Raw genomic sequence first — 144,179 nt, 5'->3', positions numbered from 1 at the left:
ATTTAAATTCTGAAGAGGTGGGCGTGTTATATGTAAATAAAACATGACCCCACGTAAATGACGTCTCTAACGAACGGCGCATGCGCCGTCCGTGGACGTATCCCAGTGCGCACGCGCGAAATCACGTCGCAAATAGTCAATGCTTTCGACGTGAACGTAATTTACACGAAGCCCTATTCGCGAACAACTTACGCAAACGATGTAAACGACGCAAAATTTTACGCTGTCCCGACGTCCATACTTAACATAGGATACGCCTCATATAGCAGGAGTAACCTTACGCCGGAAAAAGCCTTTACGCAAACGACGTAAAAAAAAGCGCCGGGCGGACGTACGTTTCTGAATCGGCGTATCTACCTAATTAGCATATTCCTTGCGTAAATCGACGGAAGCGCCACCTAGCGGCCAGCGTAAATATGCAACTAAGATACGACTTACGCAAGTCGGATCTTAGTCTAATTTCGGCGTATCTTGCTTTCTGAATACAGAAAGAAGATACCCTGGCGCAGCTTTGAATTTACGCGGCGTATCAATAGATACGCCAACGTAAATTCTTTCTGAATCTAGCCCCATCTGTGTTAGACGTCAGTGCACATATACAACCCATGGCTCACAGCAGTGCACAACTGCCTCTTCTAAGGCTAGGTTCACACCTATTCTGGTTGAGATTGATGCGTTTTCTATGGTACCAAAAACGCAACTTGCTGTAGGAAAAAAGTCCCGGAACCCTTTCCAAAAAATGCACTGGATGAAAATGCACAGATGTGAGCGTGGCCCGTAGGAAATCATGTTAAATGGACTGTAGTGTGTTTCTGCAAATCTAAATACTTACACACTGCAAAATGCATAGGCGTGAGCCTAGCCTTCTGCATTTCAATGGGCGACTGTACGCTGCAGCAGCGGGGTCCTGGGGGTGTCACTACACAGGCTCTGCATGTATGAAGCCTGATTAACCGACTGTATACTGTATATAAATCAGTGGCAGTCGCTCATATGAAGTGCAGTGCCCCCCTAATCAATGCGCCAGGCCCCTAATCTACATGCAGGACGCCGGACGCATGGATTTCAATATTTTTTATTTTGAGCAGATGATTAGAGTCTGAGGCTCTAATTGGCTTCAAAAAGGGTGGGCTTGGGACACATAGCACGGTGCCCCAAGCCCATCCAGTTGTTTGCATTCGCTTATGTCTTCCTGTTTCTCTTGGTGGCCAATCAGGAAGCAGGTCCAGAGACACAATTTGCTAAGTCCTGATTGGCCAGGAGGAGAAGCAGCCGCCTGGACACGGGAGGAGACGCAGGAGGGAAGCTGCCAAAGCCACAACCCGGATGGGGTAAGTGCGTGGGCTGGCAGGGGGCCTGCCGGGCGATGGATTAGCGAAGCAATCGATTGATCAAGCGCCGGGGGAGGGGGTGAGCACCAGGTATATATACAGCGACAAGGCGGCTCTCCTGAACATGATCACGTACCTAGTATGTAATACGATATGTAAGCGATAATGTACTTTTCTTTATTACCGTATTTATCTCTGTATAGCGCGCCCCAGCGTATAGCGCGCACTCCCAACCTGGAAGGGAAATTTCAGGAAAAAAAGAATACTTACAGTTTGAATGCCCCTCGTCGTTGTCTTGCCCGGCGGCCATCGGCGGCCTTGTCCGGTCCGGCGTCCGTCTGCGGCCTCGGTGGTGTCCTCCCCGCTTCTCCCGCGCAGTTTTTGAGTCGATCCCCGCTTCCCGCGCTGTGTTTGAACGCCGCCGCCGACATATGCCGAGCGCAGTACACTCGGGCACGCTCGGCCACGCTCAGAGGCGGCACAGGGCATGACCGCGAGGGGAGCCGAGCCTGGCCGAGTGTACCCGAGTGTACTGCGCTCGGTATATGTCGGTGGCGGCGATCAAACACAGTGCGGGAAGCGGGTATCGGCGTATATAGCGCACCCACAATTTTCCCCTGATTTTAAGGGGAAAAAAATGCGCGGTATACGCCGATAAATACGGTAACCACTTACCGAACACGGCTGGGCGAAACAACGTTATGTTACACCGCCTTGCCCTGTGGCCACTAGGGATGCAAGCCCGCCCGCTGCTCGCCCCCGGAGCCAGTGCGAGTGCCCGGCGGGCGTGATGACTGCCAGGCACCCGCAGTTGCTCGTGACACGCCCACAGATTCCGGTTCTCTCAGGGGAGAAATTACTGATCAACTGTTCATAAAAGGTATGAACAACGATCTGTCATTTCCCCTAGTCAGTCCCCTCCCCCCTTCAGTTAGAACACACATTAGGGAACACAGTTAACCCCTTGATGGCCCCCTAGTGTTAACCCCTTCCCTGCCAGTGACATTTTTACAGTACCAGTGCATTTTTATAGCACTGATCGCTGTAAAATTGTCAATGGTCCCAAAAATGTGTCAAAATTGTCCGATGTGTCCGCCATAATGTCGCAGTCCTGAAAAAAATCGCAGATCGCTGCCATTACTAGTAAAAAATAAATAATAATAAAAATGCCATAATTTTATCTCCTATTTTGTAGGCGCTATAACTTTTAAGCAAACCAATCAATAAACACTTATTGCGAGTTTTTTTTACCAAAAATATGTAGAAGAATACGTATCGGCCTAAACTGAGGAAAAAATTGGGATTATTATTATAGCAAAAAGTAAAAGATCATGGGGCAGATCCACAGAGATCTGCACCGGCGCAGCGTATGGGAGATACGCTACGCCGCTGTAACTTACTTTTTTAAACTTTGAATCCACAAAGAATTTGCGCCCTAAGTTACGGCGGCGTAGCCTATCTCTCACGGCGTAAGGGCGCCCAATTCAAATCGGCGAGTAGGGGGCGTGTTTCATTTAAATGAAGCGTGTCCCCGCGCCGAATGAACTGCGCATGCGCCGTCCCTCAATTTCCGGCCGTGCATTGCGCTAAATGACGTCGCAAGGACATCATATTTTTTAACATAGACGTGAATTACGTCCATCCCGATTCACGGACGACTTATGCAAAAAAAAAATAAAAAAAAATAAACGCGGGAACGACGGCCATACTTAACATGGCAAGTCTATCTATACGCCGCAAAACACCAGCTTTAACTGTATGCCGGAAAAAGCCGACTAGAGACGACGTAAGAGAATGCGACGGCCGCGCGTACGTTCGTGGATCGTCGGAAAAAGCTAATTTGCATACTCGACGCGGAAAACGACGAGAACTCCACCCAGCGGACGCCGAAGTATTGCATCTAAGATCCGAAGGCGTACGAAGCCGTACGCCCGTCGGATCTAACCCAGATGCCGTCGTATCTTGGTTTGAGGATTCAAACCAAAGATACGACGCGGGAAATTTGAAAGTACGCCGGCGTATCAGTAGATATGCCGGCGTACTCGCTCTGTGGATCTGCCCCCATGTCTTTTTTGTGCGCAGGCGCTGTGAACAGCTGATCCTAAATTACGATGTTCGGACACTTTCGGCGGCCCCGTACTGCGCAAGCGCAGTACAGGGCGGCCATTATTCGACGAGGGCCATTTCTCATCACAACACCGGCACCCCGCTTTCATTAAGGGATCCGTTGAAGAGGTTCCTCTCCTGCTTTGCGCATCCTCAGAAGTGTTACAAACTTGGCTGCCCTATGTTTGTCTGTCACCCAAAAAAAGCTTCTACTCCTTTTTGGGCGACAAGCTTAGCTCAGTTTTTAAACGTGTGTTTTAATGTGATTGCCATGCAATTCTGTTGCGCACAACCGTGGCAGAATTGCACCGCTTTTAAAGGTATTATTAAGAATAGTGACACCTGAACACACATTTTGCCGAGATTTGAAATCCCGGGCAGAATCGTTATTCCAAATCGCTTGATGTGAACGGGGACTGAGGCCTCGTGCACACTGAACGTTACAATAATGTTATAAAAACGCCAGTAGCTTTGCAGTGAGTTTTTCAACTTTTTTCAATGTTTTTGCAATAGCGTTTTTTGTTTTTGCTTTTTGTTCCGCATTAGCTTTTTTTACCTTTTTTTTTTTTTGAAGATTTTTTTTTTTTTTTTCAATAAATCAATAACAATAAAAAACACTGGTGAGCAAAGTTTTTGAGCGTTTATCAACATTTATCAGCGTTAGAGCATTTTTACAGCAATCCTCCTCGGAAGAATTTACGCCTGGATCTCCTTCTTAAAGCGGGAGTTCACCCATGTATTAAATTTTTTTTTTTCTCCCCTTAGATTCCTGCTCGTTTTGTCTAGGGGAATCGGCTATTTGTATTAAAATATGAGCAGTACTTACCCGTTTTCGAGCTGCATCTTCTTCCGTCGCTTCCGGGTATGGGTCTTCGGGAGCGGGCGTTCCTTCTTGATTGACAGTCTTCCGAGAGGCTTCCGACGGTCGCATCCATCGCGTCACTCGTAGCCGAAAGAAGCCGAACGTCGGTGCGGCTCTATACTGCGCCTGCGCACCGACGTTCAGCTTCTTTCGGAAAATCGTGACGCGATGGATGCGACCGTCGGAAGCCTCTCGGAAGACTGTCAATCAAGAAGGAACGCCCATTCCCGCAGCCCATACCCGGAAGCGACGGAGAGGATGCATCTCGTAAACGGGTAAGTACTGCACATATTTTAAAACAAATAGCCGATTCCCCTAGAGAAAACGAGCAGGAATCTAAGGGGAAAAAGTGCCCTCTAAGGGTGAACCCCCGCTTTAACGTCGCCCAGGTACCGACTGACAGGTGATCAACCCTTCAGTGTCCGGGTACCTTGATCCCCGGTGGTTTGTCTAAATCCTTTTGGACCGCCAGCCTCTCTTTGGTGCTCCTCAGACGGACTCCTCACCGAACAGCTATACCGCGTGGGATCCTCAAAAGTGGGAACCCAGTCGATCACTGGGTCCCCGTCCCTGCTCAAATGTTCTGGACCAACATGGTCCCGGAACCAGGAACACGTGTGGCACGCGCTCCCCGGCCAGGTAGGCCATAACGCCGGGGCGCCGTGATGTGGTCACCTCAAACGTGGGTGCCACACTGGACAAAGAAGACCCCAAACTAATGGCATCTGCCCCATGAATGCCATCCCCCAGCATGCACAGCGAGGCCCAACCCTCCTGATTGGCTGTTGGGGAAGAGCACCCAAACCTTGACTCCACTGCTGCCATCTACTGCACTGGGGTGGGAAGAACACCCCAGTACAACAGAATGCGCCCACAGCACAGGCAAGCTGAGACAGAGACCCAATCTAAACATTTTAACCAGATCATAGTTTAACTACACTCTGATCTCCCTCTAAATTTAAATAGCACCAGTACTTTGAAGTAACCAGGCGCTACAACACGATGGACAGTTTAATGACTAAAAAAAAAAAAAAACGTCTACTGACAAAAACAACTGCTGTAAAAACGTCCAAAAAATGTCCAGTGTGCACGAGGCCTGATTGTTGGTACCGCTGGGTGCACTGACCAGCTCCATCCAGTCGCAGTAAAGCCTCGTACACACGCTCGGTTTTCTCGGCAAGAAGGCTCTGCCGCAGTTTTCTTGTTGGTTCTTGCCAAGTACACCGAGCGTGTGTACGAGGCTTTCAGGTTTCTCGTCTGGAAATCTGGCTAGAATCTCGATGAAAAAAATAGAGATCCTGCTCTCTATTTTCTCATCGAGATTCTTGTCGACCTGTTTCCCGACGAGAAACCCGAGAGTGTGTTACCTGTCGCCGTGGAAACCCGCGCATGCTCGAAATGACTTGACGCATGCGCGGTAGCTTCCACGGCATCGGTAGGGTGAAGCAAGATGGTGGCGACGGCATAGAATGTGACGAGCGCATGCTCGTCGTACGCGATGAGGTCACCGCGTTCTTGCCTTTCAAGAGAACCGCTGTTCTTTAGAAAGGACTGTGTGTACACTCGGGCGGCAAGAGATTCTTGCCAAGAATCTTGTCAGGAAAAACAACGGGGGAGATTCAGAGAGAGATACGACGGCATATTTCCTGATACGCCGTCGTATCTCTGAGATCCGACGGTCGGATCTATGCGACTGATTCATAAGAATCAGTTACGCATAGATCTCCCTTAGATCCGACAGGTGTAAGTGACTTACACCGTCGGATCTTAGGCTGCAATCTCCCGCCGGCCGCTAGGTGGCGCTTCGGTTTTTTACGCGTCGAATATGCAAATGCCGATTTCCGCCGATTCAGAAACGAACGCCCGCCCGTCGCTTTTTTTTTACGTTGCTTGCGTTCGGCTTTTTCCGGCGTATAGTTACCCCTGCTATGTGAGGGGTATCCTATGTTAAGTATGGCCGTCGTTCCCGCGCTGAGTTTTGAATTTTTACTTCGTTTGCATACGTCGATTCAGAAAAGCGCTCGACGCAAGTTACGCTCACGCCGAAACCAATGACGTCCTAGCGACGTCATTGGGAGCAATGCACGCCGGGAAAATTCGCGGACGGCGCATGTGCATTTAAATCGGCGCGGGGACGCGCCTGATTTAAATACTACAATCCCCCTAGCCGCGGAATTAGAATTCCGCCGGGGGATTTACGATCCGCCGGACCAAGTTTTGAGGTAAGTGCTATCTGAATACAGCACTAGGCTCTCAAACTGGCGCCGGCGGATCGTAAATCAGATAGATTACGCGGATCTAAAGATCCACTGATCTATCTGAATCTACCCCAAAGTTTTTTTCCTGACGAGATTCTGGCCCGTGTGTACGAGGCCTAACTGTCAAACTCTCAGAGAGTTTGATGGGCTGCCTACACCAATAGTCTCATGCTCAGAGACTATCCACCCAGTGTACATGGGTCCTAAGTCTTTCACACCTTTCCTTTTAGTGCACCTGGAATGTATGAAAGTTCAATTGGGCTTCAATTCTGGGCTGCCTTTTAGGGGCCGATATTTAACAGGCTGGCCCCTCATGTAATCCAATATAACCTACAATGGTGAAGAGGACATCTGTTAATTCATTCATGTTGGACGGCATGCAGCACTCACCAGGATGTCACCTGAAATGACACCAGTGACGTCAATGCATCCGCTTTATACTGCCAAGGCAGGGGAGCAGCTTCCAGGTGAAGGGGGGGGGGGGGGGGGGTAGACAGCGACAGGCTTGTCCTAGCTTTGCCATTGTCATGTATAATCAAAACCCACGTCTGGCTGGTGTGATCTGACCTGAAATAAGTTATAAAGTGCTTGTTATCCTGATCACTGCATGGTACAGGCGGCCTGCCTTCCCTTTGAGCCACACAGCTCTATCGAGCAATCCACTTGATAGAGCTGTGTGGCTCGAAGGGAAGCCACACTGTGAAGAACGGTGGATTGTGGCTTATGTCATGATCTGAGCGAACATTTGATGCCCCCCACGAGTACCGCCTTTCTATAAGAATGGGCATGTTCAGTGAGTAGTGGTCATTTTTGGAGGAAAGGCTGTGTGTTCCAGGACAGAGCTGTACAATGAGAATCACCACATTGGGACTGAAGGTAGGTATAATGCCGCGTACACACGATCATTTTTCGGCATTAAAAAAAACGACGTTTTTTAAAACGTCATTTAAAATTATGGTGTGTGGGCTTCAAATCGTTTTTCTGCTTCTGAAAAACGACAAAAAAAAATTCGAACATGCTGCATTTTTTCACGTCGTTTTTCAAAATGTCGTTTTTCAAAATGTCGTTTTTTGGGTTGTAAAAAATGATCGTGTGTGGGCAAAAACGACGTTTTAAACCTGCGCATGCCCAGAAGCAAAGTTATGAGATGGGAGCGCTCGTTCTGGTAAAACTACCGTTCATAATGGAGTAAGCACATTCATCACGCTGTAACAGACAAAAAAGCGCGAATCGTCTTTTACTAACAAGGAATCAGCTAAAAGCAGCCCAAAGGCGAATAGAACTTCCCTTTTAGAGTGCCGTCGTACGTGTTGTACGTCACCGCGATTTGTTCATCATTTTTCAAAAACGATAGTGTGTGGGCAACATCGTTTTTAATGATGAAGTTGGAAAAACTTTGTTTTTTGGACATGCTGAAAAATGTAAAAAATGTTCATGCCGAAAAACGACCGTGTGTACGCGGCATTAGGCTCCCAATACACTCTTCTTCTATTGATTCTCCCATCAATGCTAGTTTAGGCAGAAGAGCCCGCTGGACTGACTGAACCCTAGACATGTGCACACTGAAATATTTTGTTTGGGAATTTCGTTTTCGTACGAAAAATTCATTTATTTAGTTACCGTATTTGCCGGCGTATAAGACGACCCCCTAATTTTCCAGGAAAAATGTTGGTTTTGGGATATACTCGCCGTATAAGACTACCCCCTTCCTTCTAGTCTTTCTGGAAGCTGAGGGGTAGCCAGAACAACCGCTGACAGAAACAGGCTTTTTTCAAATCTCACTGTGCCATTACATGCCTCACTGTGCCATTACATTACATGCCCCACTGTGCCATTACATTACATGCCCCACTGTGCCATTACATTACATGCCCCACTGTGCCATTACATTACATGCCCCCACTGTGCCATTACATTACATGCCCCCACTGTGCCATTACATTACATGCCCTCACTGTGCCATTACATTACATGCCCCCACTGTGCCATCACTTGCCCCCAGTGTGCCATCACTCGCCCCCACTGTGCCATCACTTGCCCCCACTTTTCCCCCCAATGTGCCATCACTCACGTTTTGCAGCTTCTGGCTTCCAGGCCAGTGACAGTCTCCGTCTGCTGCGAGCGTCCATGATTTGAAAGCCGCGCCTTTTTCTCAGACTGTCCTGTGATAGGCGGAACACAAATCTTCCCAGCAGCGCCTCTGTTCTGTGTTCCCCCTATCACGGATGTCCTCTCGTCCGAGGATGTGCCCAGCCGTGGGTCGCGGGCGCGCGCGCGTCCCGGTCCGAAGCTCTGTGACCGCGGCCGCTGGACCCGCGGACGCGATCGCCGCTGGAGTCGCGCGATCAGTCCCCGGAGCTGAAGAACGGGGAGAGGTGTGTGTAAACACAGCTTTCCCGTTCTTCACTGTGGCAGCTTCATTGATTGTGTGTTCCCTAATATAGGGAAACACGATCAATGACGTCACACGTCCAGCCCCACCCCCCTACAGTTAGAAAAACATATGAGGTCACACATAACCCCTACAGCGCCCCCTAGTGGTTAACTCCTAAACTGCACTGTCATTTTCACAGTAAACAATGCATTTTTATAGCATTTTTTGCTTTGAAAATGACAATGGTCCCAAAAATGTGTCTGAATTGTCCGATGTGTCCGCCATAATGTCGCAGTCATGAAAAAAATCGCTGTTCGCCACCATTAGTAGTAAAAAAAAAAAAATGCAATAAAACTATCTCCTATTTTGTAAACGCTATACATTTTGGCAAACCAATCGATAAACGCTTATTGCGATTTTTTTTTTTACTAAAAATAGGTAGAAGAATACGAATCGGCCTAAACTGAGGAAAAAAAAAAATTTTATATCTTTTTGGGGGATATTTATTATAGCAAAAAGTAAAAAATATAGATTTTTTTTCAAAATTGTCGCTCTATTTTTGTTTAAAATGCAAAAAAATAAAAACCACAGAGGTGATCAAATACCACCAAAAGAAAGCTCTATTTGTGGGGAAAAAAGGACACCAATTTTGTTTGGGAGCCACATCGCACGACCGCGCAATTGTCAGTTAAAGCGACGCAGTTCCAAATCGCGAAAACTGGCCAGGTCCTTTACCTGCATAAAGGTCTGGGTCTTAAGTGGTTAAGCAGTTTATAAATTCATCAAAAAGAATCCTCAGTTCTGTGTCTTCAGTGTGACATCCTGTATATAAACCATCACGTCTTGTATAGATCCAAACATACACCCCATGTGCTGAATAAATAAGTCCTACTCACCAGAGAGCCATGACCTCTTTAATTATAAAGAAGGTCAAAAAGCGCTTGTGATGAATGAGTAATGGTGGCTTGCCTGGTAGTTCAGGAGACTTGTCTTCTTATCCTCCTCTTCTCTAAATATACCCATCAAATAAATGAGAGAGGGAGGGAACCAATAGCATGATAATGTTTATTAAAAAACTGCGTTAAAAAAAAAGACAAAAATGCCCGTCCCACTCCTTGTCCCAGCACTAAGGATAATCTACATACAGGCTGAAGAGATGGTTGCCGCCCAGTTTGCGCTCACAGGCCAGCGCGCGTTCCACTGCCATGCAGCTAAAACCAAAGACCCGGAAGTGACGTGACCGCAATGCACCTAGACGTACGTTTCATATTGCTACGTCATCAGGAAGCATTGGGTTCGGATCGTTGCCCACTGACTTCACATTTTATTTATATCACCACAAGTGCTATTAACAATTAATATTATCACCCCCGCACTTTAGGGGCCAGATTCACAAAGAGATACGACGGTGTATCTCCTGATACACCATCGTATCTCTGACTTAAACTGGTCCTATCTATGCGTCTGATTCATAGAATCAGTTACGCATAGATATGGCTAAGATCCGACAGTGTTACACTGTGGGATCTTATTTTCAATTTGAAAATGGCACCGGGGGCGTTCCCGCTGATTTACGTTGAATAATATGTAAATTGGCGAGATACGCGAATTCACGAACGTACGCGGACCCGACGCAGTGTTCTTACGACGTTTCCGTAGCGGCTTTCCTGGCGTATACTTACCCCTGCTTCTATGAGGCGCAGCCAATGTTAAGTAAAGCCGTCGTTCCCGCGTCGATTTTAAATTTTTTAACGTCGTTTGCGTAAGTCGTTCTCGAATACGGATGGACGTCGTTTACGTAAGCGTCGAAACCACTGACGTCCTGGCGACGTCAGTGGGAGCAATGCACGTCGGGAAATTCCGCGGACGGCGCATGCTCATTTAAATCGGCGCGGGAACGCGCCTGATTTAAATAGTACACTCCCCCTAGCCGCGGAATTTGAATTCCGCTGGGGGATTTACGATCCGCCGCCGCAAGTTTGGAGGTAAGTGGTTTGTGAATTACCCACTTGCCTCTCAAACTTGCGGGAGCGGATCTTAAATCAGGTAGATCGAGCGGATCTAAAGATCCGCTGATCTACGTGAATCTGGCCCATGATATATATTTTTACTTCAAGGTAGTTTTCTACCTTTGTAAGGAGAGCAGCTTTTTATATATATATATATGGTTATCGGAATATGCAACAGGAAAAGAATCCCAACGGGAAAAAAAGAGCTGGTTTTGCCGACGGGTTTGGCAGTTTTCCCTTCGTAAAAACTGCCAGGGAGCATACACACGGCTGGGATTCCCGGCCAAAAGCTCTCCCCTCAGTTTTCCCGTCGGAAAACCCGGTCGTGTGTACGGGGCATTAGACTTCTCTTCTTTTTCTATTGATTCGCCCATTAAAGAAAGGCCCGGAGCTAAGGGGAATGTATAAAGCGTAGGGCTGGCATCACAGGGTGGAATGGGAACCAGACAGTTGAGGTTTAATGTCCCAGAGAGATAGGTGGTAGTTTCTTACTTACGTGATTGGTGAGAAGACGGGGTGATGGGGAGGAGCATAGGAGAAAAGACTAGAGGAAGGGGAGGTACGGTAGCAGTCGACTTTGGGAAGCCAGCAGATAAATGTCCCGTCGTCCCTCCCTAAGATAGGGTTTTTGGTTTTTAGGGTGTAGGCGTGGAAATGGCTGTTGGGACCTCTTGGTGGGATACAAGTGGGGAACCATCGTTGGTATGGTGTCCTTTGGTTGGGTCTGGTCCATTTAAGCCTCATACACACGATTGGACTTCCATCTGACTTTTCCGTGGATTTTTGTCCGAAGGGGCGTTGGCCGTGAACTTGGTTTGCATACACACGGCAGAACATTTTCAGCCAACTTTCACCAAATCACTTGGTTTTTCAGCTCTTTAGCGTCACCCTTCTGGCAACTTCTGCTATTGTTGTCTGATGTTTAGCATTGGTTCTGAGCATGCGTTTGAGTTTGAGAGCATGCACAGCGAACATTTGTCCGTGGAAATTCCGACAACAATTTTCCAATGGAGCATACAGACGGTCAGATTGTCCGATAAAACACGTCCGTTGGACCGTTTTTGTCGGAAAGTCAGATCGTGTGTATGAGGCTTAAGAGGGACCAGGTAGTGGTAGAACTGTAAGGTCTGTGGGGCAAGTGGTAATGTCCCAGAGTCTGTGTTCTTGCGGCTGGGGACATCTAGCTTTGGTTTATGTTACTGTTTAAATTGTTATTCATTAATTATGCTGTTCAATAAAAGGCCGGGTGGCCATTTAACTCCAACTAGTGTCATGTGTTTTAATAGGAATGGGGGTTGGCGGTATAGGGGGCTGTGTATTAGTAGGATGGCTACCTCTGAGCTACCCTAGTCATGCTAAGCAGTGTAGACCAAAGGAATCTCCACTTTTGACGATTGTATTCTACACTGTCTGCAGTCACTTTTGGGACAATCATTTTCAACCTGGCTCTTTTGATTTTAAGATCGAAGGATGTTGGGCTGAGTGGTGCCAACTGGGTCACCTACAGCTTCAATTGATTTACCTATCACAGTTATTTATTTGTACGCAGTTTATGCGTTGCTTTACATATTGTAAATAAATAAATAATGATGACGCACTCTAGTGCGAAACGTACGTAGGGTTGCTAGACACATGACGTCACGCCGCCCTAACAGGGATCCCGTTGGCGATGTTAGATGTAAGTGATGGCGGTTTTATTTCTTTTTGTTTTTTTAAAGAGGATTTCCGCTGAAAAAAAAAATTAAAAGTCAGCAGCTACAAATACTGCAGCTGCTGACTTTTAATATCGGCACACTTACCTGTCCTGGAGTCCAGCGCCGTCCGCAGCAGAGGACGAGCGATCGCTCGTCACTCTGCTGCCCCCCGCCATCCTCTGTGAGGGAACCAGGAAGTGAAGCGCTCCGGCTTCACTGCCCAGTTCCCTACGGCGCATGCGCGAGTTGCGCTGCGCCTGCTGATTGGCTCCCGCTGTGCTCTGGGAGCCGAGTGTTCCCAGAGCACAAGGGGGGGGGGAGGATGGGAGGTGACGTCCTGCCTGCAGTCTTCCCCCAGACTGTGGCCGGAAGTGGGTGCAAATACCTGTCTTTAGACAGGTATCTGCACCCCTCTCCTCCCTGAAAGGTGTCAAATGTGACACCGGAGGGGGGAGGGTTCCGATCAGCGGGAGTTCCACTTTAGGGTGGAGCTCCGCTTTAAGTTTATGATGCTCTTGTTCAGTTCATGCCCCCTGGAGAGTTCCGTAGGATTGCTGTGAAATCCGCTTCCACACAAGCTCTATCACTGCACACTTACCTGGCAGCCAGGGCCAGTGCTACCACTAGGCAAACTAGGCAGCCGCCTAGGGCGCATTGCTGTCTAGAGCGCCCGGCCACTGGTGTTCCTACTCTCTTTTCTCTACAGCAAGCAACTAAGTCTCAGCATCAGCAGGCAGCCGCCGCTCTGTTCGCACATTGGGGGTTATTTACCAAAGAAAAATCCACTTTGCACTACAAGTGCAAACTACGAGTGCAAAGTGCACTTGAAATTGCACTGGAAGTGCAGTCGCTGTATCAATGTATCATCAGTCGAGGGGGGCATGCAAGGAAAATAAAAAACAGCATTTTAGCTTGCACATGATTGGATGATAAAATCAGCAGATCTTCCCCTCATTTCAGATCTACCCCTCCCCACTAAGCCGCTGTGCTGCCACACAGCCTGGCTCATGAACCGGCCAAAATTTGCTCGGTACATGGCTACCTTTACTCTGTCTTTCCAACATAGATCATTCCTGCAATATTTACTCTGTGTGTGTGTACATTCTATGACATGAAAAATGTTCATAGATAGAGAAAACTCATACCATAAAAGGTGTTTATGTCCAGGACAAAGCAGGTGAGGTGTATGAATCACAAGACGTACTCACTTACCTGGCGAGCTGACGCCATCCATGGAATGACCCGTGTTCAGCCAGTAATGCCGCCAATAAAATACACTATATTGTCAAAAGTATTGGGACACCTGCTTTTACACGCACATGAACTTTAACCGCTTGCCAACCGCTGCACGACTATATACGTCGGCAGAATTGCTCGGCTTCGCATATGGATGTACCCGTTGCCCCTTAAGAGGCGGCATTACAGGCAGGCGCGGGCCCCCTGCGAGCTCCGTGACTGTGACTGCGGGTCGCGTGGACTCGATGTCCGCCGGGTGCCCACGATCGTGTCATGGAGCGGCAGAACGGGGGGGGGGGGGGGGTGCCTGTGTAAAGAAGGCATCTCACTGTTCTGCCCAGTGAGAGGACACTGATCTTCTGCTCCCTGTCATTGGGAGCAGTGTTCACTGTCGTGTCACAGTAAGCCCCGCCCCCACACAATTAGAATCACTCCCTAGGACAAACTTAATCTCTTCCTCGCCCCCTACTGATTAACCCCTTCACTGCCAGTGTCATTTACACAGTAATCAGTGCATTTTTATAGCACTGATCGCTGTATAAATGACAATGGTCCCAAATTAGCGTCAAAAGTATCCGATGTGTCCGCCATAATGTCGCAGTCACGATAAAAATTACTGATCGCCGCCATTACTAATAAAAAGAATAACAATAAAAATGCCATAAAACTATCCCCTATTTTGTAGACGCTATAACTTTTGCGCAAACCAATCAATTTACGCTTATTGCAATTTTTTTTACGAAAAATATGTAGAAGAATACGTATCGGCCTAAACTGAGGAAAAAAAATTATGGGCCAGATTCACATACAATTGCTTTACGCTGTGGCGGCGTAACGTATCCCATTTACGTTACACCCCCGCAAGTTTACAGCGTAAGTGCTTGATTCACAAAGCACTTACCTGTAAACTCGCGGCGGCGTAGCGTAAATCCGCCCGGCGCAAGCCCGCCTAATTCAAATGGGGCGGGGACCATTTAAATTAGACGCGTTCCCGCGCCGAACGTACTGCGCATGCTCCGTCCCTAAAATTTCCCGACGTGCATTGCGCTAAATGACGTCGCAAGGACGTCATTGGTTTCGACATTAACGTAAATGGCGTCCAGCGCCATTCACGGACGACTTACGCAAACTACGTGAAATTTTAAAATTCGACGCGGGAACGACGGCCATACTTAACATTGGTTAGACCACCTAGAGGGCATGCTTAGTTTTACGTGACGCATCTCTACGGAAACAACGTAAATTTAGATCGACGGGCAAAGCAGACGTTCGTGAATCTGTGTAACTAGTCATTTGCATATTCTACGCCGACCGCAATGGAATTGCCACCCCGCGGCCGGCCTAGAATTGCAGCCTAAGATCCGACGGTGTAACACAATTACACCTGTCGGATCTTAGGGCTATCTATGTGTAACCTGATTCTATGAATCAGCCGCATAGTTACGACAATCGTATCTCAGAGATACGACGGCGTATCAGGAGGCCCACCCTATGCAGTTATAACAGCTTCAACTCTTCTGGGAAAGCTGTCCACAAGAATCTGCGGCCCAAACACATCTTGGGCCGGATTCACAGATGACTTACGCCAACGTATCTATTGATACGCGGCGTAAGTTCTCTGATGCGCCGTCGTATCTATGCGCCGTATTCAGGGAACAAGATACGCCTGAATTTTGTATCGTATCTTGGGTGCATATTTACGCTGGCCGCTAGGGGCGCTTCCGTTGATTTACGCATCGAATATGTAAATGAGCTAGATACGCTGATTCGCGAACGTACTTGCGCCCGTCGCAGTAAGCTACGCCGTTTACGTAAGGCGTACATCCGGCGTAAAGTTACCCCTGCTATATGAGGCGCAGCCAATGCTAAGGTATGGGCGATGGAACAGCCGTCGGATTTTACGTTGTTTACGTAAGTCGTACGTGAATGGGGCTGGGCGTAGGTTACGTTCACGTCGTTGCCATTGAGCCGTCGTATCTTAGGGCGTAAATTCGACGTGATTCTGAGCATGCGCGCGCATGCGCCGTTCGTACGGCGCTTCATTTACATGGGGTTACGATTAATTTCAATACAACACGCCCACTACCAGCCTACTTTGAATTAGGCGGGCTTACGCCGGCCCATTTACGCTACGCCGCCGTAACTTTGGGAGCGAGTGCTTTGTGAATACTGTACTTGCCTCTCTATGTTACGTCGGCGTAGCACATATGAGATGCGCTACGCCCGCACAGAGATACACCGATCTCTGTGAATCTGGCCCTTAGTGTGCGAACAACAGCGGCTAGCAGTCGCACCACTAAAACTGTACCAATGGCCAGCGCCATAGTTCTTATTTGGAGATAACACTGCAGAATGCATATAATACATGGTGGGATCAATTGCAATGATTAATTTGCAATTATTGAACAGATATAACAAAATGCATCCAGCTGTATATTTAACAGACCAAAAGGGAGAAAGTAGATGATCACTATTATGGTCTACATGGACTGTGACGGATCTATGACCTGGGGTGCATAGCTCCCAACTGTCCCTGATTTCGAGGGACTGTCCCTGACTTGGAGCAATGTCCCTCTGTCCCTCTTTCCTCCTCATGTGTCCCTCATTTTGGTCTGATCCATATAGTTGTATATAAAATTCACTTTTTATCTATCAAAAAGTGTTCCCGAGTTCTAAACCTTTCATCTGATTTCTAAATTGCTGAATTTGTACATTTTAAAAGCCAATATAAAGAAATAGCAGTGCTAAAAAAATCCCTTCTGGATTTAATGAACCTTTTTTCGGGGTTAATTCTCCTTTAACCACTTCAGCCCCGGACCATTATGCAGCTTAAGGACCAGGCCGCTTTTTGCGATTCGGCACTGCGTCGCTTTAACTGACAATTGCGCAGTCGTGCGACATGGCTCCCAAACAAAATTGGCATCCTTTTTTCCCCACAAATAGAGCTTTCTTTTGGTGGTATTTGATCACCTCTGTGGTTTTTAGTTTTTGCGCTATAAACAAAAATAGAGCGAGAATTTTGAAAAAAATTCAATATTTTTTACTTTTTGCTACAATAAATATCCCCCAAAAATATATATATATAAAAAAAAATTCCCTCAGTTTAGGCCGATACGTATTCTTCTACTTATTTTTATAATAAGCGTTTATAGATTGGCTTGCGCAAAATTTATACCAAATAGGGGATAGTTTTGTTGCATTTTTATTAATTTTTTTATAGTAATGGCGGCGATCAGTGATTTTTATTGTGACTGCGACATTATGGCGGACACATCAGACACTTATGACACTATTTTGGGGCCATTGTAATTTTTACAGCGAACAGTGCTATAAAAATGCATTGATTACTGTAAAAATGACACTGGCAGTGAAGGGGTTAACCAGGAGGGGGCGCTGTAGAGGTTAATTAGTGCCCTATTGTGTGATTCTTACTGTGGGGGGGGGCGTGGCTTGGCGTGTGACATTACTGATCGTCGTTCCCTATGACAGGGAACAGACGATCAGTGACAGTCTGACTAGGAAGCACAGGGAGAGGTTTGTTTACACTTACCTCTCCCCGTTCTTCCTCTCTGTGACCTGAGCGCAGCGATCGGATCCGCTGTTCCTGCGGGGTGACGGTCACGGAGAAGAGGACTAGGTCGCGAGCGCGCCGGCGGCGGTGCGCTCCTGACCCACGGCTGGGATCTTAAACGCCCTTGATGCCCTTAAACGCCCTTGTGCCATTTTGTCGACGTATATCGTAGTGCGGTGGTCCTCAAGCGGTTAAGGGGGTGTCACAGGGGGCGTGTCCTATGCTTACATATGTTTGCTGGTAGGTGTCCCTCATTCCCATCTCAAAATGTTGGGAGGTGTGGGGGTGTGCGCCTTCACAAGAGTGGTGGGGGCAATGTAAGCTCTATCAGGGACAAGGACTGAGGTGCAAGGCTACATGTATTCTATAAAGCACTGTGTTATAACAGTATATACAGTAAATAAAGAACATGGACATCCTACACAGGGATCATATCCCCTTAGCAGTCATTGTCAGTGTAATTCCCCTGGCAGTGCTCTATGGTGGGGTTTCCGTTCTATACAATGGATGTATGTCCTCCTCTCGCTATACACAGTTCCTGTTCTCTTCTACCTGTAAATGACGTATTGTTTAGTCATGACCGGCGACACGCACATTGTGAAAGGGATCCGATAAGTACATTTGAATCATCGCAGGGGTCGCAAGCAGGGCTGGCCCAATACATTGTACTGCCTGGGTCCAAGAATGAAATGCTGCCCCCCCCAAAAAAAAAAAACGTGCCCATCCAGATCCAGCAAAGAGACATTTTCGTAAAGCAAAGAGACAGCGCAATCCAGCAAAGGGACATCCCCATATATTCAGCAAACAGACATGCCCCCCCTCCAGCAAAGAGAAAAAGAGACCCCTAGACTAAGGTGGGCAGATTTTTAATATAAAATCCGGGGACATATTTATTTATTTTTTATTGGCAAATGGTAAACTATTTTATACGCATATTTCCCCCAAATTATATATGCAGTCAGTGGTGTAACGTGGGTTGTCAGCGCCCGGGATAGGGCAAGAAATTTGCTCCCCCGCCAGACTTTTAGCATTCCCTGAGTCCCTTCCACTGGTACAGTAGTACTGAACAACTTTATTCCTACACTGACCTACCTGATTCCTCCACTGACCTACCTGACCAATACACTGACCTACCTGATTCCTACACTGACCACTACACTGACATACCTGTAGGTAGATTCAGAAAGAGTTAGGCCGGCTTATCAGTAGATAAGCCGACCTAACTCCAAATCTACGCCGCCGTATGTTTAAGCGTATGCTCAAACAGAGATACGCTTAAACAAAGCTAAGATAGGCCGGCTTGCGTCGTTCTATCTCAGCTTGCAATTTTTCGGATGGCCGCTAGGTGGCGCTTCCATTGCGGCCGGCGTAGATTATGTAAATGAGGGGATACGCCGATTCACGAACGTACGCCAGGCCGACGCAGTACTTTTACGCCGTTTACGTAAGAGATAGGCCGCGTAAAGTTAGAGCTAGGCTCTAGTGGAATAGTTAATGTTAAGTATGGGTGCCGTTCCCGCCGCGAAATTCGAAATTTTTACGTCATTTGCGTAAGTCGTCCGCGAATCGGGATTTACGTTGTTTACATCCACGTCGAAATCAATAGGCCAGTACGGCGTACTTAGCCCGCAATGCGCACTGGGAAATGTAGTCGCCCGGCGCATGCGCAGTGACAAAAAACATCGAAAACGTGAGGTCAAGCCTCATTACCATGATACACGCCCCCCTCCAAGTCATTTGAATTAGGCGCCCTTACGCTCGCTCGTTTGAGGCTACGCCGCCGTAGATTAGCAGGTAAGAAGATTGAAAATCAATACTAGCCTAACTAATTTACGGCGGTGTAGCCTAAACAGGCTAGGCTACGCCGCCCTAAAGTTAATCCCATCTACCTGAATCTACCTACTGATTCCTACACTAACCTACCTTATTCATACACTGGCCTACCCGATGCCTCCCTACACTGACCACTACACTGACCTACCTGATATCTACACTGATCTACCTGATTCCTATACTGACCACTACACTAACCTACCTGATCAGGGCCGATCCTAGGCAGGGTGCACAGGGTGCTTTGTACCCAGGTGCCTGCAGAGGTGGGGGCGCCGATGTGTATACACACAGGAAAGTGCCTCAAAGAAGCTGCTTGCAGGAAATTTTTGGACGTCCTGCAAGCGCACTGCTCCAGTGTGAAAGCACCCGGGCTCTCATACTGGGATTGCAGATGAGTCTTATTTCAGGCCCAATTTTTTAACGCTAAAGCACCTGAAAACCCCCTCCAGTGTGAAAGGGGTTTAATGGACAATCTCCTGTACTATTGTCTGCAGTCTCTGACCATCTCCTGTACTATGTCTGCAGTCTCTGACCATTTCCTGTACTATGTCTGCAGTCTCTGACCATTTCCTGTATCATGTCTGCAGTCTCTGACCATTTCCTGTAACATGTCTGCAGTCTCTGACCATCTCCTGTATCATGTCTGCAGTCTCTGACCATTTCCTGTATCATGTCTGCAGTCTCTGACCATCTCCTGTATCATGTCTGTAGTATGTCTGGGGGTCTCTCTAACAGAATCCCTCTCTGTGTCCATCACAGAGCCCCCCTCCTGGTCCCAATAAAGTACTCTGCTTCTCTTCCCGTATTTTGTTTATTGTTAAGAGATCATGCAAGGATCCCAGGGTAATGAAGACTTTGTGGGGGAGCATCTCTGTGGTTGAGTCGTTGCCATAGAAACATTTGTAAAGGGGAGGAGTTAGTAAAATGACCACACCTATGTGGGGGCGCCAGAAATATTTCTGCACCCAGGTGCCCCGTGACCCTAGGATCGGCCCTGTACCTGATTCCTATACTGACCACTACACTGACCTACCTGATAGCCACATTGATCTACCTGATTCCTATACTGACCACTACACTGACCTACCTGATTCCTATACTGACCACTACACTGATCTACCTGATTCCTACACTGACCACTACACTGACCTACCTGATTCCTATACTGACCACTACACTGACCTACCTGATAGCCACATTGATCTACCTGATTCCTATACTGACCACTACACTGACCTACCTGATTCCTACACTGACCACTACACTGACCTACCTGATTCCTATACTGACCACTACACTGACCTACCTGATTCCTACACTGACCACTACACTGACCTACCTGATTCCTATACTGACCACTACACTGACCTACCTGATTCCTACACTGACCACTACACTGACCTACCTGATTCCTATACTGACCACTACACTGACCTACCTGATTCCTACACTGACCACTACACTGACCTACCTGATTCCTATACTGACCACTACACTGACCTACCTGATTCCTACACTGACCACTACACTGACCTACCTGATTCCTATACTGACCACTACACTGACCTACCTGATTCCTACACTGACCACTACACTGACCTACCTGATTCCTATACTGACCACTGCACTGACCTACCTAATTCCTATACTGACCACTACACTGACCTACCTGATTCCTATACTGACCACTACACTGACCTTCCTGATTCCTATAATGACCACTACACTGACCTTCCTGATTCCTATACTGACCACTGCACTGACCTACCTGATTCCTATACTGCCCACTACACTGACCTACCTGATTCCTACACTGACCTATCTGATTGCTATACTGACCACTACACTGACCTACCTGATTCCTATAATGACCACTACACTGACCTACCTGATTCCTATACTGACCACTACACTGACCTACCTGATACCCACACTGATCTACCTGATTCCTATACTGACCACTACACTGACCTACCTGATTCCTATAATGACCACTACACTGACCTACCTGATTCCTACACTGACCACTACACTGACCTACCTGATTCCTATACTGACCACTGCACTGACCTACCTGATTCCTATACTGCCCACTACACTGACCTACCTGATTCCTACACTGACCTATCTGATTGCTATACTGACCACTACACTGACCTACCTGATTCCTATAATGACCACTACACTGACCTACCTGATTCCTATACTGACCACTACACTGACCTACCTGATACCCACACTGATCTACCTGATTCCTATACTGACCACTACACTGACCTACCTGATTCCTATACTGACCACTGCACTGACCTACCTAATTCCTATACTGACCACTACACTGACCTACCTGATTCCTATACTGACCACTACACTGACCTTCCTGATTCCTATAATGACCACTACACTGACCTTCCTGATTCCTATACTGACCACTGCACTGACCTACCTGATTCCTATACTGCCCACTACACTGACCTACCTGATTCCTACACTGACCTATCTGATTGCTATACTGACCACTACACTGACCTACCTGATTCCTATAATGACCACTACACTGACCTACCTGATTCCTATACTGACCACTACACTGACCTACCTGATACCCACACTGATCTACCTGATTCCTATACTGACCACTACACTGACCTACCTGATTCCTATAATGACCACTACACTGACCTACCTGATTCCTACACTGACCACTACACTGACCTACCTGATTCCTATACTGACCACTACACTGACCTACCTGATTCCTATACTGACCACTACACTGACCTACCTGATACCCACACTGATCTACCTGATTCCTATACTGACCACTACACTGACCTACCTGATTCCTACACTGACCACTACACTGACCTACCTGATTCCTATAATGACCACTACACTGACCTACCTGATTCCTACACTGACCACTACACTGACCTACCTGATTCCTATACTGACCACTACACTGACCTACCTGATTCCTACACTGACCACTATACTGACCTACCCGATTCCTACACTGACCACTACACTGACCTACCTGATTCCTATACTGACCACTACCTCACACACACACGGGCAGCCCGCACCAGAGAGATCATGGGGGACAGGCTGGACTACAGTAGTAATAATTTTGTGCTCCCCAAATGTTGCACCCAGGGTGAGAGTACCCCTCCATGCCACTGCAATCCGGGGATAAATCCGGGGACAGACTGGCTCCGGGGACAGTTTTCTCAATCCGGGGACTGTCCACGGAAACCGGGGATATCTGGTCACCCTACCCTAGACTGAACTTTTGAGCCAGAGGAAGATTGAAGGACATGTTGGGTGTATGTGCTCTAAGGGGGAAATTAAAACTTTCAGCGGCTCTTCAGGGGCTGGGCTACAGTGACAAAAGTGAGCTATTGGCTGGAGAGAGAGTAATAATCTGGCAAACAGGAAGTGCAGAGACAAGGCTCAAATCAGGTAGTTCATGGGAGGAGCAAAGGGTTCAAGGAAAACAGGGTTCAAGGCAAGATCATTCAAGGAATTGTCCAAGGAGCTGTCCAGCATCCATAGATGTGCTCAGCCTATTGCATTAGGGTGTGCACCCCAAAGCTCAAACACACATGTCTTTCTCTGCAGCCTCAGCTGCACTAGACAGTGATTGATTGGGAAGTGCTCTGTGCTGAGCAGCTTCCTGTTCAATCACACACAGAAGCATAGTAAACACAGTTCACTACGTTTCAGTTACGAATGAACACAGTAAGTGAATGTGTTCAAAAAGGAAGAGGCCAGTAACATATTGATTAGCACCTTTCTTACTCTCCATCTTTAACCCTACCCAGGAGGAGAAGAGAGGAAAGGAGGGAAGCCAGCAGCACTGCAATGGGGGAGGGGGCGTAATCTGAGTGAAAGCCTGGGCAGCAGGGGGAATCAGCACCGCACAGGGTGATAGGGGGGGCCCAGGAACCTGGCACACCCCCTGTTCACACCTACACCAGCATCCCAGGTGTAGGTGTAGAAGAGACATCACCAGGCACAGCAGAGGTCGCAGGTTCAGACTTAGATCCTGACACGCTGACTCAGCAGGGAGTGTGCCGGACCTCTGCAGAGAAACCACTGCTTCCACACAAAGATCAGAGGTCCTTCGCTGGCAGGGAACAGGCTTTTCTACTCATGCTGTGCCTGCTTTCTAACCAACAAAAAGCAATATTTTGCACACTACGGGCCAGATCCACGTACCTCGGCGCATCTATAAGTCCGGCGTAGTGTATCTCAGATACACTACGCCGCCGTAACTTACAGAGTATTTTCCGTATCCACAAAGAATTTGCGCCGTAAGTTACGACGGCGTAGTGTAACTGTGTCGGCTTAAGAGCGTGCAATTCAAATGGATAAGATGTGGGCGTGTTTTATGGTAATTCCTATTGACTCCATGACGTTTTTTTTTGAACGGCGCATGTGCCGTCCGTGGGGGTATCCCAGTGCGCATGCTCTAAATCATGTCGCAAATAGTTAATGCTTTCGACGTGAATGTAATTTACGCAAAGTCCTATTCGTGAAAGTTTTACGCAAACAGCGGAAAATTCGACGCTGGCCCGACGTCTAATACTTAACATTGCGTACGCCTCATAGAGCAGGGGTAACGTTACACCGAAAAAAGCCTTACGTAAACTACGTAAAAAAATGCGCCGGGCGGACGTACGTTTGTGGATTGGCGTATCTAGCTAATTTGCATACCCAACGCGGAAATCAACGGAAGCGCCACCTAGCGGCCAGCGTAAATATGCACCTTAGATCCGACTGCGTACTAAGACGGACGTCAGTCGGATCTAGCCCAGATTCAGGCGTATCTTGTTTTGTGGATACAAAACAAAGATACGCCGGAGCATCCTAGAAGTTACGCGGCGTATCAATAGATACGCCAGCGTAACTTCTTCGTGGATCCGGGATCTTTTGTTTTCGTGCGCCTGGCATGTATGTCGCTGATATAAACTGACATTTTCGGTTGGCAGTTCAATAATTGTTATGAAAACAAATGATTTGCATGCCTTTGTCCTTATAGGGAATGTTTTTCTAAATAAAGTGAGTCAGGGACATAATGAAAAAAATCTGATGTAAAAAGTCCACTCTGTGAACTGCGCGATCTGACTCAGCTGAGCTGCACCTTCTCCACGTTTTATTTTCCTGAGAAATCGGCTCACACATGAGTTACCAGCTTCAAGTCGTTTTTTCCAGTAAACATCAAGTCAGTCCAAGTCCTGTTCAAACACATGAAAATATTTAAAGGCCTCCAGGCGCAGCTGCCGTGTTATGTGACCTACGCATTTGTTTAACCCTATTGCTTACACAGCACTGACATATGATTTTTTTTATTTTTTGTTATGGTTGTTTTTTTTTTTATGCAGAATCTTGAAGAGTTGGAGGTACTGAAGATACAGTGTCTGGAAAAAGTATTCATACCCCTTGTAATTTTCCACATTTTGTCATGTTACAGCCAAAAACGTAAATGTATTTTATTGGGATTTTATGTGATAGACCAGTGATGGCGAACCTTGGCACACCAGATGTTTTGGAACTACATTTCCCATGATGCTCATGCACTCTGCAGTGTAGTTGAGCATCATGGGAAATGTAGTTCCAAAACATCTGGAGTGCCAAGGTTCGCCATCACTGTGATAGACCAACAGAAAGGGGCACATAATTGTGAAGTGGAAATAAAATGATAAACGGTTTTCCAATTATTTTACAAATGAAAAGTGTGGGGGGTACATTTGTATTCAGCCCCCCTGAGTCAATACTTTGTAGAACCTCCTTTCACTGCAATTACAGCTGCAAGCAGGGCCGAGGGCCCCATGCCATTGGGCAGTGTTTCTCAATTCCAGTCCTCAATGCAAACAGGTCATGTTTTCAGGCTGTCCATTATTTTGCACAGGTGATTTGATCAGTTTCATAGCCTTAGTAATTAGCACAGCTGTTTAATTTGAGGTAAATCCTGAAAACATGACCTGTTGGTGCGCCTTGAGGACTGGAGTTGAGAAACACTGCACTAGGGAGACCCATCAGGGTTGCCAGCCTCAGTAAAACCAGGGACAGAATGTAAAAATCTGTGTTTTAAAAAAAATATCACAAGATTATAGCTGCCCCGCCTCTACAGTACCTTTTCAGTGTGTGTATGTGTATTCTGTGTGTATGTATACTGTGTGTGTAGACTGTATGTGTGTGTTTATACTGTGTGGCCCCATAATCTATTGCCTGGGGGCCCCATAATCTCCTATTGCCCGGGGGCCCCATAATCTCCTATTGCCGGGAGGCCTCTCTTATTGCCAGGGGGCCCCATGAGTTGTCAGTCCGCCCCTGGCTGCAAGTCTTTTTGGGGATGTCTCTACCAGCTTTGCACATCTAGAGAGGGACCATTCGTCTTTGCAAAAGCCCAAGTTCTGTCAGATTGGATGGAGAGCGTATGTGAACAGCAGTTTTCAAGTCTTGCCACAGATTCTCAATTGTATTTAGGTCTGGACTTTGGCTGGGTCATTCTTATGCCGTGTACACACGACCGTTTTTTAATGTCATGGAAAAAAGTTTTTCTCGATTTGATTCTTGTCAAGCCTGCCTTGCCTACACATGATCCTAAAAAAAAAATGCTTGCGCAAAGCACGGTGATGTACAACACGTACGACGGCACTATAAAGGGGAAGTTCGATACGGATGGTGCCACCTTTTGGGCTGATACCCTTAAAATCCATACCAGACCCGAAGGGACCCCACGCCATTTTTTTTTTTTTTTTCATTGCCGGCATTCTTTTTTTTACATTCAGCTGTCAGTGGGGAAACCCACTGACAGCTAATGAGTCATTGGTTGTTAAGGATGCAGCGCCCTGCTCTTTAACAATCAGAACAGAATTCAAACCGGTCTATCAATTTTTGACCGGTTCGAATTTAAATCATTCTGAAAATTTGGAATATATAAGAAAATAAAGAAATGTGCTATCTCCATTAAAAAACGCTAGTTTTACCAGAACGAGTGCTCCCGTCTCATAACTTGCTTCTGAGCTGCACGTTTTTTTCCCGTCGTTAAAGCCCACACATGACCATTTTTCACGTCGAGAAAAATGCTCTGGAGCCTACACACGATCGTTTTAATGACCAATTTGAAAAATGCAATTTTTCTCGTCATGGAAAACGGTTGTGTGTACGCGGCATGACACATTCTTATTCTTTGATGTAAACCATTCCATTGTAGCTCTGGCTGTATGTTTAGGGTTGTTGTCCTGCTGGAAGGTGAACCTTCGCCCCGTCCCAAGTCTTTTGCAGACTCTAAGGCCACGTACACACGATCAGTCCATCCGATGAGAACGGTCCTTCGGACCGTTCTCATCGGTTAACCGATGAAGCTGACTGATGGTCCGTCGTGCGTACACACCATCAGTTAAAAAAACGATCGTGTCAGAACGCGGTGACGTAAAATACAACAACGTGCTGAAAAAAAGTTAAATGCTTCCAAGCATGCGTCGACTTGATTCTGAGCATGCACAGGTTTTTAACCAATGGTTTTCCATACTAACGATCGGTTTTGACCTATCGGTTACCAGTCCATCGGTTCAAATTTAAAGCAAGTTCTCATTTTTTTGATCGAAGGATAACTGACCGATGGGGCGCACACACGATCGGTTTTCGGACCGATGAAAAGGTCCTTCAGTCCGTTTTCATCGGTTTTGACCGATCGCGTGTACGTGGCCTAACAGGTTTTCTTCTAAGATTGCCCTGTATTTGGCTCCATCCATCTTCCCATCAACTCTGACCAGCTTCCATGCTGAAGAAAAGCATCCCCATAAAATGATGCTGCCACCACCATGTTTCACGGTGGGGATGGTGTGTTCAGGGTGATGTTCAGTGTTAGTTTTCAGACACACATAGCGTTTTGCTTTTAGGCCAAAAATTGCAATTTTGGTCTCATCTGATCAGAGCAGCTTCTTCCACATATTTGCTGTGTCCCCCACATGGCTTCTCGCAAACTGCAAACGGGACTTCTTATGGATTTCTTTAAACAATGGCTTTCTTCTTACCACTCTTCCATAAAGGGCAGATTTGTGGAGAGCACGACTAATAGTCATTATGTGGACAGATTCTCCCACCTGAGTTGTGGATCTCTGCAGCTCCTCCAGAGTTACCATGGACCTCTTGGCTGCTCCTCTGATGAATGCTCTCCTTGCCCGGCCTGTCAGTTTAGGTGGACAGCCATGTCTCGGTAGGTTTGCAGTTGTGTCATACTCTTTTCATTTTCGGATGATGGATTGAACAGATATCTGTGAGATGTTCAAAGCTTGGGATATTTTTTTATAACCGAACCCTGCTTTAATCTTCTCCACAACTTTATCCCTGACCTGTCTGGTGTGTTCCTTGGCCTTCATGGTGCTGTTGGTTCACTAAGGTTCTCTAACAAACCTCTGAGGTCTTCACAGAACAGCTGAATTTAAACTGAAATTAAATTACAAACAGGTGGACTCTATTTACTAATTAGGTGACTTCTGAAGGCAATTGGTTCCTCTAGATTTTAGTTAGGGGCATCAGAGTAAAGGGGGCTAAATACAAATGCACGCCACACTTTTCAGATCTTTATTTGTAAAAACAAAATTGAAAACCATTTATCATTTTCCTTCCACTTCACAATTATGTGGCACTTTGTGTTGGTCTTTCACATAAAATCCCAATCAATTTTTTTTTTTACGTTTTTGGTTGTAACGTGAAAAAATTTGGAAAATAACAAGGGGTATGAATACTTTTTCAAGGCACAGTAATACCGAGATGCTGGGAAATGAGAGCAGCCTTTTTTCATAGACAGGGGAAAGGGGAGGCCTGTTGTCAAGGAGAGTTTCCCTCACTTCCTGTCTCATGCAGCATTGTCACCAGGACAGGAAGTGATGGTAAATATATCCAAGGGGGACAACATAGCAATTCAAAAATGTTTTAGTTAACCTCAGAGCTCTTCTTTATCATGGTAATTTTATTCTTTCTTTTTTAGACCACTCACGCTTATGGATTATTTTCAAAAGGCAGACTTTTTTTTACCTTTATGCCCCTTTCACACGGACTGTCCGATCAGGTCCGCCTGTCAGTTTTTCAGGCGGACCTGATCTGGCCCTACATTCACCCCTATGGAATAGGGTGAATCGCCTGACAAATCACCCGCCACAGAATTCCACACCCAACACCCCCCTGCAACAAAGAAAACGGTCCACAGGGCCAAAAAGGTTGGAGACCGCTGCTGTAAGTTGATCAGATAGTAAAACAATCTTATCTGTGAAAACTATTGATCCAATCAATCCATTATATAATGAAAATGAACAAAAGCAGATATGTTAGAAGTCGAGTCTGTGTGACAGCCATGGCTCCCTCCATTGATACAGTGGAGGAGTAAGCGTAGCCACCCAGGATAATAAGAGTGTTATTGGTAGGATTACCAGGGGGGAAAAATGAAAAAGAAAACTGATGCAGCCACCTACATTATTTTGTTTTGTTTTGGTTTTAGATATGCTTTAAAAGGAGGCAATACTGACTAAACATTCTATGGCTGGTGGCATGGCGCCAGGTAAGTGAGTCTTTGTGATTCATACACCTCACCTACTTTGTCCTGGGCTTAAACACTTTTTATTCTATGTGTTATCTCTCCCTCTGGATAAACATTTTTCATGTCTCATGGACTATACACACACAAAGTAAACCTTGTGTTATTGAAAAAGTTATATGTTGTGAACTCGGAGTAACTCACATTACTCTTATCAATCAGTCCCCAGCCAGGTAACACTCCTAATGATTCACACAGGCTCAGCACAAGCGGGAGCTTTCATGACAAACAGAAAGTAAAGAACATCATGTACAGGACGGAGATCTATACTATATATCACATACAATGGATGCAATACAGAGCCCCTGTTCGATTCACATCCTGAAGGTGACTGATTATATTGGTCCACATCCTGGTATTGTCTGGCATAGCAAGGGTTGGCCTCCACCAGCAACAAATGGACAATCATAACAATATGGAGGCAACAAAAATGGAATTGTGACAATATGTAGGCAGTAAACTGGCATTTGTGACAATATAGTGGCAACAAATGGGCAATCATGGAAATATAACAGCAACAAGTGGGCAATCATGGCAATATAAGAGCAACAAATAGGCAATCATGACAATATAAGAGCAACAAATAGGCAATCATGACAATATAAGAGCAACAAATAGGCAATCATGACAATATTAGAGCAACAAATAGGCAATCATGACAATATACCGTATTTATCACGGTATAACGCGCTCCCGCGTATACCGCGCACCCCCAAATTGACCCCCAATCCTGTGGAAAAAAAGTTATTTTTGTACTTACAGTTTTGGTGTCTTGCGCGGCGTCCATCGGCGGCCTCGTCGGGTCCGGCGTCCTGCTGCTTCTGGTGTCCTTTTCGGCGGGTCCGGCATCCTTCTGCTGGTTCGGGTGTCCTTCTGCGGCTTCGGGTGTCCTTCTGCGGCGGGTCCGGTGTCCTCTTCGGCGGGTCCGGTGTCATCTTTGGCGGGTCCGGCGTCCTTCTGCGGCGTTCTCGCGGTGTCCTCGCGTCCTCCCCGCTCGTTTCCCGCGCCGAGTTTTAAATACTGCGCCAGCATATACCGAGCGCAGTACACTCGGGCAGGCTCGGCAACTGTCGCGCTCACGTCCTGTACGTCCAGGACGTGACCGCAGAAGAAGCCGAGACTGGCCGACTATACACGAGTGTACTGCGCTCGGTATATGTCGGCAAAGGTATTCAAAACTCGGCGCGGGAAAGCGGGTATCGGCGTATATCCCGCACCCACGATTTTGCCCTGATTTTCAGGGCAAAAAAGTGCGCGATATACGCCGATAAATACGGTAACAGCAAAAAGTGGGCAATCATGACAATATAAGAGCAACAAATAGGCAATCATGAAAATATAAGAGCAACAAATAGGCAATCATGACAATATAAGAGTAACAAATAGGCAATCATGACAATATAAGATCAACAAATAGGCAATCATGACAATATAAGAGCAACAAAAATTGAATTGTGACAATATGTCGGCAGTAAACTGGCATTTGTGACAATATAGTGGCAACAAATGGGCAATCATGGAAATATAACAGCAAAAAATGGGCAATCATGGCAATATAAGAGCAACAAATTGCCAATCATGGCAATATAAGAGCAACAGATGGACAATCATGACAATATAAAAGCAAGAAATGGGCAATTGTGACAATATAAGAGCAACAAATTGGCAAACATGACAATATGAGGGCAACACATGGGCAATCGTGATAATATAAGAGCAACAAATGGGTAATCATGTAAAAATAAAAGCAACAAACGGGCAATCGTGACAATATAAGAGCAACAAATTGGGAATCATGGCAATATAAGAGCAACAGATGGGCAATTATGATATAAAAGCAACAAATGAGCAATCATGACAATATAAAAGCAACACATGTGCAATCATGGCAAAATAAGAGCAACATATGGGCAATCATGGCAATATAAGAGCAATCAAAGGGCAATCATGACAATATTAAAGCAACAGATGGGCAATCATGAAAATATAAAATTAATGTATGGGCAAGCATGACAATAAAAAAGCAACAAAGTGGCAATCATGACAATATAAGAAAAACAAATGGGCAGCAACAAGGACAGGAAATTTGTTGTAACAAATTGTGAGCACCTGGGTAACACACAGCAATTGTTACAGTTCCCCAGGGATTTCACAACCAGGGTTCCATGAAACTCTAGGGTTCAACTAGAGCACAGGTGTCAATCACAAGGCCCGTGGGCCAAATTCGGCCCTTGCACCTCTTCTGCAGCTGCAGGAAAGCTCCAGCCCTCCTCTGGTCCTCCTCCAGACCCTTACTTTCTGCTTTCAAGCAATGCATCCAGCTTCTTCCCAGCAGCAGCATAAGGAAAGGTGGGTGCACTGTGATGTAAGGGAGGGTGGGGGACTCAACCTCTGATGGTGGGGTGGCTCTTGACATCTAATGTAAGGGGAGGGGATGCGCTGGCCATCTAATCTTACAGATACAACCAGCCCTTTAGAGAACAATCATAATGCTGATGTGGCCCACGATGAAATTGAGTTTGACACCCCTGATGTACAGGTTTCTAGGGGTTCCTTGAGCAATGAGAAATATATTTTAGCTACTGTATCTGTAAGGGGGTAATTCTTCCCACTGACCACAAGTGTAAGGAATATTCTTCTCCCTGACCATCACACTAATGTATCATGAGTTGCAAATATAGGCATTTTTATCAGGGGTTCCCTGAGACTGGAAAGTGATTTCAGTGGTTCCTCTTTGTTGAAAAGGCTGAGAAAGGCTGCAATACTCCATCCTCATTACAGTAATTATTGTCATGTTCCAGCTAATGAAGGGACATTTTTTATTAGCAGAAGACAGAATAGAATAGTTAGGAAGATATATTAAATTTCTTATTTTAAACTTTTTTTTTACATTTCTTAACCACTTCAGCCCCGGACCATTTTGCTGGTCAATGACCGGGCTACTTTTTGCGATTCGGCACTGCATCGTACAAGGTACAATTTTTTTACCCTAAATAGCTTCCTTTACCTTAGTGCAGTCCTCCTTCACTTACCTCATCCTTCCATTTTGCTTTTAAATGTCCTTATTTCTTCTGAGAAATCCCCTCCCTTGGACTACGGGAGAGTCAGGACGCCCACTAACACACAGCTCCTTTATCTGCAACGTAGAGAGCGTCCTGACTCTCCAGTAGTCCAAGGGAGGGGGCGAGCACGACACTACACACCAGGGAGAAAGCCTTGCATTACTGTGTGGAGTTACAGACAGAAGAACAGGAAGTGAGGATTTCTCAGAAGAAATAAGGACATTTAAAAGCAAAATGGAAGGATGAGGTAAGTGAAGGAGGACTGCACTAAGGTAAAGGAAGCTATTTAGGCGGGAAAAATTGTACCTTTACAACCCTTTAAGTTTTGCTTTAAGATAAAATATTATTTAGAAATTGTGTTTTTTTTTTATTGCAATTACGATGCAACGTCCCCTTTAATGTGACCCCAGCATTGTCTCAATTCACTCGGAATCCAGTTCTATCATTCCTTCGTCCTTCACACCTCACTTGGTAGGGTGTTCATAAGAAGCAGTTATTTCAGGATCCAACTGTACCGATCACAGCGGGAGTGAGGTTATCATGTTACAAACTCTGGATACTGCTGACAAAATAATAAAAACTCTTCAAAGCAGAACGTCTAGAAAAAACAACATTTTAGTTAAAGTAAAACTAAAGTCTAATGCCGCGTACACACGACAGTTTTTCATGTCATGGAAAAAAACGACGTTTTTCTCGACGTGATTCTTGTCAAGCCTGCCTTGCATACACACGATCGTGATAAAAATGCTGGAGCAAAGCACGGAGACGTACAACACGTACGACGGCACTATAAAGGGGAAGTTCCATTCGGATGGCGCTACCCTTTGGGCTGATATTGCAAATTTCCCTTCTCATAACTTGCTCGTTTTTTTCCCCCCGTTGTTAAAGCGTACACACGACCGTTTTTCACGATGTGATAATCTACGAGAAAAATGGAGCATGTTCTAAATTTTTAATGGCCATTTTTCTCGTCGAGAAAAATGCTCTGGAGCCCACACAGGATCGTTTTTAACGACCAATTTAAAAACTGGCATTTTTCTCATCATGAAAAACGGTCGTGTGTACGCGGCATAAGGAAAGAATCATTTGCAAAACAGAATTCAAATTTTAAATGTTTTTTTTTTCTCTGCCTTTGGTCATGTTTTCTCTCCCTGTGTGAGCGCTCCAACGCCACCAGCTGAACGCCACGCTTTTGCTGCAGTGACCGCGGCTGAAAATGTTGACGTATTGCTTATTGTGTGAGTGTGCAAGAAAGGGTGACAACACCACAGTTAAACTGATTAAGTTGTCACCTTAGGAAAGGAAGTGGCTGTAGATACTCCTTGCTGGTGGGATCATCAGGGATAACTTTTGTTTGCAGTCGTGCTGTGACTGCGTTCGACAGCCTTGCTCAACACAATCCCAGCAAAAGGTCTTGTCCCCCTATTAAGGCCACATTTACACTTGTGCGACTTGTCATGCAACTATGGACCCTATGGCCCAGATTCACAAGGCACTTACGCCGACGTATAACAAGTTACGCTGACTTAAGTGCAAATGTGCGTTGTCCTATCTGTGCGCCAGACCCACAAACAGATATGCGCCTAAAACCAGGCTACACCCCGCCGACGTAGCTTGCTTACGCCGGCGTAGGGTGGGCGCACATTTAGGCTGGGTGCATGGTGCCGCTCCCATTGATTAGCCATTCAAACATGCAAATGAGGGAAATAAGGCGATTCACAAACCTGCGTGCGCCGACGCAGGCTACGCAAGGTGCGCGTAAGTTGTACGCCCGGCGTAAAGTTATTCCCCATAAAGGAGGTGCAACCCAGCAGCAGACATGCAAAGGTCTGCACCAGGGAACACAAGCCATACGCAGTGATCACGCTTAGTTTAGGCAGTTGTTCCGACGTGGTTGTGAGCAGGCGCAGGGGGATGCGTCCACGTCACGGCGCATGCGCAGTTCATGATACGTATCTGTCTGGCGCTCAGCCCATCATTTGCATGGGTCACGCCCACTTCCACCTACGCGAGCGCGCCCCACCCCTGAACCGTACTACCAGGCCACACGCCCTCAACATGGGGGGGTGCTTTGGGGCAGGGGAGGCCTCCAAAGCACGTTGTCCCCATGTTGATGGGGACAAGGGCCTCTTCTCCACAACCCTGGCCCGGTGGTTGTGGGGGTCTGCGGGCGAAGGGGGGCTTATCAGAATCTGGAGGCCCTTTTTAACAAGGGGACCCCAGATTCTGTCTCCCCCCTATGTGAATGAGTATGGGGTACATAGTACCTCTACCCATTCACCAAAAAAAAAAGTGAGTAAAGACACAACACAAGTTTTTGACAATTCCTTTATTAAAAAATAAAATAAAATGTCCCAAGCTGTATAGCTATTGGCAATCATGCCGCCCCCGAAAAAAAGGTTCCCCTTAAAATCTATACCAGGCCCGAAGGGACCCCACGCCAGTTTTTTTATTTTTTTTTCATTGCCGGCATTTTTTATTTTTACATTCAGCTGTCAGTGGGGAATCCCACTGACAGCTGATAAGTCATCGGTTGTTAAGGATGCAGCGCCCTGCTCTTTAACAACCAGCACAGGATTCAAACCGGTCTATCAATTTTTGACCGGTTCGAATTTAAATCATTCTGAAAATTTGGAATATATAAGAAAATAAAGAAATCAAACGAAACTAATCAAATTTTTTCATTCTGCTCCTGCCTAATGGCTTTGTGGAGCACAAAAAAACATTTTGGTCAAAGCCAAAGTCATAACAAGTCGCAGAGTAAAGTCACAATGGAAAATTGCACTATTTTTAAGTGTGAATGTTAAAGCAGGGCTCCACCCTAAAGTGGAACTCCCGTTGATTGGAACCCTCCCCCCCGCCCCCCCCAGTGTCACATTTGACACCTTTCAGGGGGGAGGGGGGTGCAGATACCTGTCTAAAGACAGGTATTTGCACCCACTTCTGGCCACAGTCTGCGGCAGATTGCGGGCAGGACGTCACCTCCCGTCCTCCCCCGTTGTGCTTCGGGAACACTCGGCTCCCAGAGCACAGCGGGAGCCAATCAGCAGGCGCAGCGCAACTCGCGCATGCGCCGTAGGGAACCGGGCAGTGAAGCCGGAGCTCTTCACTTCCCGGTTCCCTCACCGAGGATGGCGAGGGGGCAGCAGAGTGACGAGCGATCGTTTGTCCTCTGCTGCGGACAGCGCTGGACTCCAGGACAGGTAAGTGTCCTAATATTAAAAGTCAGCAGCTGCAGTATTTGTAGCTGCTGACTTTTAATATTTTTTTTTCCAGCGGACATCCTCTTTAAGTGTGAATGGACACTAAAGCCTCATACACACGATCGGACTTCCATCGGACAAATCCATGGATTTTTGTCCGAAAGGGGCGTTGGCCGTGAACTTGTTCTGCATACAGACAGCAGAACTTTTTTAGCAAACATTCACAAAACGACGTGGTTTTTAAGCTCTTTAGCTCCACCCTTTGGGCAACTTCTGCTAATGTTGTCTGATGGTTAGCATTGGTTCTGAGCATGCGTGTTTGTACTTTGGATTTTAGTCCACTTGTGTACACACGATCGGATAATCCAACGGAAAACATTTGTTGTGGGACAATTTGAGAGCATGACCATCCAACATTTGTTGTTGGAAATTCAGACAACAATTGTCCGATCGAGCATACAGACGGTCGGATTATCCGACAAAACCCTTCCATCACACAATTGTTGTCGGAATATCCGATCGTGTGTGTACAGGCCTTAAAACAGTTCACACCAACGTTTTGCAGTGGTGTAGTCTGAAAAGAAAAATGTACGGCATGCAATATTTTTTTTTACTGTCGTGGGTTGCAATGCAAACTACCACAAGGCAACACCACTGTGTGAATAGAAAGTATGCCCTTTACGACCACCCAACACATATGTGTGGCGGCAAATGTGTGTCGCTGGCTGGCCGAAGTTTTTGTGTTGAGACCACACTCATAGACAACTCTTCATCCTTGCTAATGATTGGTGGGTGGCGGGACCGGCTCCCGATTTTGTGACCACTGTGACAGCCAATCAAAGTGGTTATGTGATCGGCCAATCTTTCCTGACTCCGGCATTTTAGAGGTTTTTAAAGGGACACTGAGGTTGTAACAAACAATGCACAGAGATCAGCATATCAGCAATGTTCACCCCCATTGTATGCCAGCGGCCATGGTGTGAATGAGCCCCTTCTAAATGCAGGTAAATTAAAAACAGCTTTTTAACCCCTTACTGCCGCTGCACCCTGGCTCTTTAAGAGAAAATCGAAATACCGGGAGGCAGACATTCTGATCATGTGATCATTGTCTATGCTTCGGGAACTGCCCGTGACATCTTAGTTACTGTGTCAGGAGCATGCAGTGAGCACGCTGCCAGCACAGAAATACTGTTCCGCATGGACGCATGTATGTGACCTCTCAGTGTTAGAGCCCACCTGCCCAGGGAGTGCTCATCATTACACCTTGAACACATACGTCACTATGAAGTGTTCTTGAAGGGGAAGCTCATTAGGTGCTATATAACTTCACAATCACAAGTTTTGCCAAATACAATCACCTTTTTTTTTTTTTGGAGGACTTGATAGTCCTCCCGTAATATTTCCTCATTTACATTTAGAATGACTAACCTGCCTGTAAGGGTGGCATGCTGACCACCACTGTTAGGGCGGCATTCCTTCCACTGGCCACTAATGTATAGAGGGCATTCTTTCTCATGACCACCAATGTCAGGAGCATTCTTTCCACTGACCACCAATGTAGGGGTCATCCTTCTCACTGGCCACCAATATATAAGTGCCATTTTCCCTACTGGCCACCAATGTAAGAGGCATTCTTCCCTCCAACCATTATAAGTGTCATCCTTCCTACCACCAATTGGCCAGCAATGTATGGGGGGGGCATCTTTCCCAATCCCACTGGCCACCAATTTAAGGAGCATTCGTCCCATTGACCACAAGTGAAATGAGCATTCTTTCCACTGGCCATTAATTTAAGAAGCATTCTTCCCATGGGCCACTAATAAAAAGGTTATCAACCAATGTATGGGGGGCATTCTTCCCAATGGCCACCAATGTTAGGCATATTCTTCCCACTGACTATCAGCTTAAGGGGAATTCCTCTCAATGGCTACCAATGTAAGCGTCAACCTTCCCATTGGTCAACAATGTATAGGGGGCAATCTGCTCACTGGCCACCAATGTAAGGAGCGTTCTTCCCACTGAATACCAATATAAGGGGCTCTATTCCCACTGATCACCAATGTAAGGGTCATTCTTTCCACTGGCCACCAATGTAAGGGGCATTCTTTCCACTGACGACCAAAGCAAGGGGAATTCTTTTCACAGACCACCAATATAAAGAGTATTTTTCCCACTGACCACCAATGTAAGGTGTATTCTTCCCACTGATCCCCAATGTAAGGTGTATTCTTCCCACTGATCCCCAATGTAAGGTGTATTCTTCCCACTGATCCCCAATGTAAGGTGTATTCTTCCCACTGATCACCAATGTAAGGGACATTCTTCCCACTGATCACCATGAACAGGTTTTAACAAGGGTTCCCTGAGAACTAAAAATAGTTCCAATGTTCTGCTTTGGTACAAAGGACCTAGGCTTTGTATTTTAGTTTATATATCAGACAGGAGGCTCATATCTTATGCATTAACTTTCTTTATTTAATGCCCATAGCAGACATTTTAAAAACTTTTCTATAAACTTTTAATGTAAAAAATTTTCAGTCAGTAAGACTACGACTCCCAGCAGTCCTTGTAATCCGTAGCCACGCCCAGGTCGGTGACCTCTATATAACAGACTGCCCGACTAAGATCCTCCTCTTTCTTTCTGCTCATAGCAAAAGATAAGTACTCACGACAAATTTTCTTATATATTTTATTATTATAAGTGTATTTACTTCAGTATATACATATATATATATATTTATATTTGTACTTAATCGTCTGATTAGTGATAATAGGTAGTCACTTCTTAGCTGTTAGTGATTTATATATATATTTATAATGGTGCTGTATCATTACTCATAATAGGTATATATGCACTCATATTAGGTATATAGGTTACCTATTTCACTTTGTTACCAAACGTTTTTTTCCCCCCCACGCCTGGTCTGCGATTACGGCAGACGCGTGGATATTACACACTGTAACGGGGTTCACTGTGGACATCGTAACATCTCCTCCACTCAATGTTATACCGCCACCCATCCGCTTCGCAAACCAGAACGTTGCTCTAATAGACAACGAACTGCGAGATTTACTGGCCAAACAGGCTATCATAGAGGTGGACCATTGCTCCCCAGGGTTCATCAGCAATATATTCTTAGTGCACAAGAAAGACGGCGGTTATCGCCCAGTGATCAACCTCAGGGAGTTGAACCAATATGTCGTATACCGACATTTCAAAATGGAAGGTATACACTTCCTCCGAGACCTCCTACACCCAGGGGACTGGCTTGTGAAAGTAGACTTGAAAGATGCCTACCTTACGGTCCCCATACACCCAGAATCGCAACACCTCCTACGGTTCCTATGGAGGGACAAGATGTGGCAATTCACTTGCCTTCCATTCGGACTATCGTCCGCCCCATGGTGTTTCACCAAACTGCTGAAACCGGTGGTGGCGGCACTGAGGAGCAGGGGGGGTTCGTCTGGTCATCTACTTAGACGACATTCTCATTCTAGCCTTCTCAGAGACCCAGGCCCATCTTCACATGTCATGGACTGTGTCATTGTTACAACAACTGGGTTTCATTGTCAACCAGGACAAATCAATATTGATTCCTGCTCAGCAGATGGAATTTTTGGGTTTTACGGTGGACACCATCCAATCCACCCTCAGCCTCCCCAGCCCCAAACTCGCTCTGATCCGCAAGGAGATCCGGGCTACACTGCGGAAGGGTTGCCTATCCCTCCGCACGCTAGCGCGTCTTGTGGGCCTCTTAGCAGCTTCCATCCAAGCTATTTTCCCGGCCCCATTACACTACAGAGCCCTCCAGAGGCTCAAAATCATGCACCTGAGACAAGGTCTCAGGTACACCGACGAGGTTCCCCTATGTCGGGACACGATCGAGGAGTTGAAATGGTGGCTTCGCCATGCCGTAGAATGGAACGGCAGGACCATCTTCAATCCCTACCCGGATGTGGTCATAGAATCGGACGCCAGCCGCAGGGGCTGGGGCGCCAGAGGCGGCAGGGCATCCACCGGAGGGACTTGGTCAGTAGAGGAAACCAAGCTCCATATCAACGCCCTAGAACTCCTGGCAGCTCTATTCGCTCTCAGGAGTTTTATGCCTCGTACCTCTACGTGTTGTATTCTATTCCGCATGGACAACGTGGCGGCGGTCCAGTACGTCAACCGCCTGGGGGGTACCAAATCCAAGGTCTTAGCGACCATCGCGAAAGAATTCTGGCACTACTGCTTAGCCCACAATATAACCCCTGTCGCGGAATACATTCCGGGCGTGTCCAACTCAGTGGCCGACTGGAATTCTCGGTACCTGCGAGATTCCAGCGACTGGAAGTTGGATCGTTCAGTATTTCTCCATCTACAACAGATCTGGGGTCCACTCTACATAGACCTGTTCGCCTCACGCCTCAATCATCAGCTGCCCCGCTTCTTCAGCTGGAGGCCGGACCCAGAGGCCTATGCGGTCGACGCGCTTCACCAACCTTGGCCGGAGGGCACCCATTACGCATTCCCTCCCTTCCAGTTGATCCCCAGCCTCCTCATTCGGATTGCCACCCTGGAGGCAACTGTGGTGTTGATCACACCGTGGTGGCCGACCCAACCGTGGTTTCCCCTCCTGTTGGGGATGACCGCGGATCGTCCCAGGCTCTTGCCTCACTCTCCTCACCTTCTCACCAATCCGAACGGGGAACTACATCCCCTAATTTTAGAAGACAACCTACCACTCTTGGCGTGGCTGGTTTCGGGATCGTGGACTCTGACAACATCCTTTCACAGTCGGCTCAGGACCTCCTCGCCCTGGCCTGGGCCCCCGGGACTCGATCGGCATATCGATCAGCGTGGGGACTCTGGGTGCGTTGGTGTGATCGACGGCAGGTCGATCCTGTACGAGCCCCTGTATCTTTAGTGGTGAATTATTTGGTGGATATCTTTGAATCTGGCAAATCGTTCAGCTCCAGAAATTTTTACCGGTCAGCTATTTCGGCATACCACTGCCCTGTGGATTCCCTACCGATCGGCAAACACCCGTTAGTCTGTCGACTCATGAGAGGCATAAGATTCCAACGTCCCCCACGGCCTAGATACCAAGCAACCTGGGATGTTTCCAAGGTGCTGGATATGTTCGCCAGATGGGAGGATAATTCGGATCTTCCTCTAAGACTCCTTTCCATTAAACTGACAGTCCTTCTCTGCCTAGTGTCCATTAAAAGGGTATCCGATGTTAAGGCCTTGGATATCTCTAGACGACAATTCTCACCGCAAGGAGTCAAGTTTTCTGTAGTGCGCAGGACTAAGACCGGTATTCAATCGGTCTTCTACCCGTTTTTTCCTGCTCACCCACTCCTCTGCGTGGTTCGCTGCCTACAGGCATATGAACTACAGACCGCTAGCTTGCGTTCCCCAGATTTGTCACAACTCCTGGTGTCTTATGTCAAGCCACACTTTCCAGTATCGTCGGCCACGCTGGCACGCTGGGTACGAATGGCCATGGACATGGCTGGTATTGATGTGTCCCTCTTCGGAGCCCACTCCGCCAGAGGGGCCATGGCCACCAAAGTAGTCACGTCAGGGGGCTCCCTCTCCGATCTTCTAGTGGCGGCAGACTGGTCTTCAGAGACTACCTTCCGTCATTTTTACTTTAGACCGCAAGATCATGTATCCATGGCAGTTTTACCCTAATGTTGTATGTGCAATGTATTCTGTCAGGATATGCATATTATGTCTGCAGGATTAAATGTTAGCTTTAAACTTGCATAAGATATGAGCCTCCTGTCTGATATATAAATCTAGATTTTCCTAGCTTGTGACGGAAAATATAAGTTATATGAAGACAGGAGGCGAGTATCTTCCCTCCCGTCCCACCCTATTATGTATATCTCTGATTTCTTCACAGGTTACTGAATATCGTACCTGGGTAATACTCCAGATTGGAATACTTGGAAGTTCTACTGTCTCCTTACCCCTGTTGGGACGGAACGCCTGTTGAACCCTCGTTGGGTTAAAATTTTCTCCGAGAACCCCGTTGGGACTCGACGAACGACTCTGATCCAAGTTATGGATTCATCGGACCCCGGCCGGACGGATACAGTTCAAGACGACGACATCCGACAGGCAAGATCTTCGCAGCAAGAAAGAGGAGGATCTTAGTCGGGCAGTCTGTTATATAGAGGTCACCGACCTGGGCGTGGCTACGGATTACAAGGACTGCTGGGAGTCGTAGTCTTACTGACTGAAATTTTTTTACATTAAAAGTTTATAGAAAAGTTTTTAAAATGTCTGCTATGGGCATTAAATAAAGAAAGTTAATGCATAAGATACTCGCCTCCTGTCTTCATATAACTTATATTTTCCGTCACAAGCTAGGAAAATCTAGATTTATTCATCACATTTCAAGTAAACCTGTGCTTTGCCCATGTAGACGAAGGTATGGAGCCTGCCTGGACCTGTCATTAGAGAAATGGAGCCTCCATTGTTGACCTCCTTCAGAAAATGCTGTTATGTTGATCCTTTTGATTTCCTTATTTTCTGAGATACCATCCAAAACCAAGTACGCAGATCAGAAAATTCAAAAGTTCCTTTAAAATAGTTTTGTGTCCGGAATGTATTGAAGTCAATGGATCTACATGACAGGCCAGCAAATAGCAGGTTTAGAAAAAGAGGCAAGCAATGGTAGCCTCTATATTTCCCGCCGTGACCAGCTATCTTGTGATTTATGAGTCAGTCCAGACCTGAAACCTGAAGGTGCTGCAGACAAATGGTTTGCCTTTACTTAATTTGTAATTCAAATGACTGCATGCTACCACCCCCGTCTTGTCCAGATCCTCATCTCCATTACAACAGAAGAATGATACTGTCACTATTCCAGTATTCCATTCTGTAAGCTGTAAAAACTGCCTCCAGACTCCTATTGTAAAATGCAATTCAAGTAATGAGTTAATAAAGCTGATACACAGAAGATTCAATGGCATTACGAAAAAAAATATATATATATATTTAATTTTTTAACTTAGAGTAGGGAAAGGTTGGAAGTTGGAACAATGTCAGGTTTGGTTTCTGTGTCCCTATTGATATTTCCTTACTGTGGTGACAACATGAAACAAAGGGAAATCCCTCCTCGAGGGACCAAGTAATTAAAACTTGGCCGAGTTTTTAATCCTTCCCTACTCAAAAACTTAAAGTGGTTATTAACCTCAGAACATGAACTATGAACAAAGCGATTTTCTCCACCATAGTGTGTACTTGTCTCAATTAAAAGCACCAAGTGTCACTTTTGCCTGCAGCCTCGTTCCTCCGCTATCAGCATTAATCACTTCTGATTAGTAGAGCTGCATGGTTAATCGTTAAAAAATCCTGATCTCGATTCAACCCCCCACACGATCTTAATCCAGAATTTCCATGATTCATGTAAAAAGTGCAGAACAGTTCCCTGATCACAGCTGTCAAAAAAAAACAACATTGCTCAGTGCTGAAAGAGAGATAAAAAGAAACATTGGCCCGTATACACAAAGCACTTACGCCGACGTATCTCCAGATACGCCGTCGTAAGTACAAATGTGCGCCGTCGTTTCTATGCGTCGAACCAGAAACCAAGATACGCCTAAAAATAGGCTTCCTCATACCAACGTAACTTGCCTACGCCGGCGTATCGTGAACGCGCATATTTACGCTGGACGCATGTGGCGCTCCCATTGATTTTCGCCCGGCGCATAATATACGCAGTTTGCGTAAGTCGTACGTCCGGCGTAAAGTTATTCCCCATATATGAGGCGCAACCCATGCAAGGGTATGGACCAGGGAACACAAGCCATCGTATCTTTTGTCGTTTACGTTGTACGTGACAATGACTAGGCATAGGTTACGTTCACGTCGTAGGCAGTGATCCGGCGTATCTTAGGGAGTAGTTCCGACGTGATTCTGAGCATGCGCACTGGATGCGTCCACGGGACGGCGCATGCGCCGTTCGTTATTCGTATCTTTATGGCGCTCATTTGCATGGGGTCACACCTCATTTGCATGGCTCACGCCCACTTCCACTTACGACGACTTACGCCTAAGAAACCCAGCTGGCAGCTGAAGTGTAAACAAAAAAGTTGCGGTAGGTATCGGTAATTGGTATTGGCGGGCACTAAAAAAAAAAAGACCCTAATATAACGTAATGGTAATTTTTTTTATTTCTTTACACATTAAATTATTTTTCATAAAATGTATTTAACCTCTTTCCCACTGGGCTTGTTTTTCAGATTCGGTGTTTACAAGACTAAAACATTTTTTTTTGCTAGAAAATTACTTAAAACCCCCAAACATTATATATATTTTTTTTCTAACACCCTAGAGAATAAAATGGCCGTCATTGCAATACTTTTTGTCACACCGTATTTGTGCAGCGGTCTTACAAGTGCACTTTTTTTGGAAAAAAAAAACACTTTTTTTAATTAAAAAATAAGACAACAATAAATTTGGCCCAATTTTTTTATATATTGTGAAAGATAATGTTATGCCGAGTAAAATGATACCCAACATGTCATGCTTAAAAATTGCGCCCGCTCGTGGCATGACGTCAAACTTTTACCCTTAAAAATCTCGATAGGCGACGTTTAAAAAATTCTACAGGTTGCATTTTTTGAGTTACAGAGGAGGTCTAGGGCTAGAATTATTGCTCTCGCTCTAATGATTGCGGCGATACCTCACTTGTGTGGTTTGAACACCGTTTTCATATGCGGGCGCTACTCGAGTATGCGTTTGCTTCTGTGCGCGAGCTCGTCGGGATGGGGGTGCTTTAAAAAAAAATGTTTTTGTTTTCTTATTTATTTTTATTTAGTTAATAATTTTTTACACTGAAATAAAAAATAAAATAAAAATTGATCACTTTTATTCCTATTACAAGGAATGTAAACATCCCTTGTAATAGAAAAAAGCATGACAGGTCCTCTAAAATATGAGATCTGGGGTCAAAAAGTCCTCAGATCTTATATTTAGACTTAAATGCAAAAAAAAGAAAAAAAAATTGAAACTGTCATTTTTTCAAATGACAAAAAAAAAAATGTTTCTTTAAGACGCTGGGCGGGACTGACGTTTTGACGTCACTTCCGCCCAGCAGAGCTATGGGGACGGGTGAAGGACATTTTTCCCTCACTCGCAACCCCTGTCAGCTGCTGAACGGACCCGATCGCCTCCGTCGCTACCGACGGCTCCGGTAAGCGGCAGAGGGCGCGGGAGAGCGGCGGGAGGGGGGGGAGGCCCCTCTCCCACCACCGATAACAGCAATCTTGCGGCGAATCCACAGCGGAGACCGCCGTTATCGTGTACACCACCGCCCACTGAAGAGATGGATATCTCGGTTGTGGCAGCAGCTGCTGCCGTTACCGAGATATTCATCTTTAAAAAGAGGACGTCTTTTTGACATGGGGCGGTGGTCAAGAGGTTAAATTTGATTGAAGCAAAGAGTATTATATCTTGTTTTATTGCCATCTTGTTTGATAATCTAATGTTCATGAGCTGTAAATCTTTAAAATAAAAAAGTTCTTCAGAATCGTGATCTTTATTCTAAGCAAAAAAAATACTGATTCTGATTTTATCCAGAATCGTGCAGCTCTACTGATAAGTTTTCCTGACACCAAGAGGAAAAGTGGTGACAGGGGAGGGACCTCCAACTGATTGACAGCCTCAGCTCTGTTCCTGTGTGTTGTGTGAAAGGGGGGGGGCATGTCCCTTATCTCCAATCAGTTCTCAGAGTGTAACAGGCGCTCGTCACGCCGTCGTAATGCATTCCACGCCAACGTCATCTCCCGGCACCGCGTGCGTTCCACCGTGGAACGCGGAAGTGCACCGCAATGTACGCCAGTTTTCTTTAAATCAGTGCTTATGCACTGCACCTGCCTGCCTCTATCCTAGAAACAGAGCGGTGTGCAGACTGCACACCGTTCTATTATTGTCAGCCGTAGCTCGGCCACGCTACAACCAATGGTGCCATCGCTCCCCATGCTGAAACTCTGACCAGCCTGCAACTCCTGCCTTTATGCTGCTACATCAACTGCAACAGACTGACATTGCCGGGGACAACCTTAGATACCTTCCTTGCTGACACCCTACATTACTGAGTCCCTTGTTGCTACACTGAAGCCCTGCAAACGGAAAAGTAGCAATTGTTTCACTTGTAGTGCTATAGAAAGGTCTACTGCATATATTCCACCTAAAACAATTGCTGTTATTTATTATGGCTTGTAGCTATTAACATACTACTTGGTATAGACTGTTGTGCCTATATCTGTTTGCTAAGGAACATCTTAAAGGGACATCTTCTCTCAAACTACCTCAGCTATATTTGCCTCTCATATGCAACTATTAGTTGTCTTTACAACTCCTATTTACTACGTGCTTGACATAAGTCTTATTTGTTTATGGGCCTTGCCCTAACTTGCTGAACATGTTCGCTCTAACTTTTCTATGCTAAGGGTTGATGGTATTTCATACCAACTTCCTTAGTGGCCTGATGCATGTCTATATGTTTAAGTTATATGATGTAGAGAACCCCCTAATCAGAACCAAGCCTGTGTATGCCATGGCTATCATTAATTAGATATTGATGACACAACACTACTACACAACAATGGCCACCATACAAAGATATGGAGTCACACCATTCTGCCTCTGTGTCTAACGCGGGCGAGTTATGTGATCTTCATGTGACTTCTGTCTTTGGTGATAAAGTGAAACTGAAGCTTTTCACATTTTATGAAAGACAAATTCAGAATAGAGTCTTTCAGTTGTTTCTAATTAACAGTGGCCGGCGTGCTCTGTGCAAAATGCGAAACAATCAATTTCACAAAACACTGCTAATGAAAAAAGCTTGTAAGCAAATATTTCTTTTCTGTGAAATGCATTCGTTGTGGACGTAAATCAACTAAGCGCGGGGAGACTTTGGAATTTTTCAGAGGTGATTCTGTGCCAGCTTGCATCCTATGTTGGTTACACGACCAGAAGCCCAGATCTCTGGTCACATGATATCTGATCATTCTCGTGAATGAGGCCTAATAGGTAAAATATTATATAGCTGTTTTTGCTGCCTAAATACTTGCTGCTCTGTTCAGAGATATCTTTGTGCATTTTACTGAACAAACCTCCAAGCAGTGCCGGTGCGTCCTTAAGGGCGCAGGAGCGCCGCCCCCCCTCTCCTGTCACTCTCCAATTACCATACATAGATTCATGCATTGCATTAAACTATCTATGGTCGGTGCTGACACCCCCTATTCAGGTGTCCGGCCTTTTTCCGGTCACCGGGCACCTGAATTACATCGGTGGGGATGTGTTTTAGGAAGCACCTGATTAGAGCATTTTGCTCTAATAGGCATCCAAAAAAATAAGAAGCGGGCGCAATGCTGTGTGTTCCTTCTCACTCAGCTCAATGTTAGCAAAGCCGAAAGAATTCGCTTTGCTAACATTGACCCGCCTCTCAGCCAATCAGGTTGCCAGGTCTGTCACCGGGCACCTGATTGGCTGAAAAGTCGGGCACTGTGATTGGACGCCTATCAGGCGTCCAATCATAAGAGAGGAGGACGGGGGAGATGCATTGGAGGGGAGAAGACACATGGATGGAAAAAGACATCGCTCGCTGTCACCCGCTGCTCCACCGAGACTGGGTAAGTGCCGGGCAGATGGCGAGCGGGCGGGGGGAATCACAGTGGCAGCATTGGATGGCACAGTGGCAGCATTGGATGGCACAGTGGCAGCATTGGGAGCATTTGATGGCACAGTGGCAGCATTGGGAGCATTTGATGGCACAGTGGCAGCATTGGATGGCACAGTGGGAGCATTTGATGGCACAGTGACAGCATTGGGAGCATTTGATGGCACAGTGGCAGCATTGGATGGCACAATGGCAGCATTGGATGGCACAGTGGCAGCATTGGGAGCATTTGATGGCACAGTGGCAGCATTGGGAGCATTGGATGGCACAGTGGCAGCATTGGGAGCATTTGATTGCACAGTGGCAGCATTGGATGGCACAATGGCAGCATTGGATGGCACAGTGGCAGCATTGGGAGCATTTGATGGCACAGTGGCAGCATTGGGAGCATTGGATGGCACAGTGGCAGCATTGGGAGCATTTGATGGCACAGTGGCAGCATTGGGTGGCACAGTGGGAGCATTTGATGGCACAGTGACAGCATTGGATGGCACAGTGGCAGCATTTGATGGCACAGTGGCAGCATTTGATGGCACAGTGGCAGCATTTGATGGCACAGTGGCAGCATTTGATGGCACAGTGGCAGCATTTGATGGCACAGTGGCAGCGTTTTAAGGCACAGTGGCTGCAATTTATGAGCACAATGGCTGCGTTTGATGGCACAGTGGCTGTGTTTGACAGCGTTCGAAATCCAAATGAGGAAGGGTTGGGCTTTATGAGCATGGGCTCCTAAGAATTGGTTGAGCCTAGACCTGGATGTGGCCAGGTGCCGATATAGACAGGTGAATAAAAGGTTTATTTGAAAGTCATGAATACCTTTTTATAAGCTGTGGAAGAACACTTCCACACAAAACTTTAAAGTGCCCAGGAGTGATGGAGTGGTTCAAAGGCTTCAGTCCCAACAACTGTGCTCTGACATCAAGGTGTGAGGTGTCGTATTAGTGTCGTCTCTCTTTAGGGTCTCGTTTACTGTCTACTGGAACAATAGAATAACCACAGCTGCTCATCACCTCTTTTCCCATGGCACATGTAGGTAGCAATTTTTCATTTGATATGGGGATAAAATGGGATACAATGGTAATAGTATTCATGAGTCTGGTTGACTGATCCATGTTTATGAGGTTCTCACAGACACCGCTGGGCTGTTGGCTATCAGGGAAATATCCATAGGGTTGCACAACATTGTCTGATCTCAGCTGTCTGTGAAGGGTCTCATTTATCCAGGTCATGAAATATCTACTAATAGTAAGTCACATTCAACTGGACCTATTCAGTAATGCTGAAGACTTTTTGTTGATTACCCAAACCAATTCAATTCCAATAGATGTCAGGAGAACACCCTAGTAATGATATCCACACCTTAATGCCGCGTACACACCACCATTTTTAACCACTTCAATACCGGCACGTATACACCTTCCTGCCCAAGCCAATTTTCAGCTTTCAACGCTGTCGCAATTTGAATGACAATTGCGCGGTCATGCTACTCTGTACCCAAACACATTTTTTATCATTTTGTTCCCACAAATAGAGCTTTCTTTTGGTGGTATTTGATCACCTCTGGGGTTTTTATTTTTTGTGCAAAAAAATAAAAAAGACAGAAAATTTTCAAAAAAAATAAAAGGTTTTCTTTGTTTCTGTTATTTTTTTTTGTAAATAAGTACATTTTCTACTTCAATGACGGGCACTGATATGGCGGCTGGACTGACGGGCACTGATAAGGTGGCACCAATGAGGTGGCACTGATGAGGTGGCACTGATGACGGACACTGATAGGCGGCGCTAATGGTCACTGATAGGTGGCACTGGTATGTGGCACTGATAGGCACTCATAGGCGGCACTGATGGGCACCAATAGGCGGCACTGATGGGCACTAATAGGCAACACTGATGGGTACTTATGGTGGAACTGATTGGATACTTATGGTGGCACTGATGGGTGGCATGGATGGGCACAGATGGGCACTGATAGGTGGCACTGATGGACACTGGATGGCACTTATGGGTGGCATTGTTGGGCATCATTGATTTGCGGTCTTTCACAATGGTGCCAATCAGTGCCCATTTGTGGGCACTGATTGGCACATATTTGGCATCAATTTGCATATGTGGATGGCCATGTGGGATGTACCTGGCCATCCACATGCTTGGGACTTCCCTGGTGGTCCTGGCGGCTTCCCCGGTGGTCCAGTGTGGGCATTCGTGGGGGGACTGCGCTGATAAACAATCAGTGCAAACCCCCCCTGTCAGGAGAGCCGCCGATCAGCTCTCCTCTACTTGCGTCTGTCAGATGCGAGTGAGGAAGTGCCGATTAACGTCTCTTCCTGTTTACATCGTGATCAGCCGTGATTGGACACGGCTGATCACGTGGTAAAGAGTCTCCGCCGGAGACTATTTACCGAGATCGGAGATGCAGGGTGTCAGACTGACACCCCGCATCACCGGTTGCCGTGCTGCGCGCCCCATGGGCGCGCCCCGGCATGTTATCCTGCTGTCCTGTCCAGTCAGGATAACAGAACCACTTCCCGGACGTCAATTGTCTATTGACCGGGCGGGAAGTGGTTAATGGTCTAGAAAAAACTAATTTTTTTTCAACCCGATTATTGTTAAAACGGCCTTGTCTACACACGATCGTGAAAAAAAAAATGCTCTAGCAAAGCGCGGTGACGTACAACGCGTACGAAGGGACTATAAAGGGGAAGTTCCGTTCGGATGACGCCACCCTTTGGGCTGATTTGTGATAGTAAAAGTTTGGTGAGAGACGATTCGCGCTTTTCAGTCTTCGTGCTTTTCAGTCTGTTACAGCGTGACGAATGTGCTATCTCCATTACAAATGCTAGTTTTACCAGAACGAGTGTTCCCGTCTCATAACTTGCTTCTGAGAATGCGCGTTTTGTTCACGTCGTTAAAGCCCACACACGACCATTTTTTACGGCGTTAAAAACGACAACGTTAAAAACGACGTGAAAATTAGAGCATGTCCTAAATTTTTAATGCCCATTTTTTACGTCGTGAAAAATGCTCTGGAGCCCACACACGATTGTTTTTAATGACATTAAAAAAAAACGTAATTTTTTACAACCCGAAAAACGGTCGTGTGTACGCGGCATGAGACACCGTAATCCAATCACCCTGGATCTCCAACATCTACACATTCCATGGTGACTGGATTAAAGCAGAGCTCCACCCAAAAAGTGTGCACCCTCCCCCCTCCACTGCCACATGTGGCCCTTTTAGAGGGGAGGGGGGAGCGGGTACCTGGTTTTGACAGGTACTTGCTCCCATTTCCAGGTCAGATTGCGGCTAGAGTTGCCACCTTTTCTTCAAGTCAAACGCAAACACTTTAGCGGCGCACGGCACCTTTTTTTATAGTATAAATTATACAAATATTTTGCTACTAAAAAACATTTCTAATCATATTAAATAATAACAAGAGTCCCCCTTTACATCAGAGTCCACAGTGTTCCCCTTTTACATCTGGACTTGCAGAGTTCCCTTTCACTGTAAGGGGGGGACTCTGCAGACTCTGATGTAAGGGAGAACTCTGGGGACTCTAACATAAGGGATGCTCTGGGAACCCTGAACACCTGGCTGCTCCCACTCTGTCCTCTCCACCTGGCTGCTCCCACTCTGTCTCCTCCCCACCTGGTCGCTCCTACCCTGTCCTCCCCTCCGCCTGGCTGCTCCCACTCTGTCCTCCACTCCATCTGGCTGCTCCCACTCTGTCCTCTCCACCTGGGCTGCTCCCACTCTGTCCTCCCCTCCGCCTGGCTGCTCCCACTCTGTCCTCCACTCCACCTGGCTGCTCCCACTCTGTCCTCTCCACCTGGCTGCTCCCACTCTGTCCTCCCCTCCACCTGGCTGCTCCCACTCTGTTCTCCCCTCCACCTGGCTGCTCCCACTCTGTCCTCCCCTCCACCTGGCTGCTCCCACTCTGTTCTCCCCTCCACCTGGCTGCTCCCACTCTGTCCTCCCCTCCACCTGGCTGTGCCCACTTATTTTTTTTGGGGGGGGGGGCATGCATTTCATTCTTGGTACCAGGCAGCACAATGTCTTGAGCTGGCACTGACCCAGTCGATCACTGGGCCCCAGCCACAGCTCAAATGTTTCTGGACCAACGTGGTCCCAGAACCAGGAACACCGCGTGGCACGGGCACCCCGGCCCGGAAGGCCATTTCGCCGGGGGGGCGTGATGTGGTCACCCTAAAGGTGGGTGCCACATTGGGAAGAAGACCCAGATTAATGGCGTCCTGCCCCATAAATACCCTCCCCCAGCTGCACAGTGAGGAAAACCCCTCCTGATAGGCTGCTGGGGAAAAGCATACAAACCTTGACTCCACTGCTGCCACCTGTCGTTCTGGGTGGAATCAGCACCCCAGAAACGACAGAATGAGCCCACAGCACAGCCGAGCTGAGACAGAGACCCAAATTTAAACAAATCAGCTTGGTCAGAGCTTACTACTCTCTGACCCCCTCTAAATTTAAATAGCAACCGGTTCTTAGAAAGTAACCAGGCGCTACACAAGTTTAACTTCCGCCTGTGTGTGGATGTGGGAAGTTCCGGGCGCCTGTTATGTTATCTGGGGCTCTCTGGCCCATGCAATACATGTAGTACTGCAGTGTGGTATGTGTCCGGAGGTGCTCGGAGGTATCCAGGACCAGCGTGGAGCACAAGTGGCCGGCATTTGAGTCCGTTCATAAGTACGAAGTCGTTGGTAACTCGGGTGTTCATAACTTGGGGACTGCCTGTAGAGATACTGGGCTGGATTCAGGTTGATCGGCGCATCTTTCTGCCGGCGTAGCGCATCTCATATGCGCTACGCCGACGTAACACAGAGGCAAGCAGAGTATTCACAAAGCACTTGCTCCCTACATTGCGCCAGCGTAACGTAAATTATTCGGCGTAAGGCCGCCTAATTCAAAGTAGGTGGACGGTGGGCGTGATCCATTTAAATGAAGCGTGACCCCATGCAAATGATGGGCCGAACGAACGGCGCATGTGCCATACCGTGGACGCATCCCAGTGCGCATGCTCAGAATCACGTCTAAAATACTCCATAAGATACGTCGAATCACTGCCTACGACGTGATGTAACCTATGCCCAGCCCTATTCACGTACTACTACGTAAACAGCGTAAAATCCGACGGCTGTTCCCTGGTCCATACCTTAACATGACTTATCCCTGCTTTATGAGGCTTAACTTTACGCCGGACGTACGACTTACGTAAACCGCGTATATTACAGCGACGGGCACAAGTACGTTCGTGAATCGGTGTATCTCACTCATTTTCAGATTTGAATCGTAAAACAATGGGAGCGCCCCTTGTGGCCAGCGTAAATATGCCGCCTACCGATACGACGGCGGTAGGAAACTTACGGTCGGTCAGTAGGAAAGCCTATTTTAAGGCGTATCTAGTCTATGGGCACGGCGCATAGATACGACGGCGCACATTTACACTTACGCGGCGTATCAGTAGATACGTCGCGTAAGTGCTACGTGAATCTGGGCCATTGTATATATATATATATTGCAGCTTACAGTCTTTAGATGTGTAGTTATCTATTTCAGCTTTACGTTTTTTTTCCTTTATTTTCACCTGGTGATGTTGTCAGTAATACGCTTCCTGTCCTATGGTGACAATTCAATCTTACTCTACTGTATGTATGGAGCAGCAGTGTTGATACAATAGGACAAGGATACAGAACACTTCTTTCTCCTCTTGTCTGCATAACATGAGATGGTAGATCTGAAGTCCAAAGAGATAGTTGGGAATAATGCTTGTTGATAACAGTCAACAGAGGGCACAGAAAGCTAGAAGGTCACTACATTTCTGGAAGGATCAACAGGAAGTTTTGACACTTATAAAACAGATATAAGTAGATTCTTTCAGTAGTATATATAACAGACCAAAAGAGATAAAAAAAACAGAAGTTCATTGTTTAGGTTTACATAACACTTTGATCCAATGGATTGTTTCAGGAGAATTACCAACAGATATATCTCTAATGTTCATTAGCATCCTAAAATAAACGACTAATACAGCCTTGCACTTCAAACGCATCACAAAAGTCAATTTTGAAGCATATTGAATTGGAGGTAGGCATTCTGAAGCAGCTCTTTGCTTAGGCCAGGGGTCTCTAAACTGCGGCCTGTGGACTGATGTGGCCCTTTGCTGCCCTTGGGTCACTGTTCTTCCCACTGATATGAGGCACTAATCCTCCCACTGTCAACAAAGTTGAGACAACATTTCTTCGACTGACACCAGGAGTGGGGCATAATTCCTCCCACTGACACCAATGATGGGGTACTATTTCTTCTAATAAATCCAACATTGGGCGCGATTCCTCCAACTGACACCAATGATCGGGCACTATTTCTTCCACTAACATCAATGATTGGGCACTATTCCTCCCATTAATGCCATATGGGGCATTATCTCTTCTCCTACTAACCACATGCACTTCTACTGACCCCCAAGCCCGAGGAATTGTTTACTCCCACTGACCATGGGACATTTTCTACTTCCACTGGAAACCAGTCCGACCCCCCCTAAAGCCTGTAAACTGACCTTTGCTTCGAAATTTTGGAGACTCCCTGGCTAGTTCAAACCATTCATTTCCCGCACACTGTGTGAGTATGAAGGTACCAAACATAATTATGCCGCATACACACGATCGGAAATTTCGACAAGATAACCGTGTTTTTTTTCCGACTGAATATTGGCTCAAACTTGTGTTGCATACACATGGTCACACAAATCTTGTCGGAAATTCGGACCGCCAAGAACACGGTGAAATACAAGACGTACGATGAGCCAAAGATCAATGAAGTTCAATAGGCAGTTTGGCTCTTCTGCTTGATTCTGAGTATGCATGTTTTTGTGCGCATCGAAAATTGCATACAGACGATAGGAATTTTTTCAGTCGGAAAAATAGAGAACCCTTTCTCAATCTTTTGTTGGCGGAAATTTCGACAGCAAACGTCCCAAAGAGCATACAGACGGTCGGAATTTCCATCCAAAAGCTCACATCGGACTTTTCTTGTTGGAATTTCCGATCGTGTGTACGCGGCATTAGAGTAAGTTCCAGCAATCACTTTTTTTGCATTACATCCCAACTTCTGGTAAGCTCAACTAAAAGAAGATGAGTGGCCAGATTCACGTACGGCGGCTCAAAGTTGTGCGGGCGTAGCGTATGTAATTTACGTTATGCCGCCGCAAGTTAGAGAGGCAAGTGCTGTATTCACAAAGCACTTGCGTCCCTAAGTTACGGTGGCGTAGAGTAAATGTGCCGGCGTAAGCGCACCTAATTCAAATTGTGAAGAGGTGGGCGTGTTTTATGTAAATAAAGCATGACCCCACGTAAATGACGGTTTAAACGAACGGCGCATTCGCATCCACGGTCGTATCCCAGTGCGCATGCTCCAAATCACGTCGCAAATAGTCAATGCTTTCGACGTGACATAACCTACGCCCAGCCCTATTCTGAATCGACTTACGCAAACGACGTGAAATTCGACGGTGGTTCCGACGTCCTACTTAACATTGGCTGCGCTATCTTTTTGGTGGTTTATCTTTACGCCTGAAAACGTCTTACGTAAACGGCGTATCTTTTACTGCGACGGGCGAGCGTACGTTCGTGAATAGGCGTAATCTCGTTGATTTACATATTCTAGGCGTAAATCAGCGTACGCGCCCCTAGCGGCCAGCGTAAATAGACAGCTAAGATACGACGGCGTAGGAAGACTTACGCCGCTCGTATCTTAGCAACATTTAAGCGTATCTCAGTTTGAGCATACGCCTAAATGTAGGACGGCGCGGATTCAGAGTTACGACAGCGTATCTACTGATACGCCGGCGTAACTATACCTGAATCTGGCTAGATGTCTCTGAGCCTTTCCACAAGATCCCAGGAGAGCTGAAAAGCCCAAATCTCACCAAGTCACTCCTGCATAGTGCTGGAGCAATTTCACAGAAGACCTGGGTTTATCAACATAACCAGAATCCAGGAAGAAAGCCCAATGATGCCGCCCTCCTGTAGCAGATGTTAGAAGTGAGTAAGCAACACAACGTCTTCTTTGAGTGTTTTACATAATTTGCAGTTACAACACAGGATTCTTCCCCGTATTTGCTTTTAAACAACAAGGTCTTAAAGGGGTTGTAAAGGTTTAATTTTTTTAAATAACAAACATACCATTCTTATCTCCACTGTGCAGTTTGTTTTGCACAGAGTGGCCCCGATCCACGTCTTCTGGGGTCCCTCGGCGGCTGTCTCGGCTCCTCCCCGCAAGAGCTTACCCCACTCCGGGAAATTCTCTCCCAAGGGGGTTAGCTTGCAGGCGCGCTCCCGTGTGATACAGTTGGTGGCCATAGCCACCGAGTGTATCACTTGGCCCCGCCCCCGATGAGCCGCGTCATTGATTTAAATGACAGCAGCGGGAGCCAATGGCTGCGCTGCTATCAATCATCCAATGAAGAGCTGGGGGAAAGCATCATGGGATCATGCTCACATAGATTTGGGGCTCAGGTAAGTAAAACGGCGATTCGGAGCTCAGGTAAGTAAAACGGGGTCCGGGGGGGCCGGAGAGTGCAAGGTGTTTTTTTCACCTTAATGCATAGGAAGCATTAAGGCAGGGGTGGGGAACCTACATCCGGCCCCCCGGTGCCGCTGAGTGTGTGTCCGCGGAGCTGTGGGCTGGGGAGGCTGGAGCCCCGAATGGTTTGGTGAAAAGCCCAGAGTCTCGGCCATTAAGGCTTTCACTAATAGCCCCGAGTCCCGCCGAGCAGGAAACATTTTTTTTTTTCAGCCCTTCCGCCTGGTTGGCTGGTGGAACTGTCTGTCTCCCTCGATGTGGGAGTGGCGGGGAACACCAGCCAACCAGGCGGAAGGGCTGAAAAAAACAGATAACGACAGCGATTGGCGGGCGGTGGAGTGGGAGGCGCTGTGCCTCTGCGCTGACGTGTGCACGTGTTTACAGCGTGGTGGCGGCGCGCCAAGTTTAATTTTCTCCATCTCCAGCTGCAAGGTAAGCAAACACTCTCCTGTACCGCAGGGGAGAGAGAGACATTGAGCAGCGCTGAGTAGAGAGCTGCTGAAGCTAACATAAGTAAACCAGCAGGTGATTGCCCTCTGTTCAGCGCTGCTCACTGTCTCTCCATCTGCATTATTAATGCAGGAAAGGACAGAGCTGGGGGGTGTCTGTGTAAGTCTAAAGGAGTCTAGTGGTGCAGAGTGTTGCTGTGTAATGTAAAAGGGGTCCAGAGTGCTGTGTAATGTAAAAGGGGTCCAGAGATGTGGTGCTGTGTAATGTAAAAAGGGGTCCAGAGATGCGGTGCTGTGTAATGTAAAAGGGGTCCAGATGTGCGGTGCTGTGTAATGTAAAAGGGGGTCCAGATGTGCGGTGCTGTGTAATGTAAAAGGGGTCCAGAGATGCGGTGCTGTGTAATGTAAAAGGGGTCCAGATGTGCGGTGCTGTGTAATGTAAAAGGGGTCCAGAGATGCGGTGCTGTGTAATGTAAAAGGGGTCCAGATGTGCGGTGCTGTGTAATGTAAAAGGGGTCCAGAGATGTGGTGCTGTGTAATGTAAAAAGGGGTCCAGAGGTGCGGTGCTGTGTAATGTAAAAGGGGTACAGATGTGCAGTGCTGTGTAATGTAAAAAGGGGTCCAGAGGTGCGGTGCTGTGTAATGTAAAAGGGGTCCAGTGATGCAGGGTGCTGTGTAATGTAAAAGGGGTCCAGAGATGCGGTGCTGTGTAATGTAAAAGGGGTCCAGAGATGCGGTGCTGTGTAATGTAAAAGGGGTCCAGATGTGCGGTGCTAATTATTAAGTTGATCATTTTGTACGCCCCCCGAATGATGTTACAAAAATCCAAATGGCACTTGGCAGAAAAAAGGTTCCCCACCCCTGCATTAAGGTGAAAAAACACAAAGCTTTACAACCCCTTTAAGATAGCAAGACAAATGTAGAGAAATGAAGCACGGATCCAGGAGGTTGGGCGAGGAGTGCTTCTTTAGGCATTTGTCGGGCACACTTGCCTCCTATATGACTTTTAGAAAGGGGGTGGGGTGCTTTCTTAGGACCAACTGCTATGTGGTGTTCCTTTCACTATTTAGGTCACCAAGTGCATGGAAACGTACATGCCTGATTGAGGAGTCCTCAAGTAACCCAGTTCTATAGTTTGGGGGTATCCCATGCCCCTCTCCCTATACAAGTTCATCGTTCCCAATTAACATCCTAAAAATAACCCCTAGACCAGTGATGGCGAACCTTGGCACCCCAGATGTTTTAGAACTACATTTCCCATGATGCTCATGCACTCTGCAGTGAAGCTGAGCATCATGGGAAATGTAGTTCCAAAACATCTGGGGTGCCAAGGTTCACCATCACTGTCTTCTGAGCCAATAGAAGAATGAAGAAAATGCTGTGTGCCTGGCTGTGTATGCTTTGATTGGGGAAATAGGACCACATTCATTCACGACTCCCATGGGGGGGGTGCACTACATGTACCTTGTTTCCCCGAAAATAAGTCCGGGTCTTATATTAATTTTGGCAACAAAAGACACAGTAGGGCTTATTTTCGGGGTAGGTCTTAACATGTAATATGCTGTTTTCTCCCCCCTCTCTCTCCCTGCCTGTCAGGAATCCCCAGTGTGATCTGAATTAAAATGCTTGTAAAATCCAATAATACACTCTATTAAAGTGGTATATAACTATATATAATGTACAATGTGTGTGTTTCTGTTATATAATTGTGCCAAAAACCTTCGTTATAGTGCCATTCTGCACTTCTGTGACACGCCGGAGCTCTCTTCCCCCGCAATTATATTACAGAAACACACACTGTACATTATATAATACTGTAATAGAGTGGATTATAGGATGTTACAAACATTTTAAACTAGGGCTTATTTTCGGGGTAGGGCTTATATTGCAGCCGTCCTGGAAAATAACGCTAGGTCTTATTTTCGGGGTAGGTCTTATTTTCGAGGAAACACGGTATATTACAGGAGTCTACACCTGCCCTTATCTCCAAGGGGCAGAACGACAGACCGCTACAAAATCCACATAATAATAATAATAATAAAAAAAAAAGTTTTAAAACCCAGCTAAACTTTTCTGTCTAGAATCACTGCAGAATCTACCCTGGTCATGGAGGGGTTTCCCATGGGGGTCATTATTTTAAACTAAATCATTTATTTACCCTGAGGTTTAAACAAATGACTGTATTTCAGTTATTATGTTCCCACTTCAGCACGATGTTCCCCTCTCTTCACACACTAATGCAATTAGTTTTACGAAAACACGGATTGCGAAACGCGGCGCTGCCTCACGCTTATAAAGCAGGCCTGGAGGCTTTCATCACGCAGTTATGCCTTAGTCATTCCTCTACCCTTCCAGCAGAAGTGGCTCAGGGCAAGAAACATTTCACGGTCGCCTAAATTTTAACACTTACTAAACTTTCACAAAGGAATGTTTTCTGGCACGGCAGTTAACTTTAATATAATGTTACAAATTCCCAAATGCAGCTCGCTGTCACAAAGGAGCCGTGACATTCTTGAGCTCAGTGCCCTTTGAGTTCAGCTGACTTCACTGGATGAAGGTTTATTGGTTTGGGAACTGTTTGGTAACTTGAGTCAAAGGCATTAAAGAAATACACACAACAGAGGGACGGAGAAGAAGAACGGCACGGGGGAAAGATGGAAGACTGGGGTCCTCTGGATGAGCATGGGTCCCAACTGTCCCTCATTTGTAAACATATCCCTCCATTCCTCTTTCCTCACAGTACAACAAGTAAATTATGTGCAAGAGCTCAGAATATTAATATCACAGCAGCATAGTCAGTGGCCTGGATTCAAGAAGCAATTGCGCCTGTGTAACCATAGGTTACACAGCGCAATTGCTTACTTGCCCCGGCGTAACGAATGCTCCTGATTCAGGAACCTCGTTACGCCGACTGCAGCCTAAGATCTGCGCGGCATAAGGCTCTTATGCCCGCATATCTTAGGCTGCATTCTTGCGATGGCCGCTAGGTGGCGTTGCCGTTGTGCTCAGCGTATAGAATGCAAATTGCATACTAACACCGATTCACAACGTTGCGCGAGCCCTGCGTACGCAATTTACGTCGTTTCCGTACAGTGGTTTTTGCGTAAGGCTGCCCCTGCTATTAGCAGGGGCAGCCAATGTTACGTATACCCGTCGTTCCCGCGTCGCGAAATTTGAATTTTACGTAGTTTGCGTAAGTGATTCGTGAATGGCGCTGGACGCCATTCACGTTCACTTTGAAGCAAATGATGTCCTTGCGACTTCATTTGCCGCAATGCACGTCGGGAAAGTTTCCCGACGGAGCATGCGCTCTACGATCGGCGCGGGAACGCGCCTAATTTAAATGATTCCCGCCCCCTACGGGATCATTTAAATTGCGCGCGCTTACGCCGGGCTTTTTGCCGGCGCGCCCGCGCAATTTACGGAGCTTCTGCTCCGTGAATCGAGGGCAGCACAAAAAAATTGCGGAGGCGCAGGGCAAAAACGTTGCCCTGCGCCTCCGTAAAAAAAGCGCAATTCTTACTGAATCCGGGCCAGTGTTAACAGCACATAGAACAAATGTCAGGAGACAGAGAAAGTTCAGGCTGTTGTTGTGGTGGTTGGGAAATGTGCAGGTATGCTTTGATGGGGGTATGCTCTCAGGGCTGCCGTCAGTGGGGAACAGAGACCATGTTTCAGATCTAGGAGGACAAGCAAGGAGAGAGACGCCTCTGGGTGCAATACTTTAAGGCCCCTTTCACATGTCCGTTCCGCCTGTCCGTTCATTACAAGTCCGTTAACGGACTTGTAATGAATCCCTATGGGAACGCGTCCGTTAGCGGATGGAGCATCCGCTAGCGTCCGCGTCCGTCGGGATCCGGTTTTCGGACGGAAGAAAACCCTATTTTTCTTCCGTCCGGCGGAACGGAACTGATGCAGACGGACAGGCGGTCCGTCTGCATCCGGTTCCCCATAGGGCAGAGCGGAGCTGAGACAGGGCGGTCCCTGCACTGTGTGCGGGGACCGCCCTATCCGCTGACAGCTCAGCGGGGATCCCCGCTGAGCCAACGGAGCGGACAAAAGAAACTGACAGGACGTGTGAAAGAGCCCTAAAACAGTTTATATTTTACAATAGCCAAAGATTAAAAACCACTCACATTTTGGTGGTGAGGAACAGGCATATAGGTAGGATTCTCCAGAAGGGAGAGGTAGATGTCATCTGGTGTGTCTTTTTACATCCCTGGTGTAGCGCTGTGGAGTGAGGGGGGATCAGTCCTTCTGCGGCTGATGGTAGCAGGTGGTTGCGGTGGACGAGACGATCCTCAGCAGGCATTGGATGCGTGGGTATACCAGCAGGCGATGGGTGATGACGTCACCACGTCATCACCCATCGCCCGCTGGTATACCCGCGTAGTGTGGTATACTGGTAGTGTGGAAGAGAGGGGCTACATGTGTGCCAAGAACCGGGTCCCCAAAGTCTGGGAGATCGGGCACAAAAAGGTGACTCGAGTATAAGCCGAGGAGGGCATTTTCAGCACAAGAAAATGTGCTGAAAAACTCAAAGTTTTTTTTCAACCGATTTTGTCAAGCCTGCCTTGCCTACACACGATCGTGGTAGCAAAGCCAGGACCGATCCGCCCTATAGGCTCACTATGCAAGCTGCTTAGGGCCCCGCAAAGCTGCGGAGGGCCCCGCAAATTACTAGAGGCCCCGCCTGGTGAGAAGTCATTTTCGGTCGGGAGCGCCCTCCCCCCTTTAATGTGACATGTCATTTTGCTTAGGGCCCCAGGCAGGTCAGGATGAGCAAAGCGCGGTGACGTACAACACGTACAACGGCACTATAAAGGGAAAGTTCCATTCGGATGGCGCCATCCTTGAGGCTGCTTTTGCTGATTTTGTGTTAGTAAAAGTTTGGTGAGAGACGATTCGCGCTTTTCAGTCTTCGTGCTTTTCAGTCTGTTACAGCGTGAGGAATGTGCTATCTCCATTACAAACGCTACTTTTACCAGAACGAGCGCTCCCGTCTCATAACTTGCTTCTGAGCATGCGCTGGTTTTTTCACGTCGTTAAAGCCCACACACGACCGTGAAAAATGACGCGAAAAAGTATGTTCATAGGCCCAGTATCTCCAGATACACCGTCGTAAGTCCGAATAGCCGCCGTCGTATCTATGCGCCTGATTCATAGAATCAGTTACTCATAGATTTGACCAAGATACGAGCGGCGTAAGTCTCCTACGCCATCGTATCTTGGGTTGCAATAATTACGCTGGCCGCTAGGTGGCGCTTCCTTGATTTCCGAATATATAAATGAACAAGATACGCCGATTCACGAACGTACGTACGTACGCCCGTCGCAATCAGTTACGCCCTTTACGTAAGACATATGCCGGCGTAAAGATAAAGCATGTCTCTAGGTGGCGCAGCCCATGCAAAGTATGGACGTTGGAACAAGCGTATCTTTTTACGTCGTTTGCGTAAGTCGTACGCGAATAGGGCTGTTTGTAAATTACGTTGACGTCACAGGCATTGAGCCGACGTATCTTTGGGCGTTAATACGACGTGATACTAAGCATGCGCCGTTCGTTCGGCCATGCATCTACATGGGGTCAAGCCTCATTTAAATAAAACACGCCCCCTACCAGCCTACGACGCGAAAAGATAGAGTATGTTCATAGGCCCAGATTCACAAAGACTTACGACGGCGTATCTCCAGATACGCCGTCGTAAGTCCGAATGGCCGCCGTCGTATCTATGCGCCTGATTCATAGAATCAGTTACACATAGATTTGACCAAGATACGAGCGGCGTAAGTCTTCTACGCCAATCGTATCTTGGGTTGCAATAATTACGTTGGCCACTAGGTGGCGCTTCCTTGATTTCCGCGTTAAATATGTAAATGAGCAAGATACGCCGATTCACGAACGTACGTACGCCCGTCGCAATTAGTTACGCCGTTTACGTAAGACATACGCCGGCGTAAAGATAAAGCATGTCTCTAGGTGGCGCAGCCCATGCAAAGTATGGACGTTGGAACAAGCGTATCTTTTTACGTCGTTTGCGTAAGTCGTACGCGAATAGGGATGTTTGTAAATTACGTTGACGTCACAGGCATTGAGCCGACGTATCTTTGGACGTTAATACGACGTGATACTAAGCATGTGCCGTTCGTTCGGCCATGCATCTATATGGGGTCAAGCCTCATTTAAATAAAACACGCCCCCTACCAGCCTACTTTGAATTACACGCGCTTCAGCCGGCCCATTTACGCTACGCCGCCGTAACTTAGGACGCAAGTGCTTTGTGAATACAGCACTTGCATCTCTAAGTTACGGCGGCGTAAATACGATACGCCACGCCCGCGCAACGTAGAGCGGCCGTACGTGAATCTAGGCCTAAATTTTTAATGCCCATTTTCACGCCATGAAAAATGCTCTGGAGCCTACACACAATTGTTTTTAATGTTTTTCACGTCATGAAAAACGGCTGTGTGTACGCGGCATTATACTTGAGTATATACGGTGATAATTATTACAAAATAAGCAACATGATTTAATTTTTTCATCATATAAACTTAAAAACCGATGTGATGAATAAAGTATCTGAGCGCTTCTCAGCTGAATACTTGTTTTTGTAATAAATATATATGTCATATACGTCACCCCATATTCTTCCTCAGCATGTTTTATGTTGCTTTAGGTCGTAGTGAAGTTTGCTGACACATCCTGCCTGGTGTTGAACAATATATATACGGTATGGATGTTCTCGCTGTGTGGTAACAGAGGCCCGCTGACACACTTCTGCCTTTGAAGATTTACAAAGAACTGGATGCATTTCAAGTTGTGAAATCCTGCCATCAGTTTTAGGCCCCTGTCACAAAAACGGCCATTCCAGATCACTTATTTTTTTTTTGCATGGAGCAAAAAGCGTGACTGCTACCTGTGCTTGGGGTGCCATTAACAATTAATGGCACTGCAAGCATGACCTTTAATTGCAACATGTTTCTGAAACACGTGGCAACGTGCAGATCTTTGTGCTAAATATGAGCAACACAGTGGCCTAGTGGTTAGCACTCCTGCCGTGCAGTACTGGGATCCCTGCATGTTCTCCATGTGCTTGTGTGGTGTTTCCTCTCACACTCCAATGACATGCTCAGAGACTAATTGGGTCTTGTCTAAACTGGCCCTAGTAAGTGTGTGTAGGCATGGCTAGGAGACTGTAAGGTCCTTGAGGGCAGGGACTTCTAGGTAGCAAGAGGGTGATAGGGCGGACACTGTAGTCATAAAGGGATGGATGATGTGGCTCTTTACCCATGTGATCAACTGTTTTCAATCACAGCTGATCGCATGTAAACAACACGGAAATGCCATTTAATCAGCGCTCCTCGACTCACACTGACAGCGTGTGAGGGGTGGAGAGCCGATCAGTGGCATCTCCTCACAGGGGAGATCTGTACAGATATTTAGGGCACTGATCATCAGTGCAGCCCCAACAGAGCCCAGCAGTGATGCCAGTCACTGCCCATCGGTGGTGCCAATCTGTTCCCATCAGTGATGTCAACATGTGCCCAGCAGTGATGCCAATGTGTGCCCAGCAGTGATGCCAGTCAGTGCTACTTTTTAATGCCGCCCATCAGTGCCACCTATCCCTGCTGCCTATCATTGCCCATAAGTATCACCTATCAGTGCCCATGAGTGCGGCCTATCAGTGCTCATTTGTGCTGCATATCAGTGCCGCCTATCAGTGCCCATCAGTGCTGCATATTACACCTTCCTCATCAGTGCCACCTCATCAGTGCCCATAAGTGCCGCCTATCAGTGCTCATCAGTGCCGCCTATCAGTGACCATCAGTGCTGCACATTACTGCCTCCTCATCAGTGCCACCTCATCAGTGCCCATAAGTGCCGCCTATCAGTGACCATCAGTGCTGCATATTAGTGCCACCTCATCAGTGACCATCAGTGCCATCTAATTAGTGCAGCCTATTAGTGCCCATCAGTGCTGTATATTACTGCCACCTCATCAGTGCCTATCAGTGCCACCTTATCAATGCCCAAAAGTGCTGCCTATCAGTGCTGCATATCAGTGCCACCTATCAGTGACCATCAGTGCTGCATATTACTGCCTCCTCATCAGTGCCACCTCATCAGTGACCATCAGTGCCATCTCATCAGTGCTCATTAGAGCAGACTATTAGTGCCCATCAGTGCTGTATATTACTGCCACCTCATCGGTGCCTATCAGTGCCACCTTATCAATTCCCATAAGTGCTGCCTATCAGTGCTGCATATCAGTGCCGCCTATCAGTGCTGCATATTACACCCTCCTCATCAGTGCCCATAAGTGCCGCCTATCAGTGCTCATCAGTGCCACCTATCAGTGACCATCAGTGCTGCATATTACTGCCTCCTCATCAGTGCCACCTCATCAGTGCCATCTCATCAGTGCTCATTAGTGCAGCCTATTAGTGCCCATCAGTGCTGTATATTACTGCCACCTCATCAGTGCCTATCAGTGCCACCTTATCAATGCCCAAAAGTGCTGCCTATCAGTGCTGCATATTATTGCCTCCTCATCTGTGCCACCTCATCAGTGACCATCAGTGCCATCTCATCAGTGCTCATTAGTGCAGCCTATTAGTGACCATCAGTGCTGCATATTACTGCCACCTCATCAGTGCCACCTTATCAGTGCCCATAAGTGCCACCTATCAGTGCTGCATATCAGTGCCGCCTATCAGTGCTGCATATTACTGCCTCCTCATCAATGCCACCTCATCAGTGCCCATCAGTACAGAATATCAGTGCCCATCAGTGAAGGAGAAAAATTACTTATCAGTCTGCCCATTCTCCTTTGACCTCAGACATCAACAAAATATTTTCCTCCACACACTCACTGGATATTTTCTTTTTTTTCTGACCATTCTCTGTGTGTGAAAATCCCAGTAGATCGTCAGTCTGTACCACAAACAATGAAGTCAGTTCTGAAGGCAAAAGGGGGTCCAACCCGGACTAGCAAGGTGTACCTAATAAAGTGTCCGGTGAGTGTATACTGTATATATATTAAATCCAATGGGAACATTAAAGGGATATCCCTTATAACATGGCTGCAACCATCTACTCCTCAAGGCTACAAAACCTAAAGCGGCGTGTAGCTAATTGTTGACATGACTCAGAGCCTTTGATGTCTGCGGGGTTCATACAGACAGGCACTCCGAGGCTTCTGGCTCTAATTAGGATCTTTTACAGCATGCAATATTAATGACATTTAATAGAGCTTAAAACACTACAAAGCATTTTACTATTCCTGAACTAATGGAGCACTTACTGCCCGTCTTTTTCCTAGAGCGAGCGCAACGCTCACATCCAAAGATTTTCACGTCCCGTCCCCGGCCGCGATCAATTAACCGAGCAAAGGGCCGATCGATTTCTGCTCACTTTGTATTTTCAGAATGAATGATTCTGAGCGGAGATGGAAGGAGTGAGACAGGCAGAAAAAAAGGCAGAAAAACTCAATCACCCGAGTCTCGGGGACAACCTACTTAGAAAACATCTAGGGCTGGATTCACGTAGAGCGGCGTACATTTGTGCGGGCGTAGCGCATCTCATATGCGCTACGCCGACGTAACACAGAAAGGCAAGAACAGTGGGGTAGATTCAGGTACAGCTGCGCGCTCCTTACGGAGGCGCAGTGTACCCTTTTTACCCTGCGCCTACGCAAATTATTTGCGCTACGCTTCATTCATGAAGCAGTAGCCACGTAATTTGCGTGGGCGCTCCTCAAAAATGCCCTGCGTAAGGGCGCCTAATGTAAATGATCCCGTAGGGGGCGGGAATCATTTAAATTAGGCACGCTCCCGCGCCGAGCGTAGAGCGCATGCTCCGTCGGGAAACTTTCCCGACGTGCATTGCGGTAAATGACGTCGCAAGGACGTCATTTGCTTCAAAGTGAACGTGAATGGCGTCCAGCGCTATTCACGATTCACTTACGCAAACGACGTAAAATTTAAACCTCGCAACGCGGGATTGACGGGTATCCTTAGCATTGGCTGCCCCTGCTTTTAGCATGTGCAGCCTTACGCGAAACCCGACGTACGCAAACTACGTAAACTGCGTACGCAGGGCTCGCGTAACGTTGTGAATCGGCGTTAGTATGCAATTTGCATACTATACGCTGACCACAACGGGAACGCCACCTAGCGGCCTGCGTAAGAATGCAGCCTAAGATATGAGGGCATAAGAGCCTTATGCCCTCATATCTTAGGCTGCAGTCGGCGTAACAAGCTCTCTGAATCAGGAGAAGTCGTTACGCCTGCGCAAGTAAGCAATTGCGCTGTGTAACTATGGTTACGCAGACGCAATTGCTTCTTGAATCTGGGCCAGTATTCACAAAGCACTTGCTCTGTAAGTTGCGGCGGCGTAGCGTAAATTGGTCGGCGTAAGCCCGCCTAATTCAAAGTAGGAAGGAAGTGGGCGTGATACATTTAAATGAAGCGTGACCCCATGAAAATGAGGGGCCGAACGAACGGCGCATGCGCCGTCCCGTGGACGCTACCCAGTGTGCATGCTCAGAATCACGTCGGAACGAACGCCTAAGATACGTCGAATCACTGAACGTAACCTGCGCCCAGCCCTATTCGCGTAGGCCTACGTAAATGACGTAAAATACAACGGCTGTTCCGACGTCCATACCTTTGCATGGGTTGCGCCTCCTATATGGTGGACTAACTTTACGCCGGACGTACGCCTTACGTAAACGGCGTAGATTACTGCGACGGGCGTAAGTACGTTCGTGAATTGGCGTATCTTGCTCATTTACATATTTGACGCGTAAATCAATGGAAGCGCCCCTTGTGGCCAGAGTAAATATGCGCCCAAGATACGACGGCGTAGGAAACTTACGTCCAGAATCGCAACAAAGCGTGCAAAGTGCTTGTAGTGTCAATATTTCCTAATTTGAAAAAATGAGAATCCGTACTAGCAAAAATGAAAAGCTGCTAGCAAAAAAAAAACAGTCAGATAAACTGTGAAATGAACCATAAAAACAATAGTTGAAGCGCTAATATAATTAGTGTTTAGACAAAAAATAAAAAGTCCAGTGACAGTGGGCCATATTCTGAGTAAAGTTACGATGGAGTAACTCAGGATACTCCATCGTAACTCCCTTTTTTGACCCGTGTATCTATGCTCCTGATTCTCAGAATCAGTTTTGCATAGATACACTTAAGATCCGCCATCTGTAAGTCACTTACACTGGCGGATCTTAAATGCAATGACGCCGGCCGCCGCTAGATGGCATTTAAGTGAAGGAGTCATTTGCGTATGCAAATGATCCTTCTACGCCGATTCACGTACGAGTTCGCGTCGCGTAACCGTCGCTAACGTCGTTTGCGTAAGCGGAAACTTACCCCTGCTATATGAGGGGTAAGTTTCCGCAAGTCTCGCGTAGGCCATGTTACGGATGGCGTCGGGTCCCCGTCGTGTTTTTTTCGTCGGATACGTCGTTTACGTAAGTCGTTTCTTGAATACGACTTTACGTCAATGACGCACACGTCGGCGTCATTGACGTTTTCCCGCCGAGAACTGGAGCATGCGCACTGGGCTTTTTTGCAGCCCGGCGCATGCCCAGTTTCTTTTGTATCGGGGGCGCGCTTCATTTGAATAGAAGCCGCCCCCTTGGAGATCCGCCAGGCTACGCCGGGACACTTACACTCCGCTGTCCCAACTTATGGAGCAAGTGGTTGGGGAATACAACACCTGCTCCAGTAAGTTGGGACAGCGGAGTGTAAGTGCCCTAAGCGAAGCTGGCGGAGATTTACTCAGAATATGGCCCAGTGAGTTTAATCATTCTGACATTTCTCTCCTACATGTAAAAACCATAATTTTTTTACTAGAAAATGACACAGAATCCCCCAAACATTACATATGTGTTTTTTTTTTTAGCAGAGACCCTAGAGAATACAATGGCGGTCATTGCAACTTTTTATCTTGCACCGTATTTGCGCAGCAATTTTTCAAACGCGTTTCATGCTTTAAAAAAAGAAAAACAGTAGATAGCCCAATGTTTTTGCATAATGCGAAAGATGAAGTTCGCCGAGTAAATAGATACCTTACATGTCACGCTTCAAAATTAACCACAAAAAAAATTTGAAAACTTATTAACTTGAGTATAAGCCTAGGGTGTCCATCTGCATGCCTTACTGTGCCTCACTGTGCCCATGCCTCACTGTGCCTCACTTTTCCTCACTTTTCCTCACTGTGTCCATGCCTCACTGTGTCCATGCCTCACTGTGCCCATGCTTCACTGTGTCCATGCCTTACTGTGCCCATGCCTCACTGTGTCTATGCTCACTGTGTCCATGCCTCACTATGCCCATGCCTCACTGTGTCCATGACTAGACCTTGACGTTAACATGGGAGTCTATGAAGGGGTGCCCGGCTTTGAAAAAATTGGTAGGTAGGTCCCCCCAGTCCCCAGACAACAAACTTTGCACACTTGTAGAGGAAGAGTGGGGCTACATGTGTGCCAAGTTTGGGGTCAAGGGGACCTACGACTGGACGGTACCGGGTCCCCACATTCACCGGAGAAATGACCATTTAACATGGGAGTCTATGGAAGGGGTGCCCGGCTTTGAAAAAATCGGTGCTCCCCGGCCCTAGGGCCCCGAACAACAAACTTTGCACACTTGTAGAGGAAGAGAGGGGCTACATGTGTGCATGGTACCGGGTCCCCAAAGTCCGGGAGATCAGGTGCAAAAAGGTGACTCGAGTATAAGCCGAGGGGGGCATTTTCAGCACAAAAAACAATGTGCTGAAAAACTCGGCTTACACTCGAGTATATACGGTATGTGAACATCATATATTAATTGTACACCAGAGCTCTTAATGTTGTCCTTGTATGTATTGGATCCATTTTCCTTCATTCTTTTATGTACAATCATTTTTTGATACTTTTGAAATTTATTAATTAATTTACAATTTTTTTTTTTTTTTCTTTATGAGTTTACAATTTTTCTAGCTGCATATAAGCCCTTGGGAACCTCATTTCCCCCTTTTTTCTAATAGAACTGGGCAAGCAGCAAACAGCTTGGATAATAGAAGTTGGGTACCCCTTTTTTACAAAAAATGATTACACCACCCAAATGAAACCAAAGGTGTTGCCAGCATCCCTGAATTTCAGAACCAATTGCACTGAACTTATTCTTTCTGGAGAAGAGACGCTTGAAAGGGGAGATGATTTCAATGTACAAATACCGTACTGGTGACCCCACAGTATGGATAAAACTTTTCTGCGGAAGGGAGTTTAATAAGACAAGGGAAGGAGACCGATCGGTGTTCCTCTGTACTGGGAACACACCATCGTTCTCCTCTCACCTGACAAGACGTGGATTTGTGTGTTTACACACACAGATCAATGGTCCTGCTGTGTTCCCGGGCAATCGCGGGTGCCCATCTGACATCGCGGCCGCCTGGCACTCGCACCGGGTCCCGGGCAAACTATTAGATAAGCACGTGAACGACCACAACATACAGGGATATACAATGTAATACTGACATATAATCACACATATAGGTTGGACTTGATGTCTTGTTTAAACCTCACCTACTATGTAACTATGTAAGGGTACCCCCTGGTACATTGGAACTTTGAAGGCAACTGTTCTATTGAGTTGCCTAGAAAGTCCCAATGTAACGGGGGATTCCCTCTTGAAATTGGTTTACTCTTTCTCTAAGGCCCTGTACACACGAGCGGATATCCAATGAAAACGGTCCGCCGGACCGTTTCCATCGGACATTTCTGCTCCGGATTTTGATCTGATGGCTGTACACACCATCAGATCAAAATCCCCGCGGAAAACATATGCGGAGACGTGGCCGTGCCGTCGCGGCGACGATGACGCGGCGACGTGCGCGACCCTGGAAGGTAAATACTTCCACGCATGCGTCGAATCACTTCAACGCATGCGAGGGATGGGGATCGGTCGGACTTATCCGGTGAGTCTGTACAGGCTTGCGGAGACGACCGGATAAGTCCGACGGACATGTTTCCAGCGGATAGATTTCTTAGCATGCTAAGAAAGTTTTATCCGCTGGAAAACGGTCGGCTGGACAAATGTCCGCCGAAAAATGTCCGCTAGGCCGTACACACGACCGGATTTGTCTGCTGGAACTGATCCGCGGATAAATCCCAGCGGACAGATCCGGTCGTGTGTACGGGGCCTAATAGACATGTGAATTTGTTGGGACAACAGTTGAATATAGATAGGAGATTCGACATGACGCTGACAATAGCAATCTGTGTCTATCGAATCTGTGGTCGAATGTGCCTAACCTTAACTCTATTAGTCCAAGATTATTCTACATAGAGAGAAAAGATTCGACATGAAAATTTGACGAAATTGACCGGAAATGTACGATTGCCGCGTCGTACAGTTTAGCTGCTCCGTCGAATCTCCTTAGAACATTCGACAGACACCATAAGCCTTCAATGACAGATACGACCTTAATTATTTCGGATTTTCGGACGAATGCATTTTTTAACTAAACAAAATAAATAAAAACGAATTTCACGAGTAACTAAATAAATTTATTTTTCGGACGAAATTTCGAAACAAAATATTTCAATGTGCACATGTCTATTGTCTAAACACTAATTATATTAGCGCTGCAACTATTGTTTTTTTAATATTTCTTTATAATTACAATCCAACCCAAAAAAGCACCAAAATTACGTCAAAACACACAATGCTAAACGCGTCTGCCTCAGTACATGAGCTTCTTTGGTGTGTTTTTGAAGCAGAGGGAGGCCCATTCAAAATAAATGGTGCTGCTACGAAAAACATGTGAAAAAAAGTGACGCAGCCCCATCGCTCTGGTGTCACTCAGGTGTGAATGGCACCTAAACGCATGACAAAACACACAAAATGTAAATTTTGCCATGTGGCTGGTAAACGCACTGCAATCGGATTTCGCGCTTGCGGTGGCATTAATTGTTAATGTCATCCGAAGCTCGGGTAGCTGATGTGTATTTTGCCGCAGGTTTGTCAAAATGCACTACAAGTGCGCACGGAGAAAATGCCCAATGCTCTGCGACCGAAAAGGTTCTGGAGATACTTTGGGGCTTTGGTGAACAAAGGGCAGCCTATTCAAGTGAATATCATTTCGCCTCTATAGAAATACAGTTACCTGTAATAAATAAAATAAAATCAGGAATGTGAGTTCTTAGATAACAATCACATATGGCGATGGGAAGCTCTGCTTCGTTTTTTTTTTTTTTTATCTGAAAATCTTAGCACTGTTAGCCATCAATGGACACCATTCAATTAATAAGATATAGAATGAGGATAATGTAACTTCCATTGATGATAATATGATCTAATACAAGGATAATGTAGCATGGAATAATTCTAATATGATATAGAAGGAGCCTAATGCAATTTCTAATGGGGCTAATGTGATAGAGAATGCGGATAATTGCTGTTAGGAGGCTTTTACTGGAAGTTCCCGATGTCCGGAGACACGCACCACCGTCCTTTCTCTACATACTTTACACTTAGATCGAGTCCTTCCTTTATTATTCGATCAGCTCACCTATAATGCCTCTGAGCTCTGATGGAGGATCAGGTACCGAGCGGCCCCCCCTCATGTCCAGGGTTCATCAGAGACTGCTAGGTATCCGATTTTCCACCTTCCATCCAGGCCATTATATTACAAATGCAATGGAGTGTTGGAGGGCAACTGACCCTTCGATGTTCCTGAAAGTCAAGAAAGAAATCAGAAAGAAGATTTTTCTTTGTGTAAGCGCTAAGCTGGAGGGTGTTGGTGTCTACTAGCTACTGTACATAGTAATGAATGGGATCTCTACTTAAAGCGGAGTTCCACCCAAAAATGAAACTTCCGCTTTAAGGGACGGTGACCCCCTGGCCCTGACATGCCACATTTGGCATGTCACTTTTTTTTGGGGGGGAGTGAAAACCACTTTTTAGAGGGTTCCAGCTCCCACTTCCTCCCGGGCTCTACGGCGCCGGAAGGAAGTTCACCTCTCCCCTCCTCCCTCTCGGCAATCATCTGGGACACGTCACAGGTCCCAGATGATTGCCCGGCAATCGCGGCATGCGGCTTAGTCCAGGACAATGTCCAATAAGGGAGACCAGCTGAAAAATAAAACTGCAGTAGCAAAACTATAATGTCTTGAATTGATGTTGACACATGTCAAGAAGGTGTAGGGGAAGAGAATATTTCTCTATGGCCTCATACACACGGACGGACAGTCCGCTGAAAACGGTCCACTGGACCGTTTTTCCAGCGGACATGTCCGCGCCGGAGATTCTGTCTGATGGTTGTACACACCATCAGACAGAAATCCGCGCGTAACATAAGCGGGGACGTGGCCACGCCGTCGCCACGGCGATGACACGCGTGCTGTGGGCGGCCCTGGAAGTTCAAAGCTTCCACGCATGCGTCGAATCAGACGACGCATGCAAGGGATGGCGGTCGGTCGGACGTGTCCGGTGAGTCTGTACAGACGACCGAACACGTCCGACGGACAGGTTCCCAGCGGACAGATTTCTTAGCAGGCTGTCCGATCCGGACAGGCTGTCCGACAATTGTCCGGTCGGGCCTACACATGACCGGATCTGTCCGCTGAAACTGGTCCGTCGGACCAGTTTCAGCGGATAGATCGGGTCGTGTGTACGGGGCCTATCACTGATCTCTGAAAATGCTACCCGTCTGGCTGTCTGTTCTCTCTGAGTCAATGACACAGAGCAGCATGCAGCCAATAAATTAGCATCATGCCACGTTACACGACCAGTTTTCCCCGTCGGGAAAACTACCATGACAGCTTTTGGCCGGGACAACCGGCCGTGTGTATGCTCCATCACAGTTTTCCTGACAGGAAAACCGCCGTATTTTCTCTTTTTTCCCGCCGGGATTCCCGGCAGTTTTAAGCCGGCAGTTTACCTATGGGGAAAACCTGCGGTGGAGCATACACACAGCCGGGTTTCCCGACCAAAGCTCTCATGGCAGTTTTCCTGTCGGGAAACCTGGGCGTGTGTAGGGGGAAAAAGCTACCGAGCAGGTTCTCGGTTTTCCCCTTGGTTTTCCCAGTGGACTTTTTACCGCCAGGAAAACCGTTTTTTGTGTACAAGGCATTAGGCTTTATAATACTGTGATCGTGCCTCACAAGTGACAGGTTCTCTTTACCTCTGACCTCCTCTTGCCATGCCTGTCGTCATCTCCTGCTGTCTGATGTTTGGACTTTTAGGGTGTCTACCTTCATTATATGACTTTGTTTGCAAAACATGACTTATGAGGAGTGTCTCCGCTTTTCTAGTAAACAGACCTCAGAGCCACTTAATAATTAAACATGCATTTAATAGGTGGGGACGACATGAACCTAACCGGCAATCAATACACCCTAATTAGGGTGCTCCAAAATAATCTCTCAGTGCTGCGGAGAGAGAAGGAAGTCTGGTTTGCCAGAGAGGATATTATCCCTAAGGGGATGTAATGCTCCAAGCAGACATGAGTGCAGCCATTACCAGGCCGTCCATCTGTCTGTAGAGTCCTGGAGATCAATGACTGATGGGCTGAGGTCATTGGGATGGGGGTTATATGCACCAGCCACCAGGGATGACTGTGCAGCACTCGCCCCATGAAGGAGTTGCTGGATTTTACGGGCACTCCAAGTCTTTCTACCACACCTCCCAACTTTTTAAGATTGGAATGAGGGACACCTATCAGCAAAAGTATGCAGGTATAGGACACACCCCTTTGCCACGCCCCCCTTAAAGGAGAATTGTACAAAAAAAGAAGATTGGTTAAACCCACAAGTGCTTTTTTTCACCACTACTATTCCTTTATTTTGGCTTTTGGAATTTACAAATGCAGCAATTTAGGAATCAGATGAAAGGTTTAGTGCTGGGAAACACTTTTTGTTAGATAAAAAGTGCATTTTATATACAACTCTATAGATCAGACCAAAATGAGGGACAAATGAGGAGGAAAAAGGGACAGAGGGACATTGCTCCAAATCAGGGACAGTCCCTCGAAATCAGGGACAGTTGGGAGCAATGCTTTTGGTCGGTTACATATAGCATTCAAAAGCATTTTGGGCCAAATCCACAAAAGGGATACGACGGCGTAACTGCTGTTACGCCATTGTATCCCTGTTCCTAACTATGGAACTGATCCACAGAATCAGTTTTCCATATTTAGGGAGAAGATCCGACATGTGTAAGGGACTTACACTGCCGGATCTTAAGGCTGCATTCACATCTAGACGGACGAAATCGCGGCGTTTGTCGCCGCAAATCGCGGTAAAAATAGCGGCGTTTTGTACCGCGATTTGCGGCGACAAAACGCGGGTATTGTCCGCCTAGATGTGCCCCAAGATGACCCCCTCTATGGAGATGATTGCCATCTCCTAGCCGAACGCTCGAAGACGCCTGAAAAAAAGGTCCGGGACCTTTTTTCACGCCGCAGGCGACAGGCGTCCGGCGTTCGGCGTGGAGATGTGAACCATCTCCATAGAGGGACATGTATTTCCAGCCCTCTGGCGGCAGAGGCGTAGCGCTACAGGCGTAAAAACGCCTAGATGTGAATGGGGTCTAAGATGCAGTACCGCATCCGCCGCTGGGGGCATTTTGTGTCGAAATGCCGCCTCGGGTATGCAAATTAGCACTTACGGAGATCCACGAAGCTTTTCAGCTTCGTTTTTTCTCCGTAAGTATTAAGTTGCATGTGTAAAATTAGGGCTGCTTTTACATGGTGTAAAGTTAGTACACCATGTAAAAACAGACCCTTCTGTCCAGCGACGCGTTTTTTTAAAAATTTTAAATTTTTTTTTTCCCCGCCGTATCTTTTTTTTTTTCCGACGCAACTTTATTGACCCGTCGCAATCCACAAAGCTCGACGTAACATAATTTCACGCAATGCATGTAGGGAAAATGACGTCACGAGCATGCGCAGTACGGCCGGCGCGGGAGCGCGCCTATTTTAAATGGGAATCGCCCCCATTACAATAGGAACGCCTTGCGCCAGCGGAATTTAAGTTACACAGCCCAAAATTTCTAGGTAAGTGCTTTGTGGATCGGGCACTTAGGTAGAAATTTTAAGGCAGTGTAACTTAAATGGAAAAAATTAAGTTAGGCACGATCTTTGTGGATTTGGCCCTTTGTCATTTGCGTTCTATACGTGCAAAATACCTGTTGATCCTGCAGAAATTCAGTGCTGCCCTGTGCTCTCTGCTGCACTTATCAGTAAGGGTGCATTCACACCACGATTTTATCATCCTACTTGTTCTCACGATTCTTAGGTTTGAAATCGTACAAATCTGTATGGCAAAACGTATCCATTCACTTCCATTCATTAATGTAGGTCCCCAAGTGCATTCGATTTGATCCGCATCAGATTTGATACGATTTAAAATTGCATCAAAAATCGTGTTTGACCACGATTTTTGGTCCTGATTTGAAATCGTAATAAATCGGATGACTGTGCGTTTTTATCCGATAAATCGTACCCGATTTTTTATTACGCATGCGCACTAGACACTGGAACGAGCTAGAAACTTCAATCAGGATCCGATTTTTTTGTGAAAATCGGATGGAAAATTTAGCTGTGCGATTTATGAATCCGATTTAAAAAATAAATTTTGACATACGATTCCATACGATTTAACGGTCCGATTATCGGATGTAAAAATCGTGATGTGAACCTAGCCTTAGCATCATTTCCAGCTATTTCTTTGGTCTACAGAACACCTTCTTCCTATATTATAGAAATAAATATCAGCTAGACTCAAAATCAGTTTACTGAATTAGATAAGGCAGTGATTGCGATTGGTTGCCAGAGGTATCATTACTGCTCACCGATTGGCTGCTATAGGTTGCAGCACACATTTTGGCTCACTGATTATTTGCTAGCGGTTACAGCACATGACTTCTGCTTGTTGATTTGTTGCTAGAAATGACTGCACAATAATGCTGATCACTGATTGGTTGCTAGAGGTTACTGGACATCCTTACTACTCACTAATTGGTTGCTAGAGGTTACGGTACATTATTACTGCTTACTGATTGGTTGCTAGAGGTTACTGGACACCCTTACTACTCACTAATTGGTTGCTAGAGGTTTCGGTACATTAATACTGCTTACTGATTGGTTGCTAGAGGTTACTGCCAGTCTGTGATTATTTACATAATAATGCCACTGCTATTTACATATCAATGCTGCTGATCCACGGCTATTTGCTTATTAATGCTGTCTCTATTTACATATCAATGCAGGTTATTTAATGTAAGCACAGGGTCTGCAGTGAGTCATCTGTACACGGCAGTAGGGCAGAGCTGGGCAACACTAGTAACAGAAATTCACACTGAGATATCAGGGCACAGCACAAGACTAAGGGGCAGATCCACGTACATCGGCGCATTTATGCGCCGGGCGCAGCGTATCTAAGATACACTACGCCGCCGTAACTTACTTTTTTCTTTTTAAATCCACAAGAATCCGCGCCGTAAGTTACGGCGGCGTAGTGTATCTTTGGCGGCGTAATGGCGTGGCATTCAAATCTCTGTGATGGGGCGTGTTTTATGTAAATACGTTTTTTGTTAAACTGCGCATGCGCCGTCAGTGCGGGGGTATCCCAGTGCGCATGCTCGAAATTAACCCACAACAAGCCAATGCTTCCGACGGTGACGTCATTCTACGCAAATCCCTATTCACAAACGACTTACGCCAACGACGTAAGATTTCAAATTTCTACGCGGGGAACGACGGCCATACTTAACATTGAGTACGCCCTCATAACAGTAGCTTTAACTATCGCTCGGAAAAAGCCCAATGCAAACGACGTAAAAAAATGCGCCGGCCGGACGTACGTTCGTGGATCGCCGTAAACTAGCTAATTTGCATACTCGACGCGGAATTCGACGGAAACGACATCTAGCGGCCGCCGAAAAGTTGCATCTTAGATCCGTATGCCTGTTGGATCGACCCGAGATGCCGTCGTATCTTGTTTTGAAGATACAAAACAAAGATACGACGCGGGAAATTAAAAAATTACGCCGGCGTATCAATAGATACACTGGCATAATTCTTTTTGTGGATCTGCCCCTAAAACTTCAAGGGACCAAGGGAATTTAAACTGGAGTAGTTGGCAAGTATGAGGCAGCTGCTTTGGGCCCCACAACAATGATGGGCACAGGGCAGCTGCCCCTATTGCCCTGCCTTAAAGAGGGCCCTGCAGCCTTGGAATGCTCTTCAGAGGGCATTTGACAAGTGGTGAGGAAGCGTATCACGTCCTAACCTCATGCTTTAACCCCTTAAGGCTGCATTCACATCTATGCGACAGCGGCGTACGGCGTACGGCGTACGCGGGCGTATTTTGCCGCGAGTGTGTATCTTTTTTTTTTTTAAAGATTCTTTCCATTGCTGTCAATGGGCGAACGCCAATGTCGCCTGAAAAAAAGGGTCCGGGACTTTTTTTCAGGCAACAGGCGTTCGGCGTCTATGAGATGTGAACCATCTCCATAGACAGCAATGGGATTCTCCCTCTAGCGGCAGAAGCGTCCGGCGTCCGGCGTTTTGTCGCATAGATGTGAATGGAGCCTTAATACCACACTAGTGTGCTGAAACCGGTGCATTGCACACAGTTGCAGGGCACTTGCAGAGTAGCCCTATTAATTTGAATGGGTCGTGTTCAGCGGGCATACAGATGGTATAATTTCTGCCTCGGCTGCAAAGCAAAGTGTCCTCTGGTTGGAGCAAATCTAATAATACCTTAAACTGACAAACTTTATTTACAAAACCAGCTATGATATAAAAGTAAAATAAAACACCTTGCTTCATTTCACAATTCCAGGTCTGATAAACTATCATTATATGTCTTTATGACCTGCAAATGGAAATGATGATAGTGTGCATGTGAAAAGTGTTGTTTTGTAATAGTCGCACATTACTGCCGCGCGCACCTGCAATTATCTCCACTCCTGCAGATACGGAGAATGAATCACATTTGGCCGCACCTGTTGGACGATTGACAGAGGGATTGGCCCCAGATCAATGAGCGTTTTGTTCTGAGCTTCGTTTTCCATTCTGGATTTATTGCCGCACATGGCGGGAGCGGTAAACATGTTTTTATCTTTCACCTTGGTACTGTAGCTGCGAGTTAATGAGTGACAAGAAGTACAGTGCACATTGCAGTATTCTTGCTGGATTAAAGGGGATCTCTGGACAACCAGAAAACCATCTTTAACCGCTTCAGCCCCGGAAGAATTTACCCCCTTCCTGACCAGAGCACTTTTTGCGATTTGGCACTGCGTCGCTTTAACTGACAATTGCGCGGTCGTACGGCGTTGTACCCAATCAAAATTGACGTCCTTTTTTTCCCACAAATAGAGATTTTTTTTTGGTGGTATTTGATCACCTCTGCGGTTTTTATTTTTTGCGCTATAAACAAAAAAAGAGCGTACATTTTGAAAAAAAAAAGCAATATTTTTGGCTTTTTGCTATAAAAAATATCCACAAAAAATTCATAAAAAAACATTTTTTTTCTCAGTTTAGACCAATATGTATTCTTCTACATATTTTTGGCAATAAGCGTATATTGATTGGTTTGCGCAAAAGTTATAGCGTCTACAAAATAGAGGATAGAATCATTGCCATTTTTTATTAGTAATGGCGGCGATCTGCGATTTTTATCTGCGACATTATGGCGGACACATCAGACACTTTTGACGCTATTTTGGGACTATTGTCATTTATACAGCGATCAGTGCTTTAAAAATGCACTGATTACTGTGTGAATGACACCAGCAGGGAATGGAGTTAAACACTAGGGGGCGATCAATGGGTTATGTGTGTCCTAGGAAGTGATTCTAACTGTGGGGGGGGGGCTGGGCTACAAGTGACACGACAGTGATCACTGCTCCCAATAACAGGGAGCGGTGGATCAGTGTCCTGTCAGTAGGCAGAACAAATGCCTGGTTTACATAGGCATCTCCCTGTTCTGCCTCTCCGTGACACGGTCGCGGGCCGCTGGCAAACATTGAGTTTGTGGGGCCTGCGGGCACGGTCACGGAGAGTGTGGTGTGCCTTCTTAAAGGTACAGGTACGTCCATTTGCCCACTGCTTCCATTGTGCCAACGTATATCGGCGTGCAGCGGTCGGCAAGTGGTTAAAAAAATATGCAAATCAGGAAAAGAGGCGTGTCTTGGCTGTGCCACCCAAATTGTTGTTTCATTTTGTTTTCACTCTCCGTGAATTTTTTTTTTATTGGTACTGTTACATTTTTTGGCAATTAAAGCTACTCTACCTAGGCATGTGTGTTTATCTAAATTTAGTGGTCCTTTCTTGGGTCCCCTCTAGTCCATACCTCTCAACTTTTTGAGATGGGAACAAGGTACACCTATTATCAAAAGTATGTAGGCATAGGACACCCCCCCCGCGCGCGCCATGCCCCGTAAGGAGAATTATAAAAAAATGATTAGTTAAACCCATTTTTTTATCACTACTGTTTCTTTATATTGGCTTTTAAAATTTGCAAATTCCGCAATTTAGAATTGGATAAAAGATTTAGCACTGGGAAACACTTTTTGAAAGATAAATAGTGCATTTAATATACAACTATATAGATCAGAGCAAAATGAGGAGGAATGAGAGACTTTGTTCCAAATCAGGGACAGTCCCTCGAAACCAGGAACATTCTTGCCAAGAATCTCGTCAGGAAAAACTGTGTTTTTTTCCTGACGAGATTCTGACCTGTGTGTAAGAGAAGCCCGGAGCAATAGAATGCAATGGCATATGCGCAGGGCGGACATGACAGAGTTAACAGGGGAAGTAAAATGGTCAGGAGTTTAAAGGGGGAGTTGCCTAGGGGAGGGGTGAGAGGCATATAAAAGGTTGGCCCATCCCATCATAGGCAAGCACAGCGCGGGGGAAAGTTTCAGTGAGGCAGCATGTCAGGTATGGAGGAGCTTTTTTCTCAGCTCAGGGAGCAGGCAGAGGAGAGGGGACAGGACTGGCTGCAGGGGGTCTTGGGGCCTGTGCTGCAGCAACTGATGGAGGAGAGCCCGGCAGCGGCGCCCACGGGTGGCAGGGCCCGGAGGTCTAGGCCTCCGGAGCGTTTTCCCCCCGATCGTTTTGGGGCCTCCACGCGGCGGGGGGGGGCGGCGGTTCGGGGGTGCAAGCGGGTCCCCCGGCGAAGCGATCGGCTGGTAGAGCGGCGGGGGGAGTCCTGTGCGGATCCCTGGCCAGACCAGCAGGCCTGCGATGGCGCAAGGGGGGGGGCGCGGGAGCGGCGGTGCGTCCTAGCAAAACAAGTGAGCGCGGAAGCGCAGGCTCCGCCCCCGCAATGGCGTCGCAGGGATCCGGGCCTAGTTCGGGGAGGGTGGAAGCAAGAGCCCCCAGGCCTCCTGGTTCCGCGGCGGGGGGCAGAGGAGGTGACGATCGGGAGGATGGCGGATCGGCAGGAGTGGAGGCTGGCAGGACTGAGGCCCCACGCACTGGTCCTGGCAAGGCTGTCCGGAAGTCGGTGGACGGCTACGCGACGCGGAGGATGGATCGGATGTCGGCTGCACCTGCGGCAGCTGCGGCTGTTATGCCCAGTAGGTCGGTGTCGGATGGTCCGCTGTCGGTCGGCGAGCTGGCGGAGTCGGAGGAGGATGAAGAGCCCCCACCCCGGAGGGTGGCTGCGGTGGAGAACAGACGATCGGCGGGTCAGCACCTGCGCAGTCTGGTGAGTCCAGTTTACCATTATCAGTGGGTGGTGTCTCTGGCGATGTGGGGCAAGGTAGCCAGGAGAGGGTTGTGGCCCCGGTGGTTGGGGGGGCTGTTGGTGATAACGGGGGCATGTTGGCATTTTTGGAGGGCATCAAGGCGTTGGTACAAAATTTTGAGACGGCTGAGAGGTCGCTGGGCGGGTCCAGCAGCTGCTTGGGTCCCTCCATCCGGGCTGGAGGCTACCGAGACGGGGGGGGTGGGGGCCCCCTCAGGGCCCATTGCGGCTCCAGTGGCTGTCCCTGTAGTGGATTCCCCTGCACCGGTGGTTCAGCAGGGGTCCAGTAAGGTGAGTACGGGGGAATCAGCGGGTAGGCAGGACATCATCAGGCTGGCTGATGCAGCGAAGTGCAAAGTGTATCTTTGCTATGAGGGGCCTTTAGGGTCACATTTGAAACCTGAGGTGCGGGAGAAGCTGTGGAAGGGTGAGTACGTTGACATCTTTTCATTGCTGCCGCTGGAACAGTTTAATTTGGATAGGGTTAAACCCGATGATTCCAAAAAGGAGGATGAGGAAAAACTGGGGTATAGGCTCATCCCGAGAACGTTTACTAATTGGCTGCAGGCTTTTGGGATCATGGCCAGCGTGATTGGGGAAAAGCACCCGGAGTGTTGCTCTGCGCTTTTCTGCTATCGGGGCTCGAATTGCTGAAGCACACAGGGTTTATGGGGGCTCGGGGTGGCTCCGCTATGATGAACAGTTCCGGCAGCGTAGGGCCGTACGGCCTGACCTGCGCTGGGATCATAAGGACATCACGGTGTGGATGCGATTGATGACGGCTCCGCGGGGGCAGAATCAGTTTTTTCAGGGGGGGGGGGGCGGGGGACCTTCGGCCCAGGGTCAGTCGGCCGGAAAACAAAAAGGGGGGTGTGCTGGCAATACAACTCTGGGACATGCAAATTTGGCAGTTCCTGCCGATACAAGCATGAGTGTACCGGGTGTGGGGGTTCCCACTCTGGGTCAAGATGTTTCAAGCAGGGTAAGGGAAAGGCCGGCGACTCTGGTAACAAGGGGGAAGACTCCGGTGAGGGTGGAAAGGATGCTTCCGTTCCTAGGTAGGTATCCGGACAGGGCGGCTGCCCGGGTGCTGGAGGAGGGGTTCACGGTTGGTTTCAGGATTCCATGTAATTTGGAGGTGGTCCCCCCTTTGGCTCGCAATCTTCGGTCTGCCCTGCAGCATCCTGGTGTGGTTTCGGAGAAGCTGCAGAAGGAGGTTGCTTTGGGTCGCATGGGAGGTCCTTTCCCATCAGCGCCACTTTCTGACTTGGTGGTATCCCCGTTGGGGGTAGTGCCTAAGAAGGAGCCCAATAAGTTTAGGCTCATTCACCACCTGTCTTTTCCTAAAGGCGGGTCGGTGAATGACGCGATTGATCAGAGGGTGTGTTCGGTGACTTATACATCCTTTGATGCAGCGGTGATATGGGTTCGGCGTTATGGGCAGGGGGCGCTTATGGCAAAGGTGGACGTGGAATCAGAGTTTCGGTTGTTACCTGTTCACCCGGACAGTTTCCGGTTGCTTGGGTGTTGCTGGAATGGGGAGTTCTACGTTGACAAGTGTTTGCCAATGGGTTGCTCGGTATCCTGTGCCTTGTTTGAGCTCTTTAGCTCATTTGTGGAATGGGTGGTGCGGGATGTTTCCGGGGTGAATTCTGTGATTCACTACCTGGACGACTTCCTGTGCATCGGGCCAGCTTCTTCCAGACTCTGTGGGGTGCTCTTAGCTACGTTGGAACACATCACAGAGAGGTTTGGCATTCCGTTGGCGCCTGAAAAGACTGAGGGACCCTGTACGGTCATCAAGTTTTTGGGCATTGTGCTGGACTCCGAGGCCATGGAGTGCAGGCTGCCGGAGGACAAACTGTTGGACCTAAAAAGGGGGGTGGCAGAGTTGATGGGATTGCGCAAGGTTCAGCTGCGAGTGTTGCAGTCATTGCTGGGCAAGCTGAATTTTGCGTGTCGCATTTTACCCATGAGGCGGATTTTCAGTCGCAGGCTTGCGGCCAGTACAGCGGGCGTTTGGTCACCGAAGCATTTTGTGAGCCTGGCAAAATACCATAGGGAGGATCTGGGGGTATGGCATACCTTTTTGGAGTCCTTTAACGATCGGGCATTGTGGATGTCGGGCCCGGTGAGCAATTTTGACCTGGAATTGTTTACGGATGCCGCGTGATCCTTTGGCTTTGGAGCGTTCTTTCAAGGTCAATGGAGTGCGGGTCCATGGCCAAGGTCCTGGGTGGAGGCTGGTTTTACCAAAAATCTGGTTCTGCTGGAACTTTTCCCGGTGGTCCTGGCGGTAGAGTTGTGGGGAACGTCTTTCAGGGATCTGAAAGTCCGGTACCACGGTGACAACATGGGTGTGGTTCAGGTCATTAACAAAGTCTCGGCGTCTTCACCGCCGGTAATAAAGCTCTTACAGCATTTGGTTTTGCGATGTTTGCAACTCAATATTTTTCTGTATGCGGTTCATATCCCGGGGGTGGAGAATGTCATAGCTGACGCTTTGTCTCGCTTCCAGTGGGACAGGTTTCGGGAGCTGGCGCCAACAGCAGAGCAAAGGGGGGTCCCGTGTCCCGAATGGCTGTGGGAGGTGGCATTGACTGCGTAGCGGGCTGGATCCAGAAGTCGGTTAGTGCGGCCACTTGGTCGTCTTACACGAAGGAATGGCGAACTTGGGAGAACTTTGTGAGCGAGCGGGTGAGGACCCGGTTGGGGATCAAGTACGGTGGCTGGTGGTATGTTATGTAGCCAGGTTGCTTGAAGAAGGGGTGTCTGCGTCTGGTGTGAATAAGACATTGGCTGGTTTGGCCTTTTATTTTAAATTACAGGGGCAGCCTGACTTTACGAAGGATTTCTGGGTGCGCCAGGCGATGAAGGGATACAGGAAGGCTGTAGTACGGAGGGATACCAGGAGACCGGTAACGTTTAAAGTTCTGGGTGGCATGGTGGATCAGCTGCCGAGGGCGTGCTCGTCTCCTTATGAGGTTGCCTTGTTTAAGGCGGCATTTTTGTTGGCGTTTTTTGGGGCTTTTCGGGTAGGGGAGTTGGTGAGTCCGTCCAGAAAGGTGCAAGGTGGCATCGGGTGTCAGGAGGTGGTGTGCAGTGAAGGGGATTTGTGTTTGTTTTGGCGTAGGTCTAAGACGGATCAGGCAGGCAGGGGCAGGTCGGTTCGGGTGTTTGCAGTGGGCGGTTCCAAGTTGTGCCCGGTAGGGGCAGTGCGGGGTTTCTTAGCTTTGCGCCCCCAGACGGTGGGGTCCTTTTTGATCCATTTGGATGGTTCCCCCCTGTCTCGTTTCCAGTTTGTGGCAGTTTTCAGAAAATGCTTGGAGAGTTTGGGCTTGAATGGTAAGGAATTTTCTTCTCATTCCTTCAGGATAGGGGCTGCGACTGAAGCGGCCAGGGTTGGCATGGATGGGGAGGCGGTGAAACGGATTGGGAGGTGGGAATCCAAGAGGTTCCAATTGTATGTTCGTCCTCATTTAGCTGTGGGTTTGTGAATTTTGGTGTTGGGGGGAGGAAGGGTGCGATGGTGCATGTCAACTGCCTTTCTTTATTTTGGTGAGCCGTTTGTCACGGTTGCTGTTTTTTCTCCTCTTTTAATTTCAGATGCGATGACTGGTTTGGTCTGGATATTTGGCCATTCTTACGTGTGCTGGGGGGCTCGGAGAGGTGACGCCAGGCCGGAGGGTAGGCAGTTGGGCTGTTCCAGGCGGGAGGCATGTGTTAGGTGGCTAGGTGTCCCGGGTATGTTATGGGAGAGGATGTTGCCCGAAGTGCGGCGTTTCGCACAGAGGGATAGGCCGCCTGACATTTTAGTCTTGCATGTGGGCGGCAATGATTTGGGGAAGAGAACAATGATGGACATCATGCGAGACATCAAAGCGGATGTGGAGCAATTGATGGTGGAGTTTCCTGGCATGGTCATTGTCTGGTCGGACATTGTGGCAAGGACGACCTGGAGGATGGCCAGGTCTGTTGAGGGCGTTAATAGGGCGAGGAAGAAAATAAACAGCAAGATAAGTAAGTTTATTGTGAGAAAAGGGGGTTTGGCGGTGAGGCACCTGGAGCTGGAGCAGGACACATGGAGATATTTGAGGGGTGACGGGGTGCACCTGACTGATGTGGGCATCGACATGTGGGTGTTGGGGTTGCAGGATGGAGTTCAGAGAGCCCTTAGAGTGTGGAGGGGCTCCCAAGGGTAAGGTGGTTCCCCATGGGTGCTGTGGCGGGTGTTGGTCTTGGCAGGAGAGAGAAGATATGGTAAAAGGAGGAGTCTTGGGGACCCATCGTTGTTATGGGTCCCGATAATGGTTTCCAGCTAACGGAGGTTAGCTGGAAAGTGGGAATGGGGCACTGCGGTCAGTGGCTGTCTCTGGGCCAGTTTTTCGGCAGGAGGCCTATCTATACACTGTTTGGTACCGCAGTGCTTTATGGGTTTTTTCCCTGATATGGGTACTGAGGGCCTGCCGAGACCAACAATAGTTAAATTATGGTTTATTAACAGAGTTTATGTTATTATGGTATTTATAGTGTTATGTTATTTATATATATTGTTATATATATATTTTGTTTAATAAATTAGGCTGCTACGGCCTTGTTTTAACTCCAACACTGGTGTGGTCTCAGTTACTATAGTAAGGTTAATGGGGGTTGTATTTGGGTTATAGAACAAGTCCATCTGTTATACCTTAGTCACGAGGCTTAAGGTCACATACTAGGGCCAATTAATCTACCAGCATATCTTTGGAGTGTGGGAGGAAACCCACACAGGTAAAGGGAGAACATGCAAACTCCAGGCAGGTAATGCCATGGTTGGGATTCAAACTGACAACCCTAGTGCTGCTAGGCGGAAGTGTTGACCACTTAGCCACTGTGGTTTAGGTTATCGTCAGTTTCTGCCTGCTGCCAGTAGTCAGAGAGGCTGTACTAATCAGAGCTTTGAATATTTATCTCTCCCTGGCCAACCGCTGCAAGGTTTATTGCCAGGGGTGTAGGCTGGGAAAAGGGTATAAATGTTAAGGGAGTGACCTTGGGAGTGTAGTGCTCCCACAGAGGGGAGTTGTTGCCTGCCAGACTCCCTCAGGCCTACTGCCTGAGGAGAGGGACCATACAGCCAAACCAAGGCCTGGTTTGAGACCTAGATTGTTGAAAATGAGGATAAATGTACCAGGGAAGAACTCCAGATGCCTTGACAGGCTGGAGAAGCTGGAGTCTGAAGCTTGGTCCTCACTAAAGCATGGTGTCTTCTCCTCAAGGTGTTAGTACCCGAATAGACAATGTTCAGGGAATGACCTTGGGAGTGTAGCTCTCCCACAGGCTTCCTGCCTGAAGGAGAAATGTTATTGACTATTAGACTCTCTCAGGCCTTCTGCCTGAGGAGAGGGACCATGCAGCAAGGTGTGATTGGTCTAGCTTGTGTAATGTGGGGATCAAAGTACTGGGGGGGAACTCCAAATGTCCTGAGGGGCCAGAGATGCTGGAAACTGAAACTTTGTCCTCATTGGAGCATGGTGTCTTCTCTCCAAGATCTTGGAAGCTGAATGGACAATGTTTATGAAGTGACCTTGGCAGTGTACTTCATCCCCAGGCCTTCTCTGCCTGGGGGAGGCGAGTTGTTGGCTACAAGACCCTCTCAAGCCTACTGCCCGAGGAGAGGGACCATGCAGCCAGGCCAAGGCCTGGTTTGAGGCCTACCTTGTTTAACATGGGGATCATTGTACCAGGGATAAACTCCAGATGTCTGGAAAAGCTGGAATCTGAAGCTTGGACTAAAACATGGTATCTTCTGCACAGGGTGTGAGTAGCTGAATGGACAATGTTTAGGTAATGGGAGTGTAGTTTTCTACCAAGCCTTCTGCCTAAGGGAGAGATGTTGTTGGCTATCAGACCTTCGTCTGCTGTTTGAGGAGGAGGGTAGCCATCTAGCTGGACCAAGGTCTGGTGTGAGGCCTAGCTTGTGTAACATTGGGATCAAAGTACCAGGGAAGAACTCCAGATGTCTTGAGGGGGCTGGAGAACTTGGAATCTGAAGCTTGGACCTTAGTGGGGTATATAGTATGTCTTCTCCCCAAGGTGTCGTTCACCCAGATTTGTCCATGCAAATAAGTAGGATGGAGGAATCCTCCCCAATGGGACATTGTATTCTAACATTCTGTCAGAAGAAACCGTACATCAGCTGGTGATGAAAAACATTTTTTCAGCATGTACCTTCCACAGAAGTCCATCAAGTGGCTTCTGTTGAGCGGAGACGGACACATACTGATCAAAATTTGGCTTGTCCCTGCTAAATCAGCTGAAGTTTGATCACTGTATGGCCAGATCTACCATCAGTGCTGGGAGCCAAAATAAATACATAGTAATTGCAGGTATAGATGGACAGGTGACTCACTCAATGCAACAGATTTTGGTCCCAGCGGAGAGGATTTTAAGCCCAGTAGCATCAACGGCTACACAGGGCTCTAATTTTCTCCTGGCTGATAAACAGGGCAGAGAAGAGAAAAAGTAAGTACGTGCAACGGGGTAGGGCCACCTTTAGGGTTGCCAACTGTCCGGGATTCGCCGGGACAGTTTGGGTTTTGAATCATGTGTCCGTCTTTCAGACTGCCTGGACACATTATTCAGACTGGACTATGGCTTTCCAGCAGGGTTGCTGGCTGCAGTTATCTAAGCTGAGAGTGTCTGTTACACTCTGTTTCACACTGCCCAAATCCAGCACTAACAATCCCCTCCCAAACACACACACAGACAGGAGAGGAGAGAGGGCTCGACCTGCACCTCTTCCTCCCCCCAACCCCTCTGTGTCTGCCCACACTCCAATCCCTGGCGCTGTGCCTCAGAAAATGGAAAGTTGGGGCCGGAAATTTGAAGTCCAGCAGCCTCAGATACATCTGGATGAGAGATGCTGACTGCCAAGGGGTGATTGAGCTCACCATCCATTCCTATTTGTGCCTCCCCCTTCCCCCCTTCTCCCTCTTGCCTCTGAGTGATTACACAAGGTAAATCAGGGTTCTCAGAGCACCTCTTACTTCAGAATTCCCCTTTACACCAGAGGCTACAGTGTTCCCCTTTACACCAGAGGCCACAGTGTCCCCACTTACATCAGAGTCCTCTCCTTACATCAGAGTTCTCAGTGTTCCTCCTTAAATCAGGGTTCCCAGAGCATCCTTTATGTTGGAGTCCCCAGAGTTCTCCCTTACATCAGAGTCTGCAGAGTCCCCCCTTACAGTGAAAGGGAACTCTGCGAGTTCAGATGTAAAAGGGGAACTCTGTGGACTCTGATGTAAAGGGGGACTCTTGTTATTAATTTCATATGATTAGGAATGTTATTTAGTAGCAAAATATTTGTATAATTTATACTATAAAAAATATTGCTGTGTGCCGCTAAAGCGTTCGGGTTTGATTTGAAGAAAAGGTGGCAACCCTTGTAGCTGGCCAGCTAGAACCTGTCCTAGGTAGCTAATATAACCTACATGTATATACAGCTAAACCTGCTAAGAACCTAAATGTAGTGCACATGTTTATATGTGAGAGACAAAAGCAAAGTTATTCACTGTGATTTTATGCTTGAATGTCATATAATAGTTCTATGTTGTGTTCACAGAAGCAAAATAAAAAATATGCCTTTAAGAATCGTTTATTTATGACAGTGAAGGTAAGCTCAAATTACACAGTAGAATTCATACCAGAAAGCATAGAGTTAAGCTTTTGTGACTCATCAGTAGCCTTGGCCAATCACAGCTAATCTCACATGGAGCAGAGTCTTGACCTATCACAGCTACCTTTGAATCCATTCTGTCTGGGAGGTTCCTAATATACATGTGCTGCAAATTCATTCCACATGAGGACAGAGAGCAGAGCAGACATACAGTTTTATGGAAGCAAGGGCCTAAATAGGTATGTTACACAAGTTACATATATGTTCTTATTGTACATAGTGTGATCAGAACTGAATACTGATCTAGTTGTGTGTTCACTTATAGTTCCACCGAACTAAGCCATTCAAACAAAGTCATCTAACCGCCCTAACTGTAGTTCCACTGAACTAAGTCACATCCATCCATCCACTTTAACAAGCTAACCGAACTAAAGCAACCCTGCAAACCAAGTTGCAAACCACAGTTTTACCTTTCAGAGAAATCCGAGAATGCTTTGATAACTTACAGAGAGAGAGAGAGAGAGAGAGAGAGAGAGAGAGTATAAATACTGAAGAAGAAATATATCCACCATTTTATGTTGAATGACAAGATTGAATATTTGAACCGCCATTTTCTGTTATACTTATTCAACACGTGTTTGCACATGGACTGTCTGCTGCAAAGCAGCAGTGTTATCTATGAAGAAAAGTGAAGTTAAAGAAACACTAAAGGTTAGTTTTTTATTAGATCAATTGATTGCTGTAAGCTAGAGCATTTAAATATCACTTACCTCGTTTTTCCTTTTGACCTCCAAAATACAGTAATTCAGTTTGAAAATGCCATTTCCTGTCTCTCCTCTTCCTGCTTTCCACCAGCATCTGAGCTGTTTTGCATGGTGGAAAGCAGAATGTGCTCACCCCCTCCCTATGACTACAGCCCTGCGTGAAGATGCTCTCTTATCCCTCATAGGCATGGAGGCTAAGCATAATGGGAACTGTAGTTCCCATTAGGCCATGATGTAGCAAGAATGAATGCGCACCGCAAACCAGGAAGTCAGTGAGAATAACGATTCAGGAGTGACGGAGGTGAATAAAACAGCTCGATTTCAACAGGTATCAAACTAGTTATAATGCAAAACATTACTTTTTACTTTATCAGCTACTGTCAGACTTTAATTTAAGAGGAAAATTTTTTTGTCTTTACAACCCCTTTAATAAAGAAGTTATTTAAGCATTTGGTGTGCTCTTTAAACCTAAGGCACGGTCGAACATGTCCGCTGAAACTGGTCCGCGGACCAGTTTCCGCGGTCATGTCCGACCGTGTGTACGGCCTATCGGACAGGTTTCCAGCTGACAAAAGTTTCTTAGCAAGCTAAGAAACTTGTCCGCTGGAAACATGTCCGTCGGACATGTCCGATGGTTAGTACACCTAATCGGACATGTCCGCTGGTTATGATGTGTAACCAGCGTCCCGAAATCCCGCGCATGCGTCGAATTGCACTTCCGTGTTTGAGAACGTTTGTGTCTTCTACGTCACCACGTTCTCTGTCCGCGGGGATTTTGGTCTGATGATGTGTACACACATCAGACCAAAAGCTCCCAGGAGACATGTCTGATGAAAACGGTCCGCGGACCATTTTCATCGGACATGTCTCCTCGTGTGTACGGGGCCTTACTGCTTCCATAGAACGGCAATAGAGGAATTTTCAGAGTAATAGACAGTCTTGTTGGAGTGAAAAGTCAGAGATATCACAATTCTTCTAATGCCACAGTGCATGAGGCACTTTATAGTGCTGCGCCTGCCACAACCCTAGCTACATTGCACAGGTTCACTTTAACATAAACACATGCTATCTCAGCTGTTATTTATTACTAATCTATCCTGTATGTGATATCTGCTATGCCTATTTTTGAATGTCAGTATATGTATTTGGTCTGTCTAGCGCTTAGGCGCTGTTCATGAACTGTATTTGGCGCTTTACAAATAATAAAATCAAATCAAATCAATAAACAGTGAAATATGTGTGCTCTGAAAATGCATGACACATTCCCTTTGAATGCCACATTCCTCTGTTTCCCTGAAGCTCACCTTCAATGCTCAGTGACAACTGATAATATTTAATATAAAGAGTCTCTGTACTTGCTGTACCTTCTGGTAGGATGAAACTGTGGTCAGCTTCGTATGTCACATTATTATCTCTTTAGTCAGTAAAATACAATGTGTAAAATAGTAAATGAATCCACAAAATTGAATGTGGGGTGACTCATTCATGATAAGCCTTGAACCTTGTTCCAGCTCACCATTGTCACATCCAGCTTGTGGTCCAATACACGATGTGTCACCTTACAAGCATCTATGTGATTTGCATCAGGCTCCTGCAATATGTGAGCGGCTTATTACTCTGCGCCAATCATCCCAACCCGCAGCCAGGGGGGTGAAACAGTAAGATAAAGATCTCCTAGTACACCTTATAGGAAACGGCCTTGATAATAAAATGATGTCACTGTAGCTTTAGGAAATTGGCCACATACATTAGAGAAGGCTTATGCCTTCATTGGACTGTCTGCAGATGTCTTTTGATCCAGCTTCCGCCATAAACAGCGATGTCTGGCTTTTACAAGTATTATGTATATGCAAGAACAAAGCACAGTTTACAATTGTTGAAGTGGTAGTGGTTAGACAAGGCTCCTTAACTGGTCTGAATGTGTCAGGGACGTGCTGGCCATAGTGCAGCCAAAGTTCCAAGGCAGATGCATAGGCACGGTCCTTCAGGTGCCCGTCTGGCCAGGGGCACAGGCGCACAAACACCTATGCAAATGCACGTGCATTTTAGCCATTAAAGTGGTTGTACACCCTGTAGAGTAAAGCTTATTTGTAGGTGCTGGAAATATCTTCTGAACCTACACGGTTTAAGACATGTTTACAATGTTCCCGAACACTTTCTTCTTCTGTGCATACGCCGATGTATGCAGCACAGATGCGCACTTTCGAAAGGGCACGCTGTGACGTTTCTAGAGGGGGTCATGCCGTGACTGGCGGGTCCTGCACGCACGCGTGGGAGTGACGTCACGCGACTCCGCCCAGGCACAGACCTGGAGTCTGCGGCCCCAGAAGGAAGAGGGGTGAAGATGGACACTCGCTGCCAGTGGGGACAGCAGTGACATCGCTGGCTTCGGTTTCAGGTATGTGACACATAAAGAAAGCCCCATAGTAAGGGGAACCCAGGCGGAGGGGCCACATGACTGGGGGAGCACTGTGCGGTGCACACACAGGATAGGGAAGTGAGGTCTTAGGGGTGGGGTTACCTAGCATGAGGAGGGTTTGTTAAAAGTAGTGGGTGGGCGGGGCTGGTCATTCCGGCCCTATTCATGGTAGAGGTAACACACAGACTGTTTTTTCCCTCCCTCCCTCCCTGTGGAAGTGTCTGGTATGGGTATTTGTTTTTAATGTTATTTTTGTGTTTCAGGTGGACGTTGGCATTGGTCTGGGGTTCCTGAGGGTTGGGTGGTGGTTGGTATATATATATATATGTGGGATGTATATACCTGAGATGGTTGGTAGGAGTTGGGGCCTGTCATGGGATGGGCACCTTCCCTATCTGGTTAGGTGGGGGGCTATTGGTCAATCGTGCTGAAGAGTGAAATGAAGGAGGAAGTCATTGTCTCGTAAGCTGATTGGAGCACGGCTAGAGGCCAGGATGCTTCCTGATGGAGTACAGCCGATTACCTAGCACTTTTTTATTTCCCTTCTCTCAGGAACCCCTTGTTTACCGCAGTTTTGTATAATTGTTGTGTTTGGGTTAATTTATTCTATTTTTGGTAAATATATATATGAAGTTTTATAAATATATATATATTTATAAATGGTATTTTATTAAAGTTATTTTAATATTTACCTTTTGGTATTAAATAAAGGGGCCTTTAGTGGCCATTTAATCCTGAAGGTGTTGCGTGGTTTATATAGGGGGTTAAGAGGTTTTGGGGTTTGTTATTGGTTTAAGTAGCAAAGACACTAGTAGTACACCAGTCATGGGCTACTATGCTATGCGATGTCCTACCTTTCATACTCTTCTCCTACAAATACCTGTCTGCTGTCATACCATCCATACTCCTCTCCTGCACTCATTCTATATACAGTATTTATAGAATTACTGAGGCCCTAGCAATTATATTTACTTGACTCTGTCAAGCAAACATAACTAGCCACAAAGCGCTCCCTGCAAAAGAAAAGAGTAACCCCCATCCTTTCCCCACCACTCATGTTACCAAACACCGCTCTGTTGAAGATAAAATTTCCACTGAAGTCTGCTGAAAACCCAACACTGACCAGAATGGTCAATCTCCCCTCCCCTGGGTTTATGTATACCTCCCAACTTTCTGAGATGGGAATGAGGGACACCTATCAGCAAAAGTATGCAGGCATGGGACACACCCCTTGCCACGCCCCCTTAAAGGAGAAATGTACACAAAAATAAGATTGGTTAAACCCACAAGTGCTTTTTTTACCACTACTATTCCTTTATATTGGCTTTTGGAATTTACAAATGCAGCAATTTAGAAATCAGATGAAAGTTTAGTGTTGGGAAACACTTTTTGATAGATAAAAAGTGCATTTTATATACATCTATATAGACCAGACCAAAATGAGGGACAAATGAGGAGAATGAGGGACAGAGGGACATTGCTCGAAATCAGGGACAGTCCCTCGAAATCAGGGACAGTTGGGAGGAATGGTTTATGTGTTAAACCCCCTTTAAGACCACACTCACCAATTTCTCTGGTGGTGCAACACAAAGGTGTCCCTTATTGGGAACAGGATAGTAGGTACCGTATTTTCCGGCGTATAAGACGACTTTCTGGATGCAAAAACATGCATCCAAAGTCGGGGGTCGTCTTATACGCCGGGTGCGGTCTCCGTGCTCACTTTTTTTTCCAGCGGTTAAAGTCTCCGTGCTGCGAGCGCGAGCGTGAATGATTTAAAAGACGCTCCTTCTCTTCAGAGTGTTCTGTGATAGGCGGAACACAAATCTTCCCAGCAGCGCCTCTGTTCTGTGTTCCTCCTATCACAGATGCCTTCTCATCCTCGGACGAGATGAGAAGATGTCCCTGATAGGCGGAAAAGAGAACAGAGGCGCTGCTGGGAAAATTTGTGTTCCGCCTATCACAGAACACTCTGAAGAGAAGGCGCGGCTTTCAAATCATTGACGCTCGCGCTCGCAGCACGGAGACTGTCACCGCCTGCAAAAAAGTGAGTGTTTGCGGTGATTACACTGGGGGGCAACAAGTTCAGGCACAGTGGGGGCAAGTGATGACACAGAGAGGGGCAAGTGATGACACAGTGAGGGGAAAGTGATGGCACAGTGAGGGGCAAGTGATGGCACAGTGAGGGGCAAGTGATGGTACAGTGAGGGGCAACAAGTTCAGGCACAGTGGGGGCAAGTGATGACACAGAGAGGGGCAAGTGATGACACAGTGAGGGGCAAGTGATGGCACAGTGAGGGGCAAGTGATGGTACAGTGAGGGGCAAGTGATGGTACAGTGAGGGGCAAGTGATGGTACAGTGAGGGGCAAGTGATGGCACAGTGGGGGCATGTAATGTAATGGCACAGTGAGGAATGTAATGTAATGGCATAGTGAGATTTGAAAAAGCCTGTTTCTGTCAGCGGTTCTGGCTCCCCCTTCAGCTTCCAGAAAGACTAGTAAGAAGGGGGTAGTCTTACACAGTGAGTATATCCCAAAACCAAAATTTTTACTGGAAAATTAGGGGGTCGTCTTATACGCCCAGTCGTCTTATACGCCGGAAAATACGGTAGGCCAAATGGTCCTAATGAATGAAGTTGCTGGCATCTGTTACCTGTTTTGGGAGGACTTTTACATGCAAAACTTAAATTGGAATATAAATTCACTTAAGAAGAGGGCAAATATTTCTTTCTTTCAGATCCTTACATAAGTGGGATTGTGGCCGGTCCTCTTTAACGTGAAGCACTAGGAGGTAAGACAAGTGGTTGCTCATTTGGCTGACACACATTTGGCACAAATAAGACTGAACTTTGTTCTGTGTGTCTTACTGGGAGTGCCGTTAACAAGTACTGACTCCAGCTATTTACACCTCTGACCTGACTTCACTGTCTGCGTTTCGTGTTCTGTCTGACTCTGCTGACTGCCTCGTTGCACCTCATTATTCCTCTGCAGCCATGCAGAACATCCCGAGTCCTGGGGAGGCTGCAATTGGAAAACACCTGTTTGTCATATTAAGATTATTATTATTTTTATTTTGCCCTCTGGAGCTCATGCATGTTAACATTAGAACCCACCGTCACCACCCAGCTTCTCATTTGACTGCCGTTAACTTTTTGCATATTTTTTTCTCACTATGGCTGGCCATGCATTATACAATTTTCTTGTACACCTTTCCTTCAGATTTACCATAACTATATAATATGAGGTCAAACCTAAACACTTTCAACGTGTATGCAATCAGGCAGGCCATTGCACTACATAGTTAAAGGTAAATTAAGTAAGAAAATTGTATAGTGTATGGCCAGCTTAGGGGCCTGGGGCACCAGGGTTTTTTTTTGCTTCAGAATTGCTTCACTTCCTATGCAAGTCAATAGGAATACAAAAGCAGCTTAACCACTTACCCCCCGGAACATATTGCTGCCTAAAGACCAGAGTACTTTTTGCGATTCGGGACTGCGTCGCTTTAACAGACAATTGCGCGGTCGTGCGACGTGGCTCCCAAACAAAATTGGCGTCCTTTTTTTCCCACAAATAGAGCTTTCTTTTGGTGGTATTTGATCACCTCTGCGTTTTTTATTTTTTGCGCTATAAACAAAAATAGAGCGACAATTTTGAAAAAAATGAATATTTTTTACTTTTTGCTGTAATAAATATCCCCCAAAAATATATAAAAAAACATTTTTTTTCCTCAGTTTAGGCCGATACGTATTCTTCTACATATTTTTCGTAAAAAAAATCGCAATAAGCGTTTATTGATTGGTTTGCGCAAAAGTTATAGCGTTTACAAAATAGGGGGTATTTTTATGGCATTTTTATTAATATTTTTTTTACTAGTAATGGCGGCGATCAGCGATTTTTTTTTCGGTATTGCGACATTATGGCGGACACTTCGGACATTTTTGACACATTTTTGGGACCATTGGCATTTTTATAGCGATCAGTGCTATAAAAATGCATTAGATTACTATAAAAATGCCACTGGCAGTGAAGGGGTTAACACTAGGGGGCGGGGAAGGGGTTAAGTATGCCTGGGTGTGTTCTTACTGTGGGGGGGGGGGGGTGGCCTCACTAGGGGAAACACTGATTTTCTGTTCATACATTGTATGAACAGAAAATCAGCATTTCCCCTGCTGACAGGAACGAGAGCTGTGTGTTTACACACACAGCTCCCGTTCCCCGCTCTGTACCGAGCGATCGCGTGTGCCCGGCGGCGATCGCGCCCGCCGGGCACACGCACGGGAGTCGGGGGCGAGCGGGGAGCGCGCGCGCGCGCCTCCGGCGGCGCGCACGCGCCCCCTAGTGGCGGCTATACGATAGGACGTATAGCTACGGGCTCTCGCCCAGGAGAGCCGACCTGCCGCCGTATAATGACGGTGGCTGGTCGGCTACTAGTTAAAGTAGCTTGGTTCTTTAAAGGAAGTCATATTCAGGTGACTATAAGGGGTTTCTTTAACCGTACGCATGCTGCATTTCCCATCTACACAAGCCCGACAGTTCATGTACATGGAGCACTATAGTATGGTGACCAGACGTCCCTAGTTTCCGGGGACAGTCCCCGGATTGAGGACACTGTCCCCACACCATGTCTGTTCCCAGATCTGTCCCCAGATTCAGGGAGGTGCCCATACTTATTGCTGACAGCCTAGCCCTAGCAGGACATGTAGCAATGTCAATATCCATCAAGCTCAGCCAGGAATTGGTGAGAAAGCCGGGAGCGTTCTGCCGATGTGACACTAAGAGTGAGTGGAGCTGTCAAAATCAAGCTCTGATGGCGGGGCTGATATGTGGAGCTCCGCCCCCTCCATCAGACAGCCATGCATAGACAAATAGCCAGCGTTTATGCAGGATGTGCTGCCGACTCATCCCGCCCTCCAAGGTTTTTCTCCTCTATCTTATCTTCTTAACATTTGGTAATCACATCACAAAAAATTCTAAGAAGTATATTTTTTTTAACTCATGGATGAAATCTGAGAAATAATGTATATATCATACAATCATTCCATAAACACATACCACATACCCTGCATATATAATTTGAGGAAAATACGCTTATAAAATAGTTTACCATTTGCCAGTTAAAAAAAAATGTCCCCGGATTTAATTTTTTAAATCTGGTCACCTTATATTATAGGCATTTGTGTGGCAGAGCTTTCCCCCAGCCAGGGATCCACATGTGCCTCGTACAGCTTGCCATACACAGTGAATGGCTAAAAATCGCGGTACTCTTGCAAACGCCATATTTTTGTTAACTTGGGTCGCATTGAAGCGCATGACAATGGAAATAACAATGCTTCCAATGGTGCCTGTTTACATCAATGCAGCACAGCTGTGATGCATAGTTTATCAGGTTGAATAAAGAGATAAGTCTAGTTCAACCATAAAAACAAATAAATACAGTGGAATCTTGGATTACGAGTATAATCTGTTCCAGGAGAATGCTCGTAATCCAAAGTACTCGCATATCAAAGCGAGTTTCCCCATAGAAGTCAATGGAAACCCAAAAATGTGTTCCGTATTGACTTCAATGACATGCAATACCGCATATAGCCAGAGGTGGGGGGCACCGGAGAGCCTCAGAAACACCCGGAAAGGCCTGAGGACAGCTCGGCTGAACTCGGAAAACCTTGGCAAGGCTCAGGAACTGAGTATTTCCGAGCATTTCCGAACGGTTCCGAACGGCTCCGATTGGCTCCGGCGCCACCCCCACCTCAGGCCAAACACGTTACTGCACACCGCTTTGGCTTGAATCCTGCTAGTTTTGCGAGACAACACTTGCAATCCTAGTCAGGATTATTTAAAATACAGTGCTCGTAGTGCGAAATGCTCGTTAAACACGTTACTCGCAATCCAGGGTTCCACTGTAAATAAAAAATAGAAGAGCATGATCCAATTTGCTACAGCATGGGAAAAAATTACTTCCTGATTCCAGAGAGAAAATTGGATTTTCCCTGAATCAACTTCACCCTATAAATGCTAGTACCCAGTTATATTCTGTACATTTAGGAAAGTATCCAGACCTTTCTTAAAGCAATCTACTGAGCTGGCCAGAACCACCTCTGGAGGGAGTCTATTCCACATTTTCACAGTTCTTACTGTGAAGAAACCTTTCTGTATTTGGAGATGAAAGAGTGCCCCCTTGTCCTCTGTGATGACCGTAAAGTGAATAACTCACTGTATGGACCCCTTATATATTTGTACATGTTGATCATATCCCCCTTATTCTTCTCTTCTCAAGAGTGAATAAATTCAGTTCCTCTAATAGACAGAGAGGTAGAGCTGATGTGGAATGGGCTGAGGTAGTGTCTCAGTCCCAAACTAGTATGCACACAACAAAGAAAAACATTTTACCCACAGGACTTTTAAAGAGTCACACCTCTAACAATATCTATAAAAATCTGAAAAATGTATTAACATACATTCAAAACATGTACAGCACAATAACTTTTTAATGAACATACATAGTGTTACATAGAAATCACATGAGACAACTTTGTGGATATGACCCAAAGGCACCATATAGATACCACCATCAATCTGGAGCAACTGTGACTGATCAACGCGTTTCACAAGATGGATCTCGCTTCTTCAGGAGAAGCACAGGAAAGTATCTGGAGATAAGAATTAACCACTTAAGACCCGGACCAAAATGCAGGTAAAGGACCAGGCCCCTTTTTGCGTCTCAAGACCTCTCTCCAAAACCACCTTATCTTTGGGCAGGTCCAGAATATATGTATAAAATTTCCTGGAATACCAACAGTTTTGAGGATTTGATGGAAATATTTTAAACAACTTATACGGTGTATAATAACTCCTATGTGTTATTTTGAATTGAATTAATTTGTCTCGAAGTGAGACTAGATGTCATGAATATGCATCAAGTCTGTCTGCTTACCTGATCTCCATGTCTTCATTAGAGGCTGACCCTGTTCTGGTTTCCCTTTTTATCACTTCCTCTTCCTGTATGGCTCCACCCTAGTCCATCCCAGGAAGCCTTTACTAACCGTTGCTCTACAGGTCTGCAGTGCTGTTCAACAGTGTTCCTATGCTTAGTTCCTGTCTGCAGTGTAGTTTGCTAGTTCCTGTTTGCAGAGTGCTACGATCATCTTTCCGTGTACCGTTTTGGCTTGTCCCCGACTTCCCTGTCTGCCTGTGCCCCTGACTATTTGCATGTCCCACGGTTATCCTTGTCTGCCTGTTGCCCTGACCTCGGCCTGTCCAACACCACTGTTTGTCCTGCTGGCTGCTTCCCCTTTCTCCCTGCGGAGTGTGACTTAAGGAATCCCGGGAACGCGACCTGGACCCAGTTGCGGCCAAGACCATCCTTACCATCAAAGGCTCTGGTGAATACAAAACTGGGTCTTAGACTCCGCGCCCTGGGTGATCTTGGGTTACGCTTCCTCCCTGCCAGCAGTAGTCGGCTATAGGGTTCACTTCCCTGTGGTGCATCCCTGACCCCTACGGGGTGCACTTGTCACCTGGCCACAGGTGACCTGACAGTTTGAACAGCCCTGAACCCGGCCGACGTGCTGCTTCCTGCAGATGATCCACTACAGGGCGTTGTTCACAGACTCGAGACGCATGAAGCTAATCAGGCTCAGGTGATGCGTTTCCTTCAGGATCTGGCTTCCCGCTTTGACCAGCTTCAGACCTCGTTGGGAATCCCGAATCTACAACCCCAAGTACAACCAGCGGCAGAGGTCGCACCAGTCGCAGAGTCGCATTCGCTGAAGCTACCACCTCCAGTCCATTTTTCTGGAGACTCCAAGGCCTGCAGGGGGTTTCTTAGCCAGTGCACCATCCATTTTGAACTTCAGCCTCAAAACTTCTTGTCTGATCGGGCAAAGGTAGCCTATATTATTTCCCTCCTTTCCGGTGAAGCTTTAGCCTGGGCTGCCCCTATGTGGGAGAGGAATGATCCGGTAGTTTCCAGCCTGTTCAACTTCCTAAAGCTCTTTCGGAACATCTTTGAAGAGCCGGCTCGGGCCTCTTCAGCGGCCAGTGCTCTGCTACGTCTCCGCCAAGAATCTCGTTCAGTGGGTCAATATGCTCTTCAGTTCCGTATACTCTCAGCTGAATTGAGCTGGAACAATGAGGCCCTGGTCGCTACCTTTTTACATGGCCTCTCTGACCGAGTGAAGGACGAATTAGCGGGAAGAACCATCCCCATCGGTCTGGATGATGTCATCTCCCTGTGCAACCAGATCGATATTCGTTTTCAGGAGAGGTCCATTGAGAAAAGACACCAGCACTCCCTAGGTCTTAGTCAGTCTGTGCTTCCCTCACTTCGTCCCGTGGACCATTCTCTGCCTGCTGAGGAACCTATGCAGCTGGGCCGGACCAGACTAACACCCGAAGAACGTGCTAGACGCAGAACTCTGGGCTTGTGCCTCTATTGTGGAGGCAAGGGCCATCTTCGTGACTCCTGCCCGCTTCGCCCGGGAAACGCTCAGGTCTAATACATTTAGAAGGTGGAGTATTGGACTCAGAAACATCACCTTCCCGTCTGCTCCTTCCGGTGTCCCTTCATGTAAGCACTTCTCCCCTATCGATCTCTGCATATCTGGATTCCGGGGCTGCCGGCAACTTTATGGACTGAAGAACTGCTTCTTCTATGAAGCTTACCCTTTCACCCCTCACTACGCCACTGGTAGTCTCGGCAATTGATGGCACTATTCTCCCAGGGGGTCCTATTCGCTTCCAGACACTACCTATTAGGATGTCGATAGGGATTCTCCACCAGGAGTGGATATCCTTTCTCATCCTACCTAAAGCCTCCACTCCCATTGTATTGGGCCTTCCTTGGCTACAGCTCCACTCTCCCCATGTGGACTGGGCTTCTGGGCAGATTCTGGCTTGGGGCCCTTCATGTTTCTCGTTATGTCTTTCCAAGGTGACTCCTAAGGGGGGACTTCCGGTTGCTACCACATCAGTATCTTCGGATCTTCCCACTGCTTACAGCGATTACCGGGATGTGTTCTGTAAGAAATCAGCTGAGGTGCTTCCTTCCCACAGATCTTTTGACTGTGCCATTAACCTTGTTCCTGGAGCAATTCTGCCCAGGGGTCGCACATACCCTTTGTCCATCCCAGAGACCCAGGCCATGTCTGAGTATGTCGCAGAAAACCTTGACAGAGGTTTCATTCGGAAATCGTCATCGCCTGCAGGAGCAGGGTTCTTTTTTGTTGCCAAGAAGGATGGTACCTTGAGACCCTGTATTGATTATCGAGGATTAAACGCTGTTACTATTAAGAATCGTTACCCCTTACCCTTGATATCTGAGTTGTTCGATAGGTTGAGGGGTGCCTCCATTTTCACTAAGTTGGATCTCAGAGGGGCGTACAACCTCATTCGAATACGAGAAGGTGATGAGTGGAAGACTGCGTTTAACACTCGAGACGGCCATTATGAGTATCTGGTCATGCCTTTTGGGTTATGTAATGCCCCAGCCGTGTTTCAAAACTTTGTCAACGAAATCTTCAGGGACCTGCTGTACCAGTTTGTTGTCATCTATCTGGATGACATTCTAATCTTTTCGGAAAATCTGCTTGTCCACAGGAACCATGTCCGCACTGTACTCCAGCACCTCAGAGAGAATAATCTCTATGCCAAACTGGAGAAATGCTCCTTTGAATGTTCTGAGGTCCTGTTTCTAGGATGCTTTGTTTCAAGCTTGGGCCTTCGTATGGATCCTGGGAAGGTCTTAGCCATTACCAATTGGCCTCTTCCTGCTAGCCTCAAGGCCACACAGCGCTTTCTTGGTTTCACAAATTATTATAGGCAGTTCATCAGGAATTATTCTTCCATTGCCGCGCCTATTATCGCTTTGACCAAGAAGGGTGCTAATGCCAAAGACTGGCCTCCCGAAGCTGTCTCTGCGTTTCACGATCTGAAACAGGCCTTTGTCTCTGGACCTCTTTTGAGGAGACCAAACCCTGAGGAGGCATTCTTTATTGAAGTGGACGCTTCTTCAGTGGGAGTGGGAGCGGTGCTTCTTCAACTTTTTGAGAAGAGACGTCAACCATGTGCGTTCTTTTCCAAAAAATTCTCTCAGGCAGAGAGAAATTATGCCATCGGTGACCGGGAACTTCTCGCAATTAAATTGGCGCTAGAAGAGTGGCGTCATCTGTTGGAGGGTTCTCCTCACTCCATAACGATCTTCACCGATCACAAGAATCTACAGTACTTACAGAATGCTAAACGTCTGAATCCCAGACAGGCCAGGTGGAGTCTCTTCTTTTCCCGTTTTAATTTCACGATTACGTACAAACCTGGTTCCTGCAACGGTCGGGCTGATGCGCTTTCTAGATCCTTTGAAACCTTGGACGAAGAGCTCACTCTTGAACCTGAGCCGATCATTCCAACTTCATGCATTGTTGCCCATTCTACCACCCTGGACTCAAAAATTCCTCCTGGTAAGACCTTTGTCCCCACTGAGCTAAGAGCCAAGATCCTTCGTTGGGGACATGATTCCAAGGTGGCGGGCCATGCTGGTTTCCTCCGGTCCTTCCTACTCATTAGTCGTCACTATTGGTGGCCAAATCTCCGCTCGGAGGTTAAAGACTATGTCAAGGCTTGTCATGTCTGTGCTCAGTTCAAATCCTCCACACAAGCTCCTGCTGGTCTCCTCATGCCCTTGCCCATTCCTAAGGAGCCCTGGGCTCACATTGCCATGGATTTTATCACCGATCTTCCACTGTCTGACGGTAATACGGTCATTTGGGTGGTAGTCGATCGGTTCTCCAAAATGGCACATTTTGTTCCCCTTCCTGGTCTTCCTTCTGCTCCTGCCTTGGTCCCCATTTTTGTTCGAGAGATTTTCCGTCTTCATGGGGTTCCTTCTCATATTGTTTCGGACAGGGGTGTTCAATTTACGTCTCGCTTTTGGAGAGCCTTTTGCAAATCCCTCAATATTGCTTTGGATTTTTCCTCTTCTTACCATCCTCAATCCAATGGGCAGATGGAGAGGGTTAATCAGGAGTTAGAGGTTTTTCTTCGTACCTTAGTCTCCGCTCATCATGACGATTGGTCCTCTCTACTTCCATGGGCGGAATTTTCCCATAACAATCATGTAAATACCAGTTCGCAGAGAACACCCTTTTTCTCAGTTTATGGAAGACATCCTCAACTTCCACTTCCCATGACCTGTTCTCTGGATATCCCAGCTTTGGCTTCAGCTCAGGAGTCCTTCAATTCCATCTGGAGTGACATCCATGATTCCCTCCGGGCAGCTGCCGACAAATTCAAAGGCTTTGCTGACCGCCTTCTCTTCAACCAGGGGACAAAGTCTGGCTCTCCACCAGAAACATCAAGCTCCGAGTTCCTTCTCTGAAGTTTGCTCCAAGATTCATTGGTCCATACACCATAACTGCTAAGCTGAATCCAGTTTGTTTCAAACTTCAGATTCCCAAAAACCTCAAAATCTCTAACTCCTTCCATGTTTCCCTTCTGAAGCCTTTAGTCCTTAATAGGTTCTCTCGTCCTCTCCCCACCACGGCACCAGTCTCTGAGGAGAATCAGGAATATGAGGTCAGTCAAGTTCTGGATTCCCGACTCTGTAGAGGCGCTCTTCAGTACCTCGTTCATTGGAAAGGCTTTGGTCCTGAGGAGAGGTCTTGGGTTCCTGCATCAGAGGTCTTTGCACCTCGTCTATTGAAGAATTTTCATCTGAAGTTTCCCTCTAAACCCGGACCCAGGCGGGGAAGGGGGAGGCCTCGTAAGAGGGAGGGTACTGTCATGAATATGCATCAAGTCTGTCTGCTTACCTGATCTCCATGTCTTCATTAGAGGCTGACCCTGTTCTGGTTTCCCTTTTTATCACTTCCTCTTCCTATATGGCTCCACCCTAGTCCATCCCAGGAAGCCTATATTAACCGTTGCTCTACAGGTCTGCAGTGCTGTTCAACAGTGTTCCTATGCTTAGTTCCTGTCTGCAGTGTAGTTTGCTAGTTCCTGTTTGCAGAGTGCTACGATCATCTTTCCGTGTACCGTTTTGGCTTGTCCCCGACTTCCCTGTCTGCCTGTGCCCCTGACTATTTGCATGTCCCACGGTTATCCTTGTCTGCCTGTTGCCCTGACCTCGGCCTGTCCAACACCACTGTTTGTCCTGCTGGCTGCTTCCCCTTTCTCCCTGCGGAGTGTGACTTAAGGAATCCCGGGAACGTGACCTGGACCCAGTTGCGGCCAAGACCATCCTTACCATTAAAGGCTCTGGTGAATACAAAACTGGGTCTTAGACTCCGCGCCCTGGGTGATCTTGGGTTACGCTTCCTCCCTGCCAGCAGTAGTCGGCTATAGGGTTCACTTCCCTGTGGTGCATCCCTGACCCCTTCGGGGTGCACTTGTCACCTGGCCACAGGTGACCTGACACTAGAATTTGAAAAGGAAATTTGTATATCTCCCCCCAATTTTCTGATGACAATTTTGGGACGTCTCTCAACCAACATTCATATAGTTTATGCATATCTAATGATTCTGTTTTTACTAAATAGGTGTATAAAGTTGAGATCGACCCTTTTTCCTTTCCCTTTCTCATCAGTTGTTCTAGGCCTGTTTCTATTAGTTGCGGGATGCCATCGGGAAATTGGGCTACCACGGCATGAACCATCTGCATATGTCTAAAAAAATTATTCTCCGGCACATTCCACTTTTCTCTCATATCTGCAAATGAGGATATGTTTCCCTCGTGTATTACTTGTGATATTTTTTTTACTTCAAATTTTGTCCATGCTCTAGGGTCCTGAATGGAAGATAAATGTGCCAGTTCAGGATTTCTCCATAATGGAGTATTTGGGGATATATCTGTTTTTAGATTACCGTATTTATCGGCGTATATCGCGCACTTTTTTGCCCTGAAAATCAGGGCAAAATCGTGGGTGCGCGATATACGCCGATACCCGCTTCCCGCGCCGAGTTTTGAATACTGCGCCGGCATATACCGAGCGCAGTACACTCGGGCAGGCTCGGCCAGTCTCGGCTTCTTCTGCGGTCACGTCCTGGACGTACAGGACGTGAGCGCGACAGTTGCCGAGCCTGCCCGAGTGTACTGCGCTCGGCATATGCTGGCGCAGTATTCAAAACTCGGCGCGGGAAACGAGCGGGGAGGACGCGAGGATGCCGGACCCGCCGAAGAGGACACCGGACCCGCCGAAGAGGACACCGGACCCGCCGCAGAAGGACACCCGACGCCGCAGAAGGACACCCGATGACGCAGAAGGACGCCGGACCCGCCGAAGAGGACACCCGAAGCCGCAGAAGGACGCCGGACCCGACGAGGCCGCCGATGGACGCCGCGCAAGACACCAAAACTGTAAGTACAAAAATAACTTTTTTTCCACAGGTTTGGGGGTCACTTTGGGGGTGCGCGGTATACGCGGGAGCGCGTTATACCGCGATAAATACGGTACTATCTCTTGCTATACCAACTTTCCATACCTTTACTGTTGTTATCATTGACGGGGTTAAATCTGGCTTACATTTTAGCCCACAAAATGGTAATGCCTGTAGTGCCTTCAAAGACTGGACCACTGCCGCCTCCACCATTGTAGCGGGATCATATCCATCTGGATTCAACCATCTCCTTATTGTCACCAACTGAGTTGCAAGATAATATTTATATAGGTCTGGAAATGCTAACCCCCCCTGTTCCACTGGGTGCATAAGTGTTTTTAGTTTTATTCTAGCTATTTTATTTTACCATATAAATGAGGCTAATATACCATGCAGCTGTGTAAATAAACTTTTTGGTAACCATTGTGGTGAGTTTCTAAACAGATAAAGCAACCTGGGAAGGGACTTCATTTTTATAATTTTTTGTACGTCCTAAAAGGGATAGAGGAAGCGTTTCCCATATCTTTCGTTTTTTTTCTTATATTCCTGCAGCACTGGGTCTAAATTTAGCTTTTTATATTCCTCAGTCTGGCGTGATATTCTTATGCCCAGATATTTAACCACTTGAGGTCCTGCCTATTGTAAAAAGACGGCCTCAAGGTGGCTCTCAATTGCCGGGAGGACGTCTTTAGACGTCCTCGGCTCCTCCGGCCACTGGGGGGCGTGTGAGCATCACAGATCGCGGTAAATCGGCGCTGATAGCGGCGGTTTACCACGTGATCGCTCCGTCAAATGACAGAGCGATCACTTGTAAACAAACGCCGGTTCCTCCCTCTCCTCTCTGTACCGAGAGGAGAGGGGGAGAGGAGAGGGGGGAGAGCGGAGGCAGCAGCAGCTGCTGTGGCTGGATCTGTGACAAATGCAGTCACAGATCCAGCCATCCTTCCCTGCGCAATACTCTGCAATAAAATCAATACTCTGCAATAACCCCCCATACTCTGCAATACCCCCATACCCCCCATACTCTGCAATAACCCCCCCATACTCTGCAATAACCCCCCCATACGCTGCAATAACCCCCCCATACACTGCAATAACCCCCCCATACTCTGCAATAACCCCCCCATACACTGCAATAACCCCCCCATACTCTGCAATAACCCCCCCATACTCTGCAATAACCCCCCCCCCATACACTGCAATAACCCCCCCATACTCTGCAATAACCCCCCCATACTCTGCAATAACCCCCCCATACTCTGCAATAACCCCCCCCATACACTGCAATAACCCCCCCATACTCTGCAATAACCCCCCCATACTCTGCAATAACCCCCCCCCCATACACTGCAATAACCCCCCCATACACTGCAATAACCCCTCCATACTCTGCAATAACCCCCCCATACTCTGCAATAACCCCCCCCCATACACTGCAATAACCCCCCCATACTCTGCAATAACCCCCCCATACACTGCAATAACCCCCCATACACTGCAATAACCCCCCCCATACACTGCAATAACCCCCCCCCATACGCTGCAATAACCCCCCCATACTCTGCAATAACCCCCCCATACTGTGCTATAACCCCCCCCCCCATACTCTGCAATACCCCCAATACTCCGCAATACCCCCAATACCCGCTAATATGACAGAAACAAGATTATTTTTTTTTTTTTTACAGAATTGTCAGTGTTTTTTCTTTTATAGCGCAAAAAATAAAAAACCCAGAGGTGATCAAATACCACCAAAAGAAAGCTCTATTTGTGGGGAAAAAAGGACATTTCAGATGGGCACAATGTTGTATGACTGAGTAATTGTCATTCAAATTGTGAGAGCACCGAAAGCTGAAAATTGGTCTGGTTAGGAAGGGGGTTTAAGTGCCCAGTGGTCAAGAGGTTAACCAGTTTTCTATCTATTTACAAACTGATATTTCCAATCCTGTAGACTTTACCTTACACATGAGCCGTGTGTGCGGAACTGTATCGAACGCTTTTGCAAAATCCAAGTATATCACGTCCACCGCCACCCCTCTGTCCAGGGTTTTACTTACCTCTTCATAAAAAGAAATCTGATTTGTCTGACAACTTCTGTCTTATATATATCCATGCTGTCTGTTGCTATATATTTTTCCAGCAAGAACTCATCCATGTGGTCTTTTATTAAACTTGCTGTTATATTCCCAACTATAGAAGTTAAACTAACAGGTCTATAGTTACTTGGTGTGACTTTGGGAAGAGGTCCTGTGTTACTTTGTTGTGATTTACAGTGTGATTTGGCCCCTTTAGAATATGCAAACCACATCCAAAATTCAACCAAAGTCACACTACATAATTGCACTGTAAATAATGTCAAACTTGCATCACAGTAGTGTGAACCAAGCCTTATGGACCAGTTTATCCAGATATTGTAATTCCGTTTTATTTTAGGATTCCAGGCAGATGAACTGGTTTGGGAAGGGATGAGCCTCCCATGTGGATGCCTTACCCAGAGGAACCTGGCCTACTAACACAGTTCCCGGGAAAGTCCCGGTTCTGTAGCTGGAGAGGGCATGGCTTTGTAAATATGCAAACGTGCGTATCGCAGGCTGTTATGGGAGGGATTTAGGCAAGGTACTCCCACACTAAGGCGCACACTGTTTTGTCTTGACTTTCTAGTCAGAAATATAAACATGCAAGCAACATGTAAAATACACTATATTGCCAAAAGTATTGGGACACCTGCCTTTACACGCACATGAACTTTAATGACATCCTAGTCTTAGTCTGTAGAGTTCAATATTGAGTTGGCCCCACCCTTTGCAACTATAACAGCTTCAACTCTTCTGGGAAGGCTGTCCAAAAGGTTTAGGAGTGTCTATGGGAATGTTTGACTATTCTTCCAGAAACACATTTGTCAGGTCAGGCACTGATGGTGGACGAGAAGGCCTGGCTCGCAGTCTAATTCATTCCAAAAGGTGTTCTATTGGGTTGAGGTCAGGACTCAGTCAAGTTCTTTCACCCCAAACTCGCTCATCCATGTCTTTATGAACCTTGCTTTGTACACCTTTGCAACAGGAACGGGGCCATCCCCAAACTGTTCCCACAAAGTTGTGAGCATGAAATTGCCTTGGAATGATGACACCTTAGGACAATGTTTCTCAATTCCAGTCCTCAGGCCCCCCCAACAGGTCAGGTTTTCAGGATTTCCATTATTTTGCACAGGTGATTTGATCAGTTTCACTGCCTTAGTAATCACCACAGCCTTTTCATCTGAGGGAAATCCTGAAAACCTGACCTGTTGGGGGGGCCTGAGGACTGGAATTGAGAAACACTGCCTTAGGAGTTCCCTTCACTGGAACTAAGGGCCAAGCTCAACCCCTGAAAAACAACCCCACACCATAATCCCCCCTCCACCAACTGATTTGGAGGAGTGGGCCAATACTTTTGGCACTATAGTGTGGATCAGAAAGTTTGGGATGAAGGCACTTGACTGGCTTGCTTAGAGTCCTGACCTCAACCCGATATAACACCTTTGGGACGAATTAGAGCAGAGACTGTGAACCAGGCCTTCTCGTACAACATCAGTGCCTGACCTCACTAGGGTGACCACATTTCCAAACTGCCATTCAGGGACACCCCCCCCCCCCCAAAAAAATACGTTTTTTTACAAATTTTTTTGCCAGTTTTGGGGGCAGGGGCGTATCATGAAATCAGCGGGCCCGTGACAGAGGACTGGGTGACAGGGGGCTGGGTGACAGGGGGCTGGGTGACAGGGGGCTGGGTGACAGGGGACTGGGTGACAGGGGGCTGGGTGACAGGGGGCTGGGTGACAGGGGGCTGGGTGACAGAGGACTGGGTGACAGGGGACAGAGTGACAGAGGGCTGGGTGACAGGGGGCTGGGTGACAGGGGGCTGGGTGACAGGGGACTGGGTGACAGAGGACTGGGTGACAGGGGACAGAGTGACAGAGGGCTGGGTGACAGAGGGCTGGGTGACAGAGGGCTGGGTGACAGAGGGCTGTGTGACAGGGTGACAGGATGACAGAGGACTGGGTGACAGAGAGCTGGGTGACAGAGAGCTGGGTGACAGGGTGACAGAGGACTGGGTGACGGAGGGCTGGGTGACGGAGGGCTGGGTGACAGAGGGCTGAGTGACAGAGGGCTGGGTGACAGAGGGCTGGGTGACAGAGGGCTGGGTGACAGAGTGACAGAGGGCTGGGTGACAGAGGGCTGGGTGACAGAGGGCTGGGTGACAGAGGACTGGGTGACAGAGGACTGGGTGACAGAGGACTGGGTGACAGGGTGACAGAGGACTGGGTGACAGAGGGACTGGGTGACGGAGGACTGGGTGATGGAGAGCTGGGTGACAGAGGGCTGGGTGACAGAGGGCTGGGTGACAGGGTGACAGAGGGCTGGGTGACAGGGTGACAGAGGGCTGGGTGACAGAGGGCTGGGTGACAGAGGGCTGGGTGACAGAGGACTGGGTGACAGGGTGACAGAGGACTGGGTGACAGGGTGACAGAGGACTGGGTGACAGGGTGACAGAGGACTGGGTGACAGGGTGACAGAGGACTGGGTGACAGAGGACTGGGTGACAGAGGACTGGGTGACAGAGGACTGGGTGACAGGGTGACAGAGGACTGGGTGACAGAGGACTGGGTGACAGAGGACTGGGTGACAGAGGACTGGGTGACAGAGGGACTGGGTGACAGGGGACAGGGTGACAGAGGGCTGGGTGACAGAGGGACTGGGTGACAGGGGGTTGGGTGACGGAGAGCTGGGTGACGGAGGACTGGGTGATGGAGGGCTGGGTGACAGGGGGCTGGGTGACGGAGGGCTGGGTGACAGAGGGACTGGGTGACAGAGGGACTGGGTGACAGAGGGACTGGGTGACAGAGTGACTGGGTGACAGAGGGACTGGGTGACAGGGTGACTGGGTGACAGGGTGACTGGGTGACAGGGTGACTGGGTGACTGGGTGACAGGGTGACTGGGTGACAGGGTGACTGCGTGACAGAGGGACTGCGTGACAGAGGGACTGGGTGACAGGGTGACTGGGTGACTGGGTGACAGGGTGACTGGGTGACAGGGTGACTGGGTGACAGGGTGACTGGGTGACTGCGTGACAGAGGGACTGGGTGACAGGGTGACTGGGTGACAGGGTGACTGGGTGACAGGGTGACTGGGTGACAGGGTGACTGGGTGACTGCGTGACAGAGGGACTGGGTGACTGGGTGACAGGGTGACAGGGTGACTGGGTGACAGGGTGACTGGGTGACTGCGTGACAGAGGGACTGGGTGACTGGGTGACAGGGTGACAGGGTGACAGGGTGACTGGGTGACTGGGTGACAGGGTGACTGCGTGACAGAGGGACGGGGTGACTGGGTGACAGGGTGACTGGGTGACTGGGTGACTGGGTGACAGAGGGACTGGGTGACAGAGGACTGGGTAGAGAGAGATTATACAGTCTAGATTACAATTTGCAGGGGCAGCAAAGGTGACAGAGAAAGGGGGTGCACCATGCAACCCCCCCCCTCCCCCCTCTCTCACTGTCACCTCTGCTGCCCCTGCAAATTGTAATCTGGACTGTATAACATCTCCCCCCATTGCATGGTCAACCCCCCCCCCCCTCCCCTGCACCTACCTTTTCTGCCCCTGCTCCAAGGATGGCCGGCGCGGCGCAGCGGAAGTCGGGACTCGCGGAGGTCGGGACTCAGGACGGACGGCGGATCGAGTCCAGCTGAGCAACCGAGGCCTGGAGGGGAGGAGGTCTTGGTCTGTGCCGCGGTACTGGTAGGTGACGGTGAGTGACTCACTGTCTCTCTGCCTGTTACGCTGCTGCTCTCTCTGCAGCAAGAACCGCGGCTGGCCGTTGGAGGAGGAGGAGGTGGGGGTGGAGTCGGAGCCGCAGAGAGAGCGGGACACGGTGACGTCACTGGTTGCTACAAGCCAAGCGGGGCTTCCCTAGCAACCAGTGATTTAGAATCATTTAATTACAGCGGCAGCAGCGGCAGTGAGTGTGGCAGGCAGTTGATTCCGGGACTCTCTATTGTCCCGGTTTGAAGGCTCCCGGGACACGGGACAAAAATGTATATTACGGGACGATCCCGGGCAAACCGGGACACGTGGTCACCCTAGACCTCACAAATGTACTTCTGGAAGAATGATCAAACATTCTCATAGACACACTCATAAACCTTGTGGATAGCCTTCCCAGAGGAGTTGAAGCTGTTATAGCTGCAAAGGGTGGGCCAACTCAATATTGAACCCTACAGACTAAAGTCTTGTACACACGATCGGACTTCCAGCAGACTTTTCCGTGGATTTTGGACCGAAGAGCGTTGGCCGTGAACTTGTTCTGCATACACACGGCCCAACATTTTCAGCCAACATTCACCAAACCACATAGTTTTTCAACTGTTTACCGCCACCCTTTGGGCAACTTCTGCTATTGTTGTCTGATGTTTAGCATTGGTTCTGAGCATGCGTGTTTGTACTTTGGATTTTAGTTGGTAAGCATGAACAGACAACTTTTGTTGTCGTTAATTCAACCAACAATTGTCTGATGGAGCATACACACGGTCGGATTATGCGACACAACACGTCCATCAGACAATTGTGGCCATAAAGTTGGATCGTGTGTACGAGGCTTAAGACTGGGATGCCATTAAAGTTCATGTGTATGTAAAGGCAGGCGTCCCAATACTTTTGGTAATATAGTGATGTATAAGCTCCCAATCTATCTGCAAAGTGGATAATGCAGGGCCAAAGTGGAATTAAAGGGTGGCCCAATGGAATTATTGCACCCCTTACCGAGATAGCAAGCATAACTTGCCACAAATTTGTGGTAGTGTTGAATTGTAAGCCTTATGTCAGGGCACAGACCTTTCACGGTCACATTCCCCAGTTGGTTCTGGGTAGAATCAAACCTGGGACCTCTCCATTTTCAGGTCCGGCTCTTTGTCTCTGAGCCACTGCTCAGTTCTATTCTGTGTGCTGTCCGTTGGAGCCTGGTTCTGAACCTGTACTTCTGTGGACCAATCAGTGGCCAGTGCGGCCTATTTAAGCCAGCCCCTTCCCCTTTGCTAGTTGCTGGTTCGTTGTCAGCTTTACCCTGTGAGAGAACCTTGAAACCTGAATACCCTGACCTGTTTTGACCCATATTGGACCTTGACTATTCTCTGCCGTCTCCTACCCTTGACCCCTGCCTGCTTATCGGATTTGCTGTTGTCTCCTGCCCCTTGACCTTGGCTTGCTCTCACAGACTTCCTCTGATCTCTCCAACTCCTGACCCACGGCCTGTGACCCGGATTTGCCTTGTTTCCTGTTGGTCCCTTCTGGACTTACCTGCCTGTTCCTGCCTGATCAACGACTGCCTCCAGTCCTCTGCATCTGCCCTGTTTTCGTCAGCTGCACCAAGTCTGCCTACCAGTTCCCGGCACCGGTGCCTCCTTGTGCCGTCCCTCCTCTGTTCTAACTCCAGGGAGTGGTCTGCACAGGGTCGCAAAGGTGAGCCGCCCTCAGCATCTCGGCCTCGGTGAGTACTTACCTTAATGGTCCTGACACCTTACTTGCTGCACATGATTTTCACTGGCAAGTTGTACACTTGCAGAGCGCTTGTAGCACAAGCTCTAGTTGACCATTTTCCAATTTGTAGCACATTTGCGAGACAAGTCTTTAGCAAGAGCAAATTTGCAGCGTTGAGTCTACACAGCAAGAGCTCTGCAAGTTACAGTGCCCCCTGTGGTGGGATGACTATTGCACAACATAACTGAACTAGAATTTGCAGCAGACTTGCAGAATGTTTGCATAGAAAGTTGATCTGGAGTCATGCAATGCGGATTTGATGCAATTGTCCAACACACTTGTGAAGCCTAACAAGTCTAGCAATAGCTTAGCAAGTCATTTTCAAACTTGCAGCACAATTGCTTGCTATCTGGGTACCCCCTTCCTTGCCTTATTATTTTTGTGGGTTTATTTATCAGCTAAATTGGATTGCAGTTGATTAAGTCATTTTAGGATAAAGGAAAGGTCTGTAAATTACCTCTGGATAGGGTTGTGAAAGCTAATTGTAATGTGTTAATTACACTTAGCTTCATAATTTCTCTGAGATATAGATCACCTTGTGCCCAGAGAGCAGAAGTACTGTGTACTGTGTAGGGCCGTCTTTAATATTGATTGGACTCTGGGCAAAAATTTTCTTGGGGGGGGCCCCCCCCCCATGCAATTTCGCTCTCCACCTGCTCTGAGACATACAATAAATATCAGCTAGTCTTAAAATCAGTTTACTGTATCAGATCAGACAGCGATTGTGATTGGTTGTCTGAGGTTACAGCATATCATTACCACTTGCTGACTGGTTGCTAGAGGTTACGGCACATATTACGGCTCACTGATTAGTTGCTAGAGGTTACAGCACATTATCTCCTCACTGCAGAGGTGCATGATATACATATGAATGCCGCCTTTATTTACATATCAATGCCGCCGGCCGCCGCTATTTACATATGAATGCTCCCATTATTTGCATATGAATGACGCGTAGTTACATGTAAACACAGGGGGCCAGATTCAGAAAGACGCGCGTAAGTTTGGGCGGGCGTAGCGTATCTCATATACACTATGCCGCCGTAACTTAGAAAGGCAGGTACCGTATTCAGAAACAACTTGCGTCCTAAGTTACGGCGGCGTAGCGTACATGGGCCGGCGTAAGCCCACCTAATTCAAAATAGGCTGGTAGGGGGCATGTTGTATGTAAATGAGTAGTGACCCCACGTAAATGACGTGCCTAACTAACGGCGCATGCGCGCATGCTCAGTATCACGTCGAATTTACTCCATAAGATACGCCAGGCCCATTGCCTGTGACATGAACGTAACCTACGCACAGCCCCATTCACGTACGACTTACGTAAACGACGTAAAAAGATACGCTTGCCGACGTCCATACTTTGCATTGGCTGCGCCTCATATAGCAGGGGTAACTTTACGCCGGACGTAAGCCTAACGTAAACAGAGTAGCAGGCGCAAGTACGTTCGTGAATCGGCGTATCTACCTAATTTACATATTCGACGCATAAATCTATGAAAGCGCCCCTTGCGGCCAGCGTAAAGATCCACCCAAGATACGACGGCGTAGGAGACTTACGCCGCTCGTATCTTGGCCAAATCTATGCGTAACTAATTCTAAGAATCAGGCGCATAGATACGACGGCTCACATTCGGACTTACAACGGCGTACGTGGAGATACGCCGTCGTAAGTCCACTGTGAATCTGGCCAAGGGGCTGCAGGTAAGTAATCTGTACACAACAATAAGGCATAGCTGGGCAGCATTAGTAGCAGCACTTCACACTGAGATACCGAGACACAACACAGGACTGAAACTTCAAGGGATAAGGAAATTTAAACTGGGATAGTTGGCAAGTATGAGGCAGCTGCTTTGGGCCCCACAACAATGATAGGACCCAGGGCAACTTCCCCCTTTGCCCTGCCTTAAAGACGACCCTGGTACTGTGGCCCAATGGCTTTGCTGTTTTATGAAATAAATTGGTTGCTGTAATGGTCATCATAGGTAGGGTACTATTAGGCCACCTATAATGGTCATTCTAGGTACCCTATCCATAGCTATGAAATAATCTTCTTCTGGATCAACTGATCATCTCACGCTTATCTCAGGCTGCCTTATAGCTGACAGCTCAGTTGGCAATCTTTGACCATTCAACATTGTTCCTTGACCAGATGGAGCTGTAATTCTGCCCCCACAACCTTTTCTGGTCACTCTCCTCTACATTGAATTATCTCTGCTGGACCAATTCTATGTAACTTCCCCTCGCTCCATTCCTGGATCTCATGCCTCTGCTTTTGCCCTTTTGAGTCTACGGCCAACTTTCCATGAGATTTTCCTTTACAAGGACTTTATATTCTTATTTTTCTTTTATTATCTTGACTATCTTCTCTCCTCAATCTGTGGAACATATGCATCTTAAGATCCTGTCTGGTTTCTTTGTCTGGTTGTCTATGGTTTCCCATTCTCATGAAAACGCAGAGGAGTCACCTTAAATGACACAAACAATAGACGATTGTCTTCTTTCTCCGACTGTGTGCTGTAAATAGCAACAATGAGTTTTTCCATCAAGGTCTGTCTGAGGAGGTATGTTAGTCACCCGTGTCTCATGCTCTGCTGGTTTTGGAAAGCATTAATCCCGTGAATTATATATATTTTAATAAGTGCCTGCCAGGTGAAGGCACAAAAGACTGACGGTAACAAATTGCTCTTATTCAAGTAAAAAAAAAAAAAATACCCGGCAAATAAGCCTTCGGTTTCCAAAAAAGCCAATGATTTGGCTAACAGTTAAAGCCGAATTACACCAATTATACCAATTATATATTATATATATTATACCAATTTATAGATGTGGTGGCTGCATTCGTAATCTTTTATTAGGCTTTGTTCCTTTATTTTCACTTGGTGAAGAATTTCCGCACAAACTTTTGGATTATATACTACTAGAGTATGGTTGGCTTTACAGTCACCTACCAAATGCCACCTTTCATCTAGCTCAGTGATGGCGAACCTTGGCACCCCAGATGTTTTGGAACTACATTTCCCATCAGGCTCATGCACTCTGTGGTATAGTTGAGCATCATGGGAAATATAGTTCCAAAACATCTGGGGTGTCAAGGTTCGCCATCACTGACCTAGCTGAAAATCCCCACTTCGCCTATGAATAACTCTAAGCTTTTTGTGGCTTTTCCCATTTACACTACACAGGATGGAAATGGCTGAACTATAATGGATTGGGTTACCACCAAGACAAGGAGTAATCATCCTTACCAGTAAAATTGGAAGTTGTCAATATTATTGATGATCGGAAAAGGTCATAAAATTGGTATTCTTTCCCAGAAAAGGTTGCAACCTAATCTGCTTTGAAACTAAGCACTCCCAAGACTGGCCACTTAACCACTTAAGCCCCGGACCAAAATGAAGCTAAAGGACCAGGCCCCTTTTTGCAAATCGGCACTGCGTCGCTTTAACTAACAATTGCGATGTCGTGCGACGTGGCTCTCAAACAAAATTGGCGTCCTTTTTTTCCCACAAATAGAGCTTTCTTTCGGTGGTATTTGATCACCTCTGCGGTTTTTATTTTTTGCGCTATAAACAAAAATAGAGCGAAATTTTGAAAAAAAATCTATATTTTTGACTATTTGCTATAATAAATATCCCCCAAATATATTTAAAAAAACTTTTTTTTTCCTCAGTTTAGGCCGATACGTATTCTTCTAACTATTTTTGGTAAAAAAAATGGCAATAAGCGTTTATCGGTTGGTTTTCACAAAATGTATAGCGTTTACAAAATAGGGGATAGTTTTATTGCATTTTTATTATTATTTTTTTTTTTACTACTAATGGCAGCGATCAGCGTTTTTTTTTTGTGACTGCGACATTATGGCGGACACTTCAGACAATTTTGACACATTTTTGGGACCATTGTCATTTTCACAGCAAAAAATGCATTTAAAATACACTGGCCCAGATTCAAGAAGCACTTGCGCGGGAGCAAGTGTGATTTGCGCCGCGCAAGTACTGATTTGCTCCCAGGCAAATTTACGGCTGATTCTGTAAACCAGCTAAGCCTGAAATTCTGCCTTTTTCCCGCGCACGCAGCCTCGCTGCTCCGGCGCAGTTCTTGCGCAATTTTGCGCGGGGTGTAACTTGCGCAATCATGTTATTCCCTCAGCTAATATGCAAATTAGGTACTGCCGATGATTCTGAAACATGCGCGTGTGAGGCGCATCTTGCGCTGGAAGCGTGCAAGCTTTTTTCCCCGGGCAAACTTGCTCCTTCTAAAAGCAGGGGCAAGTTAGCAACAGATGGCCACATGTCAGCTGCAGGAGCGCGCAACTTCAGCAGCACCTAGACAGACGAGCTGAACAAGCAGAGCACCCACATTTTCGGGACCTCACATCTGTGCACAAACATGCCAGGGGCAGCTATGGTTCTTGATATTCTATTGACTGAGCCGACTCGTAGGAGGGCACGGGAGAGGATTTACAGAGGGCGCTACAACCTTTTTCATATGAGTGATAATGAGGTGTATCGCATGTTTTGCTTCAGCCCTGAAGTCATCCTTGAGTTGTTAACAATCCTGCAGGATGACATCAGCAGCCCGACCCATCGGGGACAGGCATTGCAGCCACTGGTGAAGGTAGTGGCAACCCTTCATTTTTTGGCAAGTGGCTCATTTCAGCGCACAGGTGGAATGGTGGCGGGGATGTCCCAATCCAGCATGAGCAGGTGTGTGCACCAAGTGATCCCTGCAATACTCAGACGCATGGGCGCACAATTTATCAAACCAACCACGGCTGACCTGCGGCAGAAGGCAATCAGTGATTTTTATGAAATAGCCAGATTCCCACGCACTGTGGGTGCAATAGATTGTACCCATGTGGCACTACGCCCCCCCCCCCGGCACCTCGAGCATATCTACTGCAACAGGAAGCATTGGCATTCGATAAATGTGCAGGTGATTGTGGATGCACATGGCCTCATATGGCATGTCCGTGCCAAACACCCTGGGTCAAGCCATGACAGTTTTATTTACCGACACAGCCCCATCCCAACCGAGTTTGACCAGAACATGTATGGAGACAGCTGGCTGATTGGTGAGTGACATGGGTGTCAGGTATGACTGCCCCCCCCCCCCCCCCATGATGCAGACATCACAAGGGGCACATGCACGACTAACATCCTCCTGTCTTTTACCTTCCAGGTGACGCAGCATATGCCCTGGGACCTCACATGATGACCCCATTCCGTAACCCTCAAACACCAGGAGAGGAAAGATTTAACGAAGCCCATGCACGTACCCGTGCGGTGGTGGAGCGCACATTTGGCATCCTTAAATCTCGATTCAGATGTCTGGATAAATCAGGGGGGACCCTGTTGTATTCACCCAACTTTGTGTGCCAAATCATCGGGGCATGTTGTATTCTCCACAATTTTGCTGAGAGAAGGGGCATGCACATTGAGCTACGCAATGACCTTACCCCCGAACCACGCAATCCCCCCCCCCCCAATAAACACTACCGGATCTTCTGAGGGAAGAGCAATCCGGAATGGTCTTGTGGAACGTCTCTATGCACATTAAACACACCCTGATCTTGTCACAAGTATAATGCATGTATGCACACCACTGTGGTCCCTAGCACACACACGACACATGCACCCCAAATTGGATTAGACCCAACAATACCACATGGTATTAGGGAGCAGCAACGCCGCGTCAAGGCTCCAATTATGTTGCTGTCCATTCATACACCTTTCACATGGCAGAGGGTGACACCCCTTTTCCAGCAGGAGTGCCACCCCCCCCCCCCATTCACACACCAGTCACACTGTAGTATACACTCCTCACCGTGTGTAGGGACTACAAATAAATATAAAAGCTCATATTCTGAGCATATAATAAAAAAAATAGCTCATATTCTGAGCATATAATAAAAAAAAATAGCTCATATTCTGAGCATATAATAATTTTTCAAATTATATTAATTTTCTTTTTCTTCTTTGGGCCAAGGGTGCCCCGGCTCCGGCTCCTCAATCTCCGTGGTGCGGAGGAGGCATGGGGTGGGGATGGAGGGGGGGGGAGCATCAACCCCTACTTCCAGACTCCTCGCAGGTGGTGGCTGCATGCCCTCCATGGCGTTGGCCAGGCGGGCGAGGATGGTGTTGGTCTGGCCCAACATCCGCATTTGGCGGGTGGTGGTGTTCCGCTGATGACGGCGGGTAACTCTCCTCTCCTCCCGCACTGCAGCGGTGTTGGCCTGCACAGCAGCGGTGTTGGCCTCCACCGCAGCTGCCATCCTGCTGACCTCAGCGGTTAATAAAGCGGGGGCGTTCTGCTGAGCCACCAAGCAGGTGACTATGGCCTTGGAGTTGCCACTTAGTTCATCCAGGCTCCGTGAGACATGTTTGTCCCGGTCTGCATGCAGGGTGAGGGCATGCTGCACAGAGGTGGAGGTGGATGCCATGCTGTCCGCCATACGTTTTACATCTCCCACCATGGCCCCTATATGGCGGCTCTGCAGGGCCTGCTCCTCCAGCAGACCCTGACGGAGGCTGGAGGGTATATCCCTGGTTTTGAACAGAGCCTTCCTGGGAGGAGAGGCTCGGGCACGGACAGAGGGAGAAGGGGAGGGGTCCACAATGGAGGGGCTTGCCCTGGAGGGGCTTGCCCTGGAGGGGGATGACGTGCTGGCCGGGGGGGTGGTGGGTTGATCAGGGATGGTGGTATCCTCCTGGAGGGAGCCAGAGTCCTCCTGGATGATGAAAAAGGACTCCTCCTCCAAAACCACTTCCTCCACCATACTTGTCCCCGGTAAGATCTCCTCCTGTACCAGCATTGCCATAATGTCCATGGGGCCTGACTGGACCCCTGGCTCAGGTATGGATGGCGTGGGTCGCCCCGCAGCCGAAGACGGCCCAGCTTCATCATCCTCATCACCACCTGTGGATGACACCAAAAAAAAAATATGTTGCTGGTGCAACACACTTCTCACATGTTCACTTCTACCCCCTCCCATGATGCACAGCAGATATGAAAAAAAAAAAATTACCAGTCCCCAAGTTCCTAACAGTGGAGTCGTACCCTGCAAGTCCCTCCACCTGCTCCTGCACTAGACTTTGGGCAATAATCTCCTCCTCCTGATTTAGTCGTATCTTACATCGTGGTCCACCTCCCGTGCCATCGGTATGTTTGCGGATAAGAGCCAGTTTCTCCCGGACCCTGCGCCTCATGTCATTTAATTTTTTTTGGATGTCATCCCAGGAACGCTCTTGATTACCCAGGGCATTGATGTCCAGGGTTATGGCTTCATAGATAGCCCTCCTTTGGGCAACGGTGGTGTTTGCACGCTGGGCACCATATAGGACTTCTTTATGGCGCAGGAGTGCAGCAATTAGGATGTCCATCTCCGCAGCCACGAAGTTGGCCTTTCTTTTTTTCGTTCCTTTGGGAGGTGCCATCTCTTCAAAATGGGCTAAATTACCTTGCTCAGGGGGGGTTGGAAAAAGCAGGATGTAATTCAGCAATGAACCTGCGCAAGTCTGCTCCTATTTATTTGCTCAGTGCAAGCAGCTGAGCAGGATTTGCCCTGAAAGTATGATAGGCGCAGTTTGACGCATGCGCAGACGGAAGCGACATAACTGCGCATGCGCGCGCCCGGCGCAAACCTCTGCTGAGCCGAAAAATGCTCATTTACATAGGGGCACACCCACTTTCACTTGCGCGGCCTTGCGCCCTCAGCTTTGCCTTAAACAGGAGCAAATTAACTGAACAAATGATTCCTGAATCAGGTGGCAATTTGGCTAAATTGCCCCAGCGCAGAGAAATTCAGCTGAGCAGCTCATGTGTAAGTAATGGGCAAATCTACCTGAATCTGGGCCATTGATTACTGTGACAGTTGCAATTTGGGAGTTAACCACAAGGGGGTGCTGATGGGGTAATGTGTGACCTGAAGTGTGTTTACAACTGTAGGGGGGTGTGGCTGTAGGTGTGACATCATTGATTGTGTCCCCCTATAAAAGGGATCACACGATCGATGACGCCGCCACAGTGAAGAACGGGGAAGCTGTGTTTACATACGGCTCTCCCCGTTCTCCAGCTCCGGGGACCGATCGCGGGACTCCAGCGGCGATCGGGTCCGCAGGTCCCGCGGTCAGGGTTACGGAGCTTCGGACCGGGTTGCGGAAGCGCATCGCGGGCGCGCGCCCGCGACCCCTCGGCTTAAAGAGCAACGTACATATACATTGATGTGCCCAGCCATGCCATTCTGCCGACGTATATCGTCGCGCAGCGGTCCTTAAGTGGTTAAAAAACCATGAACAACATCTATTATGTGTCTCGTGGCCCCGGACTCTTTGTCTTTGTACACCAGAAATCCATTCATATTAACTAGAGATGCGCACGATAGAAAAAAATGTAGTTTCGTTCGGTTTTGAATTAATTTGTTAAGTAAATTATTTTTTTTTCGTCATACTCGTTATGTTAGAATGATTTGTTTTTAGAATTTATTTTGTATATTCAAAGTTGTACAGTGTATTCATTGTTCCGAATCGATTCGTATTTTCGGAAGTTGTTTCGGAAGAATGGCTTTATCTGTTTTAACTAGGGATGCACCGATACCGTTTTTTTACAAGTACAGTAAAACCTTGGATTACGAGCATAATTCGTTCCAGAAACATCCTCGTAATCCAAAGCACTTGTATACCAAAGCGAATTTCCCCCTAAGAAATAATGGAAACTCAAATGGTTCGTTCCACAACCATTTATTCATTGGTCCTTCAGTTTATAGTCCATATAAAAGGATTATAGCAATGTGATAGGTTGTGTAAACATAAAATGTCCATCCACAAATGGAAGCCTCCACAAGGGGATTAGAAGCAACATTCAGCAGGAGCTCCAGAGTATAAAAGAGCAGAGGGGCACCTCTAAGTGTAGCAATATGGTTACATTTAATGAAGGTACAACATTTAGCAACTCACATGGTTGATGAATAAAAGAGGCACATCTAAGTATTTAGGGATCCGGGGAAAATGTTATTTACAGGGTTCAGGGGTCAGGAGTTTGTAATGGACAGGATTCGGGAGTATGTCATTTTACAGGATGCAGGGGTCAGGAGTATGTAATTTACAGGGTGCAGGGGTCAGGAGTTTGTAATGGACAGGGGTCAGGAGTATGTCATTTACAGGGTGCAGGCATCAGGAGTTTGTAATGGACAGGGTTCAGGAGTATGTAATTTATGGGGTGCAGGGGTCAGAAGTATGTCATTTACAGGGTGCAGGCGTCAGGAGTTTGTAATGGACAGGGTTCAGGAGTATGTAATTTATGGGGTGCAGGGGTCAGGAGTATGTAATTTACAGGGTGCAAGCGTAAAGAGTTTGTAATGGACAGGGTTCAGGGGTGAGGAGTATGTAATGTACAGGGTTCAGGGGTTTAGGAGTGTGTCATTTACAGGGTGCAGGGGTCAGGAGTTTGTAATGGACAGGGTTCAGGGGTCAGGAGTATGTAATTTACAGGGTTAAGGGGTCAGGAGTGTGTAATATACAGGGGTGAGATTCATGGCACAAGGAGGGGGTACCGTGAGGACCAGAGTGAATGAAGGTGTTCACTGTACACTCTGTTAGAAAGTGGCCCCTCCAGGTCCCATTATACTCCTTTGTAGTCTCTAATGGGGCCCAGAGGGGATGTTTTCTAATACACTCTCTGTTGTATTTTGTGCAGAATGTGAGGGCGAGGCCAGGGGCGGGTGATGGACGGGGCCTGATAGGGGGCCCTTGCTTTATTTGGTCCGAGGGGGTCCTGAGTGTTGTCAGTGCGCCCCTGGATTCGTTCGTTACGTTATGATCTGGAGATTCTGATGAATCCACCTCCATCCATCCCAAACACAATAGTTGGGAATCATCCTCACATTTCACTTTTTTGCCTTACTGTATTTATTGTAAAATGTTTCCATTTCATGCGTAGTGCATTTTTTATTATAATGAAAAATGGTAATGCAAAAAGAATCGGCTGATTATCCAGGAGTCAAAGTATTTTACGTCTCTCTCAATGAAAAAAACACAAAAAGATCGAGTCAATTTGGATCATTCGTTATGTTGTTACGCAGCCCTCAAAATTTCCACTCGCCTACTAGCATTTGGCGAGTGGATTTAAGCTGGGGGCGAGTGATGACAGGGCTGCATGACCAATCTCCCTCCAATCTGTGCCTACACTTAGAGTCCCGATGAGATTGGCGGCCGAAGAGGAAAGGTGCATGCTCGGGAAAAGTAGTCTGGTGAGCCGCGCACAGGCAGAGCAGTACACAGGTGCTCTACTTACAATTCTCATTAAGCCATGGGACCCAACAGTATGACCTCTCTGAGCCTGCCCCCCTCCCCCGGGCCCCGACCAATGTAGCTGGAGAGCAGAAAGTAATGAGTGAGGTGGAGGATTGCAAAAATTACCACTCGGGTGCAGCGCTCACTGAAAGTTGCCCTGACATGAGAGCGGCAGCCTTCTAGTTTGTGCCGTTTTCTTCTCCTTGTGCTCTATGTAGGTGTCCAGCAGTTTAGCCTGTCAGTGTGCGCTGTGCGCTGTCAGTGTGCGCTGTGCTATGGTGTCAATGGCTGTGCAGTTGTGTGGATCTCAGCGCTGGATTGTACTCCCTCCCGCTGTGCTGCAGCTCCTCTCCTCTCTGCCAGCCTGAATAAAAGGGGGAAGTGGGGACATGCAAGCGTGGACCAGCACACACAGGCTCCTGATGATGAGATGAATGGGAGAGAGAGAGAGGATGGATGGGAGTTGCAGAGGAGACAGCAAGAGAATGGGGAAGAGACCCAGTTCTAGTGCCCTGTCCTTCTGGTCTGCCCCCAGTGCCCTGTCCCTCTGGTCTGCCCCCAGTGCTTTGTCCCTCTGGTCTGCCCCCAGTGCCCTGTCCCTCTGGTCTGCCCCCAGTGCCCTGTCCCTCTGGTCTGCCCCCAGTGCCCTGTCCCTCTGGTCTGCCCCCAGTGCCCTGTCCCTCTGGTCTGCCCCCAGTGCCCTGTCCCTCTGGTCTGTCCCCAGTGCCCTGTCCCTCTGGTCTGTCCCCAGTGCCCTGTCCCTCTGGTCTGCCCCCAGTGCCCTGTCCCATTTTGTTAAAGTTGTTGTTGGTAATATTTAATTTTGTAACTTGATTCTGCATAAAACATTGTCATTCCATGAGATAATCTACGAGGGCATGTTTACGGGTGCAATTAGGCGCAGTGTATGAATTAGGTGGGGCAACTGGTGGCTAGTAACTCTTGAGGCCTGGCTAGTAGCTCAGGACTTGAAATTTTGAGCCCTGTTGTTACGTTATTTTCGATGCTTCAAACATTACCATTAAAAAAAATAAAAGGCCAAAATTATTGAATCATGTAATTCGAATGAAACAAATTAATTCATTGTTTTTATTATAATTTATTTCAGATTCATTGAAATTTGTTACTATTGTGATTCGGAGATTCCGATGTATTTTTTATCTGAATGTCATGAAATGAATCGCATATGTCTAAAATTAACCACTTAATCCCCGCACCATATTGCTGGTCAAAGACCAGAACACTTTTTGCGATTCGGCACTGCGTCGCTTTAACTGACAATTGCTCGGTCGTGCGACGTGGCTCCCAAACAAAATTGGCGTCCTTTTTTTCCCACAAATAGAGTTTTCTTTTCGTGGTATTTGATCACCTCTGCGGTTTTTAGTTTTTGCGCTATAAACAAAAAAAGAGCGACAGTTTTGAAAAAAAAAAAATATTTTTTACTTTTTGCTATAATAAATATCCCCCAAAAATATATATAAAAAATGTTTTTTCCTCAGTTTAGGCCGATACGTATTCTTCTACCTATTTTTCGTAAAAAAAAATTGCAATAAGCGTTTATTGATTGGTTTGCGCAAAAGTTAGAGGCCTAGATTCACGTAGGACGGCTTTACGTTGTGCGGGCGTAGCGTATCTTATTTATGCTACGCCGCCGATACTTAGAGAGGCAAGTGCTGTATTCACAAAGCACTTGCGTCCTAAGTTACGGCGGCGTAGCGTAATTCGGCCGGTGTAGGCGCGCGTAATTCAAAGTAGGCAGGTCGTGGGCGTGTTGTATTTAAATTAAGCGTGACCCCATGTGGATGCATGGCCGAACGAACGGCGCATGCGCGCGCATGCTCAGTATCACGTCGTATTTACGCCCAAAGATACGCCGGCTCAATGCCTGTGACGTGAAAGTAACCTACGCACAGCCCCATTCACGTACGACTTACGTAAACGACGTAAAAAGAAACGCTTGTTCCGACGTCCATACCTTGCAAGGGCTGCGCCACCTAGAGACCTGCTTTATCTTTACGCCGCCGTATGTCTAACGTAAACGGCGTAACTAATTTCAACGGGCGTACGTACGTTCCTGAATCGGCATATCTTGCTCATTTACATATTCGACGCGGAAATCAACGGAAGCGCCACCTAGCGGCCAGAGTAAAAATGCACCCCAAGATACGACGGCGTAGGAGACTTACGCCGCTCGTATCTTGGCCAAATCTATGCGTAACTGATTCTATGAATCAGGCGCATAGATACGACGGCGGCCATTCGGACTTACGACGGCGTATCTGGAGATACGCCGGCGTAAGTCTTTGAGAATCTGGGCCATAGCGTTTACAAAATAGGGGATAGTTTTATGCCATTTTTATTAATATTTTTTTTTTTACTAGTAATGGCGGCGATCAACGATTTTTTTTTTGGTACTGCGACATTATGGTGGACACTTCGGACACTTTTGACACATTTTTGGGACCTTGGCATTTTTATAATGATCAGTGCTATAAGAATGCATTGATTACTATAAAAATGCCACTGGCAGGGAAGGGGTTAACACTAGGGGGCGGGGAAGGGGTTAAGTATGTTCCCTGGGTGTGTTCTAACTGTAGGGGGGGTGGCCTCACTATGGGAAATGACTGATCGCTGTTCATACATTGTATGAAGAGAAGATCAGCATTTTTTCCCCTGACAGGCCTGGGAGCTATGTGTTTACACACACAGCTCCCGGTCCCTGCTCTGTAACGAGCGATCGCGGGTGCCCGGCGGTGATCGCGACCGCCGGGCATGCGCGCGGGAGTCAGGAGCGAGCGAGCGGGGGGCCCGCGCGCCCCTAGTGGCCGCTTCGAGAGCCGACTGTATACTACGTGCTCTCGCGCAGGAGAGCCGACCAGCCGCCGTAGTTCTACGGCGGCTGGTCGGCATGTAGTTAAGCCACGGCAACCAATGAGAAATCTTCTTTCAATAATTGAATCCAATATTTAGGTCTGTGACACTCATACTGTTGAAATGAAAAGGCTGCTGGGAAAATGTTGCACATTTATGGGAGATTTGTTACAGTAAGCTTCTGCAGTGAGTACAGTGTGTACAAATACACAATATGTAATGTAATAGGCAGCACTGAAAGGCAATGATGCAATGTTACTGTAATGCCTTTTTGGTGGCTTGTGGTTATTTTTTCTCTACTTCCACCTTTTGGAACAAGTTACGTGTCATAAGAGTACACAAAATGTTAAGCAATAATGTTGTCGGTAATTCAGCATGAGCGGCAGTCAGTGATGGGCTGCGGTTATAGGGCTCCCTAGAATACGATAATGGAACGCACTCTCATTTCATTTATTCAATGCTGTTAATTTAAAGGATAAAAGCTGATTATGTTTAGATCCATTTTGGGAAATTTTGATACCATAGCAACGTATGATAAAATCAGACTTCAGAGAGCAAAACAATGTTGAACATAAGCACTGCAGGAGAAGAGCTCCACTACACTGGCAGGTCTCGGCACAAAGTTGTGCTAAGTTCCAGTAAGGCCCGGAGTGAGAGAAAATAAAATGAAAGATAGTGCGGGGCCGACATGACAGTGTGAGAAGGGGAAGCAACTATGGGGTTAAGGATTGTAGGTGGAGAATGGGGGAGAGGTGGATTGGTTGGAGTAACAGGATGAGGAGGGGTTTGTGGTAGTTGGTTAAGGGATAGCTGGGGTCTCCTGGTCAGCAGAGAAGGGACAGTTGACAAGAAGGCAGTTTCCTACCCACCCTCCCTGTTTTGTTTTGTTTGGTTTAGTTGGTTTGCTTCTTCTCTTTGCAGGTGCAATATGAGCAAAGGGCGTCATGGCCGCTGATCGTGTGGTGGTGGTTGGTCTTTTGACGTTGAAAGAAAATACGGTTGAGATGGAAGTGTGGGGGGCTCATCGTGGTAGGTGCCCCTCTGGTGTATTCCAGTTACTAAGGTTAGCTGGAATATGGTAATGGTTGCACTGGGGGTGTGGGTTGTCTCTGAGCTGGTGTGTCACGACTGGAGGCCTGGTATGGTAAAAGGTCCGGCAGTGTTACACGTGGAACAAGTTGGAATTCTGGGTGTTGTCATAAGACCAACAGGCTGATAAGTTGTTTTTGTTAATAAAAAGGCTGCTGTGGCCATTTGTACTCCAATTCATGTATGGTCTCATTAATTTAGTTAATAGCAAGGGGAATGTTGAGTACTCATCGTCGGGCAGACACAAAACAAGGTGGGACATCTTATCTACACTGGTCATGCATCTGAACACATGGATTTATAGGAAATGTAAGTGTGTTACGGGTGGTTACCCCAGGGGTGAAGTTGTAGGTGAAGGTTCACTCTAAATAATCCTAGGTGGTTATCTGACTTGCTAAATGCTGATAGGCCAGGGGCCTGCAGTACCACTTCTTGGCGGCCTATTAGTTTAGCAGCTTCAGTTAGTTGGTGGACTACTGGTCCCTTCTAGTCCGACTTGAAAATCCGGCGCCCGCAGGCCACATCGATTTGACACAAAACCCCACAGTCTCTCCTCTGGCCTTGCATCCAGCTCCCCTGGCATGCTTCCTCCAGATATCTACTGTGCCTCACTCAACATCCTTCTCCTGCTCTAAGTCCATGGTGAATAATTTACCCAGATATGCGTACCGACTGCTTCCCCAACTCCTCTGTTCTGGGACACCTCCTCCATGACTGTGTAAGGATGAGGCTCCCTCCCAGCTCCCAAGCTCCTCCACCATGGCGTGCACCCCCCCCCCCCCTCAGATAGGGATGGACCTCCTGCTGCAGTCTGATGCCTCGTATACACGATTGTTTATCCCAACGGGAAAACTGCCATGGTTGCTTTTGGTCTGGAAAACCAGCCGTGTGTATGCTCTATAGCAGTTTTCCCGACAGGAAAACTGCAAACCAAAAAATTAGAACTTGTTCTCTTTTTTACCGCCACGATTCTCAGCGTTTTTTTTGCTCGGCAGTTTTCCTATGGGAAACACTGCAGTGGAGCATACACACGGCCGTTTTTTCCGACCAAAGCTGTCATGGCAGTTTTCCTGTCGGGAAAACCGTCCGTGTGTACAAGGGGAAAAGCAACCGAGCAGATTCTCGGTTTTCCCAGCGGACTTTTGACCGCTGGGAAAACTGATCGTGTGTACGAGGCATGACACTCCATTCTTCACTTCTCCCAGCCGAAAACTCACCTCCAATGGGCTGGACCTGAGATTATGAAGGGAGCCTGCCCCCTGCCAAGTCAGGGCTCCTCACATGAGCTCCCTGTCACTCCAATTCCCAGCCCTTCCCCTCTCCCAGAACATTCTCCCTGGAAGGGAGAGGCGCCCAAGAACTAAAGGACAGGTGGTCACACCCACTGCTACACTAACCACTCCCTGCCCCCCAAGATCAAAAACAAGCAAGCCTAGTGATAAGGATACCCCCTGGCACAACCCCAGGGCATAACCCATTCTGCCTCTGAGCCAAATTTCATAACAGTAGAGCATGCAGACAAGAGGGAGGTTTAGTCTACATTCTCCACCATCAACAGCATGAGAGAGAGGGAGCTTAATTGTCAGCGCAGCTTTATAGACAGAGTGACATCATTCATATGGGTACATCTGATTCGCTTAGTCCATATATGGTCTTCTTCTTGTGACATCTATTCTTGACCTTGTGGCTTACATTTCACAGTCAATCGCCATTTTGCTTCTTCGGTGGAGGGGGCAGAAAGGGGGGAGTTTGGAGTAAGGAGTAGAAGGGGCCATCTGTCTTCCTTTTTCCTTCCAGGCTGAGATTTAACTCTGTAATTACTCTTTTCAAGGAAAACAACAGTATTGCAATACACCTATATATATATATACTGTATATAGATCAAGAAATAAAAGAAATAAAACAATATAAGATAGGAAACCAATATTTGAGTGGTTTAGGAGAAAAATAACAAACACAAAATAATCATTTTATTAACTCCATCACACTAGCATGCAGCATAGGCCTGCCTAAATTTACCTGCCTGACAGCTATCACAAAAAATCTTCACCTCTAACACCTACCTATGGTAAATGGCACTACAACGATATGATGGACCTCATGTTTGCATGTTCAGCTTTTTTGAAAGAGCCTTTATGCTTTTATTTCCTTTAATAAAAATATATTGTTAGAAAATATAAGCAGTGGTCACTAGTGTTGCTCACGAATATTCGCATTGCGAATATTCGGCTCGAATATGGCATATTCGAGAAATCGCGCTATATTTCGAATTTCGCGGTGAATATTCGCAATTCCGAATATTCGCATTTTTTCAATTTGATTTTTAAAACAGATCACATCCTATCGACGTCTAAAAGCATTGCTGGTATGATTAGAGACCCTGGGCCGAGTAGCTAAGCTGAGGCGATCCTTTTATGTTGCCGAATATATAAAAAAAAACATTGCGATTTTTCGCTATTGCGAATGCGAAAATGATTGCGAATTTTCGATAACTGTGGTAGGAGAACTCTGATTGTCTCTGATGCAAAAGGGGGGGGGCTTTGTGTATGTTTCTGTTATGAATATTTGTATGTTTGATATTATTTTTTTTTGTAAGAAGGAAAAAATTGCGCATACCTTAAAAAAAGGGGAGAATACAGCAGCAACTCAAAAATGTTATACAACATAATTTAATACAAGACAGAAAATGGAGTCGCTCTACAAGAATAAAAAATATGTCTAGTGACAAGACATGTGGGCAAATTTTAAAATAAGCAAGCGCAAATAACTTGTGAAATACACAGTGAAACAAATATATAAAGAAATATAGTCCCAATAATAGAAAAATAATCTTTCATAAAAATGTCTTTGATATGTGAAGTGAAAAAAAGTCCAAAGCATGCAGCATGAACGTGTTCAATCTTCAAGGTGTTTGATTGACAAACGGCTGTGACAGATGGATAGAGTAAAGAATCACCACCAATGCAAAACACTTTTTATTTTCTATTGTAAAATATCACGAATATTCTGAGCCAATCAGAGTGCTCCTTCTGCATTTGCCGAATATTCGCAATTATTTTGTATTGTAAAATATCAAGAATATTCTGAGCCAATCAGAGTGCTCCTTCTGCATTTGCCGAATATTCGCAATTATTTTGTATTGTAAAATATCAAGAATATTCTGAACCAATCAGAGTGCTCCTTCCGCATTTGCCGAATATTCGCAATTATTTTGTATTGTAAAATATCACGAATATTCTGAGCCAATCAGAGTGCTCCTACAGCATTTGTCGAAATTGCGCAATAAATATCGCATTCGCATGTTGCGATATTTCGATAAAATATCACGAATATTCTGAGCCAATCAGAGCGCTCCTCCAGCATTTCTCGAAATTGCGCAATAAATATCGCATTCGCATGTTGCGATATTTCGATAAAATATCACGAATATTCTGAGCCAATCAGAGTGCTCCTACCGCAGTTATCAAAAAATCGCAATTATTTTCGCATTCGCAATAGCGAAAAATCGCAATCATTTAATTTCGATAAAATATCACGAATATTCGAATTTAGCGAATATATCTCGAATATTCGAATATATATTCGAGATATATCGCGAAATCGAATATGGCATATTCTGCTCAACACTAGTGGTCACATATTCGATTGGTTTGAAGAAGTGGAGGAGCTCTGAAGGAAAATCTGTGAAGAGGGAAAAGGGCAAATTTCAGTCAGAGATCTGCAGTCATCGAGTGAACGCTCCTCAATCCCACAGTTGGAGCCATCTTCAGTGTAGTGTTCTCTAATCAGTCTGGTCAACTCTTAGTGACTTGGAGAGTTTAGACCAGGATGTGTCTGAGGTCCACTGAGATGGTCCTCCTGGTGGTGATCTGCGGCCAGGGGCATAACAGATTTAACTGGTACCACAGACACCAGATTTCTTGTATTGTTCTATGGTACTTCAAGGACCTGCAACCTTATTTTATCTATATTATGTTTTCTTGTTAAGTACATTTTTATTAATAATAAAAAAGGCTGCTTTGGCCATTTAAACACTCATGAGATTAAAGTGTCTTCCTTGGTAGGACTCTGGGAAGGTGGATCTTGGGCAGTGGATAGGTGGGTAAGGGAGCAGGTTTCCTCTGACCTTCCCTGGTCATGTTCCTTCACTCTACTTTTAGTAGTATAAAGCAAATACGTTTAGATTGCAGAAACGAACGGGTCTTATGGCCGGTAGGAACAAAGATCGTCTCTGGACAGCCGCATTCTGAACAAATTGTAGCCTTTATTAAAAGAAGGACAGCACTACCAGTCACAGCAAAATAAAATAAAACCTGACTGCTGACACATTTCGCACTGAAACTAGTGCTTAGTCATGTGATCCGATTATCGTACGATTCTTCCTCGGACAACAGTTTTCGTACGATATTCGGATCGCGTGTATGGGCCATTAGACAGGCCATACTCACATACTGGGGAATTAACAGAGGTTTCTGTAAACCTGCAAATGGTGCAGGATACTGGTGTTTTAGGTTTGCACAACATTAACAAAGCAGATAGACCTGTTTCAGGTCCATTCGTGCCACCCACCTGAAGTGAAATAAAAACTGATGTGGGTTCTGCAATGGATTAACAAAGGGATTGCGGCAGTTTTCACCATGGGAAACTGCCGCAGACCCCTCGCCAGCAGACAGTTCCCACTCCTCTCTGCTGGTATGAGCAGAGCTTTCCTCCTCCCTCCCGCACTCAGCTGTACAGGGATGGGCATAGGAAACCAGAGCATGCAGCTCCTGCTGTATTGTTCTGCACTATGTCTGTCATAGACACGGCATATAACAGAGAACTAATTAGATCCCCCAAACATTATATATTTTCTGAAAGCAGATGTCCTGTATAATAAGTATAATTATAAAATTAATATTTATAATATAATAATAATAAAATAATAATTTCTGTTTTTATAAAAATAAATGTTCACAGTAAACATAGAGACTCAGTGATGACATTACTGGATCTAAAATAATAAGTATAATTATAAAAAAAAAAAAAAAATAATAATAATAAAATAATAATTTCTGTTTTTATAAACAAATATATTGCACAGTAAACACAGAGACCCGGTGATGACATTACTGGATCTAAAATAATAAGTATAATTATAAAAATAATAATAATTACAATATAACATAATAATAATAAAATAATATTTTTTTTATAAAAATAAATGTTTTATTTAAAAAAAAAAATTGTTGTTGAGGGGGGGGAAAGGAAAAACCAGGAAAGACATAATAAGTAGATTAAATATCATTAAATATTTACTCATTTTAAATAATACATCAGATTGTATTCTTTCCTCGTCCTTTTACCACACCATTCAGCTGTTTAGGTCTCTTATATCAGGGCTCGACAAATCTCGGTCGCCAGGTCGCCATGGCGACTAGAAATAGCGTCCTTTTTTGTGAGCTGGCGCCATCTGGTGGTGAGCCGTTGGTATTACAAGTTATTACCACCAGATGTGTGAGCTGGCGCCATCTGGTGGTGGCCGTTGGTATTACAAGTTAAGCATTACAAGTTAAACAGCAATTCTAATGTCATTTTTCACTATTTTCACTGCCATCTTCCTCCCTCTAATTAGAACCCCCAAACATTATATATATTTTTTATCCTAACACCCTAGAGAATGAAATGGCGATCGTTGCAATACTTAATGCCGTATTTGCGCAGCGGTCTTACAAACACACTTTTTTGGGAAAAAATTACAGTTTTTTTAATTAAAAAATAAGACAACAGTAAAGTTATGCCCATTTTTTTAAATATTATGAAAGATAATGTTACGCCAAGTAAATTCATACCCAACATGTCACGCTTCAAAATTACGTCCGCTCGTGGAATGCTGACAAACTTTTACCCTTTAAAATCTTCATAGGCTACGTTTAAAAAAATCTACAGGTTGCATGTTTTGAGTTACAGAGGAGGTCTAGGGCTAGAATTATTGCTCTCGATCTACCAATCGCGGCGATACCTCACATGTGTGGTTTGAACACTGTTTACATATGCGGGCGTTGATCACGTATGTGTTCGCTTCTGCGCGCAAGCTCGTCGAGACGGGGTGCGTTTTCTGGCTCCTAACTCTTTTAGCTGGCTCCTAGATTCCAAGCAAATTTGTCAACCCCTGTCTTATATGACTTGCAGTAAAGCAGATAATGCTTTTAATAATAATCAGGATGAAATAGGATTGTCAAACGTTAATAATGGGGGGGGGGGGGGGGGGGGGGTATGACACAAGAGTCCCCTATGCCTCTATGTGCCCTCCAATATATTGCTAATAATGATTTTTTTTCAGAAATGTGCTTTCTAGAATCCCTAGCCAGCATTGATGAACCCGAACATGATGAAGTCTGTCCCGGCACTGGTCCGTATGGTGCTACTGAATACCTAGCGAGTGAAGTATTGACGTGAATAGCTGACATGCAGTGTACAGAAGTGCGATCTGGTAAACAAGAGTCACTTATTAACACTGAGCCCCGCTATGGATTGTTTAAGGCTCAGGATGTGTCAGTGGGTCCAGAGAGCTTTATACTGCCGCAGAATTGTATTCTCCGCACAATGATGAGTCTCCGCACAGCTCTTCAATACAGTATGTTCCGGAAGTGCTGCCATGACAACTTAAGTGTACGGAGATGTAAACCCTATAACCCGTGGTAATGTATTCTCCGGCAATGAATGCCAACTACACACAGTCAAGTTCTCTTAATTGGGTGTTTTACCTTGGCAATCCTTTAACATCTATTATACTACATGATACACGCACTCCCCCATAGCACACAGGCCATGTATTAATAAGAGGATAACTGCACTTAGAAAACAATCACCATCATTTTTATCACATAAAACTTAATAATTGATTTTTCTTAAATGCTTCCTGTAATAACCCTTCATTACCAGACCAGTTTTCAGTGCTGTGATAGTTTAACTGACAATTACTCTGTCATGCAACAAAATACCCAAATGGATTTTATGCCATTTTTCTGAGACCGATAGCCCTTAATAATAATTACCGTATTTTCCGGCGTATAAGACAACTTTTTAACCCATGAAATTGTTCTTAAAAGTCGGGGGTCGTCTTATACGCCGATAACCTAACATGCAGACCGTGGTCGTCCATTTTTCAAAAGCCGCGCCTCCTCCTTCTGCTGTTCCGTGATAGGCGAAACTCTCAGCTTCCCAGCAGAGCCTCTGTTCAATGTTCCGCCTATCACGGATGCCCTCTCGTCCTCCGTCTCGGACGAGAGGGCATCTGTGATAGGCGGAACACTGAACACAGTGTCTCCTGGGAAGCTGAGTGTTCCGCCTATCACGGAACAGCACGAGGAGAAGGAGCGGCTTTTGAAAAATGGACGGCCGCAGTCTGACAGATTCTGCATGTCAGGGATAAGTAAAGGGATCGTCAAGACATGCAATGGCACAGTGAGGTATGCAGTAACACAGTGAGGCATGTAATGGTGCACAGTGAGGCATGTAATGGTGCACAGTGAGGCATGTAATGGCACAGTGAGGCATGGAATGGTGGCACAGTGAGGCATGTAATAGTGGCACAGTCTGGCATGTAATGGTGGCACAGTCTGGCATGTAATGGTGGCACAGTGAGGCATGTATTGGTGGCACAATGAGGCATGTAATGGTGGCACAGTCTGACATGTAATGGCACAGTGAGGCATGTAATGGCACAGTGAGGTGGAAAATTAGGGGGTCGTCTTATACGCCCAGTCATCTTATACGCCGGCAAATACGGAATTGTTTTTTATATTTTTTACCATAAAAAAAAAGACTAAACATTTTTGTAGCACCCCCCTGACCCCCTGAGGCAGATACAGGACCCCCCCCCCCCCCCAGTGGCAGGGTGGGATAACATTTACCCTCAGACTGAGTCTATGGCTGGTCATGGTGAATTGAAAAACATTGGGCGCCAGACATTTTAATGGCTTTTCAAATATTTTATGGCCCCAGACACACAGGGAGAAAAGGTTAAGAGAGAAGTGTGGCCTAAGCTTTTTGGCCATACTTCTCTTGTGGGTCGCAGGAGTACACTTACTTTTGCTCTCCTGTGACCCAGAATCAGCCAAAAGCCCGGTATCAACTGACGTGGCAGAGCTGCTCCAGGCAGCTCTGAGACTCGAAGCCAGCTGCACCCATCACCTCCCCTGCTCGGTGCTCCAGTGAGCACTGAAGGGGTAGAGCAGAGAGTGGTGATTGACAGTCACTGATCTCCGCTCTGAGCAGATCAAGAATTGAGCAATCAGTAGTTATGTGATTGCTAAATCCTTGGGTTTAGAGCTGACATTGGTGTGATTCTGCAGCATAGAGGTAGGAATTCACATTCGGGTTTTTTTAGAACCCCAAAAATGCTTACAGACTCCAGATCTGCTTCCAGCTTTAAGAGTGTAAAGGACCTTCAAGCCAATACTGGCAGCACTGTAAATGGCACACTCCAGCTGGATAAATTACCGCATTTATCGGCGTATAACATGCACAGGCGTATAATACGCACCTTGGCCCAGATTCACTTACGCCGTCGTATCTCGAGATACGCTGCATAAGTGTAAATATGCGCCGTCGTATCTGTGCGCCGTGCCCACAAAACTCGATACGCCTGAAAATAGGCTCTCCTTCCGACCGACGTAACTTTCCTACGCCGGCGTATCGTGGGCGCATATTTATGCTGGCCGCAAGTGGTGCTCCCATTGATTTCCTATTCACATATGCAAATGAGGGAGATACACCTATTCACGAACGTACTTGCGCCCCGGTGCATAATATACGCGGTTTGTGTAAGTCGTACGTCCGGTGTAAAGTTATGCCCCATAAAGCAGGTGTAAGCCAGCAGCATCCATGCAAATGGCTGCACCAGGGAACACAGCCGTCGTATTTTACGTTGTTTACGTAGTACGTGAATATGGCTAGGCGTAGGTTACGTTCACGTAGTAGGCAGTTATTCAACGTATCTTAGGGAGTAGTTCCGACGTGATTCTGAGCATGCGCACTGGGATGCGTCCACGGGACAGCGCATGCGCCGTTCGTTTTAAGTACTTGTATGGCGCTCGGCCCATCATTTACATGGGGTCACGCCGCATTAGCATGGCTCACGCCCACTTCCACCTACGCCGGCTTATGCAGAGGAAACCCAGCACAGTTTGGGCAGCGGAGGTTTTTTGAATTCGGTGCGTGCCTCTCTGCGCTGCGTCGGCGTAGCGTATATTAGATACACAACGTTCACAACGAAACGTACGTCGGGGCGGTACCTAACCACGCACGCAAATTCGTCACTTCCTGCACCGCTGGTTCCTATCACTGCTGAGGTGGAACGCACGCTCGGGACACGAGAGCGGCATACAGCGCCCAGGATCTTAATTTTGTTCCAACGCGATTGAGCCTCAGTGCCGGGTTTGAGGCACCCTAAACTGTAGGCGGCCACTTGGCTCCCTCTGCATATATTCTTTTAAATTTTAATAAATGAATTACACTATGTCTGGCACCGTTCTGTTTTACATGCATATATCGGGTTAACAACGACTGCAACAACTATTAGTGCCAGGACGCATTTTTGACCATACAGGTGATCCTGTCAAAAGCTTTAAATGTCCCCTTCTTTGGTATCAAACTAAGGGGCATTTTCATCTGGTAAGAAGCCATCTCATTCATTCACTTCGGGTGTCTGCTTAAATGGTGAAGGTGAAACACTATTTTATTTAATTGGAAGCACACAATTTTCTTCAAACCTTGAGGACTATTTATGAGAATTTTTTCAATTCCATGTTTACATGCTCTAATCCAGGGGTGGGCAATTATTTTTTCGATGGGGCCACATGAGAAACTAAAAATATTTTGGAGGGCCGGGCCAAAAGGCTAAACTCAATACTGCATAAAATCAATTGTATTTCTTTATAAAAAGCAGTAAATATCATTGTTGGACAACTGGTACGAGTACTTGTTATAGACATGGCACAGGAGGGGGACAGAGGCTGGGGACATGGCACAGGAGGGGGACAGAGGCTGGGGACATGGCACAGGAGGGGGACAGAGGCTGGGGACATGGCACAGGAGGGGGACAGAGGCTGGGGACATGGCACAGGAGGGGGACAGAGGCTGGGGACATGGCACAGGAGGGGGACAGAGGCTGGGGACATGACACAGGAGGGGGACAGAGGCTGGGGACATGGCACAGGAGGGGGACAGAGGCTGGGGACATGACACAGGAGGGGGACAGACGCTGGGGACATGACACAGGAGGGGGACAGACGCTGGGGACATGACACAGGAGGGGGACAGACGCTGGGGACATGACACAGGAGGGGGACAGACGCTGGGGACATGACACAGGAGGGGGACAGAGGCTGGGGACAGGCAGCCACTGTTTAATCAATAACAATTGATTAAACAGTGGCTGCATGTGATGGCACAGTGGCTGCGTGTGATGGCACAGTGGTTGCGTTTGATGGGCACAGTGGCGACAATTGATGGCACAGTGACTGCGTGTGTTGGCACAGTGGCTGCATGTGATGGCACAGTGGCTGCGTTTGATGGGCACAGTGGCTGCGTGTGATTGGCACAGTGGCTGCGTTTGATGGGCAGAGTGGCTGCGTGTTATTGGCACAGTGGCTGCGTGTGATTGGCACAGTGGCTGCGTGTGATTGGCACAGTGGCTGCATGTGATTGGCACAGTGGCTGTGTTTGGGAACAGTGGCAACAATTGATTGGCACAGTGGCTGCGTGTGATTGGCACAGTGGCTGCGTGTTATTGGCACAGTGGCTGCGTTTGATGGGCACAGTGGCGACAATTTATGGTGGCACAGTGGCTGCGTGTGTTGGCACAAGTGGCTGCATGTGTTGGCACAAGTGGCTGCATGTGTTGGCACAAGTGGCTGCATGTGTTGGCTTCGGTGGGCCGGATTAAAAGGTCCGCTGGGCCGTATACGGCCCGCGGGCCGTAGTTTGCCCAGGTCTGCTCTAATCGGACTTGTTCACACTAGTCTAATTCACATAATCTGTTTGGCACAGGAATCTGAGCAATCAACAGTACCACACAGCTCAGTATTGAAGGACTTTTTTACTAGATCATCTAGTATCTTAAGGTGTTTTAGCATTGTATATTTGCATATTGTTTAGTTTCAATTATGCATTAACAATAGTAATAGCGCACCCACCCCCCATATTTTTTCACTGTAATAATCATCGATTATTTTGGGTAGCAGCTTTTTTATAATTTAAGTTAATTTTAATTTAATTATTGGCGCGAGATACCACATACACAATTAGATACACTACGCCGGCATTAATATGCGCCGATGTATGTGAATCCGGGCCCTTCTCTTTAAGAGGGAATTTTCAGGAAGAAAACTTAAATTTTAAATAAGGATCTTTGAAGCAAAATAGGGGTCAGTGCCCATATGCAGCCCGATCAATGCCTATCTGCAGCCCCACAAGTACCATTGATGCAGCCCCACTAATCCACATCAATGCAGCCTCACAAGTGACATCAATGCAGCTGCCTCACCATTGCCATCAATGCAGCAGTCTCACCATTGCCTTCAATGGAGCAGCCTCAAGATTGCCATCAGTGTAGCCTGACTGATGCCCATCTGCAGCCTTGGAGGGGACAGGGAGGGGGGCGGGACAAGCACCGAAAGATTACATACAGTGAGAATCTCCAATGATAGACAGAACAGTTGTCCATTGGTGGCCCAGGAGATGGGACTTCCTATTACAGAGGCCGCCAAGTAAACAGGAGATTCTCATTGTATGTGATCTGACAACGCTCATCCCGCCCCCCTCCCTGTCCCCTCCAAGGCAGCTAAAATGTAAGCATCGGCGTATAACACGCACATGCTATTTGTATAATATGTAAAGGATTACGAATGGTGGCGCTGCCTCAGCGTATTGCTACACTTTAAAGTCCCGGTGTGGGTCTACCTGGGCCAAAGTGGTGAAAGTGTACTCCACTTATTGGCTGAACCGGCTAGGTCTATAATGGTAGGGGTCCCACAGGGTCAGATGACTGAGGGGACATGAGCTACATGACCTACAGCTACACCTAGAGCACTGGAGAAAGGGAGTGACCCTACGGCTGTGCTCTAATAGTGAGCTGGTGGTCAGTGAGATGTATGGGCTAATATACCTCTGTAATATGGACACTAACACAGTGTATGGGCATCAATAAATAAACATACACAGATTACAGTAGGTAAGCCCTATGTGTCTCCAACAAACATTATATATACAAAATGCTCGCTGTAAATATTTGAATGAGGAAACCACAGTAAACCAATAATTGGAAATAATGACATAAATAACACATGCACAAATAAGGTATAGTCAGCCAACAACACCAGTCCACCCTGTGATGTACACAGGACAATGTTGGATGGAACTATGAACGGCTGGCTAGTAGCCTGTATAAGCCAGTAGTATACAATGTCTCTAAAAATCTGAAAGGAGACAGTATTGGGATATGGAAGTCTTGTTGGAGTCCAGTGTAGAGGTCTGGATGGTGAAAAGAGGGGGGTGCTCCTATACCACACTCCGACGTGCTCCCGGTGCTCCCCTCCAGGTTCCCCACTCACCAGAAAGAGGTCCCCTCTTGGGGTAACAGGCATGTAATTTTGGCGTTCCTCTGCTCCAACTTTTCTCCTTCCTTCCTATAGGTTCCAGACATCCAGTATCTCCGCTCCTTAGCTATGTTGGTTCCTCAAAGGAAACAAGACCAGGGGCTCCAATAGTATAATAACGTATGGCCAAAAAGTATATATCAAAAGTTCAAAAAATATTTATTTTAAAATGAACAATAAAACATAGCCTGCAATATATCTGGCTGCTGCAGTGGGTGTAATAAGGCCAGAGTCCACACGTGGCTCCGGGGCCAGAGTATGCAGAGCAGACACTCAAGATATGTGCAGGTAACAAGATAAAATGTATAAAAGAAAAAACAAAATCAAAAACAAAAACCAAGAAGGCGCGGTCGTTGTCTGCAATCTAGCAGCTCAAAGGGCTGCTAATAGCCGGCGTTGGGTACCGTCACCTGGCTATTGAGCAAGACAGCGTGTGCTGTCTGGGTGTTTGGCTTGCGTTCCAGCCGAACCACCCGACGTTACCCGGAAGTGACATAGCACGTGACGTAGCCTGACGTACGTTTCGAATTGTGATTCGTCCTCACAATTCGAAACGTACGTCAGGCTACGTCACGTGCTACGTCACTTCCGGGTAACGTCGGGTGGTTCGGCTGGAACGCAAGCCAAACACCCAGACAGCACACGCTGTCTTGCTCAATAGCCAGGTGACGGTACCCAACGCCGGCTATTAGCAGCCCTTTGAGCTGCTAGATTGCAGACAACGACCGCGCCTTCTTGGTTTTTGTTTTTGATTTTGTTTTTTCTTTTATACATTTTATCTTGTTACCTGCACATATCTTGAGTGTCTGCTCTGCATACTCTGGCCCCGGAGCCACGTGTGGACTCTGGCCTTATTACACCCACTGCAGCAGCCAGATATATTGCAGGCTATGTTTTATTGTTCATTTTAAAATAAATATTTTTTGAACTTTTGATATATACTTTTTGGCCATACGTTATTATACTATTGGAGCCCCTGGTCTTGTTTCCTTTGAGGAACCAACATAGCTAAGGAGCGGAGATACTGGATGTCTGGAACCTATAGGAAGGAAGGAGAAAAGTTGGAGCAGAGGAACGCCAAAATTACGTGCCTGTTACCCCAAGAGGGGACCTCTTTCTGGTGAGTGGGGAACCTGAAGGGGAGCACCGGGAGCACGTCAGAGTGTGGTATAGGAGCACCCCCCTCTTTTCACCATCCAGACCTCTACACTGGACTCCAACAAGACTTCCATATCCCAATATTGTCTCCTTTCAGATTTTTAGAGACATTGTATACTACTGGCTTATACAGGCTACTAGCCAGCCGTTCATAGTTCCATCCAACATTGTCCTGTGTACATCACAGGGTGGACTGGTGTTGTTGGCTGACTATACCTTATTTGTGCATGTGTTATTTATGTCATTATTTCCAATTATTGGTTTACTGTGGTTTCCTCATTCAAATATTTACAGCGAGCATTTTGTATATATAATGTTTGTTGGAGACACATAGGGCTTACCTACTATAATCTGTGTATGTTTATTTATTGATGCCCATACACTGTGTTAGTGTCCATATTGCAGAGGTATATTAGCCCATACATCTCACTGACCACCAGCTCACTATTAGAGCACAGCTGTAGGGTCACTCCCTTTCTCCAGTGCTCTAGGTGTAGCTGTAGGTCATGTAGCTCATGTCCCCTCAGTCATCTGACCCTGTGGGACCCCTACCATTATAGACCTAGCCGGTTCAGCCAATAAGTGGAGTACACTTTCACCACTTTGGCCCAGGTAGACCCACACCGGGACTTTAAAGTGTAGCAATACGCTGAGGCAGCGCCACCATTCCTAATCCTTTACATATTATACTCTCTCTGCCCCCTAGGGGACAATTTTTCAGGAAGGCAGCAGCCTCTTAACCTCAGATATCCCAGCGCAGGTTTCTTTACACGCACATGCTATTTGCACCCAATTTTCAGGGTGAAAAAGTGTGTGTTATACGCCAATAAATACAGTACTTGCTCCCATGCCTCTATGCATCAACCCAGGTCTCTCTATGTGTATCCTCCGATGCTTCTGTGCATCCTCTCAGACTTCTGTGCAACCACCCAGGCAGCCTCTATGCATCCTCCCAAGCCTCTATGCATCCCCCCATGCCTCTGTGCATCCTCCCAGGCTTCTGTGAATCCTCCCAGGCCCCTGTGAATCTTCCCAATCCTCTATGCAATCCCCCATGCCTCTGTGCATCCTCCCAAGCTTCTGTGCACACTCCCAGGCCTCTTTGCACCTTGCCAAACCTCTGTGCATCCTTTCAAGCCTCTGTGCATCCTCCTTTGCCTCTGTATATCCTCTCAAGCTTCTGTGCAACCACCCAGGCCTCTACGCATCCTCCCAAACCTCTATGCATCCCCCCATGCCTCTGTGCATCCTCCAAGGCTTCTGTGAATCCTTCAAGGCCTCTGTGAATCCTCCCAGGCCCCTGTGAATCCTTACAATCCTCTATGCATCCCCCATGACTCGGTGCATCATCCCAAGCTTCTGTGCACCCTTCCATGCCTCTTTGCACCCTCCCAAGCCTCTGTGCGTCCTTTCAGGCCTCTGTGCATTCTTCCAATGCATCTGTGCATCCTCCCTTGCCTCTGTATATCCTCTCAAGCTCCTGTGCAACCACCCAGGCCTCTACGCATCCTCCCAAACCTCTATGCATCCCCCCATGCCTCTGTGCATCCTCCCAGGCTTCTATGAAAGCGTTTTTTTTCTATCGGTTAGTTAACCATCAGATCATTTTAAAACAAGTTCCTAGTTTTTTAACCGATGGTTAAAACACTGATGGGGCCCACACGTGATCGGTTAGTCTGATGAAAACGGTCCATCAGACCGTTTTCATCAGACAAACCGATCGTGCGTACGCGGTATTAGGCTCACCTGGCCTGGAACTTCGCTTATGGTGTCCCAATGCTGTCCATTCCCAGAGCTATTGCTAAAGGGCACTGTTGTAGGGAATAGATGCAGAAGAAAGGGCACCCTCTTACTACTGGTCAACATTCTGGAGCATCCCACAGCTCTTTGTGTCCTATTCAATTTATACCGCAATAAACTTTAAAAAGGCAACCCTTATTACTACTCATTGAACCAGCAGTGTGGATTCTGCTGTGTGCCAGGCTGCCATTGACACTGATGGGAAAGAGAACCTGGGACAAGATAGTGGGACCAATCAGAGGGTCTGTGCTATATATTATATTTTATAAGAACTGTTGGGATGGAGTTCCAATTTATTGTCAGATTCAGACATTTCGAACACACCCAAGGCAGCCTACCTAGTTGTTTGGAAGTATATTAAAAGGTATATGGAAGGAAAGTAGGGTTAAAGCATTGAGGTTGTTATATCTTGCTTCCCTTGTTGTCCCCTAGGTAACTCCACCCTTGGTTGATTATGTCTTGGTATTTAACTAGCCCATTGTTTAAAGTCTCCGACTGCCCATTGAGAAATATTTTTAGAGCTTGGGAACACATTACTTAAAAATACACAAAGTGCAATCCCCGTGGTCAGAAAATAGGAACTGAAATGTTCTGGTGGAGCGGGAAGACCTGACAGAGCTTACAGCCCGATGAATGACATCAATGGCTGGGTTGAGCAAGACAATTGATTGTTCCACTTCCTTCCTACATGAAGTGTTTTTTGTTCATGTAAAAAAGAATGAATTAAATATTTTAGTTCTTGTTTCTGGCAGGGACAAACAAAACAGAAGTCCTTCACGTGACTGGAGGGTAAATGAAGTGGTCTCTCAACTTACCCAATGGTGAGAAATGTATTTCGGTCTGTAATTCTTACCATTTCCTGTGTTATTCTTGGACTAGGATGTTGAAGTGTTTTAAGAAAGTTGACATTAAGCAACGAGTTTTAGGAAAAGAGTTTGTCAATAGTCTAACATAGCTGAATGGCACAATAGAGCCAAAGAAAAAAAATATGTCACACCCAATGCTGGTATAATTTAAAGAGATCAGAGCATCACCTAAATGGCAGGTTATGGTTGTCAGAAATAGCTCTAGGTTACCAAAGGCAGACTATTGACAAAACACCAAGCACCAAAAACATAGCATGCTACTAGAACTAGAGGTACTCCTGCCAAGTTGCGTGAAACTGTAAATGATGTAGAAACTTTTTTTCCACCTGCCTCTAGGGTCGGGCCTTTTGGCTGGGACCAGAGGAATTTTTGTTTCCTGGCCATCAGTGAAAAAAAATAGAACCTGTTTTACATTTTTCTTATGGTTAAAAAAACGATAGAAAAAAAAACGATTGTCTGTGGGGAATCCATCGGTCAAAAATCCGCGCATGCTCAGAATCAAGTCGACGCATGCTCGGAAGCATTGAACTTCATTTTTCTCAGAACGTCGTTGTGTTTTACGTCACCGCGTTGGACACGATCGGCTTTTCATCATACGAACCGATCGTGTGTACAGGGCATCTGGTAATTTCCTAAATTCGTGCATGCATTCTGTTGGATGAGGCCCAAGTCTATATTTTTTCCATATTGCAAGCTACCCATTTCTTTTCTTCAATGCTGACCCCCTTTTATTTTTTTCAGAGTTTGCTCAATGACCTTTTACACTGATGCTTGAATTGTGAATGTTATTGAACCTCACAAGGCTTTGTTCCAAGACATTTCCACTAGGAAATATTTCCAGTCATTACTCTCACTAGTAGCACTTTGCACTTAGGGAAAGACAAAGAGAAGCCCGGAGCCAGGGCCGATCCTAGGGTCACAGGCGCCTGGGTGCAGAAATATTTCTGGTGCCCCACATGGGCGTGGTCATTTTACTAACTCCTCCCCTTTACAAATGTTTCTAGAATGCTCCCCCACAAAATCTTCATTACCCTGGGATGCTTACTTGATCTCTTAACAA

The sequence above is a fragment of the Rana temporaria genome, chromosome 2 (assembly GCF_905171775.1).
Source record: "Rana temporaria chromosome 2, aRanTem1.1, whole genome shotgun sequence".
In the NCBI taxonomy this organism is placed as follows: Eukaryota; Metazoa; Chordata; class Amphibia; order Anura; family Ranidae; genus Rana; species Rana temporaria.
This window is presented reverse-complemented; position numbering follows the sequence as displayed.